Here is a 124,806-nt window from a genome sequence, read left to right as displayed (position 1 = left end):
TAACTGCGAGGCAGCAGTGCTACCACTGCGCCAAAGTGCCACCCTTGCTCAAAGTCTTTACTGTATGACCAATCTCCTTATTTAGCAACGTTCCTTCCATCGGTTCATGATCTCTTCCTTCTATGTCAGTCTTTCCTTTCCATTATCACTCTTTATAGGCTCCAAGTAAATTGTCTTCCCATTCTCCATTCCATATAGCTTTCTCATGTCGGCAAAAAACTTCCTTGTGTCATTTTTTCTCATACTCTTTTCCATGTTTCTTGCCAGTTTTTCCTATTATTATTCTCAATCTTTTACTACAGCATCTTCCAGCTCTTTCCTCTTCCTCTTAATCTTTCCATCCAGCTTCTGTTTAGCTCTCCTGGGGCCTCATGTATAAACGGTGAGTACGAACAAAAAATGTTGCATACTCCCGTTTCCAAGCTCAAATCGCGATGTATAAAACCTAAACTTGGCATAAAGCCACACATATTTTCATGGTAGCTCAAACCCTGGTGTACAGTACACAAGTTCTCCGCTCGGTTTTGCAAACTGGCAGAACCCATCGTCAAAGCAGTGCTTTTGTTCCAGTGGGGTTTGTCTTTCTTTTTTAGATCCACATCCCTGACTTGGCTTTATCATATACCGTATATCTTCTAGTAGTGGCCGGCTTCTTATTGACGCCCGTTTCCGATAAACGCCGGGTTTGAAGAGATGTCGCAACAAATAGACGCCGGTCTCTAATAGTAGCCGGTCTCCTTTAAGCGCCGGTCTGTAGTAAACGCCGATCTCCAATGACCCACCGCCTTTTTCGTATGCCAATCCTCTTTTCGTACATACGGTAAGTACCTTTTCGTGTCAAAAATGTTTTGTCGTCGAATGCTATCGAGGAAGCGAGAAAGTCAAAAAGAAATTTCTTTGTGTACATTTTGCCCTTTCATCTCCACGTCAATCATAACCCCACAGGGAGGGCAGAGGTGGCAGGAAGAACATGAAAATGCCATCTTCGACACATTAATCCACATAAAACTGATTACTGCACGACAACAAGCAATGGGAGTACCTGTATTGCCATCACAAGAAGAGGAAGATGAAGAACTCGCAAATAACGAAGCAATCATTACTTATTCAGACGACGAGTAGATGGTAAATACTGTACTTTATTGTATCTTGTCCAGTCTCATGTCGTAATGTATAAGTATATGCGTGAGTTTGGAGCTTATTGCATTTCCTTATGTTCCGCAGGGGACAAGTCGGGCTGATGAGCGCTTTCGTGCGAAATTCGGACTGGTGCAGGCCAGTGCTGGTGGCATCATTGGCAAGAAAGTTGACGTCTACCGTACCTGTTTTTCATGCTTATGGTAGTACCGTACTGTATACTGCTTTAAAAAGACCGTACTGCTGTACTGATAATTTCATTAAATCCTGAAATGTTCATCCGGTGTTGTTGCCTACATTTTGTGACCGTAAATACGGTACCATACCGTATTTTACTGCCAAATGAATCCCGTTTACCCATCACCATTCCGTCTGCGAGGCGAATAATAGCCGGTCTCCAACAACCGCCGGTCTCTTTTAAACGCCGGGCCGTCCGAATAATTTTTTGAATAAACGCCGGGGCTACTATTGGAAGATATACGGTACACTGAAATTAACCACATATTGTTTATTAGTTTAAGGCATCTGATTGTAATTAACCTGTAACAATATAATGGTCCACAGAATGGTGAAACTAATCTAAATACAATAGCTGCTTTAGTGTTGTTATTCTCACTGCACCTTCTTCTTCTGCAGCTGCTCCTGTTAGTGGTTGCCACAGTGGATCTTCTTTTTCCATATTACTCTCACTGCACCACTCGGAGTATTCATATCACTGTATCTGAGTGTGAAATCAAAGATCTACAGCAGCTGATCAGAAGAAGAAATATTGGTATACAGCATCAAGCACACGCTGCCTCAGCCATGCTGTCTATTGATCTGCTCTCATACAGCAAATGCTTCAGAGGCTTTCCTGTAGGGACCTCACGGTTCAGAAACAGTTTCATCCCAACAACTCTAAACGCACTCAATCAGTCCATCAACTGCTCCTTGTAGAAGTGTTTGTACTTATAAGTACAATCACCCCACTGTAAACCTGCACTACAGTTATAATATTGCACAACCTGAGCCACTTTATAAAGCGCGTATTTACATATGATGACAATATAATTTTTAAGATGAAATGCAGCAAAATGTTTATTATACAGATAAAACCTTAACTTCATTTAAATAATCTATATTGTTAATAATTAAACATGTGAGGACACAGTGTTGCAGCGCTAGCGAGGAGCTGGCGCTTATGACGATGTGGGTTCGCTGCATGCTCCCATCGTCCGTCCAGGAGCCCTTGAACCCTGCACCATCGGTAATGTTAATTAGAGCAAGGGGATGGTGCAAAATTGCAAAGTGCTTTTATTAAAATCAACAACAAAACAACAGTAACCAAATAAATAGCGCAGTGTTTCAAATCTTCAATAAAGAAATAATCCAATAAAAACAGAGGTGAAAAGTGGAGGTTAAAAAACTTTAATAAATGGAAAAACAACCCTTTAAAATGTGGTTAAAACAATGCTAGAAGCAGGCTCCTTTAAAAACAACACAGCCTGGCGACTCCCCTGCTTCTCCCATATGGGCTTCTCAATAGGAGAGTCACCCCTCCTGCAGCTGACCTCACTACTGTCTGGTTGCCTTCCGTTCCCTGGCTCCGTATGGCTTCTTTACCAGACCGAGACTTAGTTTTCTCAACAGCCAGGTTGCTCACCCTAAGGCTCACCTTCCCAAGACTCCCGCTGCCATCTTGGCCTTACACGGCCAGTCGTCCTCCTTCTCTGGTCACTCCAGTTCCTTGATCACTCAGCTGGAGCGTCCGCTTCCTTCTGCCCCACCTAGTGTCGGCCAAATACCCCGACTAGGGCTCGCTGTCTAGCTGCCTGCCTGCGAGCCTTCACTCACTCGCTCTCTCTCTCTCACACCGGCTTTCTCTGCGCTGGTTAATGGTTGTATTTCTATATAGACTCACAATGATCCCATATTAAACACTGAAAAAATATGATATATAATATAGAAATTACATTATCCAATTTCTCTAAAATCTTGGATTAATTTAAAAAATGAATGAATTAATGAATCATCCTATAAATAAAATGACAATGTCATAAATTATTTTTCAACATTTTATTTTAGTTACATTTAATTACGGCCAAAGGCAATGTAAGCAACTTAACCAAATATGGTGTTTACTTGCAGAAGTTCAATCTAGTGTTAAAAAGGACTGAAAGAACTGTATAATTGTTTATTGTTTTAATTTTACTAATAGAAAGAACAGGGGTCTATAATTCTGAATGCTTTTTGACGATTGAATAAGCTGACAGTCATTTAACTGTTCAATTCTGTTAAAATGTTTTACTGTACTGCAATGTCTTATTCCTCAGGTGGCCAAGGACTGTTTGAGACAAAATTAAATAAATACACAGATAAATAAACAAATACATACACAAATAAATAAAAGTACCATGAAATGTGACAATAAATTCATAAATAAATGGAATGTGAGTAGTAATAATTAAATATGTAACAAAACATATTTTATTTGCTTATTTCTTTATGTATTTATTTAGTTATTTCTTCACTTATTTGTTTCAGTGACTCTACATGCTGCATGAAATAAGCCCTTAAGTGAAAACTATCACTTTCACTCATCAAAGCTGAGATGGAGGGTTCTAGTGATATTCACAAGCCCAAAACCATTAAGTTATATATTTTACATAATATAAATAAATTTTAATTCCACAATAACTTATTTTAAAAAGAACTTTTAGTTTTCGGTAAAAAATATTTACAGTGAAAAGCGTACTATACAAAGAATTAAGTCCAGAGTCAAAATGATTCTTGTGAGAGTATTACAAAAACAACAAACAATAAAATAAAATAAAGACAATGTGAAAAAAAACAAAGGCTCTTACCCACACTGCAAAAAATGAAATCTAAGCAAGTAAAAAGTACTTATATCATGATGTTAAATCTTTTTTTTTTATTGTAAGAATTATTGACTTGTAAAAAAACTTGTTTTTACAATTATTTAGCATGTTTTGAGAAATCTTGTCAAGTACATTTTGCTTACCCCATTGGCAGATTTTTTTGCTAAATAAAAGCAAAACATTCTCAAGTTTTTTTTTTCTAGTTTTTGCATATGCATTTTTTGCAGTGCAGATATTTATTCACTTCATAAAGCAGCCTTTAAAAACATAAAATAGCAACACCAAAAACTGGACTCTACTCCAGCCCATACCATAAATACAACTCCATGTAAAAGAATGTCAGGGGCCTTTGTCAGTTCACCAGAGCCTCAAACTGCTCCTTACCAGCATCAAACTACTCAGCCAGCAGCCCCCTCTAAAATTAACGCGACGCGTGCGTGAGTTGCAGTACCAGCAAAAAGTCAGGGGCGCAGTGTGCTAAAAGTCGGAACGTGACGTCAGAGTCTCTGTTTACTATCTACATGTGACAGAAAGGCTCTATGCAGATCCTACGGGATGAATGCTTCGATGTGGTGAAGCAAAATGCCGACATACAGATGCATTCATGGTGCTTTTATATTCAAGCGTCGCATATTCCCGAACATAATGACACGATACATTTTAAAAGTCTCACATACCATCTTTTTATTTTTGCAACTTCATAACAGCAACATAATGTATAACGTTATATTTGAGCCACTGAGAAAAAAATAAAGGACACGGTGAAAATGTGTATTTTGTGATTAAAGTGGAAATTTTGGCTTTAATCTCGAAATGTCCACTTTAACCTCGTAGTTTACTTCATCATTAATGCAGACCATCGTAAACGTCATCCCAGTTTTTTAATCGCTACGAGCTCCTTGGACCTGACAGCAGCGGCAAGAAGCAAAAGATCACCACACAGAACAAATTAAATGTCTGATATTCCAACTCTCTGCACATTTAGAATCTTTAGATTTGTACTTGATATCACTTTCATGATGAAATGCATTAAAGTGTGTATGTTACATTTTCCATATAATTTTGTTTAAATAATAAATACTGTTAATAATTACACACATGGGGGTGTCACGGTGGCAGAGCGATAGCACTGCTGTCTCGCAGTGAGTTATGTTGCTGGTATTTCCTGCTTGTATTCCACACTGTGCTCCGGTTTTCTTCCAAAGATATGCAGATTTGGGGATTTGGTGCCGCTAAAATGACGCTAGTGTATGCGAGTGCTTGTATTCACCTTGCGATGTTCTGAGGCCTCATCAAGGGATTGTTTCTCACTCGTGCCTAATGCTTGCTGGAATGGGCACATCCCTGGATTGATGGATTTAATCAATAAACTTAATTTTCAGAGATATTGCGGTAAGGTGTCATCAGAATTTAATGAGTGTTCCAGGCAATTCACAATACAGAGAAGCCGAACATGTTCTCACAGTAATAATATCTCGCACTGCCACCTGGTGGATTCCTCCAGATTTACGTAAAGTACGCGTACAAGTATGAACACTACAAAGCTTGCGTAGCAGGAGCGTCCGCTGCAGCATGCGTCGCATCGCGTGAAGTATAACTCCGGCCTTATAATGAGCCTTTCGCACGCTACTCTGAGCAAAGGGAAAGCGTGGCAGATGGGTTGGCTACACCAGAGCAGAGAGAGGCAAAAGTAGAAGTGGGTATGTGCAGGCACAGAGAAAATTTAGCCAAGATCGCATCGATCCACAGAAGACCTGTGCAGCATAGAGGAACAGGTAATGAAGAAGGTAAGGGGTCCAGCCACAGAAGAAACCAAGAGCCATAAGAATGTTAAGTCCTTGTCAATTATGTTAAATTATATTTTTTAGGGTGCCAACATTAGGGTGCCAACATGGTCTGCACCTATAAATCCACCACTGGCCGGGACAGGAATCCTGTGAGACATTTCACTCTTGTGTGGGTAAGAATTGATAACCAGCATTGAGAAATGCAAGACAACAGTTTGCCTACAATGTGCAAAAAAGTACCAGTTATAACTGTCATTGATTTGAATGTGAACAAAAACTATTAAGTTATATATTTTACATAATATAAATAAATAAAAATAAATCAGGGTCCTGTAAAATTCAAAGACTACTGAGAAAACGAAACTGAGAGATGAGCAAAGGACAATAAAACTGGCCAGTAGAGCACTGTAATAAATGAGGAAGTCAGGCATTTGGAGCCAATTCAGACTGAAAGGAGCTGAACTGTCTGAGCTGTGCTTCGTGCTCCCCAGCCAAACTAAATCGCACCTCAGAGAGATGCAAAATGTGTGCCCTGCTGGCACTGGGCAAGGACAAACATCAAATTGTGTTCGAAATTATGTGTGAAGATGTTGGTCCCTCAGAATTTGCAGCTGGTGAATGCTTTGAGCAGCTTGCTCAATACTTTGTTGACATAGCATACAGCAGATTTGTTTTCAGTAAAAAATGCTCTGTTAACCGATTTTAAATTATGTTTATTATTTATTTATTTGTGGAGACTGCATCGAGTTAATTAGAAAGCAGGGCAGTGGATGGAGCGGACACAGCACAGTATCTGTTTGTAGCGAATGATATTAAAAACTGCTCAGTGAACTGCCCAGTAATGTGGGTGTAACAGACGTCTACTCTTGGGGGGACTGGACAGAGTTTTTTAGAAGATAGTGCAGTGGACAGAGGGGTCAGAGTATGTGAGAATCGGTTTAAAAACAGTTCAACACAATGCCCTATTGTGCATAAAAGTATGGGCAGATTAAGACCCCAAAGGTCTCCAGGGTGTCGAAGCTGGATAGAGGATTGCTGTAAATGCTTGTATTGTAACATAAAACTTAGGCTTTCCTGAAATTAGGCTTTTTTGTCCCAAGTCACCCAGATGGTAGATCTAACCAAGGATATAACACATGTACAAGCTGCAGCTGCACTGGTTGCTCTGTCACCTTATTTAAATGTCTTATCTGATCCTCTTAACTGAAATCACTTTGCATCCCAAAAGTAACCGTTGTAGCCACTTCTGCTCAGCTTGGTGTCAACGTTCTTGTAAAGGAATCACATTTAAACCAAATTGCATTTGCATTTGGTCTGTCATGTTATTATAAATGTGTCAGTCACTAAAAACAGACAAATGTCACAACTTGAGTTTTTTTTCCCACTTAAGACCGGAGTCAGAATTGCTGCACTGTCACTAGAGGAACCCCAGTCTTTAAGCCCATCCTGGAGTACACCAAACACAGCTGTTAATGGATTGTGACACCAAGGCTTTCTGATAGGCATGCAAAGATCTTTGTCCAAAATGATGTTAACTTGGTACACTACCAAAACATGTGGCCCAGTGAGGCTGGAGCTAGACTGCAACCCCAGGTTGGATATTGCACAGAATACATTTTGGAAAATTTTAAACAAGGTAAATGTGATTAATAATATATTTAAAGTTGAGTTATTGAATGCTTTGTGCATATGGGGCTAGAGTGTATTCTATGCAAGGCTGCCTTCCACTTCTTTTCTGAAATATTAATTGAAAGATTCTTTTTCTACCATATACTATTGTTTCTTTGTATCAGTATACTGCTGCTGTGAATGTGAATTTCCCCTTGGGATTAATAAAGTATCTATCTATCTATCTATCTACTAGGATCTTTGAAGGGAAGATTCTTTGCAATGTTTTTATATGTAGTTGAGTTGCTCTCTGAGTCTTCAAGCCTGATCTGTGACAATTCTGGAATAGAAATGTGTGGGAGGTGTGCAAAATTGGGTAAGTTGCTTTTAGCAAAATTTCTAATTTGAAATAGTGGAAAAACTAGTTAAATTTGAAGCACAATAGTTCATAAGATGCAAAAACATCATCTGTATACAATTCTCTTTATGTGTTTTAATCCTGGACATTTTCCAAAGATTAAATACCATGTAAGTTTGAAAAGAGGTGATTATCATGTAACATCCCAAAAGTAACCGTTGTAGCCACTTCTGCTCAGCTTGGTGTCAACGTTCTTGTAAAGGAATCACATATAAACCAAATTGCATTTGCATTTGGTCTGTCATGTTATTATAAACGTGTCAGTCACTAAAAACAGACAAATGTCACAACTGAGTTTTTTTTCCCACTTAAGACCGGAGTCAGAATTGCATAAGAATTTCAAAACTTCGACTCTGACAAGCAACAGTTGACCCCATGACCCTGATTTCACGATTCATATGTGAATTAAGTCAGCAGACCACAGGCAGGAGGAAGCAAGTCCAATTTAGCTGACATTATGAAAAATAAAATGAGGTTATGAGTGACCTGTTGTGGGTTGTGTGCTTCTTTCAAAAGCAGAAGGCATATCTTGGTCAGAACTTGCTGCACTGTCACTAGAGGAACCCCAGTCTATAAAAAATAACCTTGATAAACCTCTTTAAAATTTAATGTGAAAAAATAAATATGACTATTTGAAAAAAAAACACAATTTTTACTAAGGTGGCCTGATACTTTAAAACTGCTTTTAAAGGTGTCACAAACTCGACAAAGAGCCATAGCAAGGTTTGGGGCAGCCACCCGTATATTGTTTCCTGGCTGCAAAATTGAATAAAGTGATAGCACTGATGTGCACAACTCGGAGTCCAAAAAAGAACTGAGGGGATAGGGGAAAGGTGGCGGCTTTTAAAGGCCAGTATAGGAAATGACATCAGAGGAGCCGGAACCGGAAGGGTCTTCATCCATAGGCTCAGAACTGGAAGTGACGTCAAAGTGGTTGGAACCAGAATTGATGTCATCTGGGCCAGGCGGAATTTCCCGTGAACGGTCTGCAGAAAAGAGTTAAAAAGAGTCAGTGCACTCTGCCCTATCCTTGTCTGGCTCAGAATTACCCTCATTCAAGCCATTTAGCTGCCTCCCATGCGCACGTGTGTGACAAAGGTAATCAGACAAAGAATTTCCAAAAAAATATTTTTTTTTGAGGAATGTCATGCCTACATTTCTATTTGAGAAGGTAGGTGGACTTGAGTGTGTTTACTGAAACAAAATTCTGATGTTGCCTGATTCTTGTTGAGTTATCAAATTTACATTAACAGACAACTAAACCTTAGGCACTGGCCTATAAAACAATTTTCCCCCACATCTATGTAGTATTTGGAGTAACAAAGTCATATATTACAAAATAAATCAATCTTTTTTTTCATTGTAAGTTTTTTTTTGTTTAAAGAAAAAAGTCAAATTTACACAACAAATGACTTCATAGTCAAACTAGAAAAAAAAACAGCAGAAAGTTAAAAAAGAAAGCTGCAACAAAAAAGGACTGAAAACCTAACAGAACAGAATTAAGCTCCCACCCGAGAGAAAGAGAAGCGAGCCAAAAGCATAGTCAAAAATTGTCAAACAAAGAGAAATGTTTTTTTGCCCCAATATGAATGCTAATTCTAAAATCTTACTATTTAAATTTTGACATTTTAAAAAAAAATTTTGAACAGATCATCTAAACAGGATTGTTTCATTTTCAGATAATATAGAACATCATTTACTCAGTGACTTATAAAAGGTGGGCCAGGATTCTTCCAGTTAAGCATGATAAGTCTACATCCCAGTAGTGTGGTATAGGCGATTACAATCAATTTGTCCTTCCCACTTTAAGCCCATCCTGGAGTACACCAAACACAGCTGTTAATGGATTGTGACACCAAGGCTTTCTGATAGGCATGCAAAGATCTTTGTCCAAAATGATGTTAACTTGGTACACTCCCAAAACATGTGGCCCAGTGAGGCTGGAGCTAGACTGCAACCCCAGGTTGGATATTGCACAGAATACATTTTGGAAAATTTTAAACAAGGTAAATGTGATTAATAATATATTTAAAGTTGAGTTATTGAATGCTTTGTGCATATGGGGCTAGAGTGTATTCTATGCAAGGCTGCCTTCCACTTCTTTTCTGAAATATTAATTGAAAGATTCTTTTTCTACCATATACTATTGTTTCTTTGTATCAGTATACTGCTGCTGGATTATGTGAATTTCCCCTTGGGATTAATAAAGTATCTTTCCATCTATCTATCTATCTATCTATCTATCTACTAGGATCTTTGAAGGGAAGATTCTTTGCAATGTTTTTATATGTAGTTGAGTTGCTCTCTGAGTCTTCAAGCCTGATCTGTGACAATTCTGGAATAGAAATGTGTGGGAGGTGTGCAAAATTGGGTAAGTTGCTTTTAGCAAAATTTCTAATTTGAAATAGTGGAAAAACTAGTTAAATTTGAAGCACAATAGTTCATAAGATGCAAAAACATCATCTGTATACAATTCTCTTTACGTGTATTAATCCTGGACATTTTCCAAAGATTAAATACCATGTAAGTTTGAAAAAAGGTGATTATCATGTAACAGAAAACAGATAAAAGCTTTGTTGTCTTGGTTCTACATTCCAAGTGATTGGTGGATAATTGGATTCTACGTCTCCTATAAAAATACTATCTTATCATCTAGGCCTATTAGGTAGGAGAATACTTTTTTCTCTTTAGATAATGATTGAGACCTTTGACATTCCAGCTTATATAGTTAGGTATTTTGTCAGAGAGATGCTGCTTCTGAAATTTTGAAGACATTTTGTAATATGAAGCAAAAGTAGTGTATTGTTTAATAAATTAGCTTTAACCTTGATTTCATATTACCGCCAAGTGCTATGGTTAAGGAGCTGTGGAGACTTGCCCAGACACAGACAGGCGGACACGTTCATTTCACCCAGACACACGTTTATTTACAAATATAGTCACAATGTGCACCACAAAAACCCCCAAAGTCCCCAAAGTCCTGGCCAGACAATGCCTTACTTCCTTCAGGCCGCCTCCTTGCCTCCTCAGCTCAGTCCACTCCGCTCCCGACTCTCGCCCTAAATGAAGGGAGGCGGCCCCTATTATTATCATTATGTGCTCCAGGTGGGCTCACCCACCGACACGCCACTGTGTGGCGGAAGTGCCGGCTGCATTCCCAGAAGCACTCCAGGTGTCCCTGCTCTTCTTCCCCCCAGCACTTCCGCCACACCAGGACTCCAAAGGCATGGGGACGCCTCCTGGCGGCGACCACGGGCTCCTACAGGGTGGAGCTTCAAAGCTCTGTGCCCGTGGCCCCCAAAGCAACCAGGGTGGCGGCCCCCACGTGATCCACAGTGGGCGTAGACCCTCCTCCGGTCCCTCAAGGCGTCCTGGCCGGGTCGTTGCCCCTGGCATACTTGACAGAGCTTATTATTATATTGCCATTTACAATTGTGGGAGTGAAAGGAATAGATAAGGAATAACTTGTTCTCTTTTTCTCTTCTTCCCTGAAGTCCACCCCTATTTTGCCTCCCCAAGTGAGGCTAGGGCACACTTTACAGAGTGCCAGTCCTCTTGTATACCAAGAGACCAGGCATGTCCATAATAAAACAAACCCCTGGCAGTGGTGTAGTAAGATGTTGACAATCAGTGTCCAATTTAAAGTCTTCTATTATTTTAGAAAATAATTTAACTATGACTGCGTTGAGCTGGCGCCCTGCCTGGGGTTTGTTTCCTGCCTTGCGCTCTGTGTTGGTTGGAATTGGCTCCAGCAGACCCCCGTGACCCTGTAGTTCGGATACAGTGGGTTGGATAATGGATGGATGGAATTTAACTATAAATTTCCCTGGGTTTCACAGTTTTCAGGAAGAACTTTGATTCTGATGTTGTTTCTTCTACAGGGGATGACTGAAAAGTAATGAGACTGATTTTGTTATTCTGAATCAGGTGACATCATGGGCTCTGATAATTTTTCTTTTTTGAAATGGCATCCAGTGTATTGAATACATTTTTCAAAAATGATTCAAAGACAGTTGACTGGTCTGCAGTATCCCTTTCAGCAATTTGGCTGTGGCATTTTTCTCTTCATTGTCTGAGGAGAACTTCTTTCCATGTAGTTGTTTTTTCATTGTTGGGATTGCCCAGAAATCACATGGTGCTAAATCCAGGTAATATGGAGGGTGTTTCAGTGCAGTCCCACCAATTTCAGTCAGTGCTGCCAAAGCAGCAATAATAGGAACATGCGACCAGGCATTGTCTTGGAGGAAAAACAACAGTTACTTGAGCAAATCTGGTCTTATATCACTCTTGGTAAACACACAACACATTTTCAGTTTCCCTGACACTGTATGTTGAGTCTGCTTGAACAAGATGCTAGGTGAGGCCGAATATTCGTGTAAACTGAGCCTTCTGTCTTGCAACAGTTCATTCGTCATTAGATGGCCTCCCCAAATGTGGTTTGTCATTCACTTGCTTATTGCCTACCTTAAAGTGCTTCTAACACCAAAATACAACATCATGGCTAGACATTGCAAGAGTTTCATTACCGCTGTTCCCTAACCTTAACACAAAATTCACTTACACTCCTCTGCTGTACTCTCACAGGAACATCTTCTTCAATTGCCATGATGACAAATACAAGGTGCTTCCACTTGCTGTGACAGAACACTGATGAATATGGCAGTCCAACTGTAGGTTCACATATGTTGATTTATGGTGTTCACAAACACCTGCACAGCATTTCCATGTCTACCTACATTAAAGGTAAGCAGGGACAGTGTCATTACTTTTCAATCAGTCCTCATATATCCATCTTCAAATGCTGCTAATTTATCACAAAGCACTTTGTATTCAGATTCTACAACAATTCCCTTTTGGTCAGCAGCATAGATAGATAGATAGATAGATAGATAGGTGTGAAAGGCACTATATAATAGATAGATAGATAGATATGAAAGGCACTATATAATAGATAGATAGATAGATACTTTATTAATCCCAAGTGAAAATTCACATTCTCCAGAAGAAGCATACTTGATAAAAAAAAAATTAAATTAAAGAGTGATAAAAATGCAGGTATAAATTTATAGATAGATAATAGATTTGTGACCCAATTGAACAGAACAGCAGGCATCAGCGGTGGTGTCAGCAGTGGTAATGCAGTTCAAAAGGTTTCTCTAATAACCAATTAGCATTCACACAGCACTAATTCAGGATAAGCAAAGGGAGTTGGCCATTAGGACACTGAAGGAATGGCTGATAAAAATGAGGCTTTATAGTCTTATGTGAATAATAAATTAAAAATTTAGCTGTGAGCATCAATAGGCTTTGTGCCCTAGGAACCAAGTTATGCAAGCTATTCTGTCAGTGAGTCAGACAGTCACTTACCATCCCGCTAAATCCTAACTACAGGGTCACGAGGGTCTGCTGGAGCCAATCCCAGCCAGCACAGGGCACAAGGCAGGAACAAATCACCGGGCAGGGCGCCAGCCCAGCGCAGCTATTCTATCACATTTGAGTAATTATTTACCATACTGATGCTGATCTTTCTGATCATAAAAGAGGTCATCACAATAACAATTGACGAGAAGAATTCACAATTAATTGCAGAATTACAGTATTTGAGGGTTCCTCTAGCGCAGGGGTGTCAAACTCCGGGCCTGGAGGGCCGCAGTGGCTGCAGGTTTTCATTTTGACCCTTTTTCAAATCACTGACCAGTTTTCACTGCTAATTAACTTCCCTTCATTTTACTAGCCCTGATTTTAAGGATTCAGTCCCCTGAATTTATTCCTGTCTTTATTAAATGGCAGCCGAAATGAAATGAAATGAGCTAACAGATGACCAGCTAAACTGGGGCTTCAAACTCCAACCAATTTCACTCCAATCACTTTCTTATCAGAAGCACTTTGTATTCAGATTCTACAACAATTCCCTTTTGGTCAGCAGCATAGATAGATAGATAGATAGATAGATAGATAGATAGATAGATAGATAGATAGATAGATAGATAGATAGATAGATAGATAGATAGATAGATAGATAGATAGATAGATAGATAGATAGATAGATAGATAGATAGATAGATAGATACTTTATTAATCCCAAGGGGAAATTCACATAATCCAGCAGCAGTAAACTGATACAAAAACAATATTAAATTAAAGAGTAATAAAAATGCAGGCAAAAACAGACAATATCTTTGTATAATGTTAACGCGTTTACCCCACCCCGGGTGGAATTGAAGAGTCGTATAGTGTCGGGAGGAACAATCTCCTCAGTCTGTCAGTGGAGCAGGACGGTGACAGCAGTCTGTCGCTGAAGCTGCTCCTCTGTCTGGAGATGATCCTGTTCAGTGGATGCAGTGGATTCTCCATGATTGACTGGAGCCTGCTCAGCGCCCGTCGCTCCGCCACAGATGTCAGACTGTCCAGCTCTGTGCCTACAATAGAGCCTGCCTTCCTCACCAGTTTGTCCAGGCGTGAGGCGTCCCTCTTCTTTATGCTGCCTCCCCAGCCCACCACCGCGTAGAAGAAGACGCTCGCCACAACCATCTGATAGAACATCTGCAGCATCTTATTGCAGATGTTGAAGGACGCCAGTCTTCTAAGGAAGTATAATTGTTCTGCTTCTTTAACATTGTAAATATTTGCTTAACTTCTTCCATGTGAGCACCAAGTACTCTTATTTTATCCTCAATTTTGCTCATATTTTTCTGTATTTTTGAATACATTTTTGCTAGATTTTCTTTTATATTTACAGTTATTATTTAGAAAGATAGATAGAATGTCTGCCCTGATCCTGATCCTGGTTCAGCTTATGTATTCTGCTGTGTGTTCCCACAGTATCCTTCTTTATATCCTTTATATTATTCTTTACATCAATAATCAATATATTCAACTCAGACAGCTTGATTTCGTTTCAATATTCTCCGTTCACTGAAGCTGGAGTTTTGTATTTTGTTGGAGTTGATGATGTTAACTCACAGGGGGTGTTGATGGTAGTTTACAGCGGGGCAAAAGAGGCCCTGCTCAGTTCAGATATGCCACTTGAAAGCTTTGAATATTAATTGCTCATCTCACTCCCCATTTCGTCCCCACATTCACTGTTGGGTGGAGCAGATGCTGCAGCATGAGGTCATGGCTGATTCATTCCTTGTTGTGTATCTTCCAGCAAGCCTTGGCAGGCCGTATCGTGAACTTGAGACCGGCTTAGATTTTGACTACTTTAGCTTTATTTTCCTTCTCTTTCTGACCCCTTGGTTTCCTGTTCATGTTTTTAATATACTTGTATTTGATTCCTCTCAGGTTAAATAAATACAGGATATCTTGAATGAATGAATGAACGAATAAATAAATAAATAAAATTGTGTCAGTGGAGCACTGCCTCAGGCATCCATCTCTTGCAACAGGCAAGACTAACTCCCAATCTTTTTTCAAAGTTAGTTTGAAAATAGTATTATACTGGTGAGACAATAACAATATGAGAATGACAATGATCTGATACAGAGATTTTTAAAGCTTTGAGATTCCACTTACACCAAAAGAATACGTGGTAGTGTTTAATGTCATCACTTGATAGGTTATTATGCTGCTTAGGGGTAATCATAAAACATATAAACATTTGACTCATCATTTAAAATTTAATACCAATAACGGCAGACTACATGATAACGGGCAGTGAATACACTTGACTTGAGCATTCCTAGTTTTCATCCTCTTTCTCTGTACGTTTATCATTCGTTTGCTCAGAGGTTGATACGCCTCCCGAGCAGCTCTTCTGTTCTCCACCCTAGCGGCTCACTTCTTCTCTTCTTTCGTCAGCATCTTTTCATGTTAAAAGTACTGATCAAGTCAGTGTTTGTGTTGCAATTACTTAGTACATTTTCCATAATTTTCCAGTTAAGCTGGCACTTAAGTCTTCAATCTGCCTCAAGAATGATTTAAGATATGAAGAGGTAAGGGAAGTACTGGTGAAGGTGGTAGGGATGAGAACGGCACCCACACACATGCGCCACACAGCCACCCTGCTGGCCACTGCCAAGAGTTGATTCTACAATGAAATAAAATAAAAACAAAAAGAGGAATAACCTTGGAGGTCAATCATCACCCTGAAAGAGGATAGTAGACGTCATGTAGTATATGTGCACCAAATTTCGGTTTGCGAGGTACAGGTGATTTAAAATCCTTGACAGACAAATAGACAGCTATGGTAGCATATTATATAAGAAGATATTTTTGGGTGGTATTCATATTTTGGAACAGTAATATAATAATAATAATAATAACAATAATGTACACAACATATGTTTAACAAAATATATTCCACCTCCAAAGATCTATCGAGACTCTAAATTTCACAAAATTAATTGGCAACAAGTAAGTCAGCAGACTTTATTAAATAAGATCTCCATCCCAGTACCTGAGACAGAATTTATTCTATCTCCTTGCCTTTCAATATGGTTGCTTGGTGGTTTTGATCTGTGGCATTCTTTCAGGTTCTTCTATGATGTTCCATTTTAGCTTCACCCGCTCAATTGCTTAGGCATTTCAGTGTGGATAACTGAACAATAAGCCCTAAGAAAGATGTCTCATTTCATCTGACTTGCTGTGTAGACTTGTCATTTTGTAGTTTTGTAGCAGCCTCAGTCAGCACACCAGAGAGCGCTCATTGTCTGCTACTTCTGTGCCAGGATGGCAGCAGGTCGTGTGTGTATGTGAGTTTGACTGGTGACAACGTGTGTCTAAAAGGTATGGAGAGTCTGGAGTAAAATCCTGTGTGAATGTAGTTAACTTGAAACTGTGTACTGCATTTAAATTACACACAGAAAGGCACACACAAACAACACTCTTTAGTAAACCTAAAAGTCACTATAATAAAAACTCAAGTTCTGGTAAAGATCAAAAAGGCCTTGTGTGCAATCTCCTGTTTTTTATCAGTAGTGAAGAACTTTGAAATCTGACAATAGTGTGAATCTTGCATTACGTGATGTACACCACAGTTATGGGTGTGTATGACCCACTTGAAACAAGACTGGGCACTTTCTTTGCTGAGGTGGGCCAGCATGTGAAAGGTGCTGAGAGAAGGGTAAGGGGAGCACAATTTGCAAGGCATACCATCAGTTTGCTTTGGGGAATTAGTTGAATTGCTTCGTCTGGCATGTTTAGGTGTTTTCACAGTTGTGAAGGGACCCTTTAAACATTAGTTCCTGAAAGGCTTTGTCCCATTGTAAAAACACAGCATCTCCTAGTCTGGATGGTAACTTCACATAATGATAATATGCAATGCCAGCTCTGCTTGGCTTAAAGATGTACATCTCAATGAGGTTAAAAATTCAACACATCTGAATGGCCTTTTAATAATTACCAGGTACAGGTTGAAAAAATGGTTTTGATTATTTTATGCAATTTTTATATATTTTTGGATGTGGAATTCAAAAATAAAAAATGTTTTTTCCATCACTTAAAATTTTTTCTGAAAGCAATTTTTTAACTGTCAAATATATATATATTTTTTGTTTTTCACACTTGAATTAATTAAATGTCAATTTTTTATTTTAACGATAATTGGTTTGAATTTCATATTTTCTAATATTAAAATCCATCTTACAGCAAACCCTTATTTATTTAATGGTTATTAACTATAATGAGGCCTGTTAGTTGATATGTGAGGATCTGAATGTTCGGCTTAATTTACTGGTCAGCAGTCCGGGCACACAAAACTGCCATGTCTTCTGTGTGAGTGGAACAACAGAGCCAAGAATTGACATTGAGTTCAGAAGGGAATGAATGGCCAGCTAGAAAACAAAGTGCAGCTTGGTGCTGAAAACGTCATCAGACCAAGGCTGGTGGATCCAGATGAAGTTCTGCTACCACCACTTCATATTAAGTTTGGTTTAATGAAGCAGTTTGTCAAAGCCCGACCAAAAGATGGAGCCTCTTTGACACATTTAAGCTGAAAGTTTCTGGGTTTGTCTGATGCTAAATTGAAACAGGGCATTTTAGCTGAACATGATATTAGAAAACTATTTCTGATGCAGAATTTGATGGTGCAATGAATGAGTTTGAATGAGAAGCTTGGGAATTATTTAATTAATTACTTTTTTATAACAGTAAACATCCAAATTATAAAGAAATTCTTAATTAGTGATCTGTTTTTGCTGACAATTAACTTCTTTTGAATTCATTTTATTTGACTTGCTCTTGAAGACTCAGACCCCTTTTCCTTAATTAGCAGCTAAACAATAATGAGATACAAAATGAGCCAAAACAGGACCAGCAAACTGTGACGATCATACAATATCTGAAAATAAAGAAAGGTGAAGGTCTTAGGAATGGAAGGAATTATTAAGGATAAGATTGAGCAACACATGGCAAGGACAGGAGTTATTCTGAACAGTCAGCATGGGAGGTCATGTTTTACTAACATGTTGGAATTCTATGAGGAGGCAACAAAAGGATACAATCAAAGTGGAGCTTATGATATTATTTATCTGGACTTTCAGAAAGCATTTGATAAGGTGCCACATGAGAGGTTGGACATCAAATTAAAAGACGTGGGAGTTCAGGGTGATGTTTTTAGATGGGTGCAGAATTGGCTCAGACACAGGAAGCAGAGGGTGATGGTGCGAGGAACCTCATCAGAATTGGCCGATGTTAAGAATGGTGACCAGCAGGGGTCAGTGCTAGGGCTGCAGCTATTTTTAATATATATAAATGATTTAGATAGGAATATAAGTAACAAGCTGGTTAAGTTTGCAGATGATACCAAGATAAGTGGATTAGCAGATAATTTGGAATCCATTATATCATTACAGAAGGACTTGGATAGCATACAGGCTTGGGCAGATTTGTGGCAGATGAAATTTAATGTCAGTAAATGTAAAGTATTACACAAAGGAAGTACAAATACACAATGGGCGGGCAGAAAATCGAGAATACACCTTATGAGAAGGATTTAGGAGTTATAGTGGACTCTAAGCTATCAACTTCCCAACAGTGTTCAGAAGCTCATTAAGAAGGCTAACAGAATGTTAGGTTATATAGCACGATCTGTGGAGTACAAGTCCAAGGAGGTTCTGCTCAACCTTTATAATGCACTGGTAAGGCCTCATCTTGAGTACTGTGTGCAGTTTTGGTCTCCAGGCTACAAAAAGGACATAGCAGCACTAGAAAAGGTCCAGAGAAGAGCGACTAGGCTGATTCCAGGGCTACAGGGGTTGAATTATGAGGAAAGATTAAAAGAGCTGAGCCTATACAGTTTAAGCAAAAGAAGATTAAGAGGTGACATGATTGAAGTGTTTAAAATTATGAAGGGAATTAGTACAGTGGATCGAGACTGTTATTTTAAAATGAGTTCATCAAGAATACGGGGACACAGTTGGAAACTTGTTAAGGGTAAATTTCGCACAAACATTAGGAAGTTTTTCTTAACACAAAGAACGATAGACACTTGGAATAAGCTACCAAGTAGTGTGGTAGACAGTAAGACGTTAGGGACTTTCAAAACTCGACTTGATGTTTTCTTGGAGGAAACAAGTGGATAGGACTGGCGAGCTTTGTTGGGCTGAATGGCCTGTTCTCGTCTAGATTGTTCTAATGTATTCTAATGAATGCTGATCTGCTCTTAAAAAAGAGAAAATCCACATTTTCAGAAATGTCTGTTATTGAACAATGAGAGCAGCAACAAGCCATGGAATTAAAGAACAGGTTTAATTAACAACAAGAATCGATACCTCATTAAGCTACTGGTTGGAGTGAAATTGGTTGGAGTTTGAAGCCCTGATTTAGTTGGTCTTCTGGTGGCTCACTCAATTCACATTTTACTTCTATTTGGGTGCCATTTAAGGAAGGAAATGAAGCAATTCAGAGCAATGATGAAGAAATTCAGGGAAACATTTCTTAAGAACCAAGTCAATTAATTCAAAAGAAGTTAATTAGCAGCAAAAATAGATCACTAATTAAGTAAAGGGTTAGAATGAAAACCTGCAGCCATATTAGCACTCCAGGGATGGAGCTGACAACCCCTGGCATACATGAATAAATTGTGCTAATCTGTTAAATTATAATTAAATGTCTTTTCAATTTTATAATTAAATGTGACAATTATATTTTGATTGTGTTTTTTTGAATGCAAATAAAAATACTAAAGCTATTTTTATTAGGTTAATTTTACAGACCTGTGCATAATTAAAGATGTATGATTTGCTAATTCATGTGATGCTTCTGATATTTACTATTATCCTTTTTCAATGCCGGAGTGAGTCCACCATGGGTCCCTGGGTGTCAAAGCTCAAAAGCCACCTTCACCTCACTGCCCCACTAGGCACATGCATATTTTCACACATTATGAACATCACATGTATCAAGAATACATCAGGCACAGAGACTGAAGTAGAAACAAAATCCCAAAAGTCATAGTGGGTCAACTTCACCATCCTTTTTTGTTAAATTGTGTATTTCAGTGAGGGCAACATCACGTCTGCCAGAAATCAACAATCTTCTCATAATGCAATTAACAAACATCTTATATTTTTAAAAAGATAATGCCACTTTGCAGCAAAAAGGTTATATATGTAATTGAGTGTTTTTGGGTTAGCATACTTGCACCAAATTTCATCAGTTGTGGGGAGTTGTTGATTCAGACTGCACATTGTCGAAAGAAACAGCATCATTAGTCTTGACTGCTGTATTAACGACTTGTTCAAATCATCCATCCATTCATTATCTAAACCTGCTTATCCAGAGCAGGGTCATAGACAGACTTATGTCCTACCAAATACTGGGCACAAGGCAAGAACAACCACTGGACAGGGCGGCAGTCCATCGTGGGGTGAAAACACACACACACACAATGGTCAGTTTAGCATCGCCAGTCCACCTAACCTGCACATTTTTGGACTCTGAGAGGTCACCCGTGTAGACATTTTTTGTTTGTTTTTTCTTTTACTGTCAAGTATAGTTTGCACCAAAACAGCATCTTTTCTTTTACCTGTTTGTAATTTACATATCTTTTTGCTGCACCACTGCACACTTGTTTTGACTGATCATTCAAACTACTGGTTGATAGGACCAGACACTTTTTATTTGCTTGAGATCACAATGTTCCATCGAGCTTACCTAGCATTCCAGGTTTTTCTACACGTGTCCATTGTCCAGGAAGAGGGGCTTACAGAATATATTTATTAACTTGATTTGTATCACAGGGCAACACAGGGCTTGAAGCTGCTGCCTCATAGGTCCAGGAGTCAAAGTCCACTTTGTCCATGATGGTTATATTCCAAAGCCCTCCTACATACCGAGATGAATCTGTGAAACTTGTGTGTCTTTGTGTTCTTAAATGAACCAGTGCCCAGTTCCTTGCTAGCTTCCCCGTTTATTATTGTTCATTTGGCTGTCACCTTAAGGTGACTTGTTTAATGAGGTCACATCACAAACATTTATGAACATTTTTTACAATTTTAGCATTGGCAGGTCAAGAGGTCAGCTAGAGGCCTGGGCTGGACTGACACCCCTGTGCTTTGAGATCCCCCTCACTAGGGGCTACACTTGTGTGCCATATGTTTATGGCTTGAACTCCAGTACCCCCCTATCTTTTAATTGAATGTAATTGTATGACCTCTCCAGCTCCCATGCAATACCTCCACAGTAGAGAAGAATCAGTAAGAAAAGAATTCATATTGAGGAAAAAATATAGCATCTTTATTTAATAAAGTGTATAAAGTACATATAATAAAAGTATTAAAAATATAAGTGTATCTTCTAAGTTAGCAAATGTTGTACTTAGTAGTAAATGTCTAGTTTTACAGAATGAAGTTATTTTAATAGTCAGGGGCATTTCCTGGGTTTGGCTCAATACACCAGGCGTCTACATTAGCATTGGATTAACCTTTTTGACCACTGAACAACGTTTGTGCATTAAGCTTCACAATATCGAACGCAATTTTGTGACATATCCCGAAAGCAATTCCAGAGAAAATGGACTTCTGGAAAATGAGATGTCCCATTTGTACAGTCTGGGCAGTACACTCTTTCAAACTGTGTCTATTTCTGCTTCACCTTAGAATTAAGCTCCTTGTGGAAAGTCCTCAGTCTTGTTACACCTTACTGGTGGTCCCTGCATTAGGAGGACTTCATGAAGCCCAAAGAGTGGTTCCTAAATGCTAAAGCATGGAGGGTCCCAGTTTCTGCTGTGATACGCAGTTTACTTGTTAGCTGGAGCAGCAGGTTTCTTCCTGTGTCCACTCAGATAACCCTGAATTTCAGAGGCTATGACACTGGCCAACAGAAACTCATTGTGCAAATTATTAGGAACTTCTGTACAACTGCTTATCCAGGCAATTATAAAATCAGCCAATCATGTGGCAGCAGTACACTACATAAAATCATGCAGATCCAAGTCAGTAGCTTTAGTTACACCGGAATGGAAAAAAATATGTGAATTTAGTGATTTTGACCATGGCATGAATGTTGGTGCCACACAGGCTGGTTTGACTATTTCTGTGACTGCTCACCTCCTGGGAATTTCATACACAACAGTCTCTACAGAGTTTACACAGAATGGTGTTAACCAATGAGTGGCAGCTCAGCGAACAGAAACATCTTGTTGATGAGAAATGTAAAAGTAGAACAGTCAGACTGTTTTGAGTGGACAGAAAGGCTACAGTAACTCAGATAACCACTCTGTACAACAGTAGTGAGCAGAAAAGCATCTGATATTGCACCACACACTGAACATTGGAACAGATGGGCTACAACAGCAAAAGGCCACGTTGGGTTCCACTCCTGTCTGCCAAGAACAGAAAGCTGAAGCTCCAGTGGGCATATTCTCATCAAAACTGAACAGCTGAAGACTGGGCAAAAACGTAACCAGGTCTGAAGAATCTCGTTTCTGCTGAGGCATACAGATAGTTGGGTCAGATTTTGGTGCCAACAGCATAAATCCATGAAACCAACCTACCTTATGGCAACAGTCTAGTCTGGTGGAGCTGGTGTAATGGTGTAGGGAATGTTTTCTTGGCACACTTTGGGCCAGTTAATACCAATCATTAATCACTTTCATGCGACAGCCTATTTGAATATTATTGTTAACCTCATGCATCCCCTCATGGCCCCAGTTCACCCACCTTCTAATGGCTACTTTCAGCATTAAAATGCACCATGTTACAAAACAAAAGTCATCTCACACTGGTTTCATGAACATGACAAGTTCAATGTTCTTCAGTAGGATTCCAAGTCACCAGATCTACACCATTGGGGATGAGAGATTTGCAGCAGAAAAATCTGCAGAAATTGGGTGATACAATCATGTTGACATGGAGCAGAATCTGAAAGAAATGCTTCCAACATCTTGCGGAATCCATGCCATGAAGAACTGAGACTGCTCTGGGAGCAAAAGGAAGATTTTCCTTAATGAGTGTATTCTCTCTTACTTGCTTCCTAATGTATTGCTATTTTTCATACGTTGATTTTTTAATTCCCAGGCTCAGATGAAAGTGATCAATTCTGTGAAGGTCTGATATCAGTAGTTGATTAAGAGAATGGCTATTAATTAAAAAAAAAGAAAAAAAAAATGAAAATGCAGCCCATTAGGATCGAGGCAAGAGATCCATGATCTAGTTGGCATTCTTTAAAGCTTTCCCATCTCAGGTACTCTTTGTAGAAATGCTAATCTTCTCAAAATTCACAATTCCATGTGTGGCTACTAAAAAAAGAAGGCAGGCTCTTGAGACAGCAGAGATCAAGGATTTTGGGGTTGTCTGCTTAATCTATAATGTAACAGTCTAACACTGGCTGTTACAATAATTTCAGGACTGTCATATGTGACTTTCCTCTTAGTTATTTTGGTGTCTCCTCAGGCACCCCTATGGGGAATATGGATCATCAGTGTTACTAGGAGATTAGAGTAAGGTCCAAATCCTACTTATTCTAGACAAGGCCTCTGTTACAAGAACTGGGAGAGCCCTAGATGGTATCCCTACTCCAAAGGCTAGCTAGTTTGGCTTTTATGGGATAGATGAACAGAGCCTTACTGCTGATACCACAGTGGGTACGGCTTTTCAATGGACGGCTGCATAGGATTAATTTTGACACTAAGAAAAAATGGAGTAGGTCTGACTGTGATTTTTCTTTCCATTTGTTAAAGCTTCTCCGTAGTTAGCTGTGTTTTCTGCTAAATATTTGAGCTTAACAGGTAAGTTACATATTTTTCAAGTCAAAGTTATTTCTTCACAATCATGGTATATAATAATTTGCCACATAAAATTTTGTTTCTGAAGTGAAGCATTTTTTTTATAAATTTTAAAATTTATTTGTACAGCGTATAATGGGACCAATGGATACACAGTCCAGATGAATGAAAATGCCTTAAAAATTACCAAATATGTCCAGTTTGATGCAGAAAAGGTTCCAGTTTAAGAAAATATGCCTTCCACGCTTATTTGTAATAATGAAAGGAAACAAGAAAAAATATTATCTTATCACAGATTCGTGGAACTATTTTTCATTTCCTGTTCACTTGTCTGCTCACATCCCGCCATGGGTCGAGTTATAACAACCCATGAAGACCTCAGCACTAAGGTCTTTATTCTGCTTATAATCCGACTCTAGCCTCTGCAATTCTGTTTTTTTCAAATTATGTTCTGTCGTGGCTTGTAATAACAGAAAGCTGTACACTCACAATATATGACTGTTTTACCTAAATTGTGCTTACTTTTCACCCAATACATTCTGTACTGTTATTTTACATCACCTACAGAGTAAGATTAATTCCAAGTGGTAGTGTAGATAAAGAGTACATAAGAGATTCATTGTACTTTCTATAAATAACAATCAATCCGTAAATACATATAGGGAGTACATCTAAAATTCATGCAGACCCTGGTGTTGTGAGGCAGGAATGACAGCTCTGCATTACCTGAAGAATCCAGAATAAAAGGCGCTCCAAAAGCAGAGGGCAAGGACTGGGAGGGAAAGGCGTAAACCACAGACACAGCACTAGCTGAGCCTGTAAACTATCATTTCTTTTCATGTCATACCATACCTTGAATGACAGATTACTAGTACAGTATGCATGTTTGGTAGAAAAATGCAGACTGAGATTGTGCCAGTGATGTGTAGCCAATGATGAGCAGCCAGGGGAAATGGTGGCATACGGGTGCATATGAGTTGTCTCCAACCCTGGGTGAGCAGAGTGAGGTGGCAACTTGTGTCGCTACATGGTGGAAGCAGCCAATGGAATAATGAAATATAAATAATTTCAATATAGTAAAAATATAAGCAACTGTAAAATATGTCTTTTTCAGTTATTATTGCCTAGTTGTCTACAAAACGCAGACAGCAATTCAAATATGAGCAATAGCATTCAATAATGTCAATAGCAGCGCTTTGTGTTGACTTTCTGAGGTAAATTCAAACCCCTGGCACTGAATGATGCCATGAAAGAAGATGAACTGCAGAGTAAAATGTGTGAACGTCAAAACAATGTTTTATTTTGTGTGTTTTTCCTTCTTAAAACAAAAACTGCTATGCTGTTTTGCAATATCTGTGCAATCTCAAGAGTAGCATTGATCAGCAAAATTCAACTAAGCATTTTTCACAGTGAATATCCATTGTTTGCTGGTGACCTTGTTCCCTGAATATTTTCCCAGAAGTTATTTTTTTCCAAGTGCTACACAATGCTTTGTGAGGCCAGAGTGATATCACAGAACTGTGACAACCATGCGCTGAACTTGCCGTAAGATTGAGGCAGACATGGCTGTCATTGGCTAGCAAGCACACGAGGAAAAAAAAAAGCCATATTGCGGTTGACAGTACTGAGCGATATTTTGTCCCTTCTCTAACCACATTTGTTTCAACTCCAAACCCATGTATTCAATTGCCATATGCGGGTCATCAGTGAACTTAAAAAGGTAAAAATGGATCCTGAGGCCACAAAGGTTGAGAAACACTACTGAATTTAGATCCTGTATGCATTAAAAAAATAAGTAGAAAACTATAGATAAAAATAACTTACAGGATTTGAAGGATACATTTGTGACCTTAATGAGAATATTACGAGGTCTGATCCCTGCTGGCAGCGCAGTACCACATGGCTAATTTTGCATGCTGGCTACATCCTAAAACAAGCCTTAAAAGTGAGCTCCTGCTTCTCTCATCACCAAACACATGACACTACAATAGATTTATTACTATTTGCAAGTCGTTTCTTTCTTCTTAATTAAAACATCTGCCAGGATAAATTGGAAATAAAGCAGACATTCCAGCTCTACCCAGAACTATGTCAAAACAATGGAATGAGCAAGACCAACGCCAATGCTTTGTGGCACGCCCATTGTGTGCCTTAAGTGTGGAACTTTGAAAAAGCAATAATCTGCATTTTATTTACTTATTGCTAATTTGTGCCTGTGCTTGTTTGTTGCATTTAGTTTGTGATATTCATTCCATCTGCGTCTTTTACTGTTTGAGACACAGGGATACAGTGGTTAGTACTGCTGCCTTACAGCTCATATCACATATCTGGCCACCATAGTTGGCCCACCATAGTTTGCAGACTTTTCTGTAGCCCACAGGGACACTTAAAAGACCACTGAACCATTATAATCCACTAAAACTAGTTCAGTCCCTCCTTCCCCATTGACTTCAATGCATTTAGCAGAGTTTGGTGAAGTTCCAAATATTTCTTTGATTTCATTGAACACACAGTGAATAGAAATCCATTGGGTTTGCTCATCACTAGTCAAGACACTGATCAATGTTATACAATATTTTTTGCTTGACACGCATTTGGTAAGATGTAAGACTTTTTCGTTCCTCTAAGGACCTGTGTATCCATTAACATCACTGTAAGCTGCAAGAACAAACAAGAAATTTTTAAAATGTATAAAAAAAACGCTTCACTTTACAGCACAATTTTATGTGGCAAATAAATATATACCATAATTGTGAAATAACTTTGACTTGAAAAATACTTAACTTATCCTTTAAAGTAAATATTATATTAATATCATGACTGCATTGTTTCAGAAATGAATGCTTTCACATTGCTAAGAAAAAAAATGCAAATTACTTTTTTCATAGTTTTTTCAGACTTAAGGAAAACTGTCCACCAAGGTACACCTAGATAAATAAGCCAGACTCAAGGTATTTTGTTAGAAACACTGTCCTTCCCAAAACATGATTCATGAATGGCGAATGATAAGGAAAGGCGGTGTCCCCCTTGAGGTGGAGCTCAAGGACTGAGATTTGTGGGGTTATGGTCTAACTGGAGAAGATGCAATAACCCATAGCTAAAGTAATCTTCTAGCTCAAAGACCTTGGGTCACCTTTAAGAAGGGAGCACCAACAATCATCTTGGTACGGATAGCCATATTTTCTATCCCCGACCCCTATCCTGATGAATGATGCCCAGCTGATAGTCACAAACTCATGCAGAGCCCCATGTTCTCCACTTCAATTTGACAGCTGGGCTTAATGTGGGCATTCACTGTGCTTCTAAACCTTTTGCTCCATGAATCACAAGGTATGGCTTGCTGTATGGTCCACAGAATCACAGATCTCTTCAACAATCTGGTTAAATTCTTCTGGTGCATCTGCATAAACATGGTGCGAAGCATATTTTATAGTCTGTTATGATAAAAAAAGAAAAAAAATTATCCACAGCAGAGGCAAACTGTCAGCTTGTGTAAGCAGAAATGAATTCAATATGTTTCATACATTGTCTTCCACAGAAACATCTTCAAAAGACAATTTACAAAGCAAATATGAGAACAGGATAGCTAGTATTTGCAGAAGTTAATATAACATCTGTCCATCTATTTTTTAGATCCACCTGTTTGTTGCACGGGCTTATGCCTATTGTAGCAGCGCTGGGTGCAAAGCAGGAACATCCCCCACTGTAGAACACGATTATATAAGGCCAAATATCCTAACTTGCATGCAGGGTTGGGCTCTACTGGAATAAAAGTACCAGTGTTACGTATTCAGAATACAAAAATGAGTATTCAGAATTCAGCTTGTGGTATGTTTCTAAAAATGTATTCAAGAATACAGTTACTTTATGAAATTTAACACTGAATACTTTTAAACTACAACTCTTAAAACAATCATGTACAGTCGGCCCTCCATATCTGTGGATTCAATTAAACGCGGATTGAAAATATTAACAAAAAGTAAAATTCCAGAAAGTTTCCAAAGCAAAATTTTAATTTTCCATCGGCCAAGCCCTACAAAGAATCCACGCAATTGAAGTGATAAGCATAGCCTACTGTAGCCTCCCGGCACTCCTTGTTTGATCATATTTGTTTGCCTCGTTTCTTATTCGTTTGCCATTTGTGTTGTGTAACTAGTTAATCTAAAAGTTTAAGCATTGGGCAATGGAGTTCTAAATGATTTCTATTATGAAGCATAGCGCTTAATCACTTTCACTCTCTTCGTGCTAGAAGTGGTTGCACTGTTGATGCATAACAATTCGCGACATACTGCTGATTCTGGTGGTTTCTGTTTGCTTTTTAGGTAAGCTAGAGTCTTTTATTAATCTTGCTCTCTATACCCAGTTTTCAAAAAGTGTTTGTTGTTATTTTATACTTGTTTATGTCTTAACAAGTAGAACTTAAGTAATTATCTGATGTTTTAAGCAGCAGCCCTATGGATGTGAAGTAAATGTAAATGGTTTGCAACACGCTGCTGATTCTGGCTATTTCTGCTTAAATTTCAGCCACCTGAGCCTAATTGCAGCTTGAAATGGGCAACAACAGTGATCTGTGGTTGACTTCAACTGACCAGATAAGACATAGTTACACAACGCAGAGCACATCATCTGGGGCCTCATGTATAAACGGTGCGTACACACAGAAATGTTGCGTAAGAACTTTTCCACGTTCAAATGGCGATGTTTAAAACCTGCACTTAGCGTAAAGCCACGCACTTTTCCACGGTACCTCATGCCTTGTCGTACGCAAGTTCTCCGCTCGGTTTTGCAAACTGGCGGCACCCAGCATCAAAGCAGTGCTACTGTTCTTGTGTGATTACTCATTATTTTCATGACGCGGCTTTATAAATACACAGAAACTAACCGCTTATTGTTTATTAGTGTAACGCATCTGATTGTAATTAACTTGTAACAATATAATGGTCCAGGGAACGGCCATAGTATTCCAAATACCATAACGGCTTTAGCGTTGTTACAATCACTGCACCTTCTTCTTCTTCTTTCAGCTGCTCCCGTTAGGAGTTGCCACAGCAGATCATCTTTTTCCATATTACTCTCACTGCACGACTCGGAGAATTTATATCACTGTATCTGAGTGTGAATCACAGCAGCAGCTGATCGGAAAGAGAATTATCGGTATACAGCTTCAAGGACACGCTGTCTCAGCTACTGTAAAACATTTTAAAGCCTTTCCTGTACAGACCTCGCGGTTCAGAAACAGTTTAATCCCAAGAACTTTAAATGCACTCAATCAACTGCACCTTGTAGAACTGTTTGTACTTATAAGTACAATCACCCCACTGTAAACTTGCACTACAGTTATAATATTACACAACCTGAGCCACTTTATAAAGCGTGTATTTACATATTATGACAATATCATTTTTAAGGTGAAATGCAGCAAAATATGTTTATTAAATTATACAGATAAAACTTTAACTTCATTTAAATAATCTATATTCTTCACTGGGAGTGTCGTTAAGGATAGAATAATTAAACATGTACTACGAAGATATTTCAATGTTCTTTAAGCGTTTTGAAGAATCGGCTAAGCTTACAGATGGCTTAACGTCTATTACAGAGCTGATTGTGTGGCGATCGGTTACTTGGGGAAAGAAAAGCAAGGACTCTTGGGCGCCACGTAATATATATTGAATATAAAACAGAAAGAGAAAATAACAACAGCTAAAAACGCAGCGACAAATTTCGGCAAATGTTAAATGCTTATGTCATGATCACGAGACGGCTATGCAGTGTCTGCAACGGACGTGGCCATCCACCGTGCATAAGCTACCTTACTGACATTGGCGGGCGAAGGAGCCACCGATTCTTCCTCTGCCCAGTGCCACCACAAGCCTAGAGCCGCCCCTGAGTACTGCTGCAATAAATTATTTCATCGAAGTGAAACACATGTTTAATAACGTGCTTTAACTCTTATCATCATGAAAATGATATCACGTATACATCTCAGTATTTTAGTTATTCAGAGAGCTGTAATATCACGAATGTAATGGATTCTGTGTCCAGTTGGAGGAAGAGAGCCGGTTTAAGAAGCAAGTAGTGATTCACACACATAGGCACATAGAAGATCAAATACAAAAGAAAGCATTTAACGTGCTACTTTAATTACGATGTGATTTGAGAAACTGGTTAATTAAATGATTTTAAGATGAAGTTTATGATGTTCTACTTTAATGACAAAATAAATTACGTGATTAAAGTGGTAATGTCGAGATTGAAGTTGACATTTCGTGCTTTTTTCCCACTGTGTGCCTTTTTTTCTCTGTACCCTAATAAGCTTTCATATGACACTTTGTCTTTTCACAGAAGGCTGAGCTTAAGGGCGATTTATATTGATTTGCATATTCAAAGAGGCGTAATTCTGGGCGTTACATAAAGCACGTTCACGAGCGTTAGTTTTTACGCTGATCAGGATTTATGTAGCAGAAGAACGTGGAAGTTGGAGTACGCACGGATTCCTGCATCTGGATTTTTCTGTGCGTAAGCACATCTCGGCTTTTGTGCTTACGCCATGTTATAGTGCGAGTTCTACGCACGGCGTTATACATGAGGCCGCTGGTGATTACATGCGCATGCGTGTAAAACAAGGGTCCCCAACTCCAGTCCCGGAAGGCCCCAGTGTCTGCAGGTTTTCATTCTAACCCTTTTCTTAATTAGTGCACTGTTTTTTCTGCTAATTAATTTCTTTTGAATCAGTTTCAATTGACTTGTTTTTTTAAGATCTTTTCCCCTGAATTTCTTCATTGTTCGTCTGAATTGCTTCATTTCTTTCCTTAAACAGAAATGAAATGTGAAGTGAGTGAGCCAACTAAGACCAACTAAGTCAGGGCCTCAAACACCAACCAATTTCACACCAACCGGTATTAATTAATTAGGTGCAGATTCTTGTCGTTAATTAAATCCGATCTTTAATTCCATGGCTTGTTGCTGCTCTCATTATGCAATGACATACATTTCCGAAATTGTTGATTTTCTTTTTTCTAAGAGCACTGTTAAAATGTTTTGGGGACCTGAGCTGATCAACATCCTTGAGACCTTCATCTTTCTTTATTTTCAGATACTGTACGATGAACACACTTTATTGATCATGTTTTGGCTCATTTTGTATCTCAATATTGTTTTGCAACTAATTAAGGAAAAAAACAATTAAGGGGTCTAATTCTTCAAGAGCAAGTTGATTAAAATTAATTCAAAGGAAGTTAATCAGGAGCAAAAACAGGTCACTAATTAAGAAAAAGGGTTAGATTGAAAATCTGCAACCACTGGGGCCCTCCAGGACAGGAGTTGGGGACCCCTGGTGTAAAAGAAGTGTTACACGTGCACCCTTTATTTCTGTGAAAAAATGGTTCCAAGAAAGCAATCCCTTAAAGCAGGCGTAAGCAGCTTCAGTCCTGGAGGTCCACAGTGGCTTCTGGTTTTTGTTCCAGCCCAGTTGCTTAATTAGAACCCAATCCTTACTAATTACAGATTTTATTTAATTTTATGGCTTCTTATTGTTTTCATTCTGCTGTGTTAGGTCATTCTTATATCATTTCCAATGATATAAATACAAATAATTTAAAGCCAAAAACAGATGAGTAATTGTCAGTCCTTCACTTTTTTCTCTTCAGTTTCATTTTAAAACATTTATGAAACCAGATAGTTCACGAGAATAAACATAGGTGTTAATGGAAACAAGCTAGATGGAATAATTGACTACTTTGACATTTGCATCTTGCTGCTAGTAAGGAGTCATTCAAAACAACAAATGCAGCAGTTTAAGACTAAAAATAAGCAATTAAGGATGGGAAATCTTAATGAGCAGAATGAAGCTGGAAAATGTTGCTAGAGCAACAAGTACTTCAACAGCAATAATTGATTTTGAACTCGGAAATTGGGTTGTAAATAAAACCTGCAGCCACTGTGGCCCTCCAGGCCCAAAGTTACCCACCCCTGCCTTAAAGGCTAAGAGGAAGCATAAAGTGCCATCTGTCGATGAGAAAATACAAATCTTAGATCTTTTGAAAAGTGGAGTTTTGCTTGATTTGAAGTAGATATGTGCGTGCAGTATATGCAAATACTAATATTTTAGTGAACATATTTTATTTAATTGACAGGTTAATTAAGTGCAAGTATGCCACGTGCAAAATGTATAATCTTAACTTTGTTTTTTTAAAATGATGTTTGTTAAATTTGTTTCTTAAAAGTAGAACAACTTAAGAATGTGAAATGGCTAAAACACACACCGTCATTATTCATTCATTTATGTTTTCCAAATATTCAACCTTTATTAATAAAAGCTTCCCGAAAAAGTTGTTTTCCCTTGTTTTTGATTAACGGTAAACACAGAGCTTCTGTTTTATGTGAGATTAAAGTGCATTTTAGGTCACAATTTAATTTCAATACATTTAACTTGTTATAGCATTTTTATGAACTATGTAATTCATCAGTTTCTGAAAGTATTCAGAAAGTACTTAAAGTATTTAGAATTAATTACACATTTTGAGTATTCAACCAGAATGCAAATCTGAATATAATAAGGACTGTATATTCGGTATTCAGTAACTGAATGCTTTTCAGAGTATTCTGCTCAACACTACATTTGAGTCTTTGAAAAGCAAGATGAACACTAGATTACCAAAAATAAAACAAAATATGATACAACTTTGGAGTAATATTTCTAATTGTGAATATAATGGCACAATGGTTAAAGGTTACTGGGTTAAAATCCCACACTTGTGCCCGTATTTATCAGATGTCTCAGATTAGTAAAATGGTGCTAACTCGCCCTAAAATTTCAGAGTGGCTCAAAATTTATCCTCCTCTTAGATGTAGGAGTAAAGGCATTTTGTCATCTTTCCTAATTTAGGAAACTACTCCTATAATCACTAGGATTTAGGAGAGTGTGTGAGCTGTTCTACCTCACTAAGAGCTGCCAGAGGGTGGTGTTCAGTCAGAGATTGGTATGCACATCCCAGGAAAGGCAGAATATTTTGCAAATGATGGACAACAACAAACTATAAAAATGTATCGATTTGACAGAGATGGGAAAAGAGTCACAACAAATCTTGTATGGCCCTTGATCGCTCCATCTACATGAAGAAGTCATGCACAGTAAGCTGAAATGAATGTGTTGGTAAGTTTACATGTTTCACAGGGAATATGCAGCTTAGCAGTAGTGATGATTTGGGTATATCATAAACAAACATTTCTCAAACGTTGAATGAAACTTTGAACACCCTTACATGTAACAGAGAGATTCATAAATTCACACCATTTCACATGAGGCAATATTAAAGCAGCAGCATTTATGCCAATCAGCATGTACATAATGATCATTGCCCCCAAGTGTTGATTCATCTCTCATACGTATATGAATCACAAGCAGTATCACGGTATCAACACATTAAAACATAGTCATGGATGCAAACTGTGCTGTAGCAGCCAGCATATTACCCTGAAGATAGAAGGGGCTGGATGGATGACTGACAGGGAAATATTACACAGGTACGCTGAGCTCTGCATTCCATGAACCCTTGGAGCATTCGCGTCAAACTTTACAAGCCAAAAAAGTTGGGCAGTGAATCACAGAGAGAGACATGGCACGCAACTCAGAAAAATGATTCTGCAATTTCAGAAACAGCCCAAGAATAAGCATGGCAATAGTTCCAAGAAATGTTACTTTTTAAGGAGCTTCTTCTGAAGTGATTCTTCTGAAATTATGGCTGTGGAATAAATGTAGCCATTATTGGTCTTAACTCTCATTCTGTGTGTGTTTTGGTCTTTCCTTCTCAATGTTTGCTACAGTATTATTGTTGATGTTGTTGGGAAGTGGCAACAATTATATGTGGCTTAGAGCAATATCCTATCAAGTTTTGTTTCTTTAGTCTTTGTCATCTTCTCCTACGACTTTAAATATAATTATTATTACTATTATTATCTTGGTGGTGAGGCCTTAGTGACAGTATCAGAAATCTACAAATAATCATCATGAGTGCCAATTTGCAGATCAGGGTTTTGTAATACCGTGACATAATTCATTCTCAAATGTGCCCTCCTACACCTTGCTGGAAGTATATGAAGGAACACTTCAAAATAACTTCTCAGGAGGTAAAGATTTAACTTTACGGTCATAAATAAAGTATCTATCGATCTATCTATCTACTGTATCTAATACTCACTCCATCTGGATGAGAACCCTGACAGAGGAACATTTATTCTAGAAAGAGCAGAAGAGAAACAGAAAAGAGAGCTGCAAATAAATTGCACCAGCTCACTCACCACGCTGTTGACATAACTTCCCGGTCGTAGGTCCCTCACACGGTCACCTGTGCTGCCGTCAACCCAAGACTGGGCCCCATAAATCAAAGTGATTGGAACCTCACGTGCTATCAAGTGAATTCGGGCCAGCATGGGGCGCTTGGCCCAGCCCAAGGACTCTGACATGGCTCTAAACGCAATTTCGCCACTGTGAAACAAAAGAAACCCAAATTATTCAAAAGTGAGTTTTTCAGCATCAAATGGGAAAAAACATGCAGGCCAAAAAGCATAAACATGGATCTAAATGTGAGTCCTCAGCAGAGGCAGTAATGCTGTTACTTGTCAAAAATGGCTCCTAAAAGTGGAGTGCCTTATAGTTCCACTGTCAGAAATAGTGTTTAGCAAAGATATAACACAAACTAAAGCACTGATCTAGTATCCTAAAAGGCTTACCTGGGGGTCTGTGCATTGCAGTGGTAGATGTATTCCGTCATGGTATCATCATCAAACAGTTCCTCAAACTTTCGCTTGAAATCTGGTCGAAACCGCTGCACCAGACCAGGGCCTGAGTTAACACAAAGAGTTGGCAACTCAACTGTTTTCTTGCGATACATCCCTGATAAATTTGATCACCTTGGCCGCCTTACTTACGACAGCTAAGGTGTTTATGCTCAGGCAATGTCGGGTACTTTGGCTAGTAACAGTACTAAAGGACTGGACACCATAAACACAGATACACTTACCCCAGGGGCCCGCGATTCGTAGCACTGCTAGAGGATTGAAATAAGACAAAACAGTAGCCACTGCCTTGACCCAGCGCGGTGGCCCATTCCGTTTGACAGAATTCCCATTGTCTTGACTTTCTTGGGATTGTGGACGCTCCGGGAAACCCCAAGGATCAACCAGGATCAAGTGGCGTACCCTGAGACAAAAAAAGGTAGTTTGCAAATGAGCATCAGACATTTGTTACTTATGGAGTTTGAATAAAAAAAATTGTGGCAGTTCAAATGTGGTTCACTGCCTGAAATGAGGCAAGGCACTTAGATAGTCTGAATTTAATGAAGATATGACATATCTTATCCTTACTTAACCTTGACATTTTACTATCCCAACTTTCAGCTATTGGTATCTCTGGTCCCGCTCTTTCTTGGTTCACATCATACCTCAATGATCGCCAATATTATGCCTTCATTAGGGAACACAAATCTGCCACTACTTCATTCACACACGGTATCCCTCAAGGGTCAGTTCTCGGTCCAATTTTCTTCTTTTCTATGTGCTCCCATTAGGTGAGATTATTTGTCGGTATGGTCTAAGCTTCCACTGCTATTCCGATGATATACAACTTTATATAAGTGTTGATGCAACTGCAACATCTTCACTTGTTGCACTGACTGATTGCATTCAGGAAATTAATCATTGGATGACAGATCCTGATAAAACAGAAATCTTATTAGTTGGTACCAAATCTGTCCTCTCTACCCTTTGTGGGCTAAAAATTGACGTCAATGGGATCCTGGTTGAACTTTCAGCATCAGTCCGTAATTTGGGTGTAATTTTTGATCAGCTTCTTACTTTTCAATCACACATTAGCTCAATAGTACAGACAGCCTTTTTTCGTCTTCGCAGTATTGCTCATCTGCATCCTTTCCTCAGTGTGAAGGATACTGAAACACTCATTCACACGTTCACCACTACCTGTCTGGACTATTGCAGTGCATTGTTTTATGGCCTCCCGGCTAAATATATCAAGAGATTACAATATGTGGAGAATTCTTCTGCCCGTCTTCTTACACACACTAAAAATTCTGCTCACATCACTCCTGTCCATTATGATTGGCATCAATTACAGGTGTTTTCAAGAATCAAATATAAAATTATTTTTCTCACCTTCAAAGGCCTTCATGGTTTAGCTCCTCATTATCTGCCTGAGCTGCTGCTTCCTTACACTCCTGCTCATGCATTAAGATCATCAGACGCTAAGTTACTCACTGTACCTAAATACAAGTTAATAACTATGGGTGGCAGAGCTTTCAGTGTGATAGCCCCTAAAATTTGGAATGCTCTTCCTCTCAGCCTACGCAAGGAAAATCGATTATTCATTTCAAACTCCTGTTAAAACACATCTCTTCAATAAGCATTATTCATTTTCTTGTAATTTATTCTTGTTAATGTGTTTTTTGAATTATAAAGTGTCCTTGAGTGTATGAAAAGCGCTACATAAATAAAAATTATTATTATTATTATTATTTTTAATATTATTACTAATCAATTTCAGGGTCCCAGCAACATGGGTCAAAAGGCACAAACCAACCCTGGATGAAGCACCAGTTTACCGCAAAGTATGATGACATGTTTCTGTTAAATTGCACATGTAAAAATTACAAATGGTGTTCAAAATAGAAATAACCTCAATGTTCTACCACAACTGTACATCTAATTTATAACTCACATTTACATCCAAAGCATCTTACAACTGCCAAATGATTCCTGCAAATGCATCCACAGGCACTGCGACACATAACCCTGGGCTAATTAAATGTAAACTGAGCCATCTGCATTGTTATCAGTCCTACACTTCAAGTGTGACAAACAAGCGAAGACCATTAAGCTCAAGAATACATTACGTTACAATAAAACATTAAGCTTGCTAATACATTTTTCATGGTGCTGGAGTGTGGCAACATACTGCATGTTGGTTGGACATGCAAGTAAAAATGTCACTGTGTTCTGTACATGGCAATACTATTACTAGCTAATGTCTCACCCAGATAACGTCCAAAAGTTGTCAAGGTTTTCACTTTCACTACATGACTCCATAGTTTGCTTCAGGTTCAACTAAACTAGACAGGATTAATTCCATTAGCTTGTCATTGAACTTAATTCTCAAATGTCCTTAGGTCTTCCCTGCATAGGTTCTTGTGCTGCTATGTCTTTTTTGTAATATGGTGACCAGAAGTGCACCCAGTACCCCAGATATGGTCTCAATAGTCTATTACTATAGATAGACTCTGAATAACCTGCCTTGATTTATGCTCAGTTGTTTTTACATCAATAGGCATGTCCCCATAGCATGAACTTTGTTTTCTAGAATCAATTAGTTCCTGTATGACATACGCCATGGGCCACTGGTGGTCCCTGGCCACTTTTGTGTGTTGCATTCCCACCACACAACAGTAATCGTAACCTTTATGCAAAATATAAAGAGGTGCAAAGTAAGGCACATTTGGGACTTCACAGGGGACACCCGCACCTTACTGCTTCAAACTGTTTGTGACATCATGGGGGAGATTATTGCTTTGATGCAGTCCATAGTACAGCACACGTGACAGAAGGCTATGAAGAGTGATGTTCAGCATGATCTGGAATTCGGGAGTTCATGGGGGACCCTGACAACTTACTGCTTAGAACAAATCACAACTTCATTGGGGAGATTATTGCTTCCATGTGGTGCATGGTACAGCATGTCAGAGAGGCCGCAATGAATACTGAATTGGTACAAAGTGCAGCGCTAGTTCAAACTGCTGACAGATCTGTCAGATTGCACCAGTGCTTGAGCAACCATCTAAAGCAGATCCTAGTTGGAAAAAAAACTACACACCCTGAAGCAGGAGCTAATAAAAGTACTAGAAACTACCCATCAGGAACTACAGATGGTTCAAGTTCCTGTAATGAGAATGCTGCAAAAGCTGCTGAGTTTCTAAAAAGTCCCTGGTTCCTGAAAAAAGTTCATACAGTCGGAAACCACCTAATATAAACCCATAGATCTCATTTTTAGAAGTTGCTTCTTGTAGGTCAGCATTACTGTAGTTTGAGTGTTCACCCAGTATTGAAGATCATCTCCATCCTATTGAATTGTTATCCTTCATCCTTGGTGTCATCTGTGAATTTACTAATTCAATGTCTATGCCTTTAACATAATGTAGAAAGCGTTTGGAGGCAGCTGATAAAACCATTCCTGTCTTATAAGTGTGTTATACAGTGGGAGTATATCTAAAGTGACAATACTGTTGTGAGCTAATTGATGGTAATAACAATGGACTGGCAAATACAGCAAAACATATAGCGAGGTTTGTGACTATAATATATTCCAGTCTGCCTAGTGGGGGCTGGGTGGCCTCGTGGCCTCGGAGCCCCTGCAGATTTAATTTTTTTCTCCAGCTGTCTGGTGATTTTTTTTGTTTTTTCTGTCCTCCCTGGCCATTGGATCTTACTTTATTCTTCGTTAATTAGTGTTGCCTAATTTTATTTTTATATTTTTTCTTTTTTCTTTCTTCATCTTGTAAAGCACTTTGAGCTACATCATTTGTATGAAATGTGCTATATAAATAAATGTTGTTGTTGTTGTTATTTAATCTATTCTATATTTAGCTCACGGAAGTCACTAGGTGTCCAGCCCTTTACAGCTGCTGAACAACAAAGATTTTGATTCCTAAACACTTCTAGGTGTATCTTATGGATTTTAACCTGCTGATGACCAAAATCACCCTTGCATTTTCTAATTGCATACCATATATTGCAGTTTCCTAATTTTGTGATTTCCTCGCATATTTTAGATCTGCTTAATACAGTATGCTGCCCACAAGGTAAGCCATTTTGTTTAGCTTTGGAGTGTGATCATGTCCAATAGCAATGGCTGTGGTCACTGCGATTAGCCACTGTTAAGTTTAGAGGGTGTCTTGTTACACAATGCAATGTCCACCTTTTAAAACCCATTAGCTATGCAGTACAAATGAAAGAAAACCATGGAGCTGCTGTTGAAACGTGTACAGTACAACAACTACAACATCTGTGGAGTTCTAACAGTAGTGGCACTGCTACTAGGAATGCAGCAACAGACATCCAAAATACTGTTATTTCATTTACAAATGAGACAGCCATGCTAAAGAGTCTCACCACATTACAAAGAGCTGGCCACTGTGTAAGCACTTGTTTCCAGTGAAGAAAAATGTGGCACATAAAACACTCATTGACAGAAAAAAGATACTTTTGCCTCCTCTTTATATAAAACTTGAATGATGAAAAATTTTCTATAAGTGATGAAACAAGTAAGCTGTAGAATTTCACCTGCAGTCCATGTGGCTAAGTGGTTAAGGCTTTGAACTTCAATCCCTAACGTCTTGGTGCCATCAGTGATGAACATGGTGAAAGGTTTTAAAAGGGAATTGTAACGATGCAAAAGCAGTATTGGGGACTCGGGAATCAATCAATGCTGCCCAACTCTTATTGGGCACTGAAACGAGGAACACCAGAGGCTAATGGCAAATGAAAATCAGCAGCAAAGCATTTTTAGCTCTAAAGAACTAATACCATGCATCAGCATCTTTAAGCAATTAAACACACTAAATTCAATAAAACTAAACTTTTTGTTTCCTACGTGATACACTCTAAAATTATATATATGTGTGTGTTAGGTAAAATGGTGACTCTAAATTGGCCAGGAATAAGTGAAAATTAGCGTGTGCATGATTATTCCTGCGCTGTGGCTGTCTGGTGCCTCATCAAAGTTGGTTCTTAACTTACATGCCATGCTGCCAGGATAGGCATAGTTGCCTGTGCCCATAATGGGTTCAGTGAATGGATTGGTGGATAAATTGAACTCCACATATTTTCCTCCAAGTTTCCCTTTCCTCATTTGCTTTACTGCACCATCTTCATTTTTTCTTTATATATCACTGATTTTGATTATACTGTCAACTACTTAATTCTACATAAAACAGCCTGATCAGTAGTCTCACCCTGCCTGATCTCGCTAAGCTGAACCCAAATTCACATATTACACTCAGTCACACTGGCTCCCAGCTGTGCAAGTGGCCAGTCCATTACCTGTGGGGGTGTTGTATGGCATAGGAAGCAGCCAGATATCCTCCCAAACTGTGCCCCAGAAGGATCATACTGTCCAATCCAACAGCTTTTCTCCATTCCTCAATTGCATTCACTGACTGATCCTCTGCCTCACTGGGGTCTGTGCTGAAAGTCGGCCTCGAGCTCCTCCCAAATCCAAGCAGATCAAACGCATACACGGCACGCCGTCGACACAAGGCATCAAGGTTTTGCACCCAAAGGCCTACGCCACCTCCAAATCCATGCATAAGGACAAGGGGTGAGTGATTGGCGGAACTCTGTTCTGTGGCATCTAGATTTTTTCTTTTGTTACACACCATTAAAGTCCAGATTTTGTCCTGGGTTGGAAGAGATATGAAGCGAGCCACAAGCTCACTGCAAATGCCTGCAAGAGATCAAGAAAGAAAAAAATAAAACTTCATGCCTGTAAGACCAAATGTAGTCCTCCTTGTCCATCCCGCAACACCAAAACACAATGAATCTGGGTTCAACAACAAATCACATAGCGTGACAGAAGTAGAATATGTGACTGTGCACTCATCATCCTGGACTATACAAGTCCTCTTGTGGTAGACCAACTAGACCCATTGCAGTTTGCCTATCGGACAAAGATTGGAGGATGCAATTATTCATCTGCTCCACATGGCTTCTTCTCACCTGGAAAAACCTGAAAGCACTGTGAGAATTATGCTTTTTGATTTCTCTAGTACATTCAATACTATCCAGCTATTCCTGTTAAGGAGTAAATTCAGGGATACGCAGGTGGATGAGCCTAATGTGTCCTGGATAATGGATTCTCTGTCGAGCAGACCACAGGTTGTGAGACTGAAGGACTGTGTCTCTTATACAGATGTGAGCAACACTGGAACACCACAAGAAATAGTCCTGTCTCATTTTCTCCTCACTCATCCAGGTCATCTCACATGCAGAAATTCTCAGATGATTCTTTACGTATGGGTTGTATAGATGACGGTAATGAGACAGAAAAAAAGAGTCAGGTGAAGAAGTTTGTTTGGCATTGCAAAAATAATTGGATGCAACTAAATATCAGTAAAACCAAGGAACTAGATATTGACTTTTGCCGCACCAAACAGTCTCTGTCCAGTCATTATACAAGGAGTTGATGTCGAGGTGGTCCACTCCTACAAGTACTTGGGGGTCCACATTAATGACAGGTTAGACTGGTCTTGGAACACAGAGGAAATAAATAAGATTGGGCAGAGTAGGCTCTTTTGCCTTAGGATACTGTCTTCCTTTAATGTGGAAAGTAACATCCTTCATATGTTCTATAACTCTGTGATGGCTGTGCAATTTTTTACTCTCTGGTGTGCTGGACTGGAAACATCACTGCAAGAGAGGCCTACTGAATCAACAAGCAAATTAAAAGGGCAAGCTCAGTTAAGGGACACACTCTTAATCCCCTGAAGGTCGTAGCAAAGCAGTGAATGCAAACAAAACTTAGTACCATTATGAACAATGCTGCACATCCTCTCCCTGACACACTAACACTGAGAACTTACAGCATCACATTATTCAGCAGAAATGTGTTAAGAAATGCTACTGGGGCTCCTTTATACCAACAGCAATACATCAGCACAATGCCTTACTGGGACTTTAGAATTGTCTTGCTTTATAGTCATTCTGGTGTATGTTCAGACTGAAGTGTGTGTGTATATTTACTTAAAACTTACTTATCTATCTAATTATGTATTTATTTATCTAAAGAGCTTTTGTAAAAAGCCAAATTTCCCCCAAGGACAAATGAAGTTCTATCTATCTGTTTTCCTAAAACAGGATGTCAAACTCCGGGCCTGGAGGGCCGCAGTGGCTACAGTTTTTCATTCTAACCCTTCTCTTAATCAGTGACCAGTTTTCACTGCTAATGAACTTTTTATCCCTTCATTTTAATAGCTCTGTTTTTAAGGATTCAGTCCTCTGAATGTATTCCTTTCTTTATTAAATGGCAGCCAAACAGAAATGAGATCTCCAGCTAAACTGGGATTTCATAGTCCAACCAATTTCACTCCAACCAATCTATTAATGAGAAGCTGATTCTTGCTGTTAATTAAGCCCCTTATTTAATTCCATGGCTCATTGCTGCTCTCATTCTGCCACATCAGACATTTCCAAAGCTGTTGATTTTTCTGTTTTTTTCTAAGAACATTGTCAAAATGTTTTGGTGACCTGAGAGATCAACCTTACCAAGACTATCACCTTTCTTTATTTTCAGATATTGTGTGATGGACAAAGATGAGCTGGTCATGTGGCAGCTTGTTTCATGTCTCATTATTGTTTGGTTGCTAATTAAGGAAACAAGAAACAACTAAGGGAACTGAGTAAAGTTAATTAAAACTAAAGTAAAAGAAGTTAATTAGCATCAAAAACTGGCCACTAATTAAGAAGATGGTTAAAATGAAAACCGGCAGCCACTGTGGCCCTCCAGGCCAGGAGTTCGATACCCGTGGTCTAAAACCAGGCAGTCCCAGTCCCTTACACCGAGTCTGGGTAGCTCAGGGAGTACAGCATGAGACCCTCAATCTCAAGGTTGTACATTCATGCAGTAATTCCACTAAAGTTATACTTGTCACTAACAGTACCAAATAAGGAAGTTGCTCGACCTCAAGAGAAACAGAAACATTTAATTTATGTATTTTTACTTCACTTGCTCCAAAGAAATGACACTAATGTAACCACAAATAATTTCTCAGTAAATGTTTTCCAGACATAATGAAACCTCATGTTAAATTCAGAGGGCATGACTTCAGAAGCGTTACAGTGCATTTAAAAAGGCAGATAGGACCCACTTTCTAAACTGTGCATCTATATAAGGTGCCTCGTAGTAGAACAGCATGGTCTGTTCCAATTTAGGCTTACTTGGGATCATCTATCCATTTATTTTCTATCACATTGTCTCAATCATAGGGAAGTTAGAGCCTATGAAAAAATAACTCCAAAGTTAATTAGAAGATACAACATCTTGGAAATTCTCCTTCATTAGAGGTGTCTTATATTATTGAAGCAGAAACCAGAGAACACGCATATCATCTAAAAACAACTGAAGAACTTCTTTCAAGAGATTTTCCTGTGTTCACCAGTGCAAAAGATGTAACAATGATATATCATCAACCAGATATGCAGAGCCATTGCTATTACCAAGGATCTGTTGACGATGTTCTTGGATCTGCAGCAGCTTTCAGTATTTGTTCTGGTAAAGGAGAAATGCTGAGCATTATGAAAACCACTTATGGGAGTGTGCCTTTGAATTTACCTGCAGCCTTTAAATACCTTATTTATTGCCATGAACATGTGACGTGTGGGGCTTTTACATGTGAAACATCATGTTGGCCAAAAAGCACAGACATTATCACGACTGATATGTTGAGAAGACACTGCCACAAACATACTATATTGAGACATTTCATGTTGGTGATACAGACAGGTAAGACTAAAGACAGGGGTGAGAGGGAGGTTAGGAGCATGCACTGATAAGAGTACATTGCTGCACCCACCACACAACAAACCAACTCAGGCACCAGATTAGGACTCGAGTGCAGTCATGAAATGGGTGACACCTCAGCACCACATTAGTTCATATGGAGTGGTGCAGTATGAGGTTTTTCATGGTGGCTGGAGTGCCAATTCTGCCACCAAACCCCAGGTTTTTCCCTGCAGGTTGGAGGGCCTACATGCAGGGATGGATGCAGATTAACATCATACCCAGGGGTGAGAGACAAAAGAAATGGTTCAACTTCGAAACTAGCATTTACAGAATGGCCTTTGTTGGAACAGACTGTTCAAGGAGTCGCAGTGGAGAAATTAATGTGTTTACTAAGAATAACCTGGAGCCCTTCATATCCATAGTTGCCCATGAATTAGAGCATAACCTTGTGATAAACCATGATGATAGACGTTCTCCATGTGTAGTCCAAGGCCTTTATAATTAATTCTGGAGCAACAGCCTCTAAAGATTTTAGTAAGTGCAGTGAAAATGATTTTGAAATGTAGATTCTGAATAATAGAGAAAACTGCTTATTAAATATTCATCATTTCATTGCAGCATTCAGACGACCATATTTTGGCAGTGAATTAGTTGATGTCAGGGAGGAGTGTGACTTTGGACCTCTGAAGGAGTGTGAGAAAGATTCATACTGTGAGGAACACGCAAGCTGAACAAAGGAGTTCAATGTGCCTATAGTGTTTGCTGCAAAAAGTGCCAGTTCTTGCCTGGTGGAACAGCATGCAGAGAGAAGAGCAAGAAGTGTGATCTATCAGAGTACTATAATGGCATCAGTCAGCTTTGCCAGCCCAATACACACATGGCAATGTCTACAGTTACAATGAGGTTTGCCAGAAACTATAAAGAGCAATGCCAAAAAGTTTTTGGTTCAAAAGCAAATGTTGCTCCAGGGATTTACTTAAAGATTCAGTTGTGAAGGGTGAAATTTTTGGGAACTGTAGTTTTCAAGCAATTGGCTACAAAAATGTTAAAGCAGAAAGGCAACGTGTTGAAAGTTGCAGTGTGAAAATGTAGATAGATAGCATCAGTACCTTGTTTGGCATCCCACCAGCTCTGATGACATTTTTTTGAAGCATAACATGCTCAGCTGTAGACTTGAATTTGGGTTTTGATGTCCCAAACCCTGGCATGGCAAATGAGGGGACAAAATGTAAGGACAAAAAGAAGTGGATGATTTATCAGTTGTAAATGCCTCCACTCTTCATTATGACTGAAATGTCCAAAAGAAGTGTCATGGACATGAGGTCTGCAATAACAATAAGGGCTGTCATGTGTGTTGGGCCCCAACACACTGTGACATCAGTAGTTATGGAGGTAGCATTGACAGTGGTCTGACATAAAATAATAAGGATACCTCAGTACAAAATGGGCTTTTTTTATTCCGTATCCTTCCTGTTCTGTTACTTGGCTTGTTTGTTTTTGTCAAGTGAAATGGGGTAATGACAAGATTCTTCAAAAAGTGATCCCAAGCAAAATGCCATCTGTAGTAAATGCTGGAAAACAGTCTCAGAGTGCCTTAAATAATATATTCATGAGCAGACTTAGTACTCCACTTAGGAATGGCCATAAGTCAAATTGGCCATAGGTCCTTGCAATTGATTCTCTGTGGGTCACTGGTACACATACTTTAACTGCTGGAATGGCATATCACAAACTGATATTTGAGACTCAGCGACTTTATTTCAGGGTGCCACACAGCCTTTTTGAACTGCCACTCAGCTATTTTGATGCCATTCACTACCCTTTCAAAGCAACAGTTTTGAAGTGGCATGCAATTGTGCTCCTGAAACTCCACGGAGGACCGCTGTAGTTGTTAACGTGTTGGTGCTACATGGGAGATCATGCAATACTTCATAAGGGCCCTAATCCCCCAAACCTCACTTCCCACTCGTTGTGCACATGTTGGTGCTTTGCAATGTAAATTACATCACAGGGAAACTAGTCATTCATTTGTTGGTGCTTTGCAGCATTCGACTGGAACTTCACAGGTGAAAACTTGCATAGTGTAGTGGGATTGAAGAAATCAGTTGTAAAAGGAAAGTAGCCACTCAAATATTATTCACATAAGTAAAACAAAAAAAAAGAAAAAGAGGGAACGCTGCCGTAGGTATGAATGGCCTCAAATCAGTCAGACATAAATTAAAGACAGGGTTGTATGAACTCCCAAAATATCATCAGTCCAAACACCTTATAAAAATTGCCATCAGTCTCCAGCTAGGCTACCACTTCCAAGACAATTAAAGCCTCAGAGACCAGCACCACCACCACTGCTGGTCATATAGCCTACAAGTGCAGCCTTCTGGGGCATGTGGGAGTTGCATCAATTTTGTTTATATATTTTATTATTATTTGTTTTATTATTAATTATAAGAAGCTTCAGCCCACAAGTGTACACTTATTTTTAACATTTTTTGATTTTTATAAAGAATCACATCAGGCATAGTGAATGTACTGGATGTTGGGTAACAATTACTATCTAATGCCACTCTGAGAGTTTGGGTGTATTTCACTGAGCATCATTGCCAGCCTTGCTAATGCAAAATTGCCATGGAAAAAGACCAGGAGCCCAACTTCGCAATAAGCAGAGAAGTTACACACCCTACCTGCCTTCTATTACCATGAGCAATGAAGATTGTGTGTGAAAAAAAATGGATGAACTCTCAAAGCTGATCAGGAGCCAATAGAAATACAGACTCAGCAGTCTCATGTGCTTCATGAAGATGTGGCTTAGAGCTGAAACTCCAGACTCCACGATTTCAATGGATGGATTTAAAATCATACGGGCAGACAGAAACAGGAGTAAAAGCGGTAGGAAGGAAGAAGGTGATTACTGAATGAGAAATGGTGCAACCCGAGACACATTACAATTAAAGCACAGGTATGCAACCCAAATGTTGAGCTGCTATCAGAGGGCTTATGGCCAAATTATATACAGAGAGAGTTTACATATCACATTGTGCTGTTAGTTTACATTCTCCCACGGCAGATGCGGAAATTGCAACAGATACAGCATATTCTGTGCAAACTCACCACCTACCATCCCAGCGCTTTCATCACCATTTCTGGAGACTTTAACCATGTTCTGCTTTCCTCCACCCTTACCAAATTACACCCGTTTGCGGACTATACAACAAGGGAAAACAGACCCTGGACTTGTTCAGTTCCTAATGGTGGAGGGAACTCTGCTTCATGCATGTTGCTGCCACTCCTTCCTGTTAACATTTTTGTTAAAATTTACATTTAACCTTGCACTTTTTGCACTTCTTTCACTTTCTCTTACTGTATGAATAGTTTATGGATGCAACTGATAACTTTTTGTATTGAATTTGCATTTGCTTTTATTGACTTTTCCTTGACTGAGCTGAATCTTTTTGGAGTTCACTGGACAAAACTGTTTTGATTCCCCGCTCCTCCCTGATCCCTGATTTGTGAACATTTTTCTTTGCATCGTGGAGATCTAGGAGCTGGGAATGTTCTGTCTTCTTAATTAAAATGGAAAAAAATATTGTACTGCCCTGCCACCAAGTACTTTTATTATTTTCAATATTATTTCTGTATTTTCAACTTAACTTAGTTTCAAAGTCATTTTTTATGACGTAAGATTCCAGGAAATCACGCATTTTATAAGAAAAGGGTCACATGATGAGGTAGCTTTTTCACTATACACAGTATTTATTAGATCTGCTTTCCAGAAAGGAAGAGTTTGTTAAACAACAGTTAAGAATTGCAATATTACCCTCTGCTGTTAATATTGGATTTCATTGTCTTCCCTGTCTTGGTGGCCAGACAGAGGAAGCACAGAGCGCTGTGTGACAATATTTTCCTTTGGCTAAAGGAAAGTCTGATCATCCATGTTTAAACTTAGCAAGGATTTATGTTCTGTTTCCAGTCGAAACAGATGCAGTTTATATCCCCCTATCAGAAAGGCAGACAGGACAAAGCCCCATCTTTCTCTAAAGAATATGGTAATGGCTTAGGTTAACAAAGTTGCATATGAAGAACGCACCAAGCTCTTGGAACAATATCCCATGGAGACAAGACATTTATGCTAACCATTAAGCAACATGGAGTAGAGGGTGATGATTGGAAGTTGTTTTGTAGCCACAGGTTACGGACTCCTCCATGCATTCTGGAAATAAATGCGTGCCTATCTGTCCAACAGCTAAAGCATGGCTAGTTGGATCATGCAAAAAGTTATTGACCTTAAACATATCATCAAATCTACCAAAAAACATTGAAAAAAGAAAAGAATCAAGATTTTGGAATGGCCATGTCAAAATCCAGACCCTGAGCTGAGATTCTGTGGCAGGACATTTAAGAGAATTCAAACCTCAATTCACTATAGCAGTGTGGACGACTGGACCAACTCATATACAAAATGATCACTTCAATTCTTGCAGCTAAAGGTGGCTTTACAAACTACTCAGTTATGGGGTTTATTTATTGTTTTACACTCAGCTTTTGAAAGCTTAATTTTTTTTGTTGAATAAATAATGTCAGAATAGATTCTGCTATGTGGTGCTAGCTACCCAAGGCCTGATTTATTGAATTTGGGCAATTTGTTAAGGTGAGATGATTGTTAGTTAAATTCTGACAAGTAAAACCATAGATGTACTTACTTTTTCACATCACTGTATATAACACATACATTTGGTCATTGATTGTGATCCCAAATATGAATTGTTTTCTGTTATCCCTTATGCACTTAATTTCCTGAATGGATATTTCAGAATCAGAATCACTTTATTCCAAGCATGTGAAACATACCAGAATTGACTTTGGTTAGGTGCAAAACATGGGATACAAGACATAACCAACACAATTTCAACACACCATTAACCTGACACTGTGCACGGCACTATACAAATACAACAATTTCTTGAAAAAAACATTTACAAACTTTAAAAGTTAACTCAAATATATAGAAAAACTATACAAAATATAAAGATATCAAATTTCCACCTCTTTCACCTGTTGCCACATCCCTATTCCAGTTAAAGTAAAATACAATAAAATAGATAATTGCAGAAACTCACAGGAAAGGATTTTGGCTTCTGCGTTCTTCAGCAGTGACATGGAAGTAGGGCGCCACGAAGGGATCCAACTTGTTAGCCAGCCAGCAGTACTGGGACACAGAAAAGAAAAACATAGTGACAGGTTCAAAAGAGCAAGCATGACAATTTTATGAAAAAACAGCATAAACAATGATAAACAGTGAACACGGCTCTAAAAGCCAAGGCTACCAGTCACTTTATACTTTCATAGAGCCGTTAATACTGACTACTAGTCCAAAGCACTTCACAAGACGGTTGAAGAGGAGGCAGGTTAGATAGCAGCAGGTTAACAGGTGTGAAATATGGAAGTGCTGAAGGAGCTGAGCCCCCTAAATAGCCTGGTGCGACACATATTTTGAAGCACGTGTATTTTCAAAATCTTATGGCTTTAACTCTGAGGAGCCACAGAGCTGCAGTCTTTTGCAAATATAAAAAATGTGTGGTGACGCGTGTGGAGATTGGCAGTAGCGGTCATTGAACAATCCAAACAGGTTTTTTTCTCAGCAGCCTTGACTTACATGTCCGCACTGACTGCAGTAAAGACGCGACTTTGGCTTGAGCTGGCACAACTGCAGTGTTATTGTACATCCTCGGCCTCTCTTGTGTTAATAATATAATGCACACTGCTTCTTCCACTGCCATTCATTATCAGTAAAAATGTAATGCATATAAAATGGTACGCCTACCACCCACATTGAACCCCAAAACAGAGGAGGCTGTCAGATTGCTAATGTTCAATTGGAAATGTAATCAGATTTGTATATTTCTGCTAAAGAAGCATTTCATGTTTATAGTGCAAATGCAATGCATGTACAGCTTATCTGTGTATAATCAGAATACAAGTGTCCGGGTAAATGGGGTATATACAACCTGTTCAATCATGTAGTTCAAACCATTTGCAAAGTAATATCCATAGGCAATGTAAATAATCAATCATTAGTTGCCAATAATATTCCCTATTGGCACAAAGTTATGTTGGGTCATGAAAATATTAAAAACCAGGAGGCTTCGCTCACCAAACCACCCCAGCCCATGCTACGCACCAGCCACTTCGCGTCTCTGCCGCTCGCATACGTTGACTTCACTTTCACCAAACAACAAATCTTTAAATTCTTGCGGATATGCCTCTTCATTTGGAAGAAACACTACTTTTCCCTGATGGAAACACGAATTAGAAGATCTACAAGTCTGTGACTTAAAGTTTAAATCCGAACAATATATTCGATGTCTTTTCTCTGTTCCGTTATTTCACCGAGGAATAATTTCCTTTAGTTTGCGCTAATGCGATCTTTACTATCATTTTTGTGAGACTTTCGAATCTTAGTACTTTCATTATCTCTAACCTGCTCTATTGCGCCAATGTTTTTGAATTTGTTATGATGTTCTACTTAGTCATCTCCTCTTTGTCTTTTATTTCCGGCCACAGGCATTAAACTCTTGCCACAAAGTCTAGTCTCGCGGGACATGAAAGTATCTCTCTGAAAAAGTCATGTCTCGTCCCAGGATTTTTTTTATTATAATAAAGACATGTACAGTATAATAATTAATAATGCAAAATGACAACATCACTTTCTTGATTCATTGTTGCGGTGGGCAAGAGCTTATGCTGGCACACTTGTGTACAAGATAAGAAACAATCCAGCAAAGGGTGCCTGTCCATCACAGGGTCACGCTCACAAACTCACACTCTCATTGGGTCACTCAGGAATTACTAATTAACCAGACCCGCATGTCTTTGGGGGTATCCAAAGAAAACACAAGCAGGCACATAGAGAATGTGCAAAAACCACAGAACCGATAGAACTAAATGTAAAAAGAAAAAACTTATATTCTTGTTAAAATTTTTTGGATATGCCACATTTCCATGATGTATAAGGGTGCTGGCGTGCTGGCAGTGTTAGACCTACTGCATACTTCAATTTGAAAATTTCAGTAACTGATTAGCCCAGCTTTGACCCCACTAACTGATTAGCCAAACTTTGACCCCGGCTTGTACTGAACTAAAGGCCTGCATAAACCATCAGAAAATAAAAACCTGTGGTTCGTAATACGCAGAGCTGCAAAGAGTCTTCTAGCCTTTGAAAAGGTAAATAATGACATACAGTAAATATCATGTTGCAGAAGACATCTATAAGCACCACAAAAGCATATAACATTAAAGGGGTGTTGCAAACACAGTGGTGAGCTGAAGGAGATTCTTCCAGCAAAGTCAAGTAAATGACTATTAATTATTAGTAAGGGCAATTACTATTATTACTCTTAATTTCAAGTAAATTACTAGTAATTTCAAGAAATGGCAGCTTGTTTCAAATGTGACTACTGTGCACAAGTTAAAGTTAAATAATAAAAGTAATAACCCTGGAGAAAACGAACGGGACAAAAACAGACACAGTTGGTCAGATTTATGAACACTGTACTAAAATCACAGACCACATTGTGAACAAAATCTGAAAAAGGTTTGAATCAAAAATAAATGAAAAACAATGACAAATCGACATCACGCTCAAGATGCTTATCTAATTGTAAATGTAGCATGCAATATCCGTGTGAAATGTAATGCAGACAGTGTGGTTTTACACATCTGGCTCCACTCTAACTTATACTGAGCTCCCCTAAATTCCACTGCATGTTTCACACTATATACAGTATTAGGTAATATTTCAATTTGAAAAACAGCATAACATACATCAACGTAGCATTCTCAAAACCACTTAATCCATTTAAGGTGTTCAGGTGAGTGGACATTCATCTCGGCAGCGTTGGGTTAATGAAGAGAGAAAAAGAAGGAGAAAAATGATTATCACAAACAGGCAAAAAATCCATCTGAAAATCTCTAAACTGGTAAGGCACCCCTACTGTTAATGCAACAGCGACACCTAGAGGTAGCTGTGCACATCACAAACTGAACTACATAATGAAAAGACCCTCACATTCAAGTTTCCTCGCTTCAGGTTACGGTAACTAAATTTGACATTCTTAGCCTTTGATGTCAAGCAATTAATTAATTTAATTGCAAATAAATTTCCAAATGTCCAAATCAAGGTTAATTTTTGATTTATTCCAACCATTCTCTGTGCTGTACATGTTGAATCTTATGCTAGTGTAAGTGATATGATGTCAGTCTTAGCATTCAAAGATTTACTGATTTACTTTAGTCTACGTTCAACAAAAAAATATTTTTAAGTTTACACAGTACAATGAGATCCTCAATAAAGACTAGTGACTTTAGCAATAAAAACATCAAACAAAAAATACAAAAACAGATACTAAATATCTGTACACTGTACACATATCAGGTACACTGCATGCAGCTTTACTTTGTACGGCTGCCAAGTACCATTATGACATTAAATTGAAAACTGTCACTGAATCTACTGGTGTAAATTTCCGTGGTCTACCACTTTGTGGCTGAGCTGCTGTTCCTCCTGCATGTTTCCACTTCACAATAATAACACTTATAGTTGACCGGGGCAGGTCTGGCGGAGCAGAGATATCACATGTTGACAGGTAGTAAAGGTGGCATCCTATGACAGTGCCACATTTAAAGTCCCTTAGCTCTTCAGTGTGACCCCTTGCATACCTCTGCACTGTATGTACCTGTTAACACTGGGTGCAGCTGAAACACCAGAAACTTCCCTATACGTTTGGCCCTATAGAGTATCTACATTTTGTGTGGTTGTCTACTTTACTTTTGGCATATTCTGTTCTGTATGTGTAAGAACACTGTTCCTGCAGTTCATGAACAGAATTTGAATGAACTCAGCAATTTGAAGACCGTTGGGCTGAATGAATGGCCTCTTCTCATCACAATTGTTCTAATGACTTTGAAAATACCAAATACACAGAGTGCCTCACTTCAATCATATAAAATATTTGAAACTTATTTTTCTTACAAATTTAGGAATAAGGTTTGTTCTTTACACTGAGAAGGATGTTAGCACCTGTGAATTTACCTGATAAAATCTGACATTCCCATCTTTCTATTAAGTTACCTCCTTGTGTCACTTGAACCCTGGTTGAACAGCTGCCATTGCTGCCTTCTGTGTGTAGTCTGCATGTTCTCTCAGTGTCTTGTCTCAGTCCAAAGACATGAATACACCTGATCAATTTACATAGTGTGAACATTTGAATTTAAAAACACTAAATACAACAGCAAACAACTAAAACAATGGCATTTTTATTAAAATGTTAATATAGAGTTACAATTTATCTGATGAACTGAAAAAATATAATCAAATAAAAGAATAAATGTGCCATTTGCAAATTGTTATGTTTTGGCCAAGGTTCTTTGCCTAGCTTATGTTTCATGTTATTTATGTCCATTTTTCAATTTAAATTATTTATTATGATTATCTTTTTTACTATTGTTCTGTTCATTTGTTAGTCAATATGCTTAATGTACTATTGTTTTTGCTATGTTTAACAGTATTTATGTGCTGTTACTTTAAATGTCTTTAAGTTCCCTGCGTTTTGTGGGTGGGTTCCCCAAGAGGCAGGGCCACCTGTCAGTCTCCATGGAGGGCCATTAAAAGCTAAAGTGATATGCAGTATCTTTGCAGTTTATTGTATGGGCTCTGCCAAAGGTGGTTTAGCCTTTCTGAGGAGTATCATGAATTGTTGTTTTTTGCTTTGTTTAAGGATTCTGGTTACTGGACTGTGTTTTGGGGATTTTCTTTGCCAAGGTTTCCCTTTTAGGCAACTCAGTTTTTGCCTCTTTCTGCTTTTTTGTGCTTATGTTCTTTATTTACATTTTTTGTTAATATAACTTCCATTATATAAAGATTCGTTGGAATTAACACTATCACAGTTCCCAAGGTTTCTCCTCCTGGAGGAACACATACCTTGCGTTTTTAGAGTCTATTTACTATTGTCTATTTTTTTTTTCTTTAAAACCTTATCTCCATTTTGATGTGTAGTCAGGCCTCAAGCCTCCCATTTCCTAGAGCAGGTCAGTTAGAATTCTGACTTGTATTTTGTGTGTCTTTTTTGTCATTTTTATGCTGCTACAGCACCACACAAATGTTTGGGCACCCTTTCAGTTGTAAAGTCTCAGAACTTCCTTGGTATTTAGTCTGGACAAGAGGTGTCATTAGGACCTGTGAGCTTATGACTGTTTCAGAGCCTAATAAACCTTTTTACTCTTCAATCATTGTGCAACAATCAACAGCCAAGGTCTGAGATCTGAAAATTAAACTAGCTGATACCTGCAAAGCAGAGGAAGGCTATAAAAAGATTAAAGTATTTCTAGCTAGCAATATCTATAGAGCAAAAGGTCATTAAGAAATGGCAGGTAAGTGGAACTATGGACATCTATAAGACCAATAAAGCTGACAGACAGAACAGCAGGAAGGCAAAGCAAAACACCCACTGGCTGCAACAGACCTGAAGGCAGGTTCGGATGAAAAAGGAGTAGTGGTGCACTGCTCTACTGTGCTGCATTACGTACATGGACATGGCCTTCATGGAAAAGCAATCAGAAGGAAACCTTACCTGTGATCTCATCACAAAAAAAGTCTTTATGGACAAAACATCACCTGAGTAAAAAAGTGGCATTTTCAAAAAAGGTATTAGACACAAACACAAAACAATTATGTAATGAAAAAGGGAGCAGCATTTGAATAAAAAAAAACTGTTACCTACTGCTAAGAATGGAAATGTACCTATCATCCAACTACTGTGACAGCTTGTGGAACATGAATCATTGTGAGAGTAGAGGGAAGAATGGATTCCACTAAATATCCCAACAAAATCATCCACAAGAATTTCAAACCGTGAGTCAAGAAACAGAAGACGAAAAATGGATGGCTCCCAAAACAAGACAACAATCTAAAAACACTTTGAAATCTACTATGAAGTACCTCCAGTAACATAAGGTGAAGGTTTGGAATAGTTCTTACAGTCCCTAGACATGATCATCTTTCAAAATCTATGGGTAGATCTTAAGACATGCTATGCAAGTAAGAGAGCCCAAGAACATCTCACAGCCAGAAACACTGAACCACCTGGATTGGGACCCGAGTACAGCAGAAGGATGACAAAATTCCAAATCAAGAAATCAAAGTCTCATAGTTGGCTACAAAATGTATGCAAGCTGTGATTTTTGCAATAGGAGATGTTACTAAGTACTGACTCAGTAGGCTGTTCAATATTTTGCAAATGTCATATTTACTCTTATTTTTTATTTTTTTAAGTTCTTTTAATGTATTAATTAATATGTTCATAAAATGTAATTGTTTTACTATTCCTTCTTTAAATGTCAAAAAAATCAAGGGTGTCCAAACTATTGCATGGAACTGCAAACTTCTTCTAAATAAGTACTGCCTGTAATTTCTTTATGTTGTTGTTTCTTGTGCGGTTAAAATAATTTTGACGGGTACACCAAATCCTGAAGGAAGTGGCTAGTTCTAAATTATCAGTGATGTCAATTAGTGCTGGAAGGTATACTGCTTCATACCGAAAACCATTTTTATATTTTTGTTATGATATGGATTTTTCTTATACCGCAATACCGGTTTAAATAGCCTAAACAATGTTCAAAACGTGGCGCAGCTCGAAACTGTTTAAGGGGGGACCTTTTTCACTGCTACACCGCTAAACACACATGCAACAGAGTACATGTGTTAGTGGAGGTATTGAGCGGTGAAAATGGACAGAGAACATTCTGAAACTGAAGCTGCAGCAAACGATAAAGTTGAACATGATGATACAGAAGAACTTTTGCCGAAAAAAGGAGCCGTGTCTGTTTTCTGAAGCTATTTTGGTTTTAAAAGGTCGGATGTGGACCAAACAACTATTTACTGCAAATGCTGTTGAGCTAAAGTTGTCGCCGGAGTTTGGCAACACGAGCAATTTGCTGCACCACCTTAACCACAAACATGCTTTGGAGTACCATGAATGTATGGAACTAAGATTGGCACCCTCCACGTTCTCAGGTAAAACTGAAAAAGCTAGAGGACAATTGAGTCAGACATCACTTGTAGACGCGTTTGCTAGAGGTACTAGATATGACAAAAAAAGCAAGCGGTGGATCGAGATAACCAACGCCATTAAAATCCATATAGCTAACGTGTCAGTGGACAGAGATTGTTAACATTAACAGAAAGTGTAGTTGGTTTACAAAACATATTTACTATTTATTGCTTTTCTAAGACATGTTTGGTACAATACAACTTTTGACAAGCACCTCTGGATATTTTACTAAGTCTAAATGCCTCTTTGGATGGTTGAAAATATGTTGTCAAAATTATAGTTTAAGTTGTTTGCAAAATGTGTTCAATAAAAAGGTTCTATATTTTGACTGCAACTGTCATGCAATGTGATTCCTTCTCTTCATTAGTGCCACCCCCTTGAAAACTATCATTTTATGGGGCCATGCAAACCTGTATTAATACTTGTGTGCACATTAAAATGTTTTTGTACAATGTACAATGCTCATGACAGTGGAATAGGTTATTCTAAGCCAGTCTACTGCAGTAATTGTAGTGAAAAATGTGGTTAACATCCACTCATGCATGGGAAAAAAAATACTGTTGAATACCGTGAAACCGGTATAATTCTGAAAAATACTGTGATATAGAATTCTGGTCATACCGCCCAGCACTAATGTCAATATTAGCCATGTACACGCATCCAGTTCTTTCCTCACTTATGCTTTTTATATTCAAAACACAAATTGGAATAAATGATGTTACTTGGGTGGCATAGTGGCTCAGTTGTTGGGTCATATGTACAATTCCTGGAGTGCATACCGATATTTTCTTCTTATGTCCTCATGGATTCAGTTGGGGTTCCTCAATTAGGTTTGACTAGTTCCTTGTGCCCAGTTCTTCAATGTACACCAGGATACAATATAATACAATTTATTTTTATATAGCCCAACATCACACAAGAAGTAGGGCAATGGGCTTTAACAGGCCCTGCCTTTTGACAGCCAAAAAAAGCAAAAAAACCCCTGTAGGGAAAAAATGGAAGAAACCTCAGGAAAGGCAGTTCAAAGAGAGACCCCTTTCCAGGTAGGTTGGGCGTGCAGTGGATGTCAAAAAAAAGGGGGTAAATACAATACAATACACAGAAAAGAACACAAGTAACCTTCAATTCAATATAAAAGTGCAATAGAAATATTACAAGTACAGAGCAGAATTCAAAAGTAGACAATATCATATAATACAATTTGAATTTGTTCAGATAGGCTGCAGTTTCTTACAAATGGATGATGTGGGCCATAGGGTTACCTTTTAAAATGCTTCACCTGCGTCATGACTCAGTAATTTGCTCGAGATTCCCACAAGAGTTTGTGTAAAGAAGTGTTTCCTTCTGTATCCATTATGATGAGTGGCAGTAGGCAAGGGGACAACAACCAGACACCAGGCAGAAGCAGCAATCGGCAAAACTTAAGGAGAAAAAGAGGGTAGTGGGAGCTGACAGGGACAAAACCTGTCATCATGCACCACAAGGAGGCAGTGAAGCCACTTACAGCACTGGACGTCCAAGAGGGCTGTACGTCCAAGAGGGATATTAACAGGAGCTGGAAACTTCAGCTGGTTTCACACTACACAATTTCACTAACAATTTTCAGTCATAGGCTTTATTTTCACAACTTTAGGGAACTCACAGTGACTTGTAGACAGTCACAGCACACTCCTGTTCCTGTCAGTTATGTCAGTATGAAACCACAAACAACCTTTGACAGTTCTCTGCAACTTTCTGTGACAAAATTAACACTGGCTGACAACCTTTACTGGGCACCCTTCTCTGCAAACTCACTCTGCAAAGGCTGGCAAGATAGGGCTTCAACAAATGAAAGGATATTTTACATTCAAATTATGGGTATTTCTTCCAAAGACATACTTGGAATCAGTCAGTAGCATTACTTTCTTTTCTCCTGGCCAGACTTGAAGTGGATATTGTCTACAACAAATGACTGAAGATGTTTTTGTGTTTGTGTAGCCAGATGAACAGAGGAGCTAAACTTTTACTGGTAATGGAGATTGCTTTGGGAGTTGCTGCATAAAACTTCTTTAAATAACTTTGTACATTACTTCCTTCTGCAACAGCAGGTTTAGATTCTAGTAGCAGATGACATTCTTTCTGTTTAAACGCAATTTAGAAAAAGCAACTGGGGCCTCACAAGGAGGCTGTAAAAGGAGACGGAAAAGCTGCTTTCGTGTTTGAGTGCTGCAGTAACCATGGCGACCACAGACCAGTGTCCCACATGTGCTGGAGAGAATGAGGAAACAGATAAAGGTTTAGTACTTGACATTCAAAGGGTGACTTTGAAGGTGCAAGTGTTCAGCAAAGGTCTGTGGATTCTACAAAAGCAATCTCCACAGTCTGAGAAGGTGGGTTGCTCTAGGAAAGCCCCAGGTGCATCTTATTTGATTTTTAAGCAAAAATATTTCAAAATGAAGTTTACCAAGTTATTTGCAATACAGGGTCTTTTAAAGCAAGAGCTAACTTAACTCATTAAATTTTCAAACCTAATTAATCCAGTTCAGCACAGCAATCCATAACAGTCCTCACTTGCACTCACCCGGAGCCAATTTAGAACTGGCACACAACCTAAAACGCGAACGCCTTCAGGATAGGAGAGGAAAAATTGGAGTGCCTGGAGGAAAACTGCCAAGAATTAAGCAATCTGACCCCACTTCTTTTATGTCAAGTATTTATTTTTTACTATTTCTGTCAAAGATATCATCTTTGGCACCATTATGTCAAGTCATTGTCTTGTCACAAGCAAATGCAGGCCATGTTTCTTAACATCAGCTCGCGATTCATTTGGCATCTATTCTTTGTTGTTTTTCAAAGTAAAGACTCATTATTAAATCACAATTTAATGTTTTATTCAATGGTTTACTGTTTTTTTGACTCTCTGCATGGATGACAACTAACGTTTTATTTGGCTTTTTTTTATTTATCTTTGTTAGTCGGCTCGCTGCTGAAACTCCATTTACCTGCCTGAATACTAGGGCCCTATGGACTCCATTTTCATAGAATCACTGAGGAAATTACAGAATTCACACTTAAAAATGGAAATTCCATATGAACACAGAAACATGGAATTGCAAGTTTTCTAATATTTTGCCATGTTAAAATCACCAGCCATTTATCACACAATTATAAAAAAAAAAGGACAACTGCTTTACTGATGTGGTTAAGTGCATCAAATCGTGCCACACAAGAAAGCACCGTAGTTTTTTTTAAATGTCAAGTACTTTATAGCACATTTTTAAAAAGCATCTTGAAATTGGTGTTTCTTTGTAAGTGACCACCAGAACCTAATTGTTTTCTTACATTAGTTTTTAAACTGACAAGGGTTCACTGTTATTCGTGTTCTAAATTGATGTTATGTCCTTCTTTTCTTCAAGACATTTTCCTTACTAAATTTTTATTCTCCCCTATTACAACAGTTTTTTTTTCATATTCTCCAAATATTCACCAAAGTAAAATGATGCCTCTGTTTTTTTTCTTTTTTTTTTTCTTTAAGTTTTTATTGAAAAGAGATACAATCCAATACATCTGTTTATGACTTTTGTCACTTTTACAACAGATATAGCTTATATATTATCAAAAAAGCTCTTCATGGCATAAAACAGATCAATATATCTCTTTGGGTTATCTCTCAATTATAGAAAAAAAACAAAAAAAAAACTATTTGCAGAAGACAGGGGATGTATAGACAATACCTATTCATAAAACACAGGTTCTATAACAGAAAAACATCTGGTTCAATAGGGGTTATATACTCAATCCACCTAGACCAAAAATCGACAAACAGATCTATTTGGTTATTGATACTGAAAGTAATTTTCTCCATTATAAACACATTTTTTACAACATCAATCCAATCCTGTATTTGTGGCGGATTAGGTTTGTACCAGCATCTAGTAATAGCTTTTTTACTTGAAGCAAGAATTATTATACAATACAATACAATACAGTTTATTTTTGTATAGCCCAAAATCACACAGGAAGTGCTGCAATGGGCTTTAACAGGCCCTGCCTTTTGACAGCCCCCCAGCCTTGACTCTCTGAGAAGACAAGGAAAAACTCCCAATAAAAACCTTGTAGCCTTTCCAGGTAGGTTGGGCGTGCAGTGGGTGTGAAAAGTAGGGGTCAATACAATACAATATACAGAACAGAACAATTCCTTAAGACAGCATAATAATAAAAATTTTAGAAGTACGGTTTAACAGTAGATGATATGACATAATTAGGTTTGGATATTTTTAGAGTCCTGGAGACCTCATCCATCTAGCTGCATCTCCATTTGGCCATGCCACGGCTGAAACATTGCTCCGATGAAAGGACCCCCTAGGAATTATTCTATACATGTATTTATTTTTCCCTTCCCAGGAAACCATTGACACCGTGCCCATATAAAGTACCTTAAAACTGAAATCAATTGTAATGTTTAAAATAATTTCCCAGTACCTTATGTATATCTTTCCAAAAACCTCTAATTTTAGGACATCCCCAAAATATGTGAAAATGGTTCGCATCCTGTGAGCCACAATGTCTCCAACAATTTGAGTTGCCTTGAAAATTATTTTTCTGTTTTGGGGTAAGGAAAAACCTAATAGTATTTCTCCAGCAGAATTCTCTCCAATATGGAGAGCGGGAAGTTGCCCATTGTTTTTTACATATATTTTCCCAGTCCTCGGTTGAGAAGATAATCCCACTTTCTTTCTCCCATCTTTCTTTAATGTACAAGGATGAATCTCCTTGTAAATCCATCAAGGCTCTATAAAGTTTTGTAATAGTCTTAAACATTGGTTCAGCCTTATAAGCTGAGGAGAATATTTTAACTAGAGCACTCTGATTTGGCTCCTCATCGATCCCTTTTTTAATTTTCTGGCAGAAATGTTGTCGGAGATGGAGGTATCTGTAAAAGTCTTTGGATTCCAAACTAATTTTTTCTTTTAGAGAATTAAAATCTAATAATTGTCCTTTATCCATGATTGAGCAATAAGCAGTGATCCCTTTTTTAGCCCATATTTTAAAACGCATATCTAATGTATTTGGTTTAAAATCAGAATCATATGACCCATTTCAATACATTAACAGAATCCTTTAGATTATAGTCCTTAATAATCTCAAACCAATTTTTAAGTGTTACCTTAATCCATTGATTTTCTTTCTTATTTTTAATCAAATGATCATCTATGATGCTAGCTTGAATAGGGATCCTGTCAAACCAACCAATCTCTATATCCTTCCACCTTGCTTGATATTCTGGGTTGCACCAACAAACTATTATTCTTAACTGTGCTGCCCAAAAATATTTTTGTAAACATGGGAGAGCAACCCCTCCTTTATCTTTACTCAGTTGAAGGGTTTTAAATTTTACCCTTGGTTCTTGCCTTGCCATATGAATCTGGAAATCAGTTTATACCATTCTGAGAATCGTTTTTTGGGCAAGGGAACAGGCAAAGACTGAAATAGATAGAGTAATCTTGGAAGTATGTTTTGCTTGACTGAATCTAATCTAGATCTCATACTAAAAAATGGTAGAAGATTCCATCTTGCAATGTCAAGTTTTATTTTTTTATTAATAGGACCATAATTAAGCATTTCTAAATTGTTCATATCCTTGGGGATATTTATTCCTAGGTATTTAATAAATGTTAGATCCCATTTTAAGGAGTAATCTTGTTTAATTTTGTTTGGGGGTTATAATTAAAGCTCAGAACCTGAGTTTTTAAAATATTTAATTTAAATCCTGAGAAAAAAAGATAAAGGTTTTTAAAGTTTCCATTAACTCAATCAATGACTCACTTGGATACTTTAGATAAACTAGTATGTTGTCCGCAAATAGTGCTATTTTATGTTCATCATTTTTAATGTTAATACCTTTAATTTTAGAATTTTGCCTGATCCATTGCCCCAGGGGTTCAATAAACAATGCGAAGAGCAGAGGAGAGAGAGGGCACCCCTGTCTGGTACCCCTCTCAAGTGCAAAGCTCCTCGATAAATTACCATTTATTTTAATTCTCGCGGTGGGGTATAAGTATATATTTTGAACTACTTTAATAAATTTCTCGTTTAATTTGGCAAGAATGCCCTTAAGGAAAAGCCAATTAACAGAGTCGAAAGCCTTCTCCGCATCAAGGCTTAGGAGAACCGCCTGTAATTTAGAGTCTTGAATATGATTGATAATTTGGAGAGTCCTTCTGATGTTGTCTTGTGTTTGCCTACCCCTAATAAAGCCAGTCTGGTCAGAGTTAATTAGTTCCGGCATTATCAATATCTTTTAGCTAGGATTGAGACAAACAACTTGTAGTCCATGTTTAGGACAGAGATTGGTCTATAAGTTGAACAATCTTGTTTGTTTTTCCCTCCTTTGGAATAACAGAAATAGTGGCTTCTCTCCACGAGGGCGGCAAATCTCCTCCATGTAAAACATGATTAAATGCTGGTAATAAAATGGGGATAAGTTGTTGTTTAAATACCTTATACCACTCAGATGAGAAACCATCTGGCCCCGGTGATTTGTTTGTTTTAAGCCTGGATATTGCTTTATTTAACTCCTCCTCAGTTATATCTGCAGTTAATTCAGAATTCCAGGTCTCACTAACCAAAGAAAGTTTTAAGGAAGTGAGAAAAGAATCAATTTCGTCAGAATTTACAGTCTGTGCTTGAGTATAGAGTTTTTTGTAGTACTCTTCGAACACTCTCTGAATATCTTCTGACTTATGGAATAGCTGTTTTGATATTGGGTCTTGTATTTTCTGTATTGTCTCATCGGCCTGTTGCTTACATAGCTTTCTGGCTAATAGCTTCATTGCTTTGCCTCCAGACTCATAATATTTTTGTTTTAAAAACGTTAGTTTTTTCTCTATTTCTTGTGTATATAGGCAATTCAACTCTGTTCTGACTTTCTTAATTTCTTGAGATAATTTTTTATTAGGATCCTTCTTGTTTTCCAATTCTAATTTATTTAGCCTGTTTGTAAGTCTGTTAAGTTTTAGTACCATAGTTTTTATAGTTAAATGTATCAAATCACACACTGTGAGTCGATCACGTGCAAATCAGGTAGTGGTTTTGTTTGAATTCCTTCAGAAAAGAAGTAGCATGTCGAGCACCAGACACTTGAAACAAGCAAAAAGAAAAAATAATAAGAGTAATTTGACACTAACAGCCAAGGTTAGGACTGAGCAGTACCCCAGCAAGAACTGTAAATCAGATGGTCAGGTATTCTGCAAAGCCTGCCAACACATTAATAACTGAACCCCCAAGGACGCATGCTATGACCACCTTAAATCTCAGGCATATCTCAGGAAGCAGAGGCAGGCAAATTCCACAGCTCATCTAACACATTCACGAGTGCACAAAGTATAAAAGACTGCTTGCTGAAAAAGAGACTCTCACAGGAAAAAATAAAAGATTTTGACTATCATGTATCTCAAAGGAAATGTGTCACCAAGATGGCAAAGATATGCAAACTAAGCAGTTTTATGTTTATTCATTGTTACTTCAGATAAGGACTTTTGCTAAAGCTCAAAATTTTAACATTTGTTTAGTATTTCTTGCAAGTACACTTTAACTAATATGTTTTAGTTTATGAACCATCTATGTTACTTTAACACGTAAGGTTTATACAAAAATTTGGTATAATTAAGGCTGAAAGTTGCAGCTCTGGTTTCCACTTGTATTGGATTTCTTACAAGCAAATTAAGTGAAGCAGTTTAAAAAATAACTCAGAAGGATATTGTAGCAGCTGTTTTTTTTCTTTGAACTTATTATACTGTTAACATCAAACTCCAAATCAAAGTAAAATAAACAAAAAAAATTAAAACAGAATCCATAGGGCCCTACTACTCTTTTGGATGTTCCTATTTAAAAAAAAACGAACCCACACAGTAAAAGCTGTTAATTTGAGCCAAACAAAAACCATACAGACACCAAGAGAACATTCAAAATTCACACAGGCAGCAACCTACCACACAGGGTCAAACTCAGGGTGATGGATCCACAAGGTAGCCACTATGCCACTCACTGCGCCCTTCAAAGTGCTAATTTAACCTTAAACAGGAAGATGAATCAATGAGTTACTTTATTATATATAGGACCCTCCAGCACATCATTTTATTAGGTGTTTTACAATATTAAAATAAAAAAAAAATTTAATAAGCACAAGTGTACACAAGAAAAGATAAAGTGAATAACACATTGAAGTAAATGAAATGAGATTGTAATGGATCAGCTCGGCTCTAACCCAAGACTCAAATTCGAGAGTACATTTCCAGGAAAAACAGATTAAAATACAAATGAGAAGAGGTGTGTTTTAGGTGAGATTTGAACCAGGACCTAACATTCGAAGTGGACATGTCACAGTCTACATCCAGTCAGTGAACAGAAGTGATTAAGAAAGCTTATAGAATGTTAGGTTATCAGGCTGTTTTATATGTACATATAAATCAAGTGAGGTTATGATTAATCTATATACAGTATACAGGGCATACCATGTTCTGTAACTCGTTTCAAAACAGACCTCAGGCTGATGTTTACTCAATTATGTTATAAATAAAGATTGCTTAACTGGACACAAAATATGTGCATTTTTTTTTAAAAATCACTTAGATAAAAGTGTCTGCTATGTGCATAAATGTAAATTACTATGGCAGATACATAGGCCATAAAGACCTGGACATCAACACAAATTGATGAACATACACAAGCCTGGTCTGCAATAGAATTAAAATCTTGCAGTACTTCTTTATATTCTTTGCTTTGTGTCCCAGTAAATACTAATTAGTGTCAATACACTAACACTAATAATCCTACTGCCCTTTATTCACTCAGAAAATGGAACCAATGTAGGAAGCACTTAAAGACTGAGAAGATCTTATCTGTTTTGCCACTACATTACAACCATGTTTTTCTGTCCTCTCAAACATACACAGCATTTAATGTTTTGAAATTGTCTGGGATTAAAACACTTAAAGATTTGTACATAGACAGTGTCTTTGTATCCTATGAAAAGTCTGTCAGTCAGTCATTGTCCAACCTGCTATATCCTAACAGAGGGTCACAGGGGTCTGCTGGAGCCAATCTCAGCCAACACAGGGCGCAAGGCAGGAAAAAATCCCGGGCAGGGCGCCAGCCCACCGTAGGACACACACACACACCCACACACCAACCACACACTAGGGACAATTTAGGATTGCCAATGCACCTAACCTTCATGTCTTTGGACTAAGAGAGGGAACCGAAGCACCCGGAGGAAACCCACGCAGACACAGGGAGTACATGCAAACTCCACCCAGGAAGTGAACCCAGGTCTACTTAGTACGAGGTAGCAGCATTCCCACTGCACAACCCATGCTACGAACAATGAACTTCAAATTTAATTTTTCATCAACACAATTTTTCCACTACTTTCAAATTAGAAACTTTCCTAAAAGGAAACCTGCCCATTTTTCCTCACCTCCCACCTATTTCTATTCTAGAAAAAATAATGATCAGTCTTGAAGACTCAGATAGTATCTCTGCAATATATAAAAGCATTTTAAAGTCCCTTCCTTTCAAAGATCCCAGGGTATGGTGGGGAAAAGACCTTTCAATTAATATCTCAGAAAAGAAGTGGAAAGCAGCCATGCACATTTATCTTATTTAAAATTGTCCAAAATTCTATCTAGGGCAAGATTCAACTTGTGAACGTTGTAATCTAGCTCCCGCCTCACTGGGTCACATGTTTTCTATGTGCAAAGAATTAACATCATTTTGGAGAAAAATATTTGAATGCCTATCAGATAGCCTTGGTATCACAGTCACTCCTGACCCATTAATAGCTGTGTTTGGTGGTCACCCAGATGGGCTTAAAGCAGAGAAGGACAAACAAAATGTAATTGCCTTTACCTCACTAGTAGCACATGTAGACTTCACTCCCTCAATTAGAAGAATCACAGTCAACCTGTTATAAGCCAGTGGGAAAGTGATGTTCTATACTATTTGAAATTGAAAAAAAATTTATTCAGAACATTTTTAAAATATTGCAGGATCTATTTAATTACATTTTAGAATAAGCTTCTGTATCGGGGAAAAGGATACTCTTCCTTCCTAGCTGCTTTTAATGTTTTCTCTGGTTGTTGGCTCTTCTCTCTTTCTCTTGGGTTCTCTTTCTGAATTTTGGTTTGTTAAGTTTGACTTGATTGTATGGAATATTATTTTCTTCAAATTAAAATCAATAAAATATATTAAAAAGTAAATTTACAGTCATATAAAAAAGTTTGTGAACCCCTCTTAATTCTTTGGATTTTTGTTTATCATTAGCTGAGCTTCCAAAGTAGCAACTTCCTTTTAATATATGACATGCCTTATGGAAACAGTAGTATTTCAGCAGTGACATTAAGTTTATTGGATTAACAGAAAATATGCAATATGCATCATAACAAAATTGGACAGGTGCATAAATTTGGGCATCCCAACAGAGATATTACATCAATACTTAGTTGAGCCTCCTTTTGCAAATACAACAGCCTCTAGGAAAAGTATGGGATTGAAGAAATTTTGTTAAGGACTACATAATAAGAGTATGAAGGGGAGAATAGGGTCACCATAGGACCCAACTACAACAAAACATGGAATAAGTTGCCAAGCAGCATGGCAGAGTGTAGGTCTTTATGAACATTTAAAACTCAACTTTATTTTGATGAAATTAGGTGGGTTACGATTTGTAAGCTTTGTCGGGTTGAATGGCCTATTCTAGTCAAAGCTGTTCTAATGCTTTATGTATCTAAAGTTCACATTTGCAAAACATACACTAAGAGTTAAAGAACAGATCTCTGGTGTAGTGAGAAGCCCTGATCTCAGTCATCTGGCTGATTTAACACTAGAATTACCAAAGCCTATTAAAAAACTTGTAATCCTGGCCCACCTTAAATTCGTTCACACCTCTCCATCAGCATCTTTTGTTTTGTAAATGTGTTGATAAGCACAAGCAGCCTACTATCACATCCCCCCACCGCTGCAGGAAGGGCAAAAAGCATTCTCAGCTGAAGCCTTGTTTCTCTGGGAGTGAGGCACCTAGAGCTGTATAGGGTAAATAATATATTGTTATTTAGAACACATGCATTTCATGTGTGTTCCGTGTCTACAAAGATCTATGTAAGTGTAGGATGACAGGAAATGCAAGAAATGTTGAACACACACCTAAAAGACAGACTTTTTTCATGATTTAGTACTAACAACAAAATGTTGAAGTAAAGTGTATAATGTATGAAAGACTGAAGTCCAAAAATCAAATAAGCACTTTCACAAAAGGTACAAATATATCAGGACAAGTGTGCTTTTATTCAAGACTATAACCAAAGAAAAAGAAATCGGGTTAGTGTACTTCGTTGTCACGATTCTTTGGTAGTACAGCATTAAGAACTGCTGAGTGATATTCAAGAGGTCATGGGTCCAAGCCTTCCCACGTCCCAAAATAAACATTTTAAGTTGTTCTTATTGTTCTTATTATACAACAAAAACATACATTTGATTTGAGTCTGTAACAGCAGGTGTAAATGTATGGTACTTGTAAAGGTTAGCATTTTTTTTTTTTATTTATTTTTATTCTCTCAGTCAGAAGCCCTCCTTGCAAAAAACATCCACTCACATATAAGAACAATACAGCTGAACCAGGCGTAAAGGCGAAAGATGGCACAGTTTGGATGCAGCAAGAGATCCGGCGTCATCCTGCCAGTCAGTCTACCCCACACCTGTCTTTCAACGAAGCAGCACAGCTTACAGAGCTCTCCAACGTATCGTGCACAGTCCAGTTTGTGATTATGTTTTGTGATGGTCTTTATATAAAAACATTTATATGTTATTTATATAAAAGTCAGATCGAATGTTATTTACCTTGATTTATTTACATATCTTCCTACAGTGTAAAGTCACAAGTAAACTGCAGAGCTTCCTGTGTTTGATCGACACGGGCATGCTGACAAAGTACACGTGTACTGAAGTGACTTTAGCTGCAGGAAGGCACAGATTTGTGTTTTTCTGATATACTGTACAACCAAGAAACATCTTTATATAGAGCTGTGTATGATCAGCAGACATGTAGAAACGTTCATGTTGGTTCATCCATTAGCCTATATGTACATACTGAAAAGTTTACCATTTGGGACATTAGGACTCATTTAAAAAATTAGAAGCTTTCATGTCACTCAGCAACATGTGTATGTGTAAGTTCACTTAATGAAGAGCACTATACAAAGATAAATTGTATTGAATGTTTGTTACATTTTTAATAATATTATTTTTCTTTAAAAATGTCTATCCTGTCATCCTAAAATTTGGTTAAAATGAAACTGAGTTATTGTATTATTAATACTGCATAGCAATCCAATCTAAAATCAATTAAATCCAGTTTAGGGGACAGAGCTTCTCCTGGCTACATTAGACATAAGGCACAGACCAAAGTGCCAGTCTTATACAACTGAACACCCATACATGTCCATTTTACTGTCACCAATTAACTGAACATGTGGTCTCTGGAGTGTAGGAGAGAAAAAAACTGACGAGAAATCAGTGCAGACTTGGAGCAATACATGAACTGCATACAGACCTGGACTTGAGCTCTGTTTCCTCAAGCTGGGTGTCTTCAGCACTGATGATTATACCGCTCATATTCTGTGCCCAGTTAAGCTAGCTTTAATATTTCCAGTATTTGTAACTTTCAATATTAGAAATACAAAAACTTACTTTTGCCAGCTAACTTCTTCAAATTTCTAGTTGTATACTTACAGATGGCAGGATAGTGCAGCCAATGTGGGATTGGTCATCAAGAGAGGAAATGACAAATGGCCCTGATAGGTCAGTCACTGCCAGAAGAGGTATACTGAAATAGCCCTAAGTTTATACAATTAAAAATGTAAAAAACAGAAAAAATAAAAAAAAACAACTACTGAATTCATGTAGGAGAAAACTTTTCACAGCAACTGCTGCACTAATGAGGTAGTATGATCTTGTGATATGTAATATGCAATTTAATGTTGAATCTGCATCTTTGAGGAAAAGATGCGAAGATAAACTTTTCAAAGTGTATCTGTTTGCACAAGTACAGTATATAAAAATGGAGTAGGGTATCTTGATTGATAAATGACTCCAATGTCAAGGCAGATGAACTTTCTCTTTAAATCACAAAACACATTCAGCTATCTAACACTAATTAAATTATTGATATCAAGTGAAAAGATCAATTTAAATAAAGAATCACATACCTAGCAACACCAGTGAAAATTAAGTGGATGTGAATTTCAAAAGGAAACACTTCTTTACACAAACTCTTGTGGCAATCTAGACCAAATTATGGAGTCATCATGTGGGAGATGCTTTTTAAAAAGTACTCCTATGGTCCACATCATCCATTTTGCAGGAAACTAAGGCCTATCCTGGTATACATTGCAGAACTGGGCACAAGGAGAAAATCATGCCAATCAAAGGAACCCAAGTAAATCCATTAGGACACAGGAAGAAACTATACACCCCAGATTGACAGGAACTTTACCCATGACCCTACAGCCGAGTCACTATGCCACCTAAATAATATAATTAATTTAAATTTGTTTTTTTGAACATAAAAAGAGTAAGCAATGAGAGACCTAGTAAAAGCACTGGACATGTGTATTGTACATGGCTGGCATTGACACCACTGATGATTTAGAATTAGCTACTCCCATCAGGCTTTGGTGTACTTGTCAAAATTATTTTAGTCACACAAGAAAAAACAAGGTACTAATTTAGAACCATGGCGGATACCCGTAGTGACTGAAAGAACGAGATCGCAAATACAAGCAACTGAAATGAGTTTCCTCCGCAGGGTGTCTGGGCTTTCCCTTAAAGATAGGGTGAGAAGCTCAGTTATCCGGAAAGGACTCAGAGTAGAGCCACTGCTCCTCCGCATTGAGAGGAGTCAGATGAGGTGGCTCGGGCATCTGATCAGGATGCCTCCTGGACGCCTCCCTGGTGATGTGTTCCGAGCACGTCCAACTGGGAAGAGGCCCCAGGGAAGACCCAGAACACGCTGTAGGGACTATGTCTCCCAAATGGCCTGGAAACACCTTGGGATTCTCCCAGAAGAGCTAGAAGAAGTGGCCGGGGAGAGGGAAGTCTGGGCCTCTCTGCTCAAGCTGCTGCCCCTGCGACCCGACCTCAGATAAGCAGAAGAGGATGGATGGATGGATGTCAGATACCATACCATAGTGAATGATATGAGAGAAAGAGGAGAGGTTGGGAGCATGCGCTGATGGCACGTTGCCGCACCCACCACACGACAAACCACCTGGACTGGGACCCGAGTGCAGAGGATGGCACCACACAGGAACAGTGTGTGTTTTTTTTAAGTGGCTGGAGTGCCAATCCTGTCACCAACCCCCAAATTTTCCCTGCAAGTTGGAGGACCTGCTTGCAGAGCTGGATGAAGGTTAATGTCATACCCACGAAGAAGCAAATGCAGGTTAAGGGCCTTGCTCATGGGCCCAACAGAGTAAAGTCACTTCTGGCATTTATGGGATTGCTGGCACAGATCTCTAGCCTCAGAGACACCATTCTGAAGGGTGGCACACCAGCATCTCCGTGGCACCGAACTAACGCAGCTGCATAAATGAGTCATAAATGAGCTTTAATTTGCATAATACTAAATGTAATGGCAGAAAGTGTTAAAAGACATGGGTCAGATAAATATTATAATAACATTAATAATGAAGCATTACAATAAGCATTACCACCATTATGAACTGTTACTGACACTGCTCTATTCGGTTTCTGTTCTCAGTATCCTGCTGTGACACTTGGTGCCAGTGCTTTGCTGCCAAGCTGTTCTCTTGCCCATAGAAATGTCAACTGAGATACTGGGACCCTTGTAATCATCACATGGAAAGGTTCTGCCATCAGATTAGACAACCCAGCACAGACCCTACTTCAGAATGCCCAGCAGGGGGTGTGGGGCCAGTTGGCAGAGGTCTCCAGGTCTGTGACTGTGTCTGAATTTCTCGGTTACAATTAGCCATGGACCCTGCAGAGGTTTATTTTCTCCAAGGATGCTGCTGATTGGAGTTTTTGTTTTCCTCTCCTCCGTTATCAACTGACCATAGTTCAACAATAAACTAATGGACAAATATTGCTGTGCTCCATTTATGTTTAACCATTTCAAACTACTTTGTTTGCCTGCCTGTTTAAATAACACCGTGTCTTCATGTAATCATTAAGTAATTATTAATTTGTAAAATTTGTAATTGCATTTTACCTAAGAACTTGCAAAGCACAAAGTGCCTGCACTCAACAAAGAGCTCTACACAAAAATAAATTGAAGTAAAAAGTCAAGACTGCCTGCTACAACACAATCCTTTCAGACTGCAACTTAGGACAACACAATGGCCAGTCCTAATTGTGCCAGATATCTGTCGAATCACAGTGGATGTGTTGAGAAGACCTTCTCAACGACTGCCATAGGAGTTACATCTGGAATTGGTCACTGTCTAATATAGCTAAGCGATATTACCTAACATAACATTCTAAAACAATCTTAATCAAATTTAGGGTGGCAGGGGCCAGGCTTTAACCTGATAGCACTGGGCACAAGGCAGACAACATGCATGGGTGGCACCAGTCCATCACTAGACCCTGACATCCACACTCACATTTACGTGTTATGTCTATGCACTATTAACAATGTAAAAACTACCTTAAACCTAGAAAATCTACAATACTTGAAAGGACTTAAAGTATCTCTGTACAAAGAGAGCAATTTAAAAAGCTAATAAGATATTGGACTATGCAATGCCCAAGACACAAGAAGTTATACTTCAGCTGTATTAAGCATTTGTGAGATCACATTTGGAAAGCTGTATGCAGTTTTGCTCTCCATATCAATGACCCCAGAGCACTGGCAATAAGCCTGCAAGGAGATGATGAGTTTAATCTTTTCAGGGTAAGTAGACATGATAAATACATTCAAAAGAAAAAAGAAATAAGAAAACCTGATACCAGCTATTCAGTTCTAACGAACTGTACAATGAGGACACCAGGGGAAAACTGGAAATTGGTCAAGTGCAGATTTTGCTGAAATGCAGAATAAAAGATTTGTGAATGTAAGAAACCTGTTCTCTCTCACTATACTTTAAAAGAGCTTTCTGAATGGCCTTTATTTCTCCTCTCAGTATTGTTTTACAAATCCAATTTGAATTGAAGTTGGCACGCCATGCTTGGCTGAATGGCCTGTTCTCATGAAAACGTCTTATGCCCATGTGAACGCCAAAACTGTCCAATAGTAAATGACAAGCACAAATTCCACTTGCCTAAGGCTAAATTCCTTGAGTGCTAAAGTCATTTGACTACAATTATCTCTCTCATGACCAGCCCTCTGTTGTAAGGGATGATCAGTGTGTAACAAAGCACTGGCCAACAGTTCCTATTCATTCAGGACAAAAAAAAAAAAATCTGAATATGGCACTTTATGGGCATATCACAACCTCCTGTCGATCTACAGGAAAATATACATTTTCAATGGAAGTCTATATTTCTCTGATAAACCAATCAGCTGTGCTTCATTCTGCATAACATACTGTAGTGAGCCTCATTGTCATTAGCTTTAATTAGAATATATATGTAATTACTAACAAGAAGAATTATAAACTATTATTATTGTTGTTGTTCACATTGGTTTTTTTACGTAATGAATAAAACATCCAATTAAAATGCTTGCTTTGGAAATCAAGATCTGGTTCCATGGCTCTATGAAATGCATACTTGGGTTTGGGAACAGGCTGAAGGAATGTAAAGTATTTGAGTCAAACACATAAACCTATTTAAAAAAGAGGTGATGTATCTCTTAAAATCATTTGTTTATTCATGCTTCGTCCATTCTTTCATTGCACAATCTGCTTATTATCCCATTATAAAGAGCTGGTGCCTTTCCTAGCAACACTAGTTGCAAAGCAGTCCATGTCAGAAAATTCTCAAACACAAACCTGTCCTCACTCTTATCAGGCCAATTTAGAGTCACCATTTAAACAAATCCACACATTTCTGGGAAGTAGGAGGAAAACTGAAGTACAAAATGAAAACCACATACACGCAAAAAGAGAACATAGAAATTTCACCAAGACAATAACCAGACCAGCATGTGAACCAAGTACTGTGTGACACCAGCACTAACCTCTGAAGCCAACTATTTTACCTTTCAGAGTGCACTTTTATTAATATATATAGGTCCTCTATAACATTAAAACCAGGGAAATATTGATTATCTTGTTACAATGTCACCTGTCAAGATATATATTAGGCAGCAAGTGAACACTCAGTTCTTGAAGGTGATATACTGTAAACAGGAAAACTACACAATCATAAGGGTCAAAATGATTTTAAGGGACAAATTGTAATAGCTAGACAACTGGTTCACAGCATCTCCATAACGGCAGGTCTTGTGGGGTGTTACTGGTATGAAGTAGTTAATATCTACTCAATGTGGTCGAAAGAAGCACAACAAGTGAACCGGCAACATGATCGTGGGTTCCTCAGGCTAGCTGATGTGCATGGGTAGAAAAGGATAGCCTGTCTGGTCCGATCCCACAGAAGAGCTACTGTAGCACAAATTCCTGAAAAACTTAAAGTGCCTACAATGGGCATGTGAGTGTAATATCTGGACAATAGAGCACTGGAAGAAGGTGGTCTGTTCTGAGGAATCACATTTTCTGTTAGTCTGTGTGGGTGGCCAGGTGCATGTGTGTCATTTACCACACTGCAAAAACTGTTTAGAAATGGCTTGAGGGACATAAAGAGTTCATGGTGTTCACTTGGCCTGCAAACTCCTCAGATCTCAATCCAACTGAGCATCTGTGGGATGTGCAGGAAAGATAAGTCTGATCCATTGAGGCCTCACCTTGCAACTTTGAGGACTTCAATGATCTGCTGTGTAACATGTTGGTTCCAGATACCACAGGACAACTTCAGAGGTCTTTGAGTCCGTGCCTCCAAGGGTCAAAACTATTTTGGTGTCAGGAGATGGGGCCTACAAAATGTTAGGCACGTGGTTTTAATTATGTGGCAGACTGGTATATACTCTAGGCCAGTGTTTCCCAAACTCGGTCCTGGGGACCCCCTGTGGCTGCAGGTTTTTGTTCCAACCAGATTCCTAATCAGTGACAACACCTGATAACACTGGGCTCATTTAATTAGCTAGTATTTTTTTTGTCTTTTATTCTACATTCAGAAAAGCACAGCAGCATGATTTTTATATTTATAAGACATTTAGAAATATTTCTGCTTTTGCTATAGATTTAAATGCTTAACTCTCTTTTGTTGATTTCATTATGCTTTGCCCTTTCCTTGTGCAGTTTTTCCCCCTTTGTTGTATCTTAATAATGACAATTTAAAATGAGCAGAACAGACACCCAGGCAAACAACACTTCATAATCAAAGGCTGCAACTACTTTAGAGTCAGACCCACTAATTAGTAAATAATAGATTAATTAAACAATTAGAAGACCTAGAAAAGTAGACTGAAAATCAAGATGAAAATACTGTTAAAAAGAAAAAAATACATTATTCCTATATAACTGCTTGGTACATTTAAATTTTTTTTTTTTTAGCAAACTTAGTTTTCTAATTTCTGTATTGTTCCCTAAACACAGAACTTGGGAAATATCAGTTCACTTAATTAGCCCAGGAGTTCAATTAAATACAGAAGCTGGTTAGAACAAAAACCTGCAGCCACAGTGGGTCCTCAGGACCGAGTTTGGGAAACACTGCTCTAGGCTACTAACACTCATAATTAGTAAAGAGTAATATACAGTATAACGTAGGCCATGTATAACTGGTCAAGACCCTCTTTCAGCAGTAACTTGACTATGTGAAGGTCTTGGATAAGGCAGCAGTTGTCAGAAATAGTGCACCTTACTCTCTGTAGATGGCCTGACCTCTTCTTGTCAAAGCACTGTGATAGGGACCTCACATTAAAAAGAAAAAATATGCAGACTATACACAGCTACCCACTGTACAATCATACTCTTATACAATCTTCTTCATGAAAAACAGATTATGTCTAGACATCAGATATAGTCTGATGGCAATTTGAACACACCACCACATCATTCCTAATACAGCATGAAGGAAAGCATCACCAAGGTAATACAGGGCAGATGATATGTCTAGGCAGGAAACAGGTGATGAATAAACTCATTTGTATCTAACCTTTTACTTGTCATCCTAACAATAGACACAAATAGACACAATTGTTTTTTTTTTGGTAACTAGAGAACATTTACAGCTGCACATCCTACAGTCCCTCCCATATAAGGCACTGAGTGCACCTCCCACACTGACCAACCTGACAAAACTGAACTACTGAAGAACTGGATAATGGTCAGTCAACCCCAGTATAACCCAGCATTGGGGTTCAAACGTGAAGTTCAAACATGACAGTGTGAGTCTGGACAAAGGGTAAACCTGATCAGATCATTAGAGTGACTCTAAGCTTTAAAGAGGAAACACATACAGCAAATAATAAATTAACAGGCATGTCCTGACGGTGCTGACTGGGTTGGTGGACTGACACTGATGGACTCAAATTGCCAGAGGCAGATGTCCATTGTAGTACTCAGGACAGTGTGGCATTTTATTTTGTCTGCACCAAACACATACTGATCTGAGATCCCTGCCTTTGTAGTTTCACCTGAAAATAAACAAAGACTGTGCCATACCATTGGGAAAAGTGCTCACCAGGCTGCCAAGAACACACAGCTATTGCCCAAGAGAAGTAATTGGCCCACTGTTTATTTATGTGTTTATGTCTTAAATGAACACTATTTATGTATGTAAATAATTATCACTAGTTATGTATTTAATTCTCCTGGAACAGTTTTTAATATGTTCAGAAAATAAAGCTGGACTGATTTCTTATTATTTTTAGAATGCCACAGTTTATATAATGATACACCTGTCTTGTGTCTGTCACTGCTTAAATCTGAGTGAATAAGACCTTTGGCACAAATTGAGAACTATGTGTTCAGCTAGATAAAAACTAAATATTTTAACTCATTTTATGTAAAGCTGTGTGCAGTGGCACTTCTGTACATAATAACTGTTTTGTTGTTTAAGTTTTAATTTAGCAATGACAGAATTTAAGCATTCAAGTAAGTCATTTTAAATAGAGCATGTCATATATCAGATACATTCATTTTCACAAACCCAAGGCAGGCAACATTGGGTGCAAGGCAGAATCCATATCTGGTCGGGTCATCAGTATATGAAGTGTTAACCCAATTCTAAATTGCATTTGTGTGTGTGTATAAAGTACTGTATATGTGATATTTTTTTTACTAATCTTACTGTGATTAAAAAACACACTGAAGTACACAAGTTCTAGGACTGTTTTAAGTCCCTGGTGTTTGTTTAAGTCAGAGCTGTGACCATATAAAAAGCCAGCAGATTTGTGAAAGTCTGTCACTTCATTCTTGGCGGCACTCTACCTACATACATCCAGGATCTGAACCACAGAGCACAACAGTAAGATGTCGAGGCACGAGTCACAGAGACTTCAGTTCACCTTGACACTCAGAGCTCCTCTTCTGCGGTTTAGTCGAGCTGACACCCACCGCTATACAGGCAGAGGGGGTTTCCTCCACAGACTGGTATTACATAAAACAACTCAATACGACATGGAACAAAATTCATGGCGCACTCACTTGTTAAGATGTGTACTGTAGACACACAGGCGACTCCTCGCGTCTGTTAAGAGTCACCTGTTCATTAACAATTGGGGAAGTTGAGACTAACTGGAAAAAACGCCGCTACTGTACTACAAATGTACAAGACTCCTCGACATTATGACATCTCGTGTGACGGCTGTCATTATACGCAGCGATTAAACTTACCTCGTCTCCAACTCGTCTGCCATTGCCAATCCAGAACTCCGCTCATCGCCCACCATTTTCTGAGGACCGGTCACCTGTCAAAGTTGCCACCGGTCTTCCGGCTGCTCCGATCCAAACCCGCTTACTCACCCTGACGCTATGAATCTCCGCCCCTAGAGGATGGACCAATTATTATTCATAAAGGCGGACCCAAAATGTGGACAGATTTTGATTGGCTATTTTCAAAGGAATTAACTGAATATTCATAAGGGATGGGAGAGAGAAAGAGAGAGAGAGAGAGAGTGCAAGCATGAGTGTGTGTGTGTGTGTGTGTGTGTGTGTACTCGCCGAATGTAGTTACTTTATTTCCTTATGTTATTTTTATTCGTAGTCGTCTGATCTTTATTCTTCTCGACGTATCAATCAACCCATTCTCTGAATTCTCTCTTTTTGTTAATGGAGACGGGAAACAAGTGCCTGTTTATCTTCACCATTTTTTGTTATACAGTAATCACAGGTCGCTGTTCATCACGCAAAATAAGCTATTGATTGCTACTGTGCTCGTTGCTGTGTTTTCCATACTACATTTTCTTATTTTTCCATTTTGTCTGCCTACGATCGCTGATGGCCCTTGTTTCTACTCGAAAAATCCAATATTCGAATCATGTTTGTAAATTGAACCTTCTAAGTCTGTTTGACTGTAGTTCGCCAGGTTCCCAAATATTGATAATGGATGTTTTACCACTGATCCTGAATTTGCTGCTGTTTTTTAAATATTTAAATACAATATAATTCTTCACAGGTGCTGACATATTCTAATTTTGATGTAACAGACTGAAACCTGCAGATCCAGGAGCATGTCAATCTCACTTATATTATTTGGAGGACAGGGCAGTTGTCTGCATCATCCCTGTTATGTCACTCAAGGATTTTTTTCTTTTTCTCTAATACATGTGCACAAGTGATCACTGGTTTCACAAACTCAGCCTCTTGTCCAGGGCTGTCCCTTTTGGTGGTCACTTGGTTCAGTTGTCCTGAGCTCTGTTTAGGGGTTAGAGATGATTCTTGAGGGCCTTGCACCCTTACCCCTTTTTTTCTGAACATCATTAAAATTCAAGTTTGAATTTAACCTTTAGCGATTGCCCAAGCAATACACTGTAGCTGTTCCCTTACTACAACCCTGGGTAAAAGAGTATTTTAAAGCCTCCATCACCAGTAATTCATCTTGTAGGTGTTCTTGTTCGCATGGCTGTCCCCTTGTATGTCTGTTTCCAGTATTTATGCAGCTAGACCTCCGTTCAGGTCTTTGGCCTCCAGCTGTATGAGTTTAAAGCAGCATGCCAGTCTTGTGTGCCATGCTGGCTGGACAAGCAGTTTGAGATCTTGAAAAACATAGATGAAGTGGGTTCATTTTGTCAGAAATTCAAATTCTAATCTGTTTTAAGACAGATGCTGTTAACTGATATTTTTGTTGTTCTGTTATTTGTTGTCAACAGGCTACATGTTTGCTAGCCTGATTATAAACAGGAATGAAGTTATCTATCTATTCACAGCTGCTTATTCATACATGTCTGTGGTTGTATGAAAATCCACTATTTTAAAAGGTACACACTAATATATGTCATTATTGTGATCAATAAATCAAAAGATACAATTTGAGATTTTAATTTTATTTTACTTTTGCCTAGCCAGGTATGTAAACACTTGTCAGATTCATTGGCCTATCTGTCACACTCTCACATTTGTTGTACTAGACAGGAGGAACTGCGATGTTTAAATGGTTCATTTGCACTAGACCACTTTCATTTTCATGAGTCTTCAACAAAAAGGAAACACCTGTTTTCATTTATTTATTTTTTAACAACAACTAGACCATGAGAGAGAGTGAGTGAATTGGCTGTGATCTCCATTGAAAAAGAACTAGCAGAAAGTTTGGATTGGTGGGATTAAGCTGCAGTACAGGTACAAAGATACAATCTTTTAAAATAACCTTCTGCGATTCCCACAAATAAGCCTGAAATTCTGTATAAATAATACTGTTCAGCATAAATGATACCGATATTTAAGAACTTCGAATGTGCTGATAGCAATGCATCACGTAATGTGCTTCATGGCCAAAAAATGTTGCTTTTCTTAGTAAACAACACCAAATAAGCCAAAATTCCCAGTTATTTTTGCTGGATATATTTATATGCTATATACATACTGTACATATAAATTATATATGTGCATGTGTGTATATATACTGTACATTATATATGTTGTGATGTATGGCTGGCCGCTCATCCCGGCCAATACCCCCATGACGCCAGGTGGAGACCTCCCTGCAGTATGGAGGTGCCCCGAAGACCAGCAGGGCATCATGGACATTGGAGTCTTTATGCACAGCCCTGCTGGATACCATGGGGGCCGCTAGGAGATCCTGCAGGGAGGAACAATGATTATTTGCCTTACACCCTGGAAGTACGTCCGAGTCACATGGACAAGGGGAAGGACGTGCTTCCGGGGTGAAGAAAAGGACTTTTTATCTGACCCAGAAGTGATAGGAGATCACATGGACTGGGGATTGGAACACTTCCGGGTCAGGGATTATAAAAGGACTATGGGAGCTCCCAGACGGCGAGCTGAGCTGGGTGAAAGGGTGGCAACGCATCTGGGAGTGGTGGAGAATTTATTGTAGTGATAATTGGTTTGTTGTATGAGTATGTTGGAGAGTAGGGTGCTTTGTGCACTGTGTAATAATAAAAAGTCGTATTATTGGACTTTTACCACGTGTCTGGCATCTTGGACAAGGGTTCAAGGAAGCGATAGCGCCCCCTATCTGTCACAATGTATACATATACACAATACATAACATGTACTGTATATACTGTTTACAGTATGTATGTACATCTATATAAATATAAATTATAATACCTTCCTGTCTGTTTTTGATGTTATTTATCTGATTTGCACACTTGGGCCCTCATTTTAAACCTCAGATCCCATCTTGTCTGTCTGTTCACCAAAAACACATAAACAGCTGAACCGATTTACACAATATTTTGTATGTAGGTTGCTGTTAGTCCAACACAGAGGGTGTTTCAAAAATGTGGGGGGATTGTAATGTAGAGCAAAAAAAAAACAATTCACAACAGCTAAGTAGTTCTTGAAATTTTATATGCTTATGATTGTTGATACAACTTAAATTTGAGACTTTGAAACAGAGAAATGGGATTGGAATAGGAAGAGGTGCAAAGCCAAAACCACGTTATCCCCCCTTAAAACATTCATCTGATGGTAATGAATTTGTTATATAATACAGTGAAGGCTGTAGTCCACTGTACTGATTTAATGGAAACAGTGGCAGGGGTAGGATGTGGTGTGATGGGTGACCAACATAAAAATCACACATCACTCAAAAAAGGGTTATGTCTAATTTTACTTTGTACTTCCATTAGATAGATAGATAGATAGATAGATAGATAGATAGATAGATAGATAGATAGATAGATAGATACTTTATTAATCCCAAAGAGAAATTCACATACTCCAGCAGCAGCATACTGATAAAGAACAATATTAAATTAAAGAGTGATAACAATGAAGGTATAACAGACAGACAATAATTTTGTATAATATTAACGTTTACCCCCCGGGTGGAATTCAAGAGTCGCATAGTGTGGGGGAGGAACGATCTCCTCAGTCTGTCAGTGGAGCAGGACGGTGAAAGCAGTCTGTTGCTGAAGCTGCTCCTCTGTCTGGAGATGATCCTGTTCAGCGGATGCAGTGGGTTTTCAATTATTGACAGGAGCCTGCTCAGTGCCCATCACTTTGCCACGGATGTCAAACAGCTCCGTGTTTACAATAGAGCCTGCCATCCTCACCAGTTTGTCCAGACGTGAGGGATCCCTCTTCTTTATTCTACAATTCTACAAAAATCATGTATAGCGCCTAAACAGTTGAGTGGATGTTCATAACAGTTTGCATGTATGTTATGGTTAGCCCAGTTTATCACAGAGAAGTTATGAAGTTTAAAAGTTTCATTATGAATAGGGGCTCAATAGAGGGAAAGGTTGTTTTGTCCTGCTTACATATCAGTCATATCAGTGATTCAACTACACAACATGTCATCCAGTTTATTAATTTGGGATTCAGTAGTGGCCATTCACCCTTAGCCGGTCGGCATTAAAGATGTCCTTTACATTGCAATGGAACGACTAAACGCACAAGAACAAAAACTTGATTATATCAAAGTCACCGAGCTCTCCTCACCAGTGCATCAGGATGCCATGCAGCCTCTAAAGTAATGCAGGAACAAACATACACAAATGTAAACAGACATCAAGACATCACTATTAACTTAAATATATTATGTTTCTTGGTTTTTACCTGGCTATTATTTTATGTCTGCTGCATACTATAGGAACCTAATCAAGGACTTTGTTAAATGGTGTGACTCAAACCACCTACAACTGAACACCAGCAAAACCAAGGAGCTGGTGGTGGATTTTAGGAGGCCCAGGCCCCTCATGGACTCCGTGATCATCAGAGGTGACTGTGTGCAGAGGGTGCAGACCAATAAATACCTGGGAGTGCAGCTGGATGATAAATTGGACTGGATTGCCAATACCGATGCTCTGTGCAAGAGAGGACAGAGCCGACTATACTTCCTTAGAAGGCTGTCGTCCTTCAACATCTGCAATAAGATACTGCAGATGTTCTATCAGACGGTTGTGACGAGTACCTTCTTCTATGCGGTTGTGTGCTGGGGAGGCAGCATAAAGAAAAGGGACGCCTCACACCTGGACAAACTGGTGAGGAAGGCAGGCTTTATTGTAGGCATGGAGCTGGACAGTTTGACATCCGTGGCAGAGTGACGGGCGATGAGCAGGCTCCTGTCAATCATGGAGAATCTGCTGCATCCACTGAACAGTATCATCTCCAGACAGAGGAGCAGCTTCAGCAACAGACTGCTGTCATTGTCCTGCTCCACTTACAGACTGAGGAGATCGTTCCTCCCTCACACTATGCAACTCTTCAATTCCACCCAGGGGGGTAAACGCTAACATTATACAAGATTATAGACTGTTATACCTGCCTCACACTCTCCACCTTGCATTTTTTAACTTGCACTGCATTTTTATCACTCTTTAATTAACATTGTTTTTATCAATATGCTGCTGCCAGAGTATGTGAACTTCCCCTTGGGGATTAATAAAGTATCTATCTATCTATCTACTTAACTGAGAAAAATAATTGAGTTTTGACTAAATATGATCGGTGATCCTAATGCATTATGAGACTTGACCCAGCTGTGGTTAGCAGGGCACATCTTGTGACCAATAGGTGGGATGGAATAGGTGGTCACAGGCAAGATGTTCCGTCTCTTACTTTAACATGGCCTGCGCCACCACCACCTACTCAAAGCATCATGATGCTCCAACAATGATGGATGGATTAAAAACCAGAAGTCTACGTGACCATCACCATCAAGTCCTTCCGTGAGAACCCAAAATCCAAAGAGGACTGTTTCATTTATGTTAGGTAGAATGCCCAGAGGGGACTGGGCAGTCTAATGGTCTGGAATCCCTACAGATTTTATTTTTTTCTCCAGCCGTCTGAAGTTTTTTTTTTTTGTTTTTTCTGTCCACCCTGGCCATTGGACTTTACTCTTATTCTATGTTAATTAATGTTGACTAATTTTATTTTCTTACTGTGTCTTTTATTTTTCTATTCTTCATTATGTTAAGCACTTTGAGCTACTTTTTGTATGAAAATGTGGTATATAAATAAATGTTGTTGTTGTCTCAGCCAGGAGGCATGTATGTGATGCCAACATGAAAGGATAATAATAATAATAATAATAATTATTATTATTATTATTATTAACATGAAAGGACAAACGGATGGATTGGCATCTGATTGGACAGAGGACTTTTGCCTAGCAGGAAGGCCATTGTGGTAGGACATGGGGATACAGTCATCACAGGTTTTACACTCCCCAGATGCGTTTGGGGGCAAAAAGCATCCTGGGCCAGTGTACCTATACACACACACACACAACACACACACCTGCAGGGCAAGATGGGAACTGTATTCCTGTGGAGAAGCTCTGCTGGGTCTAGGGGAGCTGCAAGGAATGGCTGTTTCTACTTTGTGGGGCTTCCACCTGACCCGTAAGTGTTTCCTCCATGCAGAATCCTGACATTGGAAGTACATCTGGGTCCTGCATAAATGGAACCACCTCACATCATTTGGGGGAGTAAGAGTCAGGAGAAGGACAAAATCAGCCTTGAAGAAAGTGAAGAAGGATAAAAACATTTAGAATTGTGACAGAGATGTTACAGAAAAAGAACCAGTGAAAGGTACTGTTTATGAAAAAAGATTGCTAGTTGCTTGTATGGTTGTGTCTGAGGTTTGAGGATTGAGTGGTTACAAGCTTCAAATCTGACAAAAAAAAACAGTGCTGGGGAGGTTATGCTGGTGGCATAATAATGACTGAAGATTGTAAAGATTATTATTGCAACCCCACTGCATTGCATCTGTAGACAACATAGCTCCACTTGAGGTGGTATATGGTCATGACAAAACTAGTGAGGTAAATGCTTGACTAAAGAAAACGTTAAATGTAATGTGATGTTGGTATCAATCCTAGATTCATGGTTTGAAAGGCAAGCATATTAATCACTAGGCCACCATCACACCCTGCATTGTGCATTTTCTCCATTAACAGATCACATCGTAGTGTTTCATTCTATTCATTCTTACCCTGAGCTCTGTCTGGGGGATGAGGTGGTAGCGTAAGGTATTCGACAAAATCTTGCTTGTGATGTAAAAAATTTCAAGTCTGTGGTCTGAAAAACAAAGCTCTGCATGAAGAACAAATGAACAGAGATTGTACTTAATAGACACAGAAATTTATCTCACTCTTTGTCAATGCAATAAAATATCAAATCATGTAAAACGGCCTTGATCTCTAAGCACGCATGACCAGACGCAAAGTGTCAACTTTTAGTTCTTTAAATAGGTTTCTGTCATGTACATTGCAAATGAGTAAACAAACCTGGATGAAATAAGACACCAAGTAGCATGAGCTCAACTTGATAATAATTTGCAAAAGTGAGACAAACAGGGGATGATGTTGGGCAGAACATAAAATAGTTCTCATCATAATTGTTCTTATTATATTATTATATATTATTATTATATTATATTATATTATATATTATTATTATATATTGTTCTTGACTGAAAGCCAGAAGTCTACGTGACCATCATCATCGAGTCATTCCATGAGAACCCTAAATCCAAGGAGGACTGTTTGATTTATGTTAGGTAGATTGCCCAGAAGGGACTGGGCGGTCTCTTGGTCTGGAATCCCTACAGATTTTATTTTTTTTCTCCAGCCTCTGGAGTTTTTTTTTTTGTTTGTTTTTTCTGTCCACCCTGGCCATCGGACCTTATTCTATGTTAATTAATGTTGACTTATTTTTATTTTTTTATTGTGTCTTCTATTGTTCTATTCTTCATTTTGTAAAGCACTTTGAGCTACATTTTTTTGTATGAAAATGTGCTATATAAATAAATGTTGTTGTTGTTGTTATGTTCTTAATCATCCATGGTGGACTTCATCAGATGGCCTAATATTACAGACATGCTAAAGATGACGACAGTGTGGCTTCACTCCCAAACCAATTTTTCCCAATTTTTCTCAACCATTGTTTTCGCAGAAAATCACAATACTAATAGGCAGATACTGTATACATATTTTTAAAAGTCATAGAATTAAAAAAAAAATAAATAAAACATAGCGTAAACCATTCAGGAATACAAGATACATGGCACAATCACACAAAGGGCAAATAATACAATCTAAAAACATTTTTCTGATTTGGGATTGAATATTTTGATTTTCGCTACAAAAAGATTTTTTCTGTCTTTATATTTTCTGGTTCTGCTTTTTAACAATCAGCAACTCCAGGACTCCAGACAATGGAAGGTCATACACTACACTATCATTTTAAGTATAATACAATTTATTTTTGTATAGCCCAAAATCACACAAGAAGTGCCGCAATTGGCTTTAACAGGCCCTTTCTTTTGACATAGCCCCAGCCCTGACTCTTTAAGAAGACAAGAAACAACTCCCAGAAAAACCGTCGTAGGGAAAAAATGGAAGAAACCTTGGGAAAGGCAATTCAAAGACAGACCCCTTTCCAGGTAGGTTGGGCGTGCAGTGGGTGTCTAAAAATGGGGGTAAATACAATACAATACACAGAAGAGAACACAAGTAATTCTCCAATACAATATTATAGTGCAATAGAAATATTACAAGTACAGAACAGAATTCAACAGTAGAATGATATCACATAATGCAGTTTGGATTTGTTCAGAGTAGGTTAAGATATTTAAGTTATGAATAATAACATCACAAGTTTAGGGTTCTTAATTGATGTCTAAAACATATGGGTGTCGACGATTTTAACTCATATAGTTCTTACTCTCAAGTCACGCACGACGTTGTAAAATGTGAGGGTGCTGTCCCAACACATGCGACGTAAATTGCCCTATTTGTTTTACGCATGCGTGAACAATACTGTAAGTACGTTTTTCAATATGCATGGCTTGCAGATTGGGCAGACATACAGATCCACGAGTACCTGTTACAGGAGGGTCCTGACAGTTCGTGTTCTCTCTTAGGGCCCGGACCGTTCACAACGACGACAGATCGAATAGTGACAGTTGCCATCTGCCGTCAATTTGGATGCAGAATCATCTACGTTACTCTGGGTCTAAAAATAATTGTGTCGTCTTCTAAACAGATATGTATGTGTGCGGAATTATATAATAAATAAAGCAAGGATGTTTTTTTTGTATTCTAAAAATCCAGTGACTGTTTCGGTTATATTTTAACGCTAATTAAAAGTTATAACAGTCGGAACTAGAAGTACATGGAGCGATGTTTCACCTGAGATTATATAAAAAGGGGGACGAGACAACCGGAAGATCCGTTTTGCAAGTGACGACAGCTTCCTGTTCTCTGTGATTTGGGACACGTCTAACATCTAAAGCTGATTCTGCCAACTCGCTAACAGAGATGTCCAATTCGGTGCTGTCTGTGATCTCCCGGTTTTTGGAGGAGTACCTGAGCTCCACGCCGACCAAACTGAAGATGTGCGATGCGTACCTGCTGTATATTCTGCTCACCGGCGCCATGCAGTTTTTGTACTGTCTGTTGGTCGGCACATTCCCCTTTAATTCCTTCTTGTCCGGCTTTATCTCCTGTGTTGGCGCCTTCATCCTAGCAGGTAACCTGACCGACATATAGTGATTATAAAAATGAGTGGGTCCTGGAGTAGAGATGAGTAGGTTCAATGTACAATCTGGAAAAGGCTGTCTGTTTGCTGTAGAGTCAATGGCAGGTAAACCGTGCGTATACATTTGTGCCGTCGTCATCGACATGACACCGCAGTGTCCATGTAGGGTGAAATCCTGGCGATCATCTTAGCACTTCATTAAGTCATGTAAATCCGTGGATGCTAATTCCCAAACCTAATGCTGCTGAACGCTTACCTTTAACCTCTTTCTTCTGCAGATGCTTGTTCATGCTTTACTTGAATTCCAGTTTTGGATAGAAACCTTTAGTCCAGACGCAAGCCGCAGGCATACAGCAGTAGACAAAAAGTAAAAAATATATCATTGTGGAAGAGAGGTGAAAAAGAGAGTGCAGGCAGGGTGGAATGGGTGGAGAAGAGTGTCGGGATTGATTTGTGACAGACGGCTATCAGCAAGAGTGAAAGGGGTGGTGTACAGGACAGTAGTGAGACCAGCTATGTTATATGGGTTGGAGACGGTGGCACTGAAAAGAAAGCAGGAGGCAGAGCTGGAGATGGCAGAGTTAAATGATGCTAAGATTTGCACTGGGTGTGACGAGGATGGACAGGATTAGAAACGAGGACCTTAGAGGGTCAGCTCAAGTTGGACGGTTGAGAGACAAAGTCAGAGAGGCGAGATTGCGTTGGTTTGGACATGTGCGGAGGAGAGATGCTGGCAATATTGGGAGAAAGATGTTAAGGATAGAGCTGCCAGGTAAAAGAAGAGGAAAGCCTAAGAGAAGGTTTATGGATGTGGTGAGAGGGGACATGCAGGTGATGGGTGTAACAGAACAAGATGCAGAGGACAGAAAGATATGGAAGAAGATGATCCGCTGTGGCAACCCCTAATGGGTGCAGCTGAAAGAAGATTCACAGGTACAAAATACCAAAAAAAAAAAAAATGTAAAGGGCCAGAAGCACAAGTTTGGGCACCCAATATGGTCAGTACTTTGTAATACTCTCTTTGGCAAGCATTACTGCTTGTAAACACTTTTTGTAGCCAGATAAAAGACTTGCAGTTCTTTCTTCTGGTATTTTCACCTATTCGTCTTTGCAAAAAGCTTCTAATTCTGCAAGATTCTTGGGAATTCTTGCATGCACTGCTCTTTTTAGATCTCTCCACAGATTTTCAATGATGTTTATTTAGATCAGTGGACTGTGAGGGCCATGGTAAAACCATCAGCTTGCACCACTTGAGGTATTCCACTGTAGATCCTGGAGTGTGTTAGAGATGATTATCTTCTTGTAGGACCCATCATCTTTTTAGCTTCAACTTTTTTACAGATGGTGTGATGTTTATTTCCTGAATTTTCTGGTATTTTTTTGAATCCATTCTTCCCTCAACCAATGACATGTTACATGTGCCACTAACTGCAACACAAGTCCAAAGTTTGATCGATCCACCCCAATGCTTAATAGTTGGAGAGATGTTCTGTTCCTGGAATTCGGCATCCTTCTTTCTCCAAACATACCTTTGCACATTGTGGCCAAAAAGTTCTATTTTGAATTCATCAGTCCACAGGACTTGTTTTGAAAATGCAACAGGCTTGTTTAGGTGTTCATTTGCAAACCTCATGCTCTAAATTTTGTGGCTAGGTCAGGGAAAGGTTTTCTTATACTGACTATACCATAAAGGTCATATTTGTTCAGGTGATGCTGCACAGTAAAACTGTGCACCACCACTCCAGAGTCTGCTAAATCTTCCTGAAAAATTAGTTTTATTTGCCTTTTTATCAATCCAATGAGCAGTTCTTTCATAAAGTTTTTTGGTCTTCCAGACCTAAACTTGACTTCCACTGTTCCTGTTAAGTGAAATTTATTAATAAAAGTAGAATTTGAGGAAACGGCTACCTGAAAATGCTTTGCTATCTTCTAGCCTTCTCCTGCTTTGTGAGCGTCAATTATTTTAGTTTTCAGAGTGTTAGGCAGCTGCTTAGAGTAGCCCATGGCTACTGATTGTTGGGACAAGGTATGAGGAGGCAGAGAGTTTATATAGCTTCGCAATTTGCATTACCTGTGGTTTCCTAATGATGACTGGTGCAGTTTGTTACTATATGTGCTCCTTTGTTAACCCAAAACCTCATTGGGGATTAGAGACATTGTTCAGGATAGTCCACAGCTTCCTGAGTGACCTCTGTTCTACCACTGCCTCCAGTTAGTCCAGCCTGACTCCCTGGGTTGAACTAGCCTTTTTGATCAGTTTATTTATAGACGGGCAGAAAATTGTAAGAGTGATGTGCGTACACCAAAGAACCTTATCCTCCTCATTTAAGCTTGTCTTTCATGTGCACCCCAAAGTATCTCTCTATTATAATAAAAAAAAAAAAAATCCTGGGATTAGACGTGACTTTTTCAGAGAGATACTTTCACATCCTGTGAGACAAGACTTTGTGCCAAGAGATTTAACCACACCAAGGGCCAGAAATAAAAGACAAATGGTAGATAACAAAGTAGAATGCCCTGAAAGCTTGCATATTGTAATCTTTTTAGTTAGCCAATAAAAGGTGTCATTTTGCTTGGCTTTTCTCTACATAAAGAATTCAAAAATGTTGGCGCGATACACATGCAGAGCAGGTTAGAGATAATGAAAGTACTAAAATTTGAAAGTCTTCATAAAAAAAGATAAACGATAGTAAAGATCGCATTAGCGCAAACAAATGGAAATTATTATGCGGTGAAATAATGGAACAGGAAAAAGATCGAATATATTGTTCAGATTTAAACTTTAAGTCAGAGACTTTTAGATCGTCTAATTCGTGTTGCCATCAGGTAGTGTTTCTTCCCAATGAAGAGGTGTATCCGTGAGAATTAAGATTTGTTGAAAGTGAAATCCACATATGCAACGTCAGAGACACTGAGTGGCTGGCAAGCAAAGCGAGCAGGGGGCAACGCCCCCTAGTTTGTATAATAATAATAATAATTATATTTATGCAGAGCTTTTCTCACTACTCGAAGTGCTTTTCAAATTGAGTGGGAAGCCACTTCAACCACCACTAATGTGTTTCCTCACCACCTCCACATTTTCACCTTCAATGAGAATTGGGGGCAGACTGGGTTTGGCCCTCTTGAATCTGATTTTTGCAGTGCAGGTGGTTCAGTTTCCACCACTCGTCAAAGTCCTTCACTAGTGTCAATTAATAACTTTCATGCCTACCACCAATGTCTGTGTCATCAAAAACTTTCTACAAATGACACAATGCAGTATTGTATCTACCGGTGCATATCAGTAAATTACAATATCACCGAAAAGTTAATTTATTTCAGTAATACATTTCAAAAAGTGAAACTATAATATTATGTAGATTCATTACACACTGAGTGATATATTTCAAGCGTTTATTTCTTTTCATTTTACTGATTATGGCCTACAGGTAATGAAAACCCAAAATTCAGTATCTCAGAAAATTAGAATATTGTGAAAAGTTCAGTATTGTAGACTCCTGGGGCCTCATGTATAACGCCGTGCGTAGAACTTGCACTATAACATGGCGTAAGCACAAAAGCCGAAATGTGCTTACGCACAGAAAAATCCAGATGCAGGAATCTGTGCGTACTCCAACTTCCACGTTCTTCCGCTACATAAATCCCGATCAGCGTGAAAAGTAACGTTCATGCACGCACCTTCTGTACGGCCCCAACTCCTCCCAGAATTACGCCTCTTTGAATATGCAAATCAATATAAATCGTCCTTAAGCTCAGCCTTCTGTGAAAAGACAATGGGAAAATATAAGAATTTCAGCGAATACCAAGTGGAGGCAAAGGAAAAGCATACTATTTGTTCAAATAAACCGTAGTATAATCAACAAAAGGAAGTTGATCGAGTGACATAGCATGTTGGAGAAACTTGAAAGCTCACATTCAGAAAATCGCACAGTGCTGGAAATAAAAAAAGAAGTCACATATCAAAGTCGCCGTGAAAAGGCGAGTTGTAGCCCACTGTCTGAGTGTCATATGAAAGCTTATTAGGGTACAGACAAAAAAAATAGGCACACAGTGGGGAAAAAAGCACGAAATGTCAACTTCGATCTCAAAATTTCCACTTTAATCACGTAGTTTATTTTGTCATTAAAGTCGAACATCATAAACTTCATCTTAAAATCATTTAATTAACCAGTTTCTCAAATCACATCGTAATTAAAGTAGCACGTTCAATGCTTTGTTTTGTATTTGATCTTCTATGTGCTCTATGTGTGTGAATCACTACTTGCTGCTTAAACTGGCTCTCATCCTCCAACTGGACACAGAATCCATTACATTCATGATATTACAGCTCTCTGAATAACTAAAACACTGAGATGTATACGTGACATCATTTTCATGATGATGGGAGTTAAAGCATGTTATTGAACATAGGAACACGGTTTTTTTGCGACCTTCGATGAAATAATTTATTGCAGCAGTACTCGGGGACGGCTCTAGGCTTGTGGTGGCACTGGGCAGAGGAAGAATCGGTGGCCCCTTCACCCGCTAATGTCAGTAAGGTAGCTTATGCACGGTGGATGGCCACATCCGTTACGGACACTGCATAGCCGCCTCGTGCTCGTGACACGAGCATTTAACTTTTGCCGAAATTTGTTGCTGCGTTTTTAGCTGTGTTGTTAGTAAATGTTTAATTATTGTATCCTTCACGACAGTCCCAGTGAAGAATATAGATTATTTAAATGCAGTTAAAGTTTTATCTGTATAATATAATTAATATATTTTGCTGCATTTCATCTTAAAAATGATATCGTCATCATATGTAAATATGCGCTTTATAAAGTGGCTCAGGTTGTGCGATTATTATAACTGTAGTGCAAGTTTACAGTGGGGTGATTGTACTTATACGTACAAACAGTTCTACAAGGAGCAATTGATTAAGTGCGTTTAAAGTTCTTGGGATGAAACTGTTTCTGAACCGCGAGGTCTGTACAGGAAAGGCTTTGAAACGTTTTGCCCTGGCTGAAGCAGCGTGTCCTTAAAGCTGTATACCGATAATTCTCTTTCCGATCAGCTGCTGCTGTGATTCTCACTCCGATACAGTGATATAAATACTCCGAGTGATGCAGTGAGAGTAATATGGAAAAAGATGATCCGCTGTGGCAACTCCTAACGGGAGCAACTGAAAGAAGAAGAAGAGGAGGAAGGTGCAGTGAGAGTAACAACGCTAAAGCAGTTATGGTATTTGGAATACTATGGCTGTTCCCTGGACCATTATATTGTTACAAGTTAATTACAATCAGATGCGTTACACTAATAAGCAATATGCGGTTAGTTTCAGTGTATTTATAAAGCCGCGTCAGGAAAATAAGGTGTAACCATTCAGGAACAGTAGCACTGCTTTGACGCTGGGTGCCGCCAGTCTGCAAAACCGAGCGGAGAACTTGCGTACAACAAGGTATGAGGTACCGTGGAAAAGTGCGTGGCTTTACAGCAAGTGTAGGTTTTATACATCGCAATTTGAATGTGGAAAAGTTCTTGCGCAACATTTCTGTGCGTACGCACTGTTTATACATGAGGCCCCTGGTGTGACACTCCACTCGGCTAATTAACCCAAAACCACTGCATAGGTGTCCTGAGCCTTTAAATGGTCTCTCAGTCTGGTTCAGTAGGCCACACAGACATGGGGAAGACTGCTGACTTGACAGTTGTCCAGAAGACAGTCATTGACACCCTCCAGAAGCAGGGTAAGCCACAAAAGTGGCACGTGGCACTTGCCCACACTGCCAAAAGTACCTGGTTTAATGACCATAGTATCACTGTGCTTCGTTGGCCAGCAAACTTGCCTGACCTAAACCTCATAGAGAATATATGAGGTATTTTCAAGAGGAAGATGAGACACCAGACCCAACAATGCAGACAAGCCGAAGGCTGCTATCAGAGCATCATGGGCTTCCATAACAGGCAGATCGCCTCTGTGCCACACCACATTGATGCAGTAATTCATGCAAAAGGAGCCTCAACCAAATATTGAGTGTGTACATGGACATACTTTTCAGTAGGCCAACATTTCCGTATTAAAAATCTTTTTTTTTTTATTGGTCTTATCCATCTATCCATCGATTATCCAACACGCTATATCCTAACGACAGGGTCACGGGGGTCTCTTGGAGCCAATCCCAGCCAACACAGGGTGCCAGGCAGGAAACAAACCCCGGGCAGGGCGCCAGCCCACCACAGGGCACACACACTCACACACCAAGCACACACTAGGGACAATTTAGGATCGCCAATGCACCTAATCTGCATGTCTTTGAACTGTGGGAGGAAACCGGAGCACCTGGAGGAAACCCACGCAGACACAGGGAGAGCATGCGAACTCCACACAGGGAGGACCCGGGAAGCGAACCCGGGTCTCCTAACTGTGAGACAGCAGCGCTACCCACTGCGCCACCGTGCCGTTATTGGTCTTATGTAATATTGTAAGTTTCTGAGATACTGAATTTTGAGTTTTCATTACCTTTAGGCCATAATCAGCAAAATGAAAAGAAATACGGCGATCCCTTGCTATATCGCGCTTCGACTTTCGCGGCTTCACTCCATCGCGGATTTTAAATGTAAGCATATCTAAATATATATCATGGATTTTTCGCTGGTTCGCAAATTTCTGTGGACAATGGGTCTTTTAATTTATGGTACATGCTTCCTCAGTTTGTTTGCCCAGTTGATTTCATACAAGGGACACTATTGGTAGATGGCTGAGAAGCTACCCAATCAGAGCACGTATTAAATAAAACTCCTCAATGATGTACGATATGCTTCCCGCGTGGTGCTTCGCACACTTCAAAGCTCTAACAGACCTATTGATTTTTGATTGTTTGCTTTTCTCTGTTTCTCAAACTCTCTCCGACATTCTCTTCTCCTGACTTAGGGGGTGTGAGCAGAGGGGCTGTTTGCACAGAGGCGGTTTGCTTAGAAGATACGGATGCTCCTGTAAAAAATGCTGAAAGACTACCTTCACATTGATCCCTTCATTGCAGCCGCTTTATTGCGGGTGCTTCGTATACTTAAAACCCCAACAGCCCTATTGATTTTGATTGTTTACTTTTCTCTCTCTCTGACATTCTCTGCTCCTGACACGCACTCCTTTGAAGAGGAAGATATGTTTGCATTCTTTTAATTGTGAGAAAGAACTGTCATCTCTGTCTTGTCATGGAGCACAGTTTAAACTTTTGACTAAAGGGTGTTATTTCATGTCTAGAGGGCTCTAATGTTAAAAAACGTATTTAGAAGGTCGTAAACAGGTTTTCTATGCTCTAACTGCAAAAATATTAGATTTATAAATAAAGAATACTACTTCATGGAAATTCATTTATCTGTCTGGAGCAGATTAACCGCGATAAACAAGGGTTTACTGTAGAACTGTGCGGAGAATATTTATAAACAGTGTGGGAGAGTTTCTAAGGGTTTAAAATATATAAAAATAACCATACAAACATATGATTTCTACTTCTTGGATTTTCACCTATCACGTGGGGTTCTGGAACGCAACCCCCGCGATCGAGGAGGGATTACTGTAAACACTTTTTAAATTTATCATTCAATGTGTAATTACTCTATATAATATGAGTTTCACTTTTTGAATTGATGTACTGAAATAAATTTTGATGATATTCATCACCGATGTCATAAAGTAGCCAGCCTTCCTTATCAGTTAACTTATGTTTACTGGCCTCATCTTCAGTAATATTGCCCTTGTAACTGACCACTGCATAGAATGCTGTATCTTCTGCAACAGATGTTGGAAGGCCTGTAACAGAGGCTTGCATACTACGGGGGACCAATTCCTCCAGAAAATCAAGGGTGAATCTGAACCTTCTTGTATAGAGCCTTGGTGTTGCTACTCCACTGCTGCTAGTTATCCAGAGGTATCTGCAGTGATCTTTTGGTATTCACCATTTACAAAACTTCACAATCAATAGTAGCAAAAGAGCCTTTGACCTCTTGAACTACGCCTCCGTCTCTTTTGTTTTGTCAGTGTTACACTGAATTTAGATCTGTTTGTTACATACCTCTTTAGAACAACTTGAGGTGAAGTATTTAATACTTTTTTTCTGTTGCTGTGCTTTTTAATAGTATATAGGTTTATGTGCATGCATGATGGATAATTTTGTGCATTTGGCATTTTATTTTTTTTTAATCTGGCCATCCACCACCATGGAAGACAGTTGTCTGATTCTCTGCATCTAAAATCTAATTTAGTGTAGAGGCAGTGTGAAGTGTGAGCAAGATGGGCAGTTCCCATGTTAGCTGAAGGTGAATTGTTAGAAACATCATTAAAATGTTTAAGTGTTTTGGTCATAGCATCAGAGTTTTATATGGGCACATTTAAACGTATATGCTTGCATGCAAAGCAGAAATATAACTTGAGAATCAAGCAATATTAACCTATTAAGTTGCTTTTGGAAATAAAGTTCAGTATTAAATTACTACTAGCACAAACTGAAAGGGCCTTATGCATAGTCCTGCATTACTAAGGTTGTGTATGAAAATATGAGTGCAAAGACTATCAGACAGCACATACACTGGTTTGGAAAGTCCTCCACCTAGAATTAGGTAATTAGGATTCCTCTTTAAAATTCCATCCCTGTTAATGTTACCTGACGGGGTAAAGTAAGAGACTGCACTGTGCGTGTGCACGCATCTGTGACAGATGCCATTAAACATCTGTGATAGTGATATAAATTTGAGAGTTTTTTTAAAAGACTGTAGGAGCGCAATGAAAATTTGAGCAAAAATGGTGAATATAATTAAAGATGAAGAAAGAATGAGCTATGAATGTGAATGTCACAGGTACTTTCCAAAGTTGGTAGACCATGAGAAGTTCTTATCTGCAAGTGCAAATTTAGATTAGGTAGGCTACTGTTTTTCTAGAGGTAAATTTGTGTGCAGTTGGAAAGTACAAGGGATACGACAATGCTACACAGATATATTAAAATATACAAAACTTGCCCAGAGACCTCATATTCAGTACTATGCAAACAGCATTTTAGATAGTTCACAAAATATTTGCCTTTGACAGTTACTCTATGCCTTTTGGAGTAAGATATCAATAGAAAAGACCAAACTCTAGGGTTCTAAACATTCCTTTGCATAAAGTTAAGCAATACAACAAGATATTTAAATGTCCTTAAAGAAGGAAACTAACATAGTAATAGAACACTTTGTAATAAAAAAAAAACTTGAGATCTTTGTAGACCTATAGCCCAATGATTGAATAAGAAAATCTAATAAACTGGTGCTAATGATCAATGGTTTAATGTGTAGGTTGAACCATAGTGATGAACTGACACAGAAGCAAATGTGTAGAGGGGAAAAAAACTGGACAAGGGACAACCATACTAAAATGGTGAGGTTGCACTAGATGTGGGAGTTTAAACTGCAGAGGTTGTACCATGGCAAAAGTGAGCATAACAACAAAGACATTAAGTGATCCTCCTGTATTATCAGGGACTCGGATTGGCAGAAATTTTGCTGCCGAAAGGCATTTCCAGATGTGTTTCCCAAGCTCTTCTTCAGAAGCAAAAAATAACAAACTAGATTGAAGACCTTAAATTGAGTGTTGTAAATGAGAAATACATCAGTCTCACTTCCTTTTGAAATCAGCATATGTTCATTACCACAATCCGCTCTGAACTGGGAGAAACCACTGGAACCCCAGTACACCCCTCTACTGTCTGGATAAGTCTTTTCAGAAGTAATCTTCATGGAAAAGTTGTGACCATAAAGCAAAATGTCTCCTCCACATATAAAAATGAAAGGACTGGAGTGCAATCTAGGTGCTCTAGACTGAGAAAACTACCAAAGGACTGGAGAATGGTACATGGCTAAATTCGGCAACTTAACAATAACAAAACACCTCGCCAAATTCATAAACTTTCAGCAGTGAAAAAGAGGAACAGAGAATACTGTAACAGATGGTGTGGCCCCCGCAGAAGCCTTGCAGTGATGAAAGGAAGTTCACACAGCTAAAATGTTCAATGGAACTGTAGCAAGTTCTCCAAGAAGCTTTGATCAACTGACCATAAAAGTACCTAGTTACACTTGCACACAATTTCTGTAAGAGTTTCTGCAATTTTTAGGGCAAAGAGTGGTCACAGCAAACATTGTTTTCGTGTATGTTTTTTTCTATGTACTGCACTTTAAGGAGTTAAAGGAATAATAAAAACTGTTCATAACATTCTTTTTAAAAACATCCCTTCTTTACATCATTCATTATTATTATTATTATTATTATGTGTTATTAGTGGCTAAGCAAGTTTTCTGTTTCCATGGAAATGGAGCCCTTACCCTGACTTCACCTCTCACTTCTGGGCCGGACAGACACATACACGCGTTTATATACAAGTTTTTTACATCACTCTTCACACATTATACATTCCATGGCAAAATTTTGTTGTTAGTACTATAACATGATTAAATTTATATTTTAGGTATTCAGTGTTTCTTGCTTTCCTCGCATTTTCTGTCATCCTACACTTACCCGGATCATTGTAGACACGGAACACACATGAAATGCGTGTGTTCCAATTAACGATATATTATTTATCCTATACTATTCCAGTGCACCTCACTCCCAGGTAAACAAGACTTGAGCTGGGGGAACTTTTTGCCCGAGATGAGCTCCGGCGTTAAGGGGGGGGGATGGGATAGCAGGCTGCTTGTGCTGATTGACACATTCGCAAAACAAAAGACGCTGATGGAGAGATGCGAAGGAATTTAAGGAGGGCCAGGATTATGGGTTTTTTCATAGGCTTCAGGGATTCTAATGTTAAAAGCCAGTACATGTGTTATGTCTGATTGAAATTTAAATGTGCGTTATCTCAAAATTCATTACATATCTGCATAGTTTTTTACTTTCTTGTATACGAAAAAAAAATTCGAACTCGAGGATTTTGATGAATCTCAACATTTTAGACCTCCCTTGGCCCAAAATACCATTTTTGGAATTCTGTCTTTGTGTGCCTGTTTATGTAAACATAATATCTTGAGTACGCTTTCACTTAGGTCAATGAAATTTTGCATACAAGTATTAGGTACAAAACTTGGCACAAAAGTTGACAGAAATCTATTTCCACTAACCGGAAGTGGTACTTTTGTAGTAATGCAGCTGCAGAGTCTGATTTATTCAACTTCAATTTTAGAATAATCGCTCAATATATTATTAATTTGATTTGTTGTTGATGGTTCTTTAATGTACATAATATAAAAATATAATTATTGTCTTGCAGTTTACTCCTCAAATATCCATCCCCTTATCTGAGTATACAAGAAAGTCTAGGAGAGACCACCCCCGATTTTGTGTTTTTTTTTTTAAGGTTGACTGATAGCTGCAAAATCCTGTGGACAAAACGTTTTCTTTAAATCTGTGATAATCTTTCAGTGTCCCCAATGCAATAGGCATAAATCATCAAGCCAAGCTTTATATAAAGTGAGCAGAAATCCAAGCTTGTCTCATGCACATTTATATTCTTGTATTGTATGTTAGAATTGAACAGCAGTGAAAAACATATGAATAAAGTTTTATAAACAAATTTTATGTTAATTATGAACTCTTCTATTACTTATTTATTATTTCCAAACTAATAGAATAATGTATGGTATTTTACAAAGTTAATTATGCAATGATAAGAAAACATTAAAGTGAAGATCTTGTTTTCATGAATACATCTCTTTTCGTTTCAGCAAGACACATGTAAAATATATTTGGGATTTTTTTTAAATTTACATTATGATTTATATTGTATTTTGGGGGAAGTAAAAGATGCATTCTGTGTCATCTTTTATCACAGTCATTAATTGTTACTAATCAAAAATGAACATAAAGAAGTTATTTCATGCTTTAGCCTGTTGAGTTGAATAAAATGTGCTTTTTTTTTTTTTCATGATGAGCCATGTTGACATGCTCTGTATTATTGATAGATATTTAACTATTTTATCTTTGCTCATTTTCTTCTGTGTGAACCAGCCTCAAATCTCTAGTAATCTTACAAAAGTATCTTGGTCTGTGTGCTCTCTGTTTTCTTTTAACAGTGTGTCTGCGTATTCAGATCAACCCTCAAAATAAGTCAGAGTTTTTGGGAATCTCCCCGGAAAGAGCTTTTGCAGACTTTCTGTTTGCTCATACAGTACTGCACCTTGTTGTCATCAACTTCATTGGCTGAAAAGTACGTTTCCTACACAAACCCCAGGTATGTTTATGAGCCTCATAGTAATGTTTACAAAACTCTCCTCAGGTGCTTGAGAATGTAATGGTGGTTGTTCATCTATTTTTATTTTTTTTCCATTTGGGCCACAGGGAGGTTAAAGGCTGACCATAAATCCAAAGGTTGGGAGTTTCATCCCTGCTAGCACAGTCACTGTATCAGTGAACAATTTAAATGACATTCAAGTCCTCCAACTGAAGAAATATAAATTACATTTTAGTATACTGCTGTTTGGTACAATGTAGTTTTTGTCAAATCTGTATTTCTTTTAGGTCATGCTGTTCAGATCTGATCCATTATTTGAAGCATTTTACTTCATGTATTTTAATAGTTGTATTAGTTCAAAGTACAGGACTTTGAACTTCAGCTTATAATTACTGTAGAAAGACATGGTGGTTATTTATTGTTGTGTATAAGATATCCCATTATTCAAATTCGGTAGTGTATTTTATTCAACACATAGTGTGGAAGAAAATAAAATTCCTCATATTTTTACTTGTGTATATGCAAACCAACAAGTGGACAGTTATTTAAGCATGGAATGTGTGTAATGTCATGTTTGTCCAGTTTCTCCAACAGATACATCTATCATCTGTCTGATAAAATGACCATCAAAACTGCTGTGTGTCTGAATAATATCTACCATAAAAGAGCCAATTTAGTAAGCAAAATCATGATGGACCACAAGATGGCAGTGGAAGTTTTTGAATCCAGTTAAAGTGCTTAGTTTCTACACTGCCATCTTTTTTGATGTCCTGAAGGAAACTCTACAAGTTCAGCTTTACTCATTAAAATCCTGCTTAGCAACATTTGCTAGGAAACCATTAAAGTGCTTAATTGTTCACAAATCTTCCATTTAAAAGTTTATTTTGGGAGCTTGGGCAGAATGCCTTCCCAAACACTTAACCATTTAAGACAACAATTTTCTTTTATTATCTAAAACCACAAATTCGTCAACAAGGGGGTTATTTCAATTGTTCATGTGGTATTATGTTAATCAAAGTAGGGATGTGTGTGATCTTCCAAGTGGTTCTTTCAATAAAAGTTTTTTTTTTAAATAAAAGTATTTACCATTGACACATTTTTCCCATTCACTTCCAAAATCTACATTCTCCCTGCCGTTCCTGATATGGTGACTATGGTGTAATTTCTTTCAAAATGGTTACAAGTATTATTCTTTTCTGGCAGTCTGTCAGTGGTTTCCTTAACTAACAGAAAAAAACAATTCAATGACCTTCCTTACAGAGCTTTCATGTTCAGTACTTACTGCAGTTTAGTGAATTATAGAAGTAATGTTGCACATCTGGTCTCCAGATCTTCTGCATACAAAATTACAAGATAAAAAAAACTTGTGAAAAGCGGTTTAAATTTTTCAGAAAAAGCGGTGCCCCAGTGATTCTGGAGTCTTCTTGTCCGACACTTCTTATGAGTTTTTCATTTGGGACAAGCCGCTAGCTGTGTCCACATGTATCTTTCTTAAACCTAATAAAGAATACCCATAAATAGGACAAAAAGGTGAATTTTATTAAGAAATGCTAAAAGTGTCTATATTCATATTGTTTTTCTCATATATAGGAACAAGCGAATATTTATTCCCAGTTTTATTTACTACTGAGGTCACTTCACTATGTAGTCTATAGAGGGCCAGTTAGCCAAACCTCAGAGATGCAAGGTGTTAGCTAGCCTAGTGGACGTACACTGTGCTTTTTACAATTTGTATTTATAGTATGCTTATCTAACACAGTGATTCCATGTGCAATAGCCTATAGATACACAAACTCCTTTTAATTTCCAGAACAGCAGAAAATTTATAGGGATGAGACTTTACTCCTATTGGACTGGCTAATCTTCGTGCATTTAATAATATCATAAACCCCTGATTTGTGAGATTTGTTGCACTATTAGATGAAGTTCTCTTTTAAGATTGATCCTAGTGCACTCTGGATGATTCAGATTGTTGTTTTTAATTGTTTTCCAAATAGAAATACACATACAAGCTGCATTACTGACAATCTGATAACCTAGTAAGTCTGATAACTTTTTACAGTTACGAACAGTAGATGTTCACCTTTTTATAATAAAATGCTGAAGCCCATGTGTCCAGTCTCTCTGAGCAATCTGATTGGTCAGTTTGGCTTTGGTGACACAATGAAAGACGAAGTGCGAATGTGAGATGCGTGAAGAGGAGTAAAGGCATATGAGCCTCACAAACAGTGTGACCTTCAAAGACAGCAAGTATAAAACCAGAAAGTAAGGGCGAAAGTTGCCTCACAAATAATTGAAGAGTATGAGAATCGGGCTTTACAGGAACACACGTGAGAGAGAGGGTGGTTATTTAGTGCATGCCTGTTTTTACAGTTCAGGTCTATTGAGTAAATGGAGAGAAAAAAAGGATTCAATTAATTAACACAACAGTAAATAATTGTTTTGTTTATTGCTGCACACATTGTGATGTTGGCATCTCTCTGTCCTGGAACTTGCACTGTCACTCTTTGCCCCACAGTATTCTGTCCACATAGCCATTGTTTAACCAGGTTAAACACGGCTTCATCCACAAAGATGAACACGTGGGCTGTTTGAATAGCCTGCAAATCCATGACTCTCTAACAGGAGAAATACAAGGTACCATGTTGTAAAGATTATATTACATTACAGTACCGTATTGTATGCATAGCTTTGTATGATGAACCACTAAAGAACAAGTAGTGTTAGTATTGGTATCGGAGTTCTTTCACACATAAACTGTTCCTCTCAAATGGGACAGTGTGTAAGCACTTCATGGTTACTTTATTCCTCTTAGGATCCTGTCAGCTGTTGTCCTGCTACACAACACTTGCCACATTGTCAAATACTGTACTGTGTGCCATAACTCTGTCTCGGATTTCCTGAGTGTTACAGCATTGTTAGTGGTGACCATGTAAACAATGACAGTTCTCTGCTCAGTGGTAAGAATTCGGACTCTGCCCCCTGTGCGAGATAATATTTGGGTCCTAAAGAACAAAAACACTACTCCATGGATGTCACTGTACCATATATAGTAAATACTGTACGGTAATATGCAGTTCTGTCTGACACCGCTGAAGAATGTGCATCTTGCCTGTTGGTTTGGCAGAATGTTCTTATGATTGATGTAACCGTTGTGCCCGGCAGATTTGGCTGCACTCGTAGCCCTGCTTTTCTCAAAGAGAGTCTATGCTTGATAACATGGTTAGCGACTGTAGCCCTTATTTCATCTATGACCACTTCCCTTTGTTGTCTTCTCCATTTTCCATTCCTTCTTCTTTCAACATATATTTTCCTCTTTGTTCTTACAGTTTTGCTTGGTCCACTTTTACAAAGGAAGTTGTATATGGATGATAATGAGATCTGCTGACGGCAAAACATTTGAAGTGGATGCCTGATGTGTTTGGTCTCATCTGTATTATAAAGACCAAACACATCAGGTATCCATTTTAGTTGATTGCCTAACCAGGTGTTTTGATCTCAGGTGTGTGTTTATTTTATATAATATAATTTTTACAATCTATTTTACAGCGGTCTTGATAGCAACATCGCAAATTATAGTTATGTAGTTTTGAATGCAAGTTAATAGTTTTGACAACAGTATGTAAGCATGTGCAAAATGCCCTCTAAAAATGAAAAGTTTTAATGGTGGTGGATTTTGTGTGAGGAAAGTATCCATGAATTTTGAGGCATTTTGTCATTGAATGCATTTTGTATGAAAGCAATGCGAAACGATTCACAGTTTAGCCCACATGCACTAATGTTATGGCAGCTGTGTGTAGAATTTTGAAAACTTGACTTCACTATTGTAGAATACACCTTCCATCCATCCATTTTCCAACCCGCTGAATCCGAACACAGGTTCACGGGGGTCTGCTGGAGCCACTCCCAGCCAACACAGGGCACAAGGCAGGAACCAATCCCAGGCAGGGTGCCAACCCACCGCAGGACACACACACAAACACACCAAGCACACACTAGGGCCAATTTGGAATCGCCAATCCACCTAACCGGAGGAAACCGGAGCGCCTGGAGGAAACCCACGCAGACACAGGGAGAACATGCAAACTTCACGCAGGGAGGACCCGGGAAGTGAACTTCAACTGCAAGGCAGCAGCGCAACCACTGTGCCACCGTGCCGCCCAGAATACACCTTAGCAATTGGGAAAAAAAAAAGCTGTAATTTACAAATACAAAATACAAGAACTGATTATGTAAGTATTCACTCCTCCAAGTCATTATTACGTAGCTGCACCTTTGCCGTCTTTTAGTATGTATGCACAGGTCTCTCTGCTTAAGCTCTGTCGCACTGCATGGGGATTGTGAGTGAACAGCCTTTTTCCAGTCCAACCCCAAATTCTCTGTTGGTTTTAAATCTTGACTCTCACTTGGCCGCTTCAGGACATTCATTTTTTCAACCTTCCAGATAAGGTGCATTTATGCTGCAGTCAACTGAAACCCCAGACCAATGATTTCCTTTGAACCAATTTAAAGAATGTCTAAAGCCATTTGGATGTGCAATTGATGATTTAGGTATGTCATGTTTAAGGGGTTAAATACTAGTGTAATTATTTTGTGTTTTATATTTTTTAAGTAACTTGGACTAGGAAATCCATTCCCAGACGGGTTTATCCATTCCCAGGAATCCCAGGTTCCCATTGATGACACAGTGCATGGTTATCTCACATGTGAAAGGTTTTAGAACGACCGAGACTACTTTTTAATAAATCTACTGCATTATGTTGACACCCCACAAAAGACTAACCTTATCTGCAAGCAGTTCATGCTGTACATGTATCTAGTTCAGGGGTGCCCACACTTTTTCGGCTTGCGAGCTGCTTTTAAAATGACCAGGTCGAAATGATCTAACTACATTAAAAATTATATATATATATATATATATATATATATATATATAAGCATAGTTTTACTGTCATATAATGCAAAAAGTACGCGACACGTGTTTCGACCTAATTCTGGGCTCATCAGGTGTACACACTCACTGCACCCCCTCTCGGGAATCAAACCTAGGACATCAGAATCGGAGGCGAAGCCACGGCGTGTGGTTCGTTTATCTGACAGCATGTAGATCGGTGTAATTACATTCATGGCATTCATAGTCTGAATCGCAGTCTGATTGTATGGGTGCATGTGGGATGACCAGTGTGTTAGAAGGAAAGAGATCTCAGACTGGCTGCCCTGTATGTCAATCAAGTGGCAAATGCCATAGGGAGGATCTATGATAGACTTAACGTTTAAAAAAACTTTTTTTGAATGCAGTGCCATCTGCTTCATGAGATACTGATACACTTGTTCTAAACAACGCCCGCGCTTGCCGTTACTGTGAAACCCCGCCATTTCAGCTTTTACTGATGCATCCAGTTTCTTCTCATCATTCTGTGATGGCAAGTTTCTTGGCACAGATAATGCGGATGCAACAGACTGACGCATTGCAATTTCAAGTTGCTGTTCAAAGTTGTTGTCTGACAGATGTCAATGAAGTCTGCCCTGTCCCGGCATTTTTGAGCTGCCGAGTGCAGACTCCTCCCACTCCACTGTACTCAGTCTGGAGTTGGAGCCGGGAGACTGACAATTGCTGCTGGTTGACTAAATTAATCTGCAAAACATTACACCATAGGCCAAAAAATCGTGGCATTTAATTATTTTCAACTATAACTATTATTTCGATTTTTACACGCTATATATGCGAGCTTGGCCGTTCCCGGTTTCCCGAGAATTACAGTAGTTTCATTCCCGGGAATGCGGGAATGAAAAATGTCCGGGAATCCAGGGCTCCCAGTAATGGATTCCCTAACTTGGACCACTTTTCAGAAATCTGTATTCACTTGTCATTAAATGTTTATTTTTTTATCATCTGTGTCAGAACAGCCAGATTAAATCCACTGTGATTTAGTAAACTAGAGGACAGGATTGAACTTTCAAACATGTCGTTAAAATACTTTTGCTACTATACTATCTAATAATAGATCAATTGTGTAAATTAAGTTCATATATTCTATTTCTAGGTACAGAATATAGTTGGAAACTCCATACAGTCAAATGTCCCTAGAAACCCCTTAAATTGTCCCTAACCTACGGTGAATTGATTTTGCCTGCACCCATTAATATGTACAGTATTTAAACTCTATATATCAATTGCTTCAGATGCATTGTACACACATGCAATAGTATTATTTTACCAGCATGCCTCTTCCTTTTTCTTGGGCCACCATACACCAAATTAATTAGGAACAACACAGAAAACCTGTGTGTAAATGAGAGGGAGGTCAGTGGAATGGTGAGGATGCAGGGAGTAGAGTTGGTAGATGTGTAATGGGGATTGTGGAAGAGAGGTGAAAAAGAGAGTGCAGGCAGTGTGGAATGAATGGAGAAGAGTGTCAGGAGTAATTTATGATAGATTGTTACCAGCAAGAGTGAAGGGGAAGGTATACAGGACGGTAGTGAGACCAGCTATGTTATATGGGTTGGAGACAGTGGCACTGACCAAAAAAACAGTAGACAGAGCTGGAGGTGGCAGAGCTAAAGATGCTAAGATTTGCATTGGGTGTGACAAGGATGGACAGTATTAGAAATTAGTACATTAGAGGGTCAGCACAGGTTGGACGGTTTAGAGACAAAATCAGAGAGGCGAGATTGCATTGGTTTGGACATGTGCAGAGGAGAGATGCTGGGTATATTGGGAAAAGGATGTTGAAGATAGGAGAGGAAAAAAGGAAAGCCTAAGAGAAGGTCTATGGATGTGATAAGAGAGGACATGCAGGTGATGGGTGTAACAGAGCAGGATTCATAAGACAAGAAGATATGGAGCAGCCAAAAGAAGAAGAAGAAGAAGAAGAAGAATTTTGAGTTCAGATATCTTTTGAAATTCTACTAGACTGCTGGTACGGAATTTTGTGGGTCTGATATACAGTACCGTATCATCTGCATACAGTGATATTTTCTGTTCAAGTTCTTCTCTGAAAATCCCCTTTATCTCTGATGCATTTTGAAAACAAACCACCAATGGCTTAATGGTCATAGGGGACATCCTTGTTGCGTACTGCATTCTAGTTTGAAGTAGTCTGAAATAATGTTAATATGAACTGAGGCTTCTTGACTAGTGTAGAGTATCACTTTTAATTAAAAGGTCACAATTTTAGCCTGAAAACTCCACATATGATTTTTGTATCTTTATAAACAGACCTTTGTGGTCTTACAATGGACTAGATGTTGCCATATTTAATTAGACTCCTAGTGTATCTTTTTACCACTGCATGGGTATTCTGAATGGCAGGTGACCGCACAGTCATTGGACATAATAAAGCAAAACTGTGCTTTACAGAGTTAATCTACAGTTGGATCTCTGCAGTGAGAGAGACCAGTTCACTCCACCATTCCCATCATCTTTCTTGATTGAAACTTGGGGCACTGGTACCAGTTTCAAAGCATGTATCTAAATGCTTGAAAATTTTACTGCAAATGTATCTGCCAAATTAATTTTTGAAATCTTGTTACCTAGCAATCAGACAGCCAACGTATTGTTGCCTATTGTTTTACAAAAATCAGTATGTTTGCTTGTGTCCCACAATGATGTAAATCCTTATAAGCATTTCCATCCTGGTTGTATAGCTAATAGCCTTGTCAATCTGTTCTTGTTATGACATGTAGTACCTCTCACTTAGAGCTTTTCTTTAGAGCAAGTGAAGGACTTGCATACAAATGGCCATGGTAAATCGCATATGATACAGCATGCAACAAAAAGACAAGGAGAAAGGATGGCAAATTTGTAAATATGAGTGAAACTCAAAACCTTTGCTCAACCAGTAAATACAGAATGTTCATGGCAAAAGTCAAATCAGTGTTTTATGCTTTGATTTTCCTTGCTGGTCTTTTGATTTAAATATAGTCATATGAAAAAGTTTGTGAAACCCTCTTAATTCTTTGGATTTTTGTTTATCATTGGCTGAGCTTTCAAAGTAGCAACTTCCTTTTAATATAAGCACATGCCTTATGGAAACAGTAGTATTTCAGCAGTGACATTAAGTTTATTGGATTAACAGAAAATATGCAATATGCATCGTAACAAAATTAGACGGGTGCATGAATTTGGGCACCCCAACAGAAATTATTACATTAATACTTAGTGGAGCCTCCTTTTGCAAATATAATTTGCCTCTAGCGCCTCCTATAGCTTTTGATGAGTGGATGGAGCTATTTTTGACCTTTCTTCCATACAAAATCTCTCCATTTTAGTTAAATTTGATGGCTGCCGAACATGGACAGCCTGCTTCAAATCATCCCTTAGATAGTCTGGGAACTGTGACGGCCATTCCAGAAAACGTTGTACTTCCCCCTCTGCATGAATGCCTTTGTAGATTTTGAACTGTGTTTTGGGTCATTGTCTTGTTGGAATATCCAACCCCTGTGTATCTTCAACTTTGTGACTGATGCTTGAACACTATCCCGAAGAATTTGTTGATATTGGGTTGAATTTATCCGACCCTCGACTTTAATAAGGGCCGCAGTCCCTGAACTAGCCACACAACCCTGCAGCATAATGGAACCTCCACCAAATTTGGTAGGTAGCATGTGTTTTTTTTTAATGCGGTGTTCTTCTTCCACCATGCAAAATACTTTTTGTTATGACCAAATAACTCAATTTTTATCTCATCAGTCCAAAGCACTCTGCTCCAAAATGAATCTGGCTTGTCTGAATGAGCATTAACATACAACAAGTGACTCTGTTTGTGGTGTGAGTGCAGAAAGTCTTTCTCATCACCCTGCCATATACAGTGGAGGAAATAATTATTTGACCCCTCACTGATTTTGTAAGTTTGTCCAATGACAAAGAAATGAAAAGTCTCAGAACAGTATCATTTCAATGGTAGGTTTATTTCAACAGTGGCAGATTGCACATCAAAAGGAAAATCGAAAAAATAACTTTAAATAAAAGATAGAAATTGATTTGCATTTCATTGAGGGAAATAAGATTTTGAACCCCTACCAACCATTAAGAGTTCTGGCTCCCACAGAGTGGTTAGACACTTCTACTCAATTAGTCACCCTCATTAAGGACACCTGTCTTAACTAGTCACCTGTATAAAAGACACCTGTCCACAGAATCAATCAAGCAGACTCCACACTCTACAACATGGGAAAGACCAAAGAGCTGTCCAAGGATGTCAGAGACAAAATTGTAGACCTGCACAAGGCTGGAATGGGCTACAAAACCATTAGCAAGAAGCTGGGAGAGAAGGTGACAACTGTTGGTGCGATTGTTCGAAAATGGAAGGAGCACAAAATGACCATCAATCGACCTCGCTCTGGGGCTCCACGCAAGATCTCACCTCGTGGGGTGTCAATGGTTCTGAGAAAGGTGAAAAGAATCCTAGAACTACACGGGAGGAGTTAGTTAATGACCTCAAATTAGCAGGGACCACAGTCACCAAGAAAACCATTGGAAACGCATTACACCGCAATGGATTAAAATCCTGCAGGGCTCGCAAGGTCCCCTGCTCAAGAAGGCACATGTGCAGGCCCGTCTGAAGTTTGCCAATGAACACCTGAATGATTCAGAGAGTGACTGGGAGAAGGTGCTGTGGTCTGATGAGACCAAAATAGAGCTCTTTGGCATTAACTCAACTCGCTGTGTTTGGAGGAAGAAAAATGCTGCCTATGACCCCCAAAACACCGTCCCCACCGTCAAGCATGGGGGTGGAAACATTTTGCTTTGGGGTGTTTTTCTGCTAAGGGCACAGGACAACTTAATCGCATTAACGGGAAAATGGACGGAGCCATGTATCGTGAAATCCTGAGCGACAATCTCCTTCCCTCTGCCAGGAAACTGAAAATGGGTCGTGGATGGGTGTTCCAGCACGACAATGACCCAAAACATACAGCAAAGGCAACAAAGGAGTGGCTCAAGAAGAAGCACATTAAGGTCATGGAGTTTCCTAGTCAGTCTCCGGACCTTAATCCAATAGAAAACCTATGGAGGGAGCTCAAGCTCAGAGTAGCACAGAGACAGCCTCGAAACCTTAGGGATTTAGAGATGATCTGCAAAGAGGAGTGGACCAACATTCCTCCTAAAATGTGCGCAAACTTGGTCATCAATTACAAGAAACGTTTGACCTCTGTGCTTGCAAACAAGGGTTTTTCCACTAAGTATTAAGTCTTTTTTTGTTAGAGGGTTCAAAAAGTTATTTCCCTCAATGAAATGCAAATCAATTTCTATCTTTTATTTAAAGTTATTTTTTCGATTTTCCTTTTGATGTGCAATCTGCCACTGTTGAAATAAACCTACCATTGAAATGATCCTGTTCTGAGACTTTTCATTTCTTTGTCATTGGACAAACTTACAAAATCAGTGAGGAGTCAAATAATTATTTCCTCCACTGTAGATGTTCTTTGTGCAAATTGCGCTGAATTGTAGAACGATGTAGAGATACACCATCTGCAGCGAGATGTTCTTGCAGGTCTTTGGTGGTGATCTGTGGGTTGTCTGTAACCATTCTCACAATCTTGCTCATATGCCACTCCTGTATATTTCTTGGCCTGCCAGACCTGCTGGTTTAACAGCAACTGTGCCTGTGGCCTTCCATTTCCTGATTACATTCCTTACAGTTGAAACTGACAGTCACTGAGATCGCTTTTTGTAGCCTTCACCTAAACCACGAGACTGAACAATCTTTGTTTTCAGATCTTTTGAGAGTTGCTTTGAGGATCCTATGCTGTCAAAAGGAAGCACAACTTGCAATTGATCACCTTAAATACCTTTTCTCACATTGGACACACCTGTCTATGAAGTTCAAGGCTTAGCGAGCTAATCCAACCAATTTGGTGTTTCAAGTAATAAGTATTGAGCAGTTACATGCATTCAAACAGCACAATTACAAAGGGACCCACATTTTTGCACAGCCAGTTTTTCACATTTGATTTAATTTTATACAACTAAATACTGCTTCACTAAAAATCTTTGTTTGGAAACGCCCCATTCCTGTTCCTAGGAAATGAAAGACATACTGCTGTTATCATTTTTTTTTTTTTTGTTGAAAGTAGTAGTAAATTATTATGCAGGTTGAGAGGGGTTCCTAAACTGTTTCATATGACTGTATAAGGTTCTGTCCAGTTTATGTAATTCTGTCAACTTTGTGTAATAACGAAAGCATAAGAGGTTTAGTCTCATTTGCCAAAACTGAAGCCATTTAATCATTAAAAAATAGACTTTCCAATACATTGTTCTTTAAAACAGATCTACCTTGTGATTTAAGTGCCTCCAGCATTACTTTTTAAGGTTATATAAATGATATACAACAAAACGTTATACTACTTATTTTTATAATTGGATCCAGGCTAACATTCATGCTCAGGGTCTACGGGGAGTCCTTGGTTAGTGATGTGTTTTTATCATCTGATACCATCGCCACTATGCCACAGTGTATACATGGGTTACATTTGTTTGAAGTAATTTGGACTATAATGTAAAGAAGAGCTGCTCTGGTTTTGTTCATCTTGCATAGTATAAACAAAATTCTTGTTTTATAATTTCTGAGCCCTCTTAGTTTGGCTTCTTCTCTCACTGCCTTATTCATATGATTTTGTTTGCTAAGCAGCATAATGTTTACTGGTTGAAAGGTCTGTCAATTGTTCAGTGAATTCCAGTACATCTGGGACCTTCATGTAAAAAAAAGTGTCAAGTTTCTGAGTGAAAAGGCAGTCTTTACAGTTCATAATCCCGAACTTGAGATGCTATTGTTAGAAAATTAAAATATAATTTTTTGTTCAGATACACTGTAAGTCATCAGAAATAATCTCAGGAAATCTCTTCTGCTTAAGGATTTCTGGTGTTGCAAATACCATGCAAGTACAAATCTGTCCAATGGCAATGAAAGATTTTCATGGTTTATAAAACTGACTTAATTCATGACTGCAGTCTGGCAGATTTTTTCTTTCAAAATTCTGACGTGTTTTAATTGGTGTGGGGTTTGGCATGAAGCAGGCTGTATAGTTACAGGAACTGAGCCACCAGGCATAATTAGTGGACCACCAAATACATTGTTTAACCAGTTTTACTTTTGCTTCAAACGCTGTAAACTATTAAGAGATTAAAATCTCAAGACTACTGTAGAGTTAACTAAATTCTGATAGTGAATTGTGAGACTGCTTTTAACAGTTCTGCAAGTCTGAATATGCATGATTGATTAACTGCATTAGAGTACAATGGCCACCTGTTTAGAAGAATTTGGATGGTTGCTTTAAGTCTTCCAGAATTTTGGCAAAAGACCTCCTTTTAACCTGAAACAGTTTATTAGCTTATTTTCTGTCCATATTGCACAGCCTATGTCAGTGTAGATTTCACATGGTAATGGATAATAAGTTTGTATGACATTACTTTAGTTGGCACACAATAAAATTAATGAGCAACTGCTTTGTCGTTGGCTCATCTTTTCAGTACCATCTGCTAACACTCTATGCCTGCTCCAGAAAGGCCCAAATACTCTGACGCTAAAAGACCATATGATGTTTGACAAACGACAAGAGACCTTTCAGGGTTTTTTTTGTTTAGCTAATAGCTAAGCTTTCCTAAAGGATCAAGATCTTCCTATGATGAGATCTGCAAAACTGTATAATCATGTGTAGACATTAATGACTGTAGGATGAAGACAAATTTAAGGGGCAAGAACAAGGTGGAGAAGTTAACCTATAGGGCAGAAGGCTTAAAAGGGTGAAAAAGTTCCAGTATCTTGGATCAACAATAACAGAGGTTGGAAAGCTAGATTTAGAAATAAACCCTAGAATGCAACCAGAATGGAAAAAGTTATTGTGAGTGTTGTGTGATTGAAGAATCACTGCAAGAGTGAATGGTAAAATGTATTAAACAGTGATCAAACCCATCCATCCATCCATCCATCCATTCTCTTCCGCTTATCCGAGGTCGAGGTCGGGTCGCGGGGGCAGCAGCTTAAGCAGAGAGGCCCAGACTTCCCTCTCCCCGGCCACTTCTTCCAGCTCTTCCGGAGAATCCCAAAGGCGTTCCCAGGCCAGCCGGAGACATAGTCCCTCCAGTGTGTCCTGGGTCTTCCCCGGGGCTTCCTCCCGGTTGGACATGCCCGGAACACCTCACCAAGGAGGCGTCCAGGAGGCATCCTGATCAGATGCCTGAGCCACCTCATCTGACTCCTCTCGATGCGGAGGAGCAGCGGCTCTACTCTGAGCCCCTCCCGGATGACTGAGCTTCTCACCCTATCTTTAAGGGAAAGCCCAGACACCCTGCGGAGGAAACTCATTTCAGCCGCTTGTATTCGCGATCTCGTTCTTTCGGTCACTACCCATAGCTCATGACCATAGGTGAGGGTAGGAGCGTAGATCGACTGGTAAATTGAGAGCTTTGCCTTACGGCTCAGCTCCTTTTTTCACCACGACAGACCGATGCAAAGCCTGCATCACTGCGGACGCCGCACCAATCCGTCTGTCGATCTCACGCTCCATTCTTCCCTCACTCGTGAACAAGACCCCGAGATACTTGAACTCCTCCACTTGGGGCAGGATCTCTCCCCCAACCCTGAGAGGGCACTCCACCCTTTTCCGGCTGAGGACCATGCTCTCGGATTTGGAGGTGCTGATTCTCATCCCAGCCGCTTCACACTCAGCTGCGAACCGATCCAGAGAAAGCTGAAGATCACGGCCTGATGAAGCAAACAGGACAACATCATCTGCAAAAGCAGTGACCCAATCCTGAGTCCACCAAACCGACCCCTTCAACACCCTGGCTGCGCTTAGAAATTCTGTCCATAAAAGTTATGAACAGAATCGGTGACAAAGGGCAGCCCTGGCGGAGTCCAACTCTCACTGGAAACGGGCTTGACTTACTGCCGCAGTGCGGACCAAGCTCTGACACCGGTTGTACAGAGACCGAACAGCTCTTATCAGGGGTCCGTACCCCATACTCCCGAGCCCCCCACAGGATTCCCCGAGGGACATGGTCGAATGCCTTTTCCAAGTCCACAAAACACATGTAGACCGGTCGGGCAAACTCCCATGCATCCTCCAGGACTGCTAAGGGTGAAGAGCTGGTCCACTGTTCCGCGACCAGGACGGAAACCACACTGTTCCTCCTGAATCCGAGGTTCAACTATCCGACGGACCCTCCTCTCCAGAACCCCTGAATAGACTTTTCCAGGGAGGCTGAGGAGTGTGATCCCTCTATAGTTGAAACACACCCTCCGGTCCCCCTTTTTAAAGATGGGGACCACCACCCCGGTCTGCCAATCCAGAGGCACTGTCCCCGATGTCCATGCGATGTTGCAGAGACGTGTCAACCAAGACAGTCCTACAACATCCAGAGCCTTAAGGAACTCGGGCGATCTCATCCACCCCCGGGGCCCTGTCACCAAGGAGTTTTTTGACCACCTTGGTGACTTCAGTCCCAGAGATGGGAGAGCCCACCTCAGAGTCCCCAGGCTCTGCTTCCTCATTGGAAGGCATGTTAGTGGGATTGAGGAGGTCTTCGAAGTACTCCTCCCACCGACCCACAACGTCCCGAGTCGAGGTCAGCAGCGCACCATCCCCACCATATACGGTGTTGACACTGCAGTGCTTCCCCCTCCTGAGACGCCGGACCGTGGACCAGAATCTCCTCGAAGCCGTCCGAAAGTCATGGTTAAATGTGATCAAACCCAGACATTTAAAAAGGTGCATGAAAGGAAACTGGATGCTACAGCAATGATGATGTTAATATATGAAGTGACACAGCTTGGTAAGATCAGGATCAGGAATGAGAGTGTCAGAGGTAAGTTAGGTAATTCTGTATGAAAATACAAGAATGGAAGTTAAAGTGAAATTTGCATGTCATGTGAAGAGAGGTAAATAATGTGCAGAGAAGGATCATGTATATGGAGGTGTTGGGACAGAGAAGAGGACAACCAAAGAGAAAATGGGTGGACTGAATGAAGGGGGAAAAAGCAATGTCAGGCAAAGCAGTATAAAACAAACAAGTGGAGGAGGCTGGTCCTGAAATGAAAATAGAAAAAGCTTTAAAAGTGGATGAAGACATTAATGACTGCAGAATGCCTAAGTAGAGTTGGTTGCTCTTTTGGCCTTAGAACCCCTAGAGGCCATCTGACCATGGCTTTCTGTACTTCTGTTACTCTGGGCAATTTTTAATGTGTTTTTTATTTTTTACTTTTGTGATTGCAATTGTTTAAGCACTTTTAGCTGAACACTTTGTATGACAATGTGTTATAGAAATAAATGCTATTATTCTTTCCTGTATTCAGAATTGACAGTGGTCACAGTATCCGACAAACACACAGCCAGCATTACTTCTGTCAGCACAATAATAAACCTTTTTTTCTAATCTACTTCAAACACCTCAATCATTTTACATCTCCCCACATTTTAAGGGGTAAAATCAAATGAGCAAACTCAACTCTGCTTCTTGTTTAATACAACTCTTGTGGATTCATCCCACAGACTCCATTTTCTGCATACTTGTAAACTTTTTACCTTTCTGAGCAGCTCATTCTTTCTTGCATATTCCCTACCATTTATTTGCTTTTTTTTATTCACATGTGGTTTTTTTGCTTTTCCATTTGTTCCTACTCATGGTTTGGCATTTAAATGTTTTGTTATCAAATATGCAGTTTCATTTAATATTGAAGAATTGAACTGGTAATGTTGAAAAATTGACACAAGCAAACTGATAAGAAATGGAATTAGTTTTGTGGGACCACAAATATGTACAGCCTTTGTGAAAGGATGAAAGGTGTGTAATTTATTTAGAGATGGTTTCCTTTTTCTCCTTTGTGTAGAATGTTGAGCAGATTGCCATCTTTTAAACATTGGCTTGGCACTTTGAATAACCTTCTTAAGCTGCCATAAGGTGTGAGGGTGACGGATCTAAAGCAGTAGCTTAAGAGACGAGAGCCATGCCTTTATAAGATTGATATATTTAAAGCAGTACAATTGAAAATGATTTTCATTTTATATAAAACATATATCAACTGTTATCTTTTTTTTTTTTCTTGTCTTTCAGAAAAAAATATTTTTAGAATCCTGCTTTGGACATTTACAACACTTAAACAGGGAAATGGAGAGCTGCCATCCTATTCCTGTTCTGCTGAGATTGTAATGTTTGGTTCTTTTTTTGTTTTTTGATAATAAATAATTTCCTAAGAACAAAGCGTTAGTTGTTCTGTGTTATGTGTGTTTATGTGCTTTTGCTTAAAAAGAAAGCCTTGGTTGTTCTGTATCATGCGTTTTTAGTTAATGCATTGGCAGAAATACTTCAAGTGTTACTATTTTTGTTTGCATATTGAATCTGTTTGGTTTTATTTATTCATATTATTCTTATCTCGGCAAAGATGGATCATGGTGTTTAACTTTTATTTAGTGCTTTTAGCTGCGATCACCAATGCAGTGTGCTTTGCAAAGAACACCGAATCGCAATATGATATTACCTGCTTTAGATGTCATTATGAAACCTTACCTTGTACTTTATGGACAATAAAAACGGGCAGCTACTGTAGACAGATGAAGCTGTATAATTTAACACAGCAACATTTTGGATTTTAATCTTTTTCAAAAGCAACTAAAATAATTTATTGGTATTGTATGAGCAGCAGTGGATGGCACCCATATAAGATTCAAGGCTCTCCCAGCCAGTGTCTGGTGTTTGCTTGTTCTCCTTTTGCCAGTGTAGGTTTCTCTTAAGTGGTTTGGCATCCCTCCACAGCACGAATGTGCCCCACAGTTTACTGATCATCAGTTCAGGTACTTGAGTTGCACTCAGTGCTACAAGGATAGGGTGGCAATGAAGTACAAATTCAGTTATTTTTATACTGTTCAAGGCTGTTAAAATGGAAGACTACTTAGGCGTAAAAACCCTCGAGGTTGCTGGGTATCATGGCCAGCCTGTACACTGGTACTGTGAGTGCTGTGCAGAGTGGAGGCATGGCCTCTGCGTTTTTCCCAGTTGATTCTGGGGTTCGTCAGGGGTGTGTTTTTGCTCCTACTCTGCTCAATGCTTGTATGGACTGGGTGTCGGGCAAGGTCGTGGGGTCCAGCGGCTGTGGGGCATCTGTTGGTGAAGAAAGATTCACATATCTTGACTTTGCTGACGATGCTGTGATCTTCGCGGAGTCAATGGAGGCTCTGATCGGGACGCTCGAGAGACTGAGCGAGGAGTCTGAGTGTCTGGGCTTGCAAGTGTCCTGGATAAAAATTAAGATCCAGGCCTTTAATGACCTCTTGGGCACAGCCATCAGCAGTGTGTCTGTCTGCAGAAAGAGTGTCGACCTTGTCGAGAGGTTTACTTACCTCTTCAGTGGCATTCATGTCTCTGGTGACTGTTCCTGTGAAGTTAGTAGATGGATTGGGAGAGCATGGGGGGGTCATGAGGTGTCATGAGGTCTCAGGAAAGGGGTGTGTGGCGCTCCCGATATCTATGCAAAAAGACGAAGGTCCAAGTGTTACTATATGGTTGTGAGACATGGACGCTATCCAGTGACCTGAGACGAAGACTGGACTCCTTTGGTGCTGTGTCTCTCCGGAAAATCCTTGGGTAACATTGGTTTGACTTTGTGTTGAATCAGCGGTTGCTCATGGAGTCCCGAATGAGACACATTACCTGCATTGTGAGGGAGCATCGGTTACGGCACTACGGCCATGTGGCGCTTTTCCCTGAGGGTGATCTAACTCGTAAGATCCTCATTGCTGGGGACCCGAGTGGCTGGACCAGGCCAAGGGGTCACCCACGTAACACCTGGCTGCGGCAGATAGAGGGTCATTTCTGGAGGGCGGGACTGAACCGCGTGTCTGCCTGGGGGGTTGCAAACCGGGATCCCGAGTTGTTTTGTCGTGTAGTGGGTGCGGCAGCGCTCTGTACCAGTGCATGCTTCCCGACTTGACTTGCTGTTAAAATTGAGAATCTGCAGAATAAGATGATACATACAGGTATATCTTTAATCCTGGGGGCATATGTAGGAAAGAAGTTTTATTAAAATGTAAAATTAGTCTTTTCTACATTAGGAGGTGTAAACTAAGAACTAGGGTTGCTGAAAGCTTCTTCTGTCAGTCGAACTTGAAAGGGCAAATGAAGGCACAGATCTTTTATGAAGAGCAGGCTGTGTTTGGTACAGTCTTGTACGTGTGTAGAATGTAGCGGTTTTCTTTTATACAGATCTAGATACGAATTTGGTCCAAAGTCCAAAGCAGATCGATGTGTACATTGGTTCTGGTTGAATGTAATCCTTGTCAGTCTGAAACAGCTGGTACTGATTTGGTGTGGCTCTCATAAATGTGACACAGACCATTGTCTCTTTTCATACTGAGTTGGATAGGACTCTTGGAAGTCTGAACTAACTTCATCAATACTGATCAGTCAAAATTCTGTTAAATCTGAAGTAGCTGACAGTCTCCTGACATTGGTGCCAATGTGACTCTCATAAATTTGATACTGAAAAAGAGCAAGTCCTGTAAATCTGAACCAAGTAATCCCCTCCATTTGTACTGATCTTGATATGTCTGGTAAGTAAGTTAATCATTTTCCAACCCGCTACAGCCAAACACAGGGTCACGGGGGTCTGCTGGAGCCAATCCCAGCCAACACAGGGCACAAGGCAGGAAACAAACCCCGGGCAGGGTGCCAGCCCACCGTAGGGCACACACAGTAGTGTTAATTTAGGATCGCCAGTGCACCTAACCTGCATGTCTTTGGACTGTGGGAGGAAACCCATGCAGACACCGGGAGAACATGCAAACTCCACAATGAGAGGACCCGGGAAGTGAACCTGGGTCTCCTAACTGTGAGGCAGCAGCGCTACCCACTGCGCCACCGTGCCGCCCTTGTCTGGTAAGTCTGAAGCAGTTAAATATAAGGATACGATCGAGCATGAGGCAGACATCCTCCTCTCTGTCACTACTGCCTTGGTCTGACTTTTGTAAATGGGAATCCGCTAGCAATCTCTGTCAATACAACACTAAATTTACTGATCATTTGCAGTTTTGGCAAATCTGAAGTAGCAAGTCACCTACATTTCGGCTAACTAAGTGTGATTGTTCTCTTTACTGATGAAAATTTGGTGTATTCTGGATACCAATGGAGAATGGCTCTCGTAAATGTAAACCAGCTATTTCTACTGATCTGTTGTTCTTGTGAATGTAATGAGAAGTCAAGCAAAATGACACCTTTTACTGGCTAACTAAAAAGATTAAAATATGCAAGCGTTCAAGGCAATTCAGGTCCCTTCTTCAGGCAACATGTAATCCGTTTGCCATCCCTATTGGCACTGATCAGGGTACAGTTTTTGAACATCTGAAGCACACAGCTAACTTTGTTGAAACTGATTAAGTATGATTCTTGTCAATCTGAAGCAGCTCATCACCTCTATGAATGTTAATGAAGTGTGACGCTCATCTCATACATCCATCAATACCGATGGGCTGCAATTCTTGGGAGTTGAAACAGACCACCTTCTTCATTTTGAGGGACTATTTGCGACTCTCCTAAATCCATAGATGCGGCCATTTCAACTGATGCTGGTTGGCTCAACTCTTTTCTTCAGTTTTTACTGAGCTTTTCCATTCTCCTGAGTCGCATCTTGTGATGAGTTACAGGGTCCGATAAGAGTTTCCTGTCAGGTTACAAAGCTCCTCTCATTCCATTTTTCCCCAGTCTCACTCTGCAGCTAGTCGATTGTGTTGGTGTTGTCTTGTTTGAAAGGAACCTTCTATCCTGCAAACTGAGTGGGGCACAGCATTGGGAAAGAAACAGTCTCTGATAGCTGGCAAAGTCCACTGCATGTTCAACAATTTGTAGACCTTTATAGTTGAGCTACCACAGTGTAAAAGCACACAGGATTTCGAGAATGTCGGTCACTTTTACTTTAATCTGTGTGACTGACACTGCAGTTGGGAATTCTGCAGTGGTGCCCAAGGTTAATGTCTGATTGTCATCTACATTTGCCTTTCAGAGAACTGCTGGTTGTCCTTTCTGTAATAAAAATCCAGCAGATGTCCTTATTCTGTTACTAAATCCAAGATCTCTCTTCTGAGGACCTCTGTGACTGAAGAGCGTATTTATAATATAACTAGCCAAAGTACCTGGCATTGCCTGCTTGTATGTGTAAAATGGATTGAGATAAAATAGCAAATATTTGTGTTGTGTTATTATTTTTTTTATACAGTTGACACATATCTGTCATCTACACTACTATGTTAATTTCTCTGCTCTTATGAGTCGAAGTTTTTGTTCTTGTGTCTGATTGGATTCCATAATTGTGGTAACTCCTTGCAGGGTTTGGAACCGTGAATGTTACAACTTTATGTATTTCTTAATGTTCTGTGGCTTCACTAATAGATGTTTAATCACAAATTGATAAGCTTGATGAACGATTGACTTCATGGGCCGTGAAAAGCATCTACAGCAGAGGGCCAGAGGCTCACAGACATTACAGGTGAGAGCACCAGTACTAAAGTTAATTTATTCAACGTTGACTTAAAATTGCTAGAAAGCCCAATGCTGTTTTGGCATCAAAGCCTAAAATTATAAGTGGTTAGTCATAAAATGGCTGGAGTAAATGTCTACCTTCAAGAAGCAGTAAGATTACTCGCCATTCTTTTTCTACTATATTTTAAATGGTGAAATTGTACGCGCTGAATAAGTCTTATTTCATTGTGGCTTATCTCTATGGCACGGTGTACAATAGCATTGGCTTTTTTTTTTTTTTTAAGTGTTTGGTTTTGCTTTGATTAAAAGTGAAGTGTCCTCTGTTCATTTCCACATTAGTGCCACATGTGCCCCCCTCAGTGAAGGTCTTGGCTGAATGTTTAACCAACATGAAGTAGGCCCTCACTGTCCATGTCTGGCATGTTGGTTATTTATAATATAACATCACAAAAATGTAATGGACAGTGATTTGCGAAATAGCCAAGTTTCAATTCACATACAGTTTTGTGAAATTGATGCTAAATTTTGTTCCTCATTCGATTCTGCCACTGCAATTGCAAAACTATTTTGAAGTTTTAAAGGAGTTTTGAAAAAAAAAAAGAGTCTCATTGCTCCTTCAGGGGTCTGGTGGCTCCTTACACACCCATGTTGAAATGTTTTATTCGCTAATAACTGCATCTTCCCATCAACCCCGTACTTTCCTGCTGCCTGATGGGAATTGTGGTCCCCACATTAGAACCTTTTTTTTTTTTTGGACTTTGACCCCCAATTTCAAACTTGCTAAACGATAAGCCATACAGTCTTGTGTTTAAAGTTGGACAAATGGAAATGCATATGTAAAGTTACGTGAAAAGTCATTCAGCCATTTTCTTGAAATTTGGAAATCGATTATTGTTGTCAAATAAATATATTAATACACTAAACACCAAATGAAACAAAATAATGTTGTGTCCAGCAGGCAGTGATAGCTCTACAAACAGACCAGTGTCAATGATAGGATACGCACAATGGAGAGGTTGTTCTGCGTACTGCGCCACCTCAGAGCCACAATGGTGTCCGAATAACCACAAGAAGTCATCCATGGCCCAAATACGTCTTCTCTACTTGTTGTAGCCTCTGATAAAGAATCATTCAGCATATAATCCACGTAAGGCTCTGCCAGCAACACCCCACTGGACTTTGACAGAAAGAAATGCAGCTGCGGTGTCTCTGTTAGCCAAGGTGCCTTCCATGTTGTCATCTTCTTGAGAGGCTGGGAAGGTGGAAGGTTAAGGAGGGCCACAATTCACAAGTCCCAGGGCTTGAGCAGGTTAGGGTTCTCCAGCATGTGGAAGGCTCAGCTCTTCTGGGTTTTCTTACTGCCAGGATGTGGTAACACATTTTAGAACTTTTAAAATTATATCATTATGGTACAATGTACTAATTGGCATCCAACTGAGAGCTTTGCCTCTTTTTACTAGAAATCTCCAGAAATACAATTTTTTTCAGTAGAGCCATGAAATCTCTTTTCACAGACTGATGCAGCATAGTGAAAACAAAAAGCAAAATAATGTATATCAATAAAATGAAAAAACAAGTAATGTAATAAATAGAAACAAAATTTATGATAAAAATAATGTTTAATAAGCTGATTATATGTACTGTATGAGTGTGCAGGATTAAATACACAGAGCACAGTGACTTCACTCCTGCCATGTTGTCATGTAATCATTTAAATGAATGTAAAGAGCGATGCACGTAAATGTGATTGTTGAAACTTTAAGGTTTCATTTCTAAATGTGTGACAACAGTCAAGAAAACAGCCAGGAAAAACTGTTTATCTCGTTCATCTATCCACCATAACAAGGACAAGTGTCTGTGTGTATCTACGTGTCCGTCTGGCTGCTGTGTCTTTGTTATACGATTCGTAAAAACGTTGCTAATGTTTGTGATGTGCCATCTGTTTGAAGGTAACATGCAGTGCACTTTATTACTACACGCGTTACAAAACACATTCCAACAGATGGTGCGCTGCAAGTGTTAACACTGAATATGTCCAACTGAGTGCAACTGCTGGACAGACAGAAATCCGCTCATCTGCCGTGATCAAAGGACAAGTGTCTGTGTGTCACCCGGCCATTAGGGTTCGGAAGAAAAATGTAAAAATTGGCAAAACATGTACAAGAAGTGTCAATAAATCAAAAATGAAAACATTACAGAATGAGGATCTAAAATTAAGAATACCAGTCTTACCTTCCTATTCTGTTGTCCAACATTATTAACTTTGCGTGGTGGGCAATGGATGATACATCGATGCACACATGACAAGGCTAGAGTCGCTAAACCATTCAGGGAGTGACGCCGAGAGGAAGTGGCAAAAACAGGACACCTCTATCCGAACATGAAAAGGCATCCACAAGAGACAAGGTTGGGGTGCATATTGTTGTTATTATTATTATTATTATTATTATTTATTATACCAGACTAAATGGGAGGCTTATGTTAATTACTTAGATTTTAACCCATCTTAGATAAGTAGCACAGCTATTTCTATATAAAAAAGCTAAAGGTTCTGCGGTGGGCTGGCGCCTGCCCGGGGTTTGTTTCCTGCCTTGCGCCTGTGTTGTCTGATTGGCTCCAGCAGACCCTGTGACCCTGTAGTTAGGATATAGTGGGTTGGATAATGGATGGATGGATGGTCTATCACATGATTACTTGTGACCCACTGGGACTAGGACCTTAATCTTCATCCATCTATCCATTATCCAACCCGCTATATCCTAACTACAAAGTCATGGGGGTCTGCTGGAGCCAATTCCAGACAACACAGGGTGCAAGGCAGGAAACAAACCCCAGGCAGGGTGCCAGCCCACTGCAGGGCACTCTCTCTCTCTCTCTCTCTCTCACACACACACACACAATCACACACACACACCCCAAACGCACGCTAGGGTCATCGCCAGTGCACCTCGCCTGCATGTCTTTGAACTGTGGGAGGAAACCCACACAGACATGGGGAGAACATGCAAACTCAACACAGGAAGGACCTGGGAAGCGAACCTGGGTCTCCTTACTGCGAGGCAGCAGCACTACCCACCATGCCGCCCCCTTAATCTTCATCTTAATAAAATGATTTATGATGTGATATGCACTGGTGAAGCAAAACATGTCACTAGCAGCAACCTCTGCAAGGTTATTGGCGTTCACTGTTGGTTCAAGCACATGCGTCCCAGCAGCCTGGTGAAACTCGCACACATTTGAGGCCTGAGCTTTCGTCTTGGGAGGACCAGAAGTCTGCATGTTTTCTAGTATTGGATCAAAATCTGAAATGGCAGAAAGCTGGTTTCCTAAGCACAAGTCCTCCCTGCCTGCCTGATTTGGCTTTCACCTTACACACTGAGCCCCCCAGTCTAACTCCTGGTCATTCCACTTTCTTTCTCTACGTGTTTATCCGTTTGATTCAAGACCGCTGGCATTGTGCCTCCAATTAGGGAAAGATCAAAATCTGTACAGGATTAAAACAATCTGTCCAATAACGCAGCACAACGGACTTCACCATTATGGCAATGCCTATTGTCTCAGTAATATCTGTTGGTTTGAAAAGCAAATCTGTATTTTATTTTCTCTTGTCGTTTTTTGGACGAGTGTCATGCACGCTATGGGGGTCTTGCTAGGCAGGCACGCCCTGTTCCCTTGGAGAACTGGAAGTGCAGTATAAGCTGTGGAGTTCATCCAAAAGTCTGCATTATAAGCAAACAGAGGATGCAAGCTTTGGCTGACTTGTTTTTTTTTTTTTTCCCCCAAATAAACTGAGCATAAAGAAGCAGCGCTGATCTGTTTAAACCCGTCTCTGTAATGTACTTTTGGCTCTGGTTTTATAGCTTGTCAGACACCCTGCTGCTGACAGATGTGTTACCATCACACCCACTTTCACAGGTAAGCTAACCCCACACTTAAAATAGTGTATTTCACATTATATAGCGCCCTAACTATCCGTTTGAGTTTATGTAACAATGCTAATGCTCTGCCTGCATCAATCCGTCTATTACACACTCACTGGCCATTTTATTAGGTACACCAGTTCAACCGCTTGTTAACACAAATATTTAATCAGCCAATCCCATGGCAGCAACTCCATTTATTTCGGCCTGTAGACTTTGTCAAGATGACCTGCTGAAGTTCAAACCAAGCATCAGAATGGGAGAGAAATGGGACTGAAGTGACTTCGAACGTGGCGTGATTGTTGGTGCCAGACAAGCCGGTCTGAGTATTTCAGAAACTGCTGATCTACTGGGATTGTCATACACAACCATCTCTAGGGTTTACAGAGAATGGCCACAAAAAGGGGAAAATGTCCAGTAAGCAGCAGTTCCCTTTGGGAATATGTCTTGTTGATGTCAGAGGTCAGAGGAAAATTTAAACTGGTTTGAGCTGATAGAAAGGCAACAGTAACTCAGATAAGCACTCGTTACAAATGAGGTATGCAGAAGAGCATCTCTGAACACACAGCATGGCAAACCTTGAAGCAGATGTGCTACAGCAGCAGGATACCACGCCAGGTGCCACTCCTGTCAGCTAAGAACAGGCAACTAGGCTACAATTCACACGAGCTCCCCAAGATTGGACAGTAGAAATGTTGCCTGGTCTGATGAGTCTCAATTTCTGTTGGGAGAGTCAGACTTTGGCATCATCAATATGAAAGCATGGATCCATCCTGCCTTGTGTCAATGGTTCAGGCTGGTGGTGGTGGTAGTGTAATAGTGAGGGGGGTGTTTTCTTGGCATACTTTGGGCCCTTTAGTACCAACTGAGCATCGTTTAAATGACACAGCCTACCTGAGTATTGTTGTCCATCCCCTTATGACCAGAGTTTGCCCATCTTCTGATGGCTACTTCTAGCAGGATAATGTGCCATGTCCCAAAGCTCCGATCATCTCAAACTGGTTTCTTGGACATGACCATGAGTCCACTGTACTCAAATGGCCTCCACAGTCACCAGATCACAATCCAGTAGAGCACCTTTGAGATGTGGTGGAATGGGAGATTTGCATCGTGGATGTGCAGCCAACAGCAACTGTGTGATGCTGTCATGTCAATATGGACCAAAATCCTGGAGGAATGTTTCCAGCACCTTGTTGAATCTACACCATGCAGGATTTACGGCACTTCTGAAGGCAAAAAGAGGGTCCAGCCTGGTACTAGCAAGGCAAGGTGTACCTAATAAAGTGCCTGGTGAATTTACATTTCATATCTTATCATATCTATCAGATACGGAGAATAGGCTGGATGTTCATCCCTTTAAAGCAGCCCATGCAGTGCAAGTCGGGCATTGGCATTAAACAGCAGGGGCATGACCAACGGTTCTCCCTGACTGGCTGACTGAAATGATAAAGCTAATCAGTGTAATCCTGACCTGGTGCTGTAGCTTTTGAGGCACGTAATCAATATGGCCTCCATCCTGAACATCACACACATGGTCTTGCCGGCACTGGCTTAGAGTTTAAATATCTTTTGTGATGGATATTTGCTATGCTTCCATTGTTTGAAATGTTCCTTGGACCCTGAGCCATGTGATGTATCCAAGTTTCATCCCCATTCATGGAACACTTGTTAAATTTCTCTCAGTTTGAATTTTTTGGCTTTACTACTAGGGTGTTGTACCGTGTTAGCCATTATGAATGTAGTGAGAAGTGAAGCAAAATGACACCTTTTATTGGCTTAACTAAAAAACATTACAATTTGCAAGATTTCGAGGCAACTCGGGCTGCTTCTGCAGGCAAGATGTAAAATGTAATGTACTTCTTGCCTGAAGAAGGGGCCTGAGTTGCCTCGAAATCTTGCATATTGCAACTTTTTAGCTTGACATTCACCTTGGAACGGAGAATATGGTGAGGTTTTGAACCACGCCGACAACATTCACAGCCATTGCTCACGTTTAATTGTTCAGAGATAATGGAGTCTGCTGCCTCGTATTGGATCTGCAGTCTCGCACCCCATCACTCTGATTCGCCATTGTAGTTTGCTTCATGGTGGCTCCATTTTCTTCTGTTGACAGTGTGCTAAAGCTGGCCAACTCTTTGGTCATCTTTGAGAGACATCTGGCCATGAAAGACTTCCAACAGTCCACCTCTTGTCTGTGTCATACAGAGCCTATTAAAAGTATTCACCCCTTGGAAGTTTTCACATTTTATTGTTAAACAACTTTGAGTCTCAGTTTTATATTATTAGACTTTTTAGCCACTGATCAGCAGAAACCACTTTTTAATGAAAAAGGGAAAACCAGGCCTATGCAAAGTGGCCTAAATTAACTACAAATATAAAATACTAAATAAC

At 39.1% G+C, this 124,806-nt stretch overlaps 2 protein-coding genes across 6 annotated transcripts; one reads left to right on the top strand and one right to left on the bottom strand.

The window, feature by feature from the left end:
* Positions 1-11,549: 11,549 nt before the first annotated feature.
* abhd4 (abhydrolase domain containing 4, N-acyl phospholipase B) lies at positions 11,550-85,246 on the bottom strand. 5 transcript variants are annotated; one of them, XM_039746437.1, is made up of 8 exons: positions 85,148-85,192; positions 76,527-76,678; positions 48,649-48,737; positions 40,078-40,480; positions 34,995-35,173; positions 34,705-34,816; positions 34,273-34,459; positions 26,719-27,407 (listed from the first exon to the last, which is right to left on the bottom strand). In XM_039746437.1, the coding sequence occupies exons 2-8, from the start codon at positions 76,580-76,582 to the stop codon at positions 27,297-27,299; spliced, it is 1,137 nt and encodes a 378-aa protein (XP_039602371.1). In that variant the 5' UTR covers positions 76,583-76,678; positions 85,148-85,192; the 3' UTR covers positions 26,719-27,296. The 5 variants fall into 5 exon arrangements, with proteins under 5 accessions (XP_039602376.1, XP_039602371.1, XP_039602356.1 ...); XM_039746442.1 differs by lacking the exons at positions 26,719-27,407; positions 76,527-76,678 and adding an exon at positions 11,550-12,540 and having other exon boundaries at positions 85,148-85,246; XM_039746422.1 differs by lacking the exon at positions 76,527-76,678 and having other exon boundaries at positions 85,148-85,242.
* A 238-nt stretch (positions 85,247-85,484) lies between these two features.
* On the top strand, positions 85,485-98,031 carry dad1 (defender against cell death 1). The gene is made up of 2 exons (XM_039746460.1): positions 85,485-85,795; positions 97,874-98,031. Exons 1-2 carry the CDS (start codon positions 85,585-85,587, stop codon positions 98,002-98,004), a joined length of 342 nt encoding a protein of 113 aa, XP_039602394.1. The 5' UTR covers positions 85,485-85,584; the 3' UTR covers positions 98,005-98,031.
* Positions 98,032-124,806: the final 26,775 nt, after the last annotated feature.

The sequence above is a fragment of the Polypterus senegalus genome, chromosome 1 (assembly GCF_016835505.1).
Source record: "Polypterus senegalus isolate Bchr_013 chromosome 1, ASM1683550v1, whole genome shotgun sequence".
Classification (NCBI taxonomy): Eukaryota; Metazoa; Chordata; class Cladistia; order Polypteriformes; family Polypteridae; genus Polypterus; species Polypterus senegalus.
Note: the sequence above shows the minus strand (reverse complement) of the source record. Positions and strands in the feature narration are given on the sequence as shown.

What these genes read in the sequence shown, in the direction of transcription:
- abhd4 (XM_039746422.1), bottom strand. Translation starts at nt 85,236, where the DNA reads ATGGCAACTGTCACTATTCGATCTGTCGTCGTTGTGAACGGTCCGGGC. An exon ending in ACGAATCGCGGGCCCCTGGG is followed by an intron (nt 34,817 to 34,994) that starts GTAAGTGTATCT and finishes GTGTTAACTCAG; the next exon opens with GCCCTGGTCTGGTGCAGCGG. An exon ending in GAAGTTATGTCAACAGCGTG is followed by an intron (nt 27,408 to 34,272) that starts GTGAGTGAGCTG and finishes TTATCATAACAG; the next exon opens with ACTATAAAATATGCTTCGCA.
- dad1 (XM_039746460.1), top strand. Translation starts at nt 85,585, where the DNA reads ATGTCCAATTCGGTGCTGTCTGTGATCTCCCGGTTTTTGGAGGAGTAC. An exon ending in TGGCGCCTTCATCCTAGCAG is followed by an intron (nt 85,796 to 97,873) that starts GTAACCTGACCG and finishes TTCTTTTAACAG; the next exon opens with TGTGTCTGCGTATTCAGATC.